The sequence below is a fragment of the Acomys russatus genome, chromosome 27 (genome assembly GCF_903995435.1).
Source record: "Acomys russatus chromosome 27, mAcoRus1.1, whole genome shotgun sequence".
Taxonomy (NCBI): domain Eukaryota; kingdom Metazoa; phylum Chordata; class Mammalia; order Rodentia; family Muridae; genus Acomys; species Acomys russatus.
In genome coordinates this window covers 33762354-33884249 of record NC_067163.1, presented here as the reverse complement: position 1 = coordinate 33884249, position 121896 = coordinate 33762354, and the positions used below count along the sequence as shown (strand labels likewise).

Genomic DNA, 121896 nt, shown 5'->3' with positions numbered 1-121896 from the left:
GCCTGCAGCTATCATCCTGGGGCCTGGGTCTGCAGGGTCTGGTCTGATACTGGGATTTCCTGGGAGGGTTTGGTGCTAGCACCTGTAGAGAGTAATGCATCACCGTTCTTTATCCATGGAGGGCACTTCTCCATGTTGTGCCGCCCAGGCTTGGTAGCAGGGTTTCACGGTCAATGTGAAACTTCTAACATTCCTCAATGAGCATTTGCTCATGTCTCACCATTCTCAACAGATGCTACAACCTACCACATGGATTCTTAACACTTGGGAAGGCATTTCTGTGCATAGAGAATTGTGCGCATGGATTCTTCTGCAAAGGGAAGCATGTTGGAAACTCCACCCTTGTCATTGTGCTTATATGACTTCCTGGAAATGGTTAATATATTAAGTAGCTGGACCTGGACTGGGATGTTCATGGACTATATTGACAGATTAAACAGTTGGAACTGATGCCAGCAGCCCAGTGTCAACACTAGAGCCAGGCAAACACTGCCTGCAGTGCCATACTCAGAGAGCTTGAAGACTTCATTTTCAGCTAGAGACTCCTTCTCCCCCAGAACCACAGAAGCAAGCGTCCTTCCAGGTAAGCCCACTTTATTATTGTCACTCATCATCTCCTGTGTCTTGTTGCTGTTTTAAAAAATATAACTATGTCTGTATGAAAAAAATCTGTTGGTGGAATGCACTAATTTCCCAAGAGTTTAGAAAATCTGGAAGGAATTATTTTTCTTTGTACAAATATTTTAGTGTAACATATTTAAAAATCAAGAATGAGAATTTTGATTGGCTTAAATTTTTTGAGTTGGTTTGTATATTTTCAAAGATGTTCTGGAGATTGCAGGTGATATTGTTGTCCTTATTTATAATAATTTTTCATAAATTAAGAAACTTAAGTGTTTAATAATTTTAATTACCACTTTTTATAATAATAACAGAAATAAACCTTAAAAATAACAGTGGAAAAAAAAATAACAGTGAATAAACTAATATATATTAATAGTAGTCCAGAGGTCTCAATTTGTACCTTGGGAAGCATGATAAATATTTTAATTTTCTATATACAAATCTTCATTCTCCTGGTGATCATGTGCTTTGATTTTCAAGTTAGACATTTCCCAAAAAAGCAATGTGTATATTAAAATAAATTGTCTATTAAACACATGTATATTTTTTCTTTTAAAGGATGATTTTATTCAGCCAAGTGGGTTATTTCATATCCTTATTTGCTACAGTTTCCTGTGGTAAGTATTAGCTATAAAAGTTAAAATTAATAGTATGTGAGAGCAGAACAGTTATGCAAACTACACCACTCCTGGAGAAAGCCTTTAACCATACAGCTTAGGGGAAGGAGGCGGCTGCTGGCACTTCAGGGCAGGAACTTTTCTTTAGATACACTGCCCCAAACACATGCGAACAAGGGAAGGAGCTTGGAGGCAACAGGCTTGGTGCTTTTTTTTTTTAAGCAGGAACTTCTGTGTAGAGACTAGGCTCCAGCAGAGTCCCCCCCACCCCAAATACTTGCTTGTTTTTATTATCAGCCTTCAAAAAACAAACTCTCCCTGAAAATCGGTAAGGTCATTAGACATTGTATAATGACTGGGCCCAACCCAAGTGTCCGATCAGTATATGATGTTTCTGATATAAGGCATACGGAGCTGTTTCTGAATTGAACATCCTTGCTTTGGGTTTAACGAGTGTATCATCCCTTAGGTGGTCAGGATGGATAGCTTTCGGCAATAGACGTCAGTGCTCCATCTTTCTCTGTGCATCCCTTTAGTTTTAGAGAATAAGCATAGCCCTGGACACCCCCTCTCAATAGTCATTATAGAGTGAATTCCCCACACACACACCCGACATCCCACGAGGGATGAGTCAAAGGCGACGTAAGATGTAGCCACACCCCAAGGATTGGTTACTTGATTCTCAAGTACTTGGCAAAGATAAACAGCTTGGAAAAGGCTTATCATTGTAAATATAGACATCGTTTGTTGTTGTTTTTGTTTCCTCTGTGCTAATTGTTCTTCCCTCCATCTGTCTCTTCAGCCGTAGCTGCTCTTCAATGTCACAACTATTGCCAAATTCAAACCAATCAAATGGAGGAGTGATAGGCAGAGATGCTATGGGCCATAGCTATGAGAAAAAACAAGACTTAAAATTCATGATCGTGATAGGGGAATTAGAGATGTGAATATGTATAATACTTGAAGCCGAGTATTTTATGTAGCCCCAAAGTGCAAAATAACCATTGTTGAACTTTTCTTTAATCTTTAGCATTTTTCTGCATGAATATATGTGTCTTATAAAAATATTAATGATTTAAAAATGAGTTTAACTTACCTTTGCTATTTATAGCTAATGTTAACCCGAACAATCATTTTTGTTATTAGTTCTTCTTTAGGACATTTTGTATGTACATTCTATGCACACATTCAATTATTTCTATAGATTAGATTTTTGGAAATAAAAATGTTAGATACAAAGGTATGAATACTTTTGACAGCTTTGTGGCAGGTATTATGGTATTATCTTCCAGAAAAGCATTCTCTAGTTTCCCCCACAAGTTATCAGAATGCTCGACTATCCCACTTAGAACAGCGTTAGTTGGCATCTGTTGCTTTCTAGTCTGGCACTCACCTATAGTGTTTAAATTAAGATGCTTTTCTTTCCTTATTGATGGTATTTTTTTTCCCTTTCTTGTTTGATTATGTACATTTTTAAATACAACCAAATAACATGCCCAATATTCATGGACATGAGATCAAGGTGGAAACTAAAAGATGTGATCACAAAAACAAAACAAAACAAAAAACAAAAACAAACAAACAAAGACATGATCACTATAGATCTTTTAAGTTACATAGACTCTGTACACACGATGCTGTCATTGTTATCATCATCGTCCCCACTGCCGTCATTATCATTGTTGCTAAGCAACTGGGGAGGACAAGCAGTTCTACAGTTGGATCACTTCTAGATGCTCTCTTTCATTGGCTGAGTCACATGTCACTTTACCAAGACTCAACTGCAGGATAGGAACTTCCAGGCTATCATTGGTTACAGTTTGTGTTTTTGTATGTGTCTGTGTGGTGGGACAGCAGAGAAGCGTCTGCTCAATACTTATGAAACACTAACCACACGAAAAACAAGTCTTTTTGTAACTACCATTACCGCTGGGCTTACTGTTCAGTGTATTGTGCAAATGGGACACCTTAGGATGTACACCTGGGAGCATGGATTCTCAGGAGCATCTACCCAGGAAAATCTGTTCTTTCCAAATGTAAACTTAACCCAAGAGGTAGGCATGGCAACGCCCCTCTGATATGAGGAGAAGCAATACTGCTAGTTTGGCTCATGGAAATGGGACTCAGCAGCAGGGTCCCCGCACAGGTAGAACATAGCAAAAATTAAATCTTCATTACGTAATGAAATACATATTGTATAAATACCGAGTCTTTGAGTAGCAATGGCAACATCAATACTTAAAGAGAAATGGACAAAGTTGCCACCAAATATTGCATGCTCAATGAAGACTTGATCAATGGAAATGGACAGGCTACCTAAGGTGGCAAGCTCCATGAAAAGATTTGAATTGAATTTTTTCGGATAAATCTAAACTCATCCATTAAATGCATTGAAGACAATTCTCTAATGCTATGTGGGGTGCAGAATACGCCCCACAAGAGAGCTCTGAGTCAGCACAAGCAGCATATATTTCAGTTTATTTTCATGTTCGCTTACAAATGTGCTTTTTTTTTAATATTTGAAATTATTTCTTTAGCCTTTTTCCTGGTATTGAAAATAGATTATTTTCTCATTTAATATAACCTGATTATAGTTTCTGCTCCCTCTACTCTTCCCAGTCCCTCCCTACTTCCTGTCTTCTCCAGATCCACTCCCATCCTGCCTTCATCAGATATGAACAGGGTTCATACCAAACAGGACAACGTAAATTATAGTAAGATAAAGCAAAAAAAAAAAAAAAAAATCATCACATCAGATTTGGACAGGACAAACCAGCAGAGGGAAAAGAGCCCTGAGAGAAGCATAAGGATCAGAGAGACCCACTTATTTACACACTCGGGACTACTGTAAAAAATATTAAGCTGAAAGCTGTAAGGTATATGCAGCAGACCTGGTGTAAAACCCTGTCGGCCCATTGCTCCCTTCAGTCTCTGGGAACTCGTAAGAGCCTTGCTCAGCTGATTCAGAGGGTCTGTTCTGGAGTCCTCCATCCACTCTGGCTCTTACACTCTTCTGCTTCCTTTTCCACAGGGTTTCCTGAGCTCTTAGATGAGGAATTTGTTAGAGACATCCCATTCAGATGTCTCTCTCTCTCTGTGTGTGTGTGTGTGTGTGTGTGTGTGTGTGTGTGTGTGTGCGTGTGTGTCTGTATCCCTCTGTCTCTGTCTGTCTCTGTCTCTCTGCCTCTGTCTGTCTCTCTTTGTCTCTGTGTGTGTGTGTGTCTGTGTGTGTGTGATGTGTGGGTGTGAGTCTCTGCACATGAATTTTCTTTTCCTTATTCAAGAAACGAGCTTGTAGGAAATCAGTTCACAATGATTATTAGTTTGCTTGAGTAAAGCCAAGGCAGGCAGCAACATGTAACACTGTATGCTTGAAGGGGACAGACAGGACGGAGAGTAAGAAAGAGTGAGCTTGTGTGCAGGATATGTATTCACTGTGTGATATTAACCAGGTCTGAACCCTGGGGCTCAGCCATTGACTTGTTTCATGAAAAAAAGGAGATGTAGATTATGTCCTGACCTCAAGTTCCACTTAAAGTGTTGGGGAATCTGGGAGATGTTTGTCCTGAAAGGATTTTGAAAATTTTTTTCTGTATTTAAATTTTTAAGGTGAGATGTTTTCACACCATGCTAGACAGTAGGCAGGAAAGAAAATCCATACTGCATTTTAGTGGGGGGATAATTTGTGTGGAAATTACTATATATGTCATAAAACAAGAATCAAACTTTATGCATGTGTCCATAAGAAAACTTTAGGTAGCATGCTGTATTGTTTAAATAGTTGTCATAATGTTTTGTTCTTCCTTTATAGTTGTAAATGTCTTTGGGATAAATGAGAAACAGTAGCAAAACAGATGCACTTCTATGAAAATGGTTACACTTTCCCCTAAATCAACTTTCAATGGTTATATCACAGGGTGTCTGACTCAACTGTATAAAAATACCTTCTTCAGAGGAGGGGATATAGCTGCCATCTATGCCCCAGATGCCCAGTACTGTCAGAAGATGTGCACATTTCACCCCAGGTGCTTGATGTTTAGCTTTCTCTCAGTGAGTCCAACCCGTGGTCCAGATAAGAGGTAAGAGGAACTATTTTATCATTGCTAGGGCTAGAAATTTTTCTCACTGCTTCCAGTTAAATACAAAAGTGGTGTTGTACTTCTCAGAGAGTTCAAAGACCATTTTCATCAGATGCTCCTAGACTGAATCTTTCCAAAGCAGACAACTAAACCGCTGAACCCAGAGACAGACACTCTACAGAACCACAGCAGTAGGTTCACAGCAGCCACCAAGGCCTAAAGGAAGAGCCCGTAACAAGATCAGGTCCTTCCTCACACCCTAAAGTTTGGTCTTTCTTGTTCACTTTCCAACATGTTGAACTGTCCACACTTGGACATTTGTTTATGTATATAAATGTGTTGTTGGCTAGGGTCTGCATATGATGGAGAACATGAGGGTTTTTTTTTCTGAGATTATATAACTCCACTCAATACTAGACATGCCAAGTTCATCATTTTTTTAAAACAATTCTTGTGATTTCAATTTTTTAGCACTAAGCAGCACTTCATTATACATTTTCTGTTGTATTTATTATTTATTATGCATTAATTAAAATTATTATAAATGCTGCAAATGAAAGTCACACACCCAAATTAACCAGACTAAGAGACTATACAACTCAGTGAATTCTATCCAATCTATGAACCTTCACAGTGGATTTTATAATTTCACTACCAAATGTATACTTTATTCATATATATTACTTGTCTTAAAAAAGGTGAAAATTTCACCTGCATAAATAAATATATTTGCATAAAGAAATATATTTAATTGTGTGACTTGTTGCCATATTTATGGATAGCAAAGTTGAAAAAATATAAACCAGGATTTTTGTTGATAGTTGATTTGGGATCCAGTAGGCAAGTCTCAGTAGTACCTTTAGTGAACCAGTTAGCAATTTTAGAATGTGCATTTTGAGTCTGTGTGTGTGTGTGTTGTTGTTGTTGTTGTTGTTGTTGTTGTTAACTGGTAATTTTGACAAATGCAAGTATTAGAAATAAAGTTGGAAAATTTACCTTAATTTTCTCATATTTGATCAATAGCCAAAATGAAACATTTTGCTTCTGTTTGCATGCATATAACTTTCATCTTCACTCTATCTGAATTTAAGAATTAGAAAGTCAGCACTCATTCTCTGCTCCCTACATGGTAATCTGTGCAAAACAAAAACAAAAACCCAGCCTGTGTGTAAGAGTCACAGTATTAAAATTTGAACTGGATTCTAGGATTCTTATAAATTAGCATAAGGTTGATATTGAAAACAGAAGTTCCTGTTAGATGGAAACTACCAGGGATCAATACACAAAATGAATATCACATAGAGGCCCAAGTCATGGCAGGTTCAATTTGTTTAAGTAAATTAAAATACTTATAAGATAATCAGCACTTTACAAATGTAGACGTTTCAGAGAAGAAAATAATAAGTTTAAAGTCAGCTTGAGTAAGATAACAAGATCTTGCTTCAAAATAAACTAAATAAAAGCTAGAGGTGGAATGAGAGGAAAGAGCCTGGCAAGTGGTAGAACACGTGCTTAGCATGCTAGAGGTCCAGGCTTTCTTCCTTGGTACCACATACAGCAAAAACAGAACCCGTTATCTTTGGGGAAGAGAATTTATGGAAGTTCAAACTCAGGCATCGTCACCAACTCTTGAATGTGGTTGGCTCTCAACACTTAAAGCAAGAACACAAAGGGAAGCAAAGCTGTAGATAGTGAGCAAGTGTCTTGAGAATGTCCTTCTCAGCAAGTTTTTAAAAAGTGCTATTAGTTTCCTGACCCCAGGCTTTATTTATTAACATATAGCAAATGCTACATGATTTCTTGATGTGTGATTTTTTTTTTTTTAAACAGATTTGGGTGCTTCATGAAAGACGGCATTACAGGAACCTTGCCAAGATTACATCGGATGGGTGTCATTTCTGGTCATTCTTTAAAGCAGTGTGGCCATGAAATAAGTGGTAAGATGTGGACTTTTCAGCTAAATTTGAGCTAATAATACTCTAAGTCAGAGTAGCTTTTGCTCAAAGTCTGTGCTATCACGGACTTTTGGAAGACCCCACCAAGAAAGACAATGGAGATGGAGCAACAGCATCGTTATAAGAAGGGGGCACATTCATCTTGATAATGTTCATGAATTTGCTTGTTTGCTTGCTTGCTTATTTTTTCAAGGCAGGGTTTCTCTGTGTAGCCTTGGCTGTCCTGGACTTGCTTTGTAGACCAGGCTGGCCTTGACCTCATAGAGATCCACCTGCCTCTGCCTCCCGAGTACTGGGATTAAAGGCGTGCACCACCACACCTGGCATTCATGTCTTTATCTGTTATAAAGTACAGCTTTAATGGCCTCTACTGTCTGTGGTGCTCACATACATTCTGTAGAAAATGAATGTGCACTCCAGACACTATGCCCTCCCTGTTTCCAGAAGACTTTTCAGAAAAGACTCAGGGAATAGCTCATCCCCAAGTTCACTTCGGGGTAATTTGTGGTCCCCACCAGAACTGATTTTGCACTTTTCAGCTCATAGAACTTTTGGCAATGTCTAGAGACATTTTAGATGGTTACAACTGGAGGAGATGGTACTCTATGGTAGTGGCTGGATTTGGTGCAACAAATTCTACCAGGCACAGAGCAGTCAGCCACAACAGAGAACTTCCTGGCCATCACTAGGGCCATTTATAAGGCTTTATGACAATGGTTCTCAATTTTCCTAATGCTGTGGTCTTTTTAATACAACTTTTCAGTCTGTGGTGGCCCCCAACCATAAAATTATTTTCATTGATACTTTATAACTGTAATTTTGAAACTGTTATGATTTGTAATACAACAGCTGTGATTTCCAATGGTCTTAGGAGACCCCTGTCAAAGGGTGGTTTGACCCCCACACACACAGCAGAGTTGCAACTCACATGCTGATAATCACTGGTTTAAGAACTCTCATTGTTTGCCATTCAGGTCAGACTGGAGGAGTGAGTTCTATCAGTCTTGCTAAGCATAATATTTCTTACAGGGAATGTAAATGCTAAGATGGTAGAGAGCTTTCTCTCTCTAGAAACTGATGTCCTAGAAAACAATTTCTGCATTACCATAAAGGTTCAATACAAAGAAGGCGTTTCTGTAACACGACAGGGACCGATCGTAAAGTGCAAGTGCTAAGACAGAATGAGGCTGTGGGCTGGTAGAATCTGAAGAACCACTCTGCATTCTGTTGTTTTGTTTTCACATAATTCATTCTATAGGTTTAAATTTCAAACAGTCTTGTTTTGCTTTGATTACAGCCCCCTCAACACACACACACACACATACGCGCGCGCACGCGCATACACACACACAATTCTGAGTCTGCAATTTGAATTATAGGCAATTACTCAAGGGTGACAATGGCTTGGCTATAAATTCCACTTCACCAATGTAATAGCTATAGTTACCCTGAACTCATAGACTCCTATCTTGTAAGAGCAAACCTATACACTGATGAATAATTTTTATTCACCTTATTTAGTTGTTGTCTTGGAGGCTTACTGCCTCCATCTGCTAACCTAGGCTTAGTTCTGGAAGCTTCTAGCCTCCATACAATCTAGGCCTAGGCCTAGAATGTTTTCAGCCTCTGAGACTTACTGCTGAATAAGCTTACCCTTTCTAGTTCTTTCTGAACTGTTGCTGGCTGGTTCAACTCAGCTGTTCTAGCTCAAACTCCTTTCCAAGCTGACTGATTCAACCTCTACATTATGCTAATATAACTTGCTGTATCTTTCTTGATTACATTTTACATCTGATGATTGTGACTTACAAAATTTAAAGAAATAGAAACACTGCCTTTTCCAAAGCTGCTTGGTTGGCAATTTTCTGTCCTAATTTAATCACCCTCACTGAGGTTGGTTCTAAAGCTCCTTTCCAACTTTCTCCCAAATATCTTCAAGTAAAAAATTGGTGTAGGAAGCCACTTTAGTAAAAATTATCAAAAGGCAGGCCTAAATTTTACATATAACCAATAAGAATTTGTTTATTAGTAACTACCCCATTCCAACCCTCATCCCATTTCCTTTTTTATCTGAAGGAAATTCAAAAGAACCCCATTACTATGATTTACAATGTTCTGCTCTGCATAAACTTCTGGGAGTTCTTAGTATCTCTACACCCTAACATAATGCTTTTCTATTAGTCTGTGTATATGTACTTTCTCCCATGTTTAAATTAATTTCATGATTCTTAGAAACTTACAGTTATTTACAATAGCATATTGTTTGTAATAGCATGCACACACACACACACACACACACACACACACACACTGCTTGCTTAACTAAGAATCTAATTAAGTTGTCTTAAAGACAAAACCTATGAGAGCTTACATTGGCTTACTATCTGTTAAAATAATTACCTATTTTCTATATATAAGACAAACTTTAGAGGAAGGGGTGCTTAAATGGAATTGAAGAAACTGATGTGCTAGCAGCTGGCTATAGCCCCAGCATCAGGGAAGCAGAGACAAAGATCATTTCAAGTTCAAAGCCAGCCTGGTCTGAAATGGCAGTTTGACACATCCCACATGGCTTGGGGCCTGGAAAACAGAGGTGTTGAGGGAATAAGGAAGGACGGACACACAGACCCACATGTAGAAAAACTGGACTGTTGTTGAGTTGTGAGCACTGAGTCTCCAAAGCCCAAACTGCTCACTAGGTGCCGCATATGGGAGGGGCTAACTAATCTCAGTGGAAGGTCTCTACAGGCTGTAAGCATCTTGGGCTGTAAGCATCCTGGAGCAGGAAGGTGAGGTTGCTAGTCATTGCACACCCAGGTCTATTGTTCCTATACACTAGTGCTTCCCATGGCTGTGCCCACCCAGGTCAACAGGCTCCATCTAATTCTTTTCACATGCACTTAGGGCTTCCTATGGTGGTCACTAAAGGAATTCCAAGCCAGCCAGGCCTAGAGAGGAAAAGACATGATGGTGATGGTGGTGGTAATAGAATTTAAGAAAACTTTTAAGCAAGAAGAAAAATGATTTCAACATAAATATAAGTAAAATATTTAACACAGATCTCAGTGGTGAAACCTGCAGTCACAGATCGCCATCAGACCTGAGTAGGTGAAAGAAGAGAAATAGATGCACATCATGGCTTTTGTTTTCCTTCACTTGGCCCAGAAGTCAAAGGTGTGCTGTTTGTCAAATACTGTGTATCTCTGGCGTAGACCACCAGGGCCCTTCTTATTACCGCCTTGTTTGTTTATCAGTGCCACTGATGGTTTCAGTGTGAAACTGTGTTGTTCTGTATTGTTGCCACCTATGTCTTGAAGTTTAGAAAGCAAAATAACCCACTTTTAAAGCTGTAAACACACTGGGGTGAGTTAATGTTCAGCAGGGTTTGATAACTTAGATATGCAGTAAAAAAAAAAAAAATTTAAATGCTGTGCTTATCAGCAAAGTCCTCAAAAGTGGGATACTGGCCTTCAAAATGGCTCCTACTGAAGAGTAGTCAATCTGTGTCTGAGGGAATTTGGCCAAATGTGTTTCATTTCAGCCTGCCACCAAGACGTATACGAAGGACTTGATATGAGAGGGTCTAACTTTAATATATCCAAGGCCAACAGTGTTGAAGAATGCCAGAAATTGTGCACAAATAATATTCACTGCCAATTCTTCACATATGCTACAAATGCATTTCATAGGCCAGAACACAGGTGAGTAAAGCTGACTGAGGACACTCCAGGATTCAACAGAATCCTCCATGGAAACAGAACAAAACAGACAAGCCTGCTTCCCCTTCAAGTAAATTGCCAGGGAGGGAGGTAGTTCACTTTCCTTATTTGCATACTTAATTTCAATGGAGTTTGACCCCAAAGATGGTGAGCTTCATTTGGCCTACCAGTAGGTTGCATACGGACTGAAGGTGTAGTGTCAGTCAGTGATGTATGGCTCCCCAGCTGCACCCTACACTGCCCTTTGCTGTGGTTATTATTTCAGTAACAAATATCTGCAGATCTGTGTGCGCCTCAAGAAAGGAAGCATGACAATATCTTTTGTTGACGCCCAGGAACAGCTGCCTGCTGAAGCACAGTTCGAGTGGAACGCCCACCAGTATAAAGACGCTGGACAACCTGGTATCTGGATTCTCACTGAAGTCCTGTGCGCTTTCAGAGATCGGTAATTCAATGGTGACTATGCTACTGCAATTGTGATGTGCTAAATAAGAGTGTCGAGAAACATCCACACGTCATTCCCAGGGACCAGGGATATGGTGCCTTTTGGCCAAAGGGTGTTTAGACATGTGATTTGATAATATGGAAATACTTCGAATACAGAATTTTTCTGGATTACCAGATTATGCCCCTATCTAGTCTCAGGGGTCCTTATATGATCACGAGAAAAACAGAGAGGTCAAAGTCAGAGATAGGAAGACTTGAAGGGGTTACATTGCAACCTTTAAAGGTGGAAGAAGAGTCTGAACGCAAAGAGATGCCAGTGACCTGTAGGAATTGAAAAGGGAGTAGAAAGGTCTCCCTACATGCCTTTCCAGAAGAACAGAACCAAGCCAACCTTTTGACTGGCACCCAGTAAGACTTACTTTGACCTGACTCCTAGGATTATAAGACCACATTTTTGTGTTGCTTAAACCTCTAGTTTTGTTGCACTATTCCTACAAACATCATTAGAAAAGCAAGTGACGATATAAAGAAAACCGTCCATATCTAGTGAAATAAGCATATGGCCATAAGCCAACAAAGCCCTATAATTTCAGACCGAGGGGTAGTTTTAATTGAATTATCCAGACAATCGCCATTATATTTATTGGTCAAGGTGCCAGTGATGAGATTTACTGAAACCAGACCACTTACAGTAAATAGCACTAATACTGACTGCTGGCTCTATGCCAGGCCCTTCATTAGGTTCTGAATTCTGGGATATGGCCTTTATGAAAGACTGGGAAGTAAAAAAACAAAAAACAAAAAAACACCAAAGCAACAACAACAAAAAAACTATCTCTTTTTCTATTTGTCATTTCTTTTCTCAGCGTAGATGCTCAGTGCTGTGACAGTCGGCTCAAACATGTTAACTGTTTGGTTTTAATACTCGTTTTTTCTAATTTTTGAAAACTTGTCTACAAGAGTAGGGCTCTTTATTCAAACGCGTTCTATTCTGTATACTCTGTTTATCTTAGACTGCTTTCGGAGGCTGTACCCGGGTGCTGGAGGGCTGGGAAATACCTAAAGAAAAAGGAGCTCATTTAGCTGCTGATTCTGGAGGCTAGGAAGCTAAAGATGGAGTGGCTGCATCTGGCAAGGACTGTTGTGGGTCCAAGGTCATTCAGAGAATTCACCACTAGTTTGACTCAAGTTCTGGTTTCAGTAAATGAGAGGTTGAGTGGAGAGTGAGATCTGACTCTCACACGAACTCTGGTGCCCCTTTTCTGACCACATCCCCTGGATGGGGAGTCCTGGCGGCACTCAGAGGAAGGACAGCAAATTACCAAGAAGAGACTCGATATTCTAAGAGCATATATAGGGGAAGGAGGTCTCCCTCAATCACAGACATACAGGAGGGGAGAAGGAAGGAAGTGGGAGGGAGGGAAGAATGGGAGGAAACAGGAGAAGGGCTAACAATTGAGATGTAATATGAATAAATTAATAAAAAAGTGTAATTTAAAAAAATAAAATAAAATGTCCAGATTAAAAAAAAAAAAGACTGGCCAGAACCAAACCAGAGACAGCTCTCTAGGTAAGGCTCCAACTATTTTTAACCAGAGGATTATTAAGTCAAAACCCACAAACTTGGAGTTCGGGGAGGCCATAAATTAACTCATATCCTGACTGGGTCAGGCAAGGCTTGATTTGGTAAAACGGCCAGCTGGTGCCTCAGTCATCCAGGCAAGCATGCATTCCATACAAAAACAGAGCTTAGCAGTTAGCCTGTTTGATCTTGTGACCTTGTAGGAATGGCTGAGGCAGTGGAATATTTTGTGAGAATCAGCCAATTTTTTTTTTAGAATAGCCCAACTGCACCAGAAAGTGGTCCATCTCAGGCCAGCTTACAGGGTGCATTCAGGGTAGGAGCAAAGCCCTCGTGGCTTATACAAGGTAAGAACAGTTTTGTTCTTACAAGTCTAGCACAGTAAATTTATCCTGTAAACAAAATGTTCACCATCACAGGACCCTATGCGTGCAAATTAAGTGAGCACGTGTAGAAGATCCAGAACACAAGAGGAAGCCTTGGTTTAAAGCAGCCATTGGTGTAACTGGTGTAGTTAACTGTAGTGTAACTGGTCCCTGGTGTAACTGATCTAGTCCAGGGAGAAAGGAACTCACTCCTGTGAAAATGGTATTACCCAATGCATGTGGGCTGTGCCTTCACTAATTCCCACTAGGCCATACTCCCAACATTCCCCCACGGGGGAACAAGTGTCACCAGGAGGCAAAGTACACTTCAGCCAGAACAGTACATTACTGCAAGTGCTTTTCTATACCCACAGACGACCTGACAAGAATTTTTTTCTGCCTCAAGCTCAACCCACAACCTCAAGGTGTATGTCGAATGCCCAGTCTCAGACTGGCCTGTACTTGCTTTTTTTGGATTACAGTGAGTTCCCATATTTCCTCAGTCTGACTAAGTGCCCTCCACTGAATGATAAAAGTCCTGGATATTTTGGAAAGTGGCTTTGCTCTTTAAGAGGCAGAGCTTTTCACATCCCTTACATGGCAACCAAAGCCACAGGAAGGCTGTCTCTGGGCCTCAGGGCCTAAATGAAACTTATAGGTCAGGGTGACTTTTAGTCGGCACCACACCCTTGTCCTTAATTTTGTCAATGATGTCTTTAGCTTTACAGATGAAAAGCTGCAGTTCTGGGGTAAAACCGTATGCTAAGGTCGCATAGCAAACCTACCAGTTAAACACAGAATTCTTATGGCCCTGTCCCCTTTCCCCCCAGATATTCCTAGCCTCTTACTGCTCAACTCAAAATGAAGTGTGTTTAAAGCCTTGTGTTCAGCAGTTTCCCTCACGGATTATGAAAGATTTGGAGATAATCAACCCCCTCCCTTCCCCAGTTAGTGATTCAGTGCTAGTTGCAGTTCTAATTGAGAGAACTCTTTCCGTGTTACTGGCTTGGGATCTGCCCTGACCTTTCTGCCTTAGGAGATAAATATCCTGTCACGTGATCACCAGGAGCCATTGCTTCTCCCTCCTCCTGCCCCTTCTCCTTGCTCCCTTCCTCTTGTTCTTCTTCTCCCATCTCTCCTTCTCTCTCCTCCTTCTGCCTTCCTCCTTCTTTCCTTCCTTCTTTCTCTTTCTTCAGACACGTGCTTTCAAGGAGAGAGTTGGTAACACTAGGCAAAACGGTGGTGAGCCCCAATAAACTCAAGTCCTGTGAATAGTGTTTTACAGGCGAGCCAGGTAATGACCTCTGTCTGAGAATGGGGTACTCTGGCTTGGAGGGGCTTCAATCATTCGGACATGTTGGTTTTCAGCACACCCGTGGGGCTGCTTTCCAGGTCTCTATGAAGCTGAGGAGGGAGCACAAATATAGGGCAAGTTAAACCCCACACAGCTCTTGCTGAAGGTTGGCCATTTTTCTATCCCAGGATTGTATGTCCCTTTGATTAATTTCCAGAGATATAACAACAAATACAAAAAAAAAAAAAAATGGTGGTTTGGTTCATTCTGCCAATATTCATCATAGTTATAGAAAAAATGGGTTCTGGGACCCTCATATTCTCCCAGTCTTGCTAACATTCTGTAACCCTTTTAATAAGCGTAGTGTTGCAGTTAGGTTGTTACTGTTGTGATGAAACATGATAACCAAAGCAACTTGGGGAGGAAAGGGTTTGTTTCAGTTTGCACTTCTTGGTAACCATCCATCACTGAGAGATATTGGGTCAAGAATTCAAACAGATCAGGAACCTGGAGGCAGGAGCTAATTAATGCAGAGGTTGTGGAGGGGTGCTGCTTACTGGCTTGCTCATCATGGCTTGCTTGGCTTGCTCTTTTATAGAACCCAGGACCAACAGCCCAGAGATGGCACCACCCACAATGGGCTGAGCCCTCCTCCATTAATCACCAATTAAGAAAATGTCCTACAGGCTTGGCTATAGCCTGATCTTATAAAGGCGTTTTCTCAATTGAGGTTTCCTTCTCTCTGATGACTTTACCTTGTGTCAAGTTGACATAAAGCTAGCCAGTACACGTAGCCAACAACCTAACTTTAGATTTAAAATAGTCTTTGGGATACCAGATGGCCATCTTGCCTGGCTCAGACTCTGCATTTCGTGTGGGGCAATAGAAACCTGGAGTGCAGCCAATGGGTTCAAGCAGGGTGACAGATAGAATACCCAGAAGTAATATAAAACTTAGACACGAGTAAAGGAAGATGTTAAATATGTCTAAGTTGAAAAGGAGTCAAGATGACTACGTTAGCTTTCGGCAAAGTCTGTTCTGTCACTAGTGAGTGGCTCAGGACACAAATCCACAGGGTTGGCCTTTGTAGACAATGATTTTTAGAAGTCCTTAACATCTCCAGTGGTCTAGAAAAGAAATTGACTTTGTCATGAGGCAGCTGATTGATTAAAATGGAATGCACAAGTGGTGAGATGAAGCTGTATTATGTAAATGCAAGTTTATTGGAGCAGCAACGGAGGGGAGGGGGAGAGATGGAACGGGACTGGAGGTAAAGGAGGTAGGGGGGGAGGCGGGGGGGGTTGGGAAGGGGAGAGGGTGGAAAGGGGGAGAAGGGAAAACCAAAATGTCTGTATTATATAGTGAAGGGCCTCTGGGGGAGGGGAAGCCCCTGCCCCTAGGTAGAGGGCAGGTCATGCCAGCCAGGCCCTGCAGCAGGACCTAACAGTGTGGAGCTCCTTTTCAACTACAAATGTCCCAGTAAATTTGTAAAATAACCTTTAAGGGATCTCTTGTGGTGAGTTGCAGTTGTCGGTTGGAATGGATACTTGAGCATCATGAATTTGTTTTTGAGTAGTCAGTATAGCTTCCTAGACTACTCAAATGGGGGTATTATGGAAAGAGCCTTCTCTTCATCCAACCATATTAAGTTTGACCGTTCGGCCTATCATTATTCTGAAACTTCCATACGATTTAGAGTGGAATCAAATTGACTCTTACATGCTATCAAATTGGATGAATCATGTAAACAGCATTAATAAACAAAAATAGATGAGAAATAAATTGTGTGAAAGGGATGAAAATGAAGCCTGTCCAGCCTACTATCAAATGGCCTTGTTGTTAACTCCTCAGAATTTGTGCTAATCCCTTTTCATTAAAATGATTCTCGTAATACTCAGAGACAATGCACAGAAGAGCGTGTTCCCAAGGCTTAGCCAAAATATAAGGCTAACACAAGCCACCCAAACATCTAGTATTGGAAATGCGGCTGCTTACTCTACAGCATTTAATATTTGTCACTAGAGGAGAACACATTTTACTCTTTTCCCAAAGAACAAGTTACAAATTCTGATACATTAACAGGCTTCTCCACCCTTCCTTTTATTGAAAATAGGTTTCCCCCTCTCTCATAGATATATCCTATATGTTTTCCCACTTCCCCTCCCATCCAGATCCACTCCCTTTCTGTCCTTGGGAAACAAGCAAGCTTCTAAGGCATAATAATAAAACAAAACAAAATTAGGAAGCAGAAATGAACACATTGGAATTGAACAAAACAAACAAAAGCGAGTCCAAGAGAAGGCGCAGGATTCAGAGAGCCACACGTTTGCACACTCAGGAATCCCATTAAAAACAATAAACTGGAAGCTTGAATATACACCCAGAGGACGTCCTGCAGATCTGCAGGCCCTGTGCACGCTGCCACGGCCTCTCGGTAGGCAGCTCTTAACTTGTGATATGTAGTACTGCGAATAGGCAGTCATTGTAGTCTCTTTAGTTGCTATGCTAAAACATAAACTTTGTGTCACTGAGCAAAGTCTCCTTGCTGAGTTCACAGGTTGCCCCATGGATATTTTCCAGCACTTTGCCTTTGCGGGCCTGGATGTGGGCCAGGCCGTCACCCCCGATGCCTTTGTGTGTCGCACCATCTGCACCTTCCATCCCAGTTGCCTTTTCTTCACATTCTATACGAACAACTGGAAGACAGAATCACAGAGGTGAGTGGGATCAGGGCACGTGGGGCTCCCTTCCAGCCTCGCCCCCTGTTCCAAGCAGAGGCTTGCCTTGCGGGTTTCCCTACTGATGCTTCAGCCTGTGGGTGCTTAAGTGGGTGCTTTTCTGCCAGGTGCAGGCTGCTTCAGAGATTAGCAGGTCCGTTGACATACCTTCCCTTAAGTAAAACAAACATGTCTTTGAGTCAAACAATAGCAGCAGGGGCAAAGAGAGCAGGCTTGAGTAACAGCTGCTCCCACAGTCTACCCTTTGATCTTGTGAGAAATCAGAGCCCTCCTTAGCCCGATCTGCTTATCCCCCATCTAGGGTCTAGTCTGACCTTTTCAGCTTTGCACAACTTCCGATTTCCGTTATGTACAACACAGGCCCTGCAGAGGGTGTGTATCGATCTAATACCCAGGGCAGCATAAAGCCAAACAATTTGTCCTTTCGTTGCTGTCTCTCTTTTCTTTTTCTTATTAGAAGGTGGAATTTTATCCTCTGTCCTCTTAACAGATTGTCTGTACCTACCTTTTTTTTTTTTCCCCAGAGAGAGAAGTGACTCCATTTACATTTAATCCCTGTGATATTTTTGGAGTCTTGGAATGTGACTAGCTGAACAGATTTTCTCAGAGGAATACAATTTATGGAGTTGCTTTAAGAAAGAAAAAGAATGAAATAAAGAGGGAAAAGAGGCGTGGCACCTTCTAATGCTATTTTCTCTCTCACTTATTTTTTAATAGAAATGTTTGTTTCCTTAAGACGTCTAAAAGTGGGACACCGAGTCCTTCTGTTCCTCAAGACAACGCTGTATCTGGATTCAGTCTCTCTACCTGCAGAAAAGCTCGCCTGGGTAACGTGACTCGATCGTGACGGCACATGACATGTGTCCTAGTTTGGTTCTTGGTTGCTGTGATAAATACCATGACCAAAGCAAGTTGGGGAAGAAAAGGGGTTTGTTTTGTTCATAATGCCCCAGTCATAGTCTAGTCCTTACAGAAGTCAGGCCAGGTACTCAAGCAGAAAGGGGCAAGAATTAAGCAGAGAGACCATGGAGAAATGATGCTGTTTGGCTTGCTCCTATGATTTGCTCATATGTACATATATATGTGTGTGTGTGTGTATAAGTGTACATGCATACAAATACATGTGTATATGTGTGTACATGTGTACATATAGCTATCGTGTCCCACATCACCTGGGATATGATAGGGCACTTCCCCAGTTGGCTGGGTCCTCCTCCATCAATCATTAACCCAGAAAATGTCCCACAGCTATGCCCACGAGTCAGTCTGATGGCGACAGTTCTTCAACTGATGTTCCCTCTCTTCAGGTGACTCTGTCTTGTGTCAAGTTGACAAATACCGACAGCCACGAGGTGCAAGAGAACTTGGGGTCTTCAAAGACTTAATGGAACTCTTCTCAAGAGGATATAGAAACATTATCAGTGCTGCTTATTTCCTGTCTTATTGTGTATCTTTTGATGTTTGTGCATGGTACAGAGCCCTGTCATTCCAAAATTTACTCTGGACTTGACTTTGGAGGGGAAGAACTGAATGTGACCTTCGTGCAAGGAGCAGGCGTGTGCCAAGAGACATGTACAGAGATGATCCGCTGTCAGTTCTTTACTTATTCCTTACTTCCCCAAGACTGCAAGGTAGAGGGGTAAGGGACTGCTTCTTTGCTAATTAGCTATGTAGCTATTTCATAGTTTTCTCTTCTCTGTGGGTTTAGCTTTATACTGTTCACTTTGTCCAGGTGTAAATGTTCCTTAAGGTTGTCCACGGATGGCTCACCAACTAGGATCACCTACGGGGCAAAGGGGAGCTCTGGTTATTCTTTGAGGTTGTGCAAAGTCGTGGAGAGCTCTGGTGAGTGCGGCTCATCTGTTACGGAACCGTGTGGATGTCTTGGTTCTTGTGATCTGATTGTTTATACTGTCTCCTTGGCTGGAGGGGATGCTGATTTGTGTCTAATTCTGACCACACATCTCGACGCTTTTCAGTCTGCACAACAAAAATAAATGCACGTATTGTGGGAGGAGCAAATTCTTCTTTAGGGGAGTGGCCATGGCAGGTCAGCCTGCAAGTGAAGATGATAACGCAGAATCACGTGTGTGGAGGGACCATCATTGGACACCAATGGATTTTGACAGCTGCCCACTGCTTTGATGAGTAAGTTTTAGGTCCATCATATTATGCCCATTTGTGTGTGTGTGTGTGTGTATGTGTGTGTGTGTGTGTGTGTGTGTGTGATGTGTACATGTTTACCTGTTGTATGCACATGCGCAGGTTAACACCAGGTACCTTCCTGTATTACTGTTTGCCTTATTTGTTGAGACAGAGTTTCTCACCAAACCTAGAGTGCTAACCCTTTTGACTAGACTGGAAAGACAGCAAGCCCCAGGAATCTGCCTGCCTCTGTCTCCTGGCACATTCTCAGTCCTAGTTGGAGATCGGAACTTAGGTCCTCATGTTTAAAAAGCAAACCATCTCCTTGGCTCTGAGACATTTATTTTTTTACCTAGAAAATATTATAATTTTAAGTCTGTATATCTTTTATAGAGTTAGCTTAAAATTCAAAAGATAGGTAGGTAGATTTTAAGCAACAGTATGCTAAACACAACTGAGACTGAAGATCATTTAATGTTGTGAACCACAGTGTGTATTGTACATGTGCACTAGGGATCTTCTCTTACGGGAACATAACAGTTTCATTCCAAAGAACAAAATCGCTGAAGTGTTTCTTATCGTAGTGTGTCTTTGGATTGTATAGTGTGAGACTTTGATTTTCAATACAGTTGTTTGAGCTGATTACTTGAGTTTCATGAAAAACTCATTGAGTGAACATGGGTCTGGGTGTTGGGTAGAATTTTCAAAACTGTCCAAATGCTCCTAAATCTACAGTTGCCGTTTGGTACGGCAAATTTATATGAAGTGACAGTCTCAGCGTTGTCAATCATAAGATTAAAATATTAAGGAACTCTTAAAAACATTGATGATGCTCTCCATCTTTTAGTATCAAACATTCAGACATGTATTAATTTTTATATGGAAATAAACAAGCACGTTTATGCCATTAATATGTGAATTTGTTTTTATCACCAAGAAATGATAAAATTATATATGCATTGCCAAATTGGTTTGAAGTAAATCTCTTTGTGATACACTATAGGCAAATGTTTAATATCTGTACCTGCTTCTTAAAGTCATACATACACACGTTTTTAAAAAATCTTTTCAGACATAAGGGAGTCTTAAATGGAAAAAGCTTAAGAAATTTTTATTTAGAAACTAAATCTTCAAAGATCCAGTACTACTGTTATAAGCAACGATAGTTGCCTTGCCAGGAAGAATTAGGTCATATGGAATATGTTCTTTCTTACCCTCCTCTCCCCATCCCTAGAAAAAGAAACAAGTAACAATGCCAGTGTTATGTTGGTTTTCATGTATCTCTCCCAGGATTCCCTATCCAGATGTGTGGCTTATATATGGCGGGATTCTTAGTCTCTCAGAGATTACAAAAGAAACGCCCTTCTCAACAATAGAGGAACTTATCATTCATCCGAAATACAAAATCTCTGAAGGCAATTACGATATCGCCTTAATGAAGCTTCAGGCACCCTTGAACTATACAGGTACGTAGCACGTTTAAGGGAAAACTGTACAACTGAATTGTATTGGTGTCAACTTCCACTTCAGTGTGCGTGAGAAAACAGATCTGCAGAAATTATCTTCACGCCCTGGTTGATGAGGTTGAGGGAGAGAGGAGGCTGCCTGAGAGGTAAAGATCCTGTCACCCACCACACAACCACTGCTACTTAAGGGGCAAAAAAAACAAACCCACTTCATTACTTTCTCAGAGTGGCGTGCAACTGCATGTATAGTACCAAAACAGTAGGTATAGGAAAGATCTTGACATCTGGGGACACTGAGCATCTTTTTACAAGATTGGCAGAATCACCAGTGCTTGGACTTAATAATATAAAACTATATGAAAGTGATTTGGACTAGATGCTCGTTGCTAAGAACACACTGGCGGAACACGGAGCATGTGACTGCCTTCGGAGGCACCCCCTCCACAGAGGCAGGATGCCTACCATTAGCTGCAAGTGTCTGTTAATAATTACGTAACCCTCAGACGGTTTGCCTTTCCTCCTCCTGCCTTCTATATCTGCTGTAGGTGTGTGAGCTCCTCATTGCTTTGTTGTAATAAGTCATTCAAATAAAGCCTGGAGACAGTGTGGCTGTCTTTGCTCTGCTTATGAATTCTGCCACAGTATATTCTAAACAAAACACTGGAAAGTAGAGACGTGCTTGCCAATAAATTTTGGCTGAGGAGCCCTCCTCTCCCATGAAGGTTTCGTGCCAAAATGCCACACATGCCATATGCCAAAATGCGAGGATTTCCTTGAGTTCTGGGCTTTGGACGTTGATCATAAAGCTGGAGGGTCGTTCTTTTTATTCTTTAATTTCGGTAATGGGTTTCATTATATTTCATAATGGACATGGCATGTCACCTCCCTTTACCATCTCCTGTCCTTTCCCATTCCAGCTAGTCCCAGGAGGCTCATTCGTGCTGTGTTGTTCTGTAGAAAAAAAAAAATAAGGGGGGAAAGATAGGGATTCATTCTTAATGTCCATATCTGTGGCTTTAACTGGTCCAAATCTGTCCATGAAATTTTCTTGCAGAATTCCAAAAACCAATATGCCTGCCTTCCAAAGCTGACACAAATACAATTTATACCAACTGCTGGGTGACTGGATGGGGCTACACGAAGGAAAGAGGTACAGCCTGACATCTGAAATGTTCCTGTCTTACACGTTCAAGTACGGGGAGCAGATCCGTGACTCAGCAATCCTTACTCATGACCTTTCCATTTATTCCAAAATATCAGTCCTCTGATTCCCAAGAATGTGACTTTTTGGGGGAGGGCATTACAAACTGATGAGATTTTAAGCCTTTAAGCATGTTATTTATAACAGAGATTATTTTTATGGCTCTGCATCAAGAACTGTGGCCCTGTGGTGCTGTCACCTCCACTGAAACCTCTCTGCCCACCCCACCCCCCACCCCCAGTACTCATAGTGCCCGTGTTCACTACGATCTCCCTTTGTATCAAAAGCCAAGGTGCCAGCACTTGGGAGGTAGAGGCAGGTGGATCTTTGTGAGTTCAAGGCCAGCCTGGTCTACAAAGTGGGTCCAGGACAGCCAAGGCTACACAGAGAAACCCTGTCTTCAAAAACAAAAACAAACAAATAAAAAAACAAAAACAAAAAAAGAGAGAGAGAAAAGTTCTTAATATTTATTTAAACGTGTACCTGCAATATGATAAACCTAACTTTTCCTCTAATTATGCTGTTAAATGCTTACGTAAAATACATCGGTTCATAAAGAAAGACAAGTAGATTGCAGCACAGTTAGCAGTATTTGTTAACAGAATTTGACATAGTGATAAGTATATGTCTTTGTCAGTGTACAATATAGCAGGTCGTTTTTATATCTTCCATAATGTTGAAATAGTGATGGGCATGATCAATATTTTCATTTGGTTGTAACTACAATTCAAAGTTACCTGTGACCCTTACCCAACAATCCTGCTAATGGTACCATATTCCTGCATTCGTTATCTGCATTTGAAACCAAAGGGGGTGCTCAGCTGTATTTGAAAGGTAGCGAATATAGAGGTTAGTTTTCCTCTCTCCCTTCCTCTGAGTTTATGGATAATCAATTGTTTGTGTAGATCTGAAGTCAAGAGTTACTGTGTGTTGAGACTTGATCTATTTTTCTGGAAACAAACATGTTTCCTTTCTAGATTAAGTACCAGATAAACACGATTAGAGATGTTTGTGTCGTTTTACAGAAAGTGGTGATTGGCTGTGTCTTCTCTGTGTTTTCTGAACCATGCAGTACTGTATTCAATTAGTTCACATTTTTCACTATGTTACCCTGTATATGTACACATATACACATATATTTATGCATGCATACATACATATATACACACATGAAATATAGACATGGATAGAAAATAAGTTATCTGTAAATGCATCATGTGTCATAGAACTTTGTTTATGTAAAGAACAAAATACATCTCTGCTGTCAGATGTTTGGGATTTATTTTTATAAATTATGTATTTTTATTATAATTGGAATTTGTAAAACAATGAAAGGAGAGACCATCCAGGCACGCGTATTAAAGGTATAGATGTATGAAAGAACCACCCCCCACTCACTCTGGGGATGGGGCATGTGTTGATAAAGGAAGGTGGTACATCATAGGAACCAAGACTGTGGTAGATTGGAGGATGGGGCGACTGAAATGCTTCTTTTGAAGAAAGCCAACACAGATCACCGCTACGCCATCTCCTTCCTCTCCCTCTCTTTGTCTCTCATATACCTCTTTCCTTCCTTTTCTCTCTTCTTTTCCCTCTTATTTCCCTATTTATTGTATTTCCTTTCTTTAAAGGTATTTCTTGATTGCTTCATAGGTGAAATCCAAAATACTCTTCAAAAAGCAACTGTTCCTTTGGTACCAAATGAAGAATGCCAGAAAAAATACAGAAATTATGTCATAACCAAGCAGGTGATCTGTGCTGGCTACAAAGAAGGCGGGACAGATGCTTGTAAGGTAATTGTTAGACTGTGAAAAATACATGATAGTTCATTGGAGATGGCTTATTTGAAACCAATTTTTCAAAATTACTTTTCCTTAGTTTCAGTTTGGAAGTTTAAGAGTTAAATGACCCAAAGACTTTATAAATAACTTTTAACAAATAGACATGGTGCATATCATATATTACTTATAATAGGTACATTAGAATATGTACTGACTATGACAGGTATGTCACAATCAGTACAGATATGTGCCATATTTAAGGGCAATTTTACATGCCATGGTCATGCTAAAATACAAGAAAAATAGATTTATTTGAACATAGGATAAAGATGCTAAAATGGATGGGTTTATCTGAGAATGGGAGAGGAAATAAATTGGCCTTGTAACCATCCGCTTGTTTTTCATGGCTAATAGGGTGCAGAGAAATTGAGAGTCTGTATGTGTGCTGTGCAAAGGTGAGACTGTAGAACTGTTAAGAACGTCTGTCTTTGAACAAGGGAATCTTTATTTAAAACCTCACATGTATGGGTCTCTACCATTGTGGTTTTTTTTTTCTACCCACTGTGACCCAGGGAGATTCCGGTGGCCCCTTAGTTTGTAAACACAATGGAAGGTGGCAGTTGGTAGGTATCACCAGTTGGGGCGAAGGCTGTGCCCGCAGGGATCAACCAGGAGTCTACACTAAAGTTGCTGAGTACATGGACTGGATATTGGAGAAGACACAGAGCACTGATGGAAGAGCTCTGGAGACGCTCCCAGCATGAGGAAGCTGGGCAGCTTGACCACCTGCTCTCAAGTCAAACATAAAGCCTCAGATTTCTCTTTTGCAAAATATAATGTTGTCTGCCTCGCATCCTTGTCATACGATTAAAAATAGAGGATAGGTACAGTTACAAAAGACAGCGTCTTGCTCAAGTGTTTCCTGCCTTGAGTAACAGGAGCCCCTGCAGGACTTATCCAAAGAGCACCAGGCTTATTTGGAAATAAAATGGGCAAAGGGCTTTATTAGGTAGGGAAATGCCCAGATGTGAAGCAGTTGACGACAAGACTCCAGATTCTAGCTCAGTCCCTGGGACTATTCTCATGTAAGTGCTGGACCTCAGCAGATCTCACCGTTACCTTCTGTCCACCTCAGTCATTTGCTCATTGGAACCTGATGCTGTTCATTCATTTGGAGCAAAGAACTGAGAAGCCTCATTCTATCTGGTGGAAGGAAGAGATCTTTGTAACATTTCCTTTACGATAAAAAAAAAAAAAAAAAAAAAAAAAAAAAAAAAAAAAAAAAAAAAAGATGTTCTACTTGAACTTGAGGGGGCTGGGCATATTTTCACGTAAACCACCTTTCCGGCCATTGCCACAAGGTCTTGGCTTACGTGTTTGTGTAAGACCTGTAAGGCTACAGTTTTCTTGCTGCATGCAGTCCCTGCAATGGGCTCATCACACAGTACTCACACAGGGCAGGGGATCTGATGGCAATCTCCCAGGGAACCCTGGGAGTTCAGCCGAACTCTGCAATAGTAATTCATGAGGTGTCACTGAATGTAAGGTATTGTATAAAATCCAGGCTTGCAACTGAGTTGAAAATAAAATGCCGTCTTCGCATGGATGGCGGTGATCCCCAGGCAACACAAAGTCCCAGCTTGCCAGTGATTCCTAAAATGGACCATATGTGCTTAACTCCATTTAGTTAAGCTGATTAATATTTAGACAGAATTAAGCCGTTTACAAACTATTGTGAAAGTTAAATAGACAAATAGAAAAGTCAAATTTTCAAAAGAAGATTAAACATTTCCTTGCACATTCGTAGATTTGCTCAGTAGTGCAGAGGATTAAATATGGAAGAGCTAATGGTTTCTCCACAAAGGGAAGTGGAAGAGGTGAACCGGCCCCAGGAGCAATTGGCTCTGTAAGAGCTGCCTGGATTCCCATGAAAGATCTTCTTTTTAAAGGACACCACTTCAACTTGTATTTTTGTATACAATAAACAGTTTTGTCTTATTATGTGTAGAAGTTGTTTTATATGTAACAGGTAAGGAGTGGTTCTCAATGAAAATCTGTATCTCGGGTTTGGTACTGACAACCCTAACAGGTGTTTACACAAAGCTATTAGAATCTTACTGGGTAAAACCGTGGGCTTTCATTTCTCAAGGAACAGCCTTGTTTGGGCAAAACAGTCTCAAAATGTGGAGTTTTCCTAGGGCATAAAGTATCATTATGAGGTTGTCAGTTGGAGCCCAGTTGGACTGAAATGTTCTATTTATTTTTCATCATGTGTTCCTGCACAACGTGAACAAAGGAACTCTTCTTAAACTCAGAGCCTCATGGGGCTAACATGTGCTTAAGTGGCTGAGAAAATGAGAGGGTTGAATAGCATCGCTTTCACGAGGCAGAGTGAGGGCAGGGGGACCTAGATCTTTGGCAGGTCCATCCAAGAGAGGGTATGCCAGCTCTGGGAATGAGCACTGTTCCTCCTGTGTTGTCACACATGGGGAACACACAGCGCAACACTCAACACCTCTAGAGCTCAGTTCAAAACTCCTACCTTCTTTTCCTGTAATTTTTATTTATGCCTATCTGTCCCACTAAACTGTCAGCAACTATGAAGGAGGCTGTTTCTATCTGTCCCCCTCTTCCATCAATACTACATTTGAATAAGAATGTAACAAATATCTTCTTTTAGATTTATCTTTATTTTTGTTGATGCATATTTGTGATTGTATGCCATGTGGGTGCTGGTGCCCGACAACAACAGATCAAAACATAACAGCTGAGTAACAATCTGTTTTTTGTTTGCTTGGCTTTTTTGTTTGTTTGTTTTGTTTTGTTTGAGACAGAGCTTCTCTGTGTAACAGTCTTGGATGTTCTGGAACTTGCTTTTGTAGACCAGGCTGGCCTCGAACTCACAAAGATATGCCAGTCTCTGCCTCCCAAGTGCTAGGCTTAAGGGCATGCACCACCACCTCCCAGCTGAGTAACAAAACAAAATAAGTAGAGTAGTGCTTTATGTTAAGATCTCTTTTGAGAGCTGGGCGTGGTGGCGCACGCCTTTAATCCCAGCACTCGAGAGGCAGAAGCAGGCAGATCGCTGTGAGTTCGAGGTTAACCTGGTCTACAAAGTGAGTCCAGGACAGCCAAGGCTAACACAGAGAGACCCTGTCTCAAAATACAAAAAAAAAAAAAAAAAAAAAAAAAAAACAAAACTCTTTTGAGTCATACACACACACACACACACACACACACACACACACACACACACACACACCACTCTTCACGCCGTTGCTCACCTTAACTTCTTGCCCTAGCCGAAATGCCCCCATGTCTCAGTGGAGGGTGTTTCAATTTTACTATCGGTAACTGATTGTCCTTTTCTTGTTTCCCCAGTGAGTTATCCCTTTCTCCAACCTGTGTTTTGTTCTTTCTGATGGAGAGTTTGAAGGGGCTGCCTAGCATTTCTTATCCTGGTTCACCTCTCCACAAAGGCGGATAACTAACAGCCTCAGAGGCCATTCAGAAAGGCCCTAGCAACATGGCTATGACACACAGAGAAAGGGACTGCATGCCCAGGTTTGAAATACTGAAAGTCAGCTGTTTCAGAAGCTGACGTTGGCACTCTGACCCTGAACTACATCCATTTTTCCCTTGGTACACATGGCCTCAGCAGATCCATTGCTGTTCTGGTCTTCAGAATAGTTTCTTAATTATAGTCATATTTGTAAACAGGCAATTGTACTTAACTTTTCTTTAGAAAATTGAGAGCCTCATTGGAACTTTCCATTAGTTTTCTCTGGAAGTTACTTAAATCACACCTTAAAAACCATGCGTTTATTTATGAGCGTCCATCACAAAGCATCCACAGAGCCTGCAGGAGTCAGTTCTGTCCCTGGGATAAAACTTGGGCCATTAGTCTTGCTTGCAAGGACCTTACCTGTGGTCATCTTTTCAGGCCTAAATCTGACTCTAAGTCAGTTTATTTTTGTCTGGACTTTGTCTGCGTGTGTGTGTGTGTGTGTGTGTGTGTGTGTGTGTGTGTGTGTGTGTGTGTGCATGTTGATAAGGTAACAGGAGACCATGAAGCAATCTTTACAGTTAGTGGTTTTGTTTTGTTCTGGCCACAAAGGCTCTCTATCTGTATAGGCCAGGCTGTCCTGGAACTCACTATATAGACCCAGCTGGCCTTGAACTCATGGTGCTCCATGTGCCTCTGCCTCCTGAGTGCTGGAATTGACAGGTGTGTGCCACCACACATGACTAGTTAGTGTTTAATATTAAAAGTGAGAGGCTTGAAGCCAATGAAACAAAGCAACTGTCCGAATACCCATCATCCACTCCTCTAACTACCACTGTAATAACTTATTTTTTCCCCTTGGGAGGCTCCTGTATGTACACACAAGGCCCCTCTTCCTTCAGGGAGCCTCTCTGCTTTACCATTGTCTGTGGTGTGACAGCACATGCCATTTTGTACTTCTGCGTTTGAGTCTTAGGAGCCCCAAAAGAAGCCCTGTGGGAACTGACTATTACTATAGACATGTTTCCCATAGTTAATAGTCACAAAAAGGTAATAGACCAGTGTTGTTCCTCAGAGCTGAGCATAGCTGCATAGACTTATGAAAAGGAGACATTACAAAAAGGAAAACTAGGCATGCAAGAGCAAGACAATAGCAACTAGTCTGTGTACTTAGTCTCCAGCCCCCAGTCTCCAGCCCCAGCCTCCAGCCTCCAGCCCCCAGCCTCCAGCCCCCCAGCCTCCATCTCCCAGCCTCCAGCCCCCCAGCCTCCATCTCCCAGCCTCCAGCCCCTACCCTCCAGCCCCCACCCTCCAGCCCCCCAGCCTCCAGCCCCCCAGCCTCCATCTCCCCCTCCATTCCCCCCAGCCTCCATATCCCAGCCTCCATCCCCCCAGCCTCCATCCCCCCCAGCCTCCATTCCCCCCCCAGCCTCATCCCCCAGCTTTCAGTCCCAGGTATCGAGCCCTGAGCATCCAGCCTCTATCTCTTGCTCTCTCCTTTCTTACCTCTATGGTAAATCACTAACTCTATCCAATTTCTTTGTTTTCTTTGTCTATTCAGATTGCAGGTGAGCTGGAACTAATGACAGCCAGCTGGCAGTTGGAAGCATTAGTATGTATACCTTTGGCAGGCAAGCACCCAGACTCTGCGTTTGCCCAGCTGCTAAGAAACACAAATGGGCTCAGATTCTCTGGCTGTCTCAGTGTGTTTTGTTTACTTGAACACACGGTGGAGAGAGTGCACACAAAATTGGTATGTTGAAAGAGTTAGCAGCTGCCCTGAGGCAGGTGTCAGTAGCAGGGACCAAAAGGACATTCTCGGACACCAGACACACTGTGCACACTGCAAAGACGGGATGTCACATGACAAAGGAAAGTAGAATAAGTAAACATTTAAGTAACAGTGTCCTAAACAAGTTCATGTGGAGAAGAACAAGGCTATAGAGTGGAAAGAAAACCTCACCGAGGGCTGCAGCAAAGGCAAAGAAGGTATCTGCAGGTATGGCTTCAAAACGCATCAGTTCTCTCAACCACTTTTGCCTCCTAATGCCCGTGTTCTGCAAGAAGGGCCTAGGTTGGTTTTTTTTTTTTTATTAATTTATTCAGATTACATCTCAATTGTTTTCCCCTCACTTGTATCTACCTGTTCCGCCCTCCCTCCCGCTTTCACCCTATTCCCCTCCCCTAGTCTGTGACCGAGGGGGGTCATAGGCTATCTATCAAGTCTCATCTTTATATATATAAAGATTGAGGTTTTTTTTTAATGTATCTGATTTTACATTGTAGATATTAGTCACTCTCTATAGTCAATTTGAGGGTGAGAGCAGAATGGAAAACTAGTCATTTGTTTTCAATAAGAAATATTTTCCAAGAAAAAAAAAGAGTCAAGAGCAATGTAGGATCTGGACGTGAGGTTTAGTGTGTGTGTGTGTGTGTGTGTGTGTGTGTGTGTGTGTGTGTGTGTGTGTGTGTGTGTGTGTGTGTGTGTGTGTGAACAGCCTGTTCAGCATTTACTAGGGCACACACACACTTACAAGTGACCAAGACAATATGTTAATGAATCTTCAGTAATCTACTTCTTTTAGAAGTAGAAACTGTTGTAAGGAAGATAATCACTCAGAGCTCTTTGATATCAGAGAGAGAGAGAGAGAGAGAGACAGAGAGACAGAGAGACAGAGAGAGCTCTAAAATGGAAAGAAAGGAAGTGAGCTGGAAGAGAAACTGGAGTAGGGAGGGGGCCAGATGACAGTGACAAGGGGGGAGGGTCACAGGCGAGGAGGTGGGGTGCATTTGTTATAATTTTACACTTTAGATTCTAAAAATGCTGCCATTCTTCTCTTTGTAGGATGCTCTCAGTACATCATGTGGTATATTTTATCTTTTTTGCCTCAGTTTCTAGTGGTAAGTGTTGTATTATTTATTTTTTCTCCCCAACATAATTTTTTCATTATTTGAGAATTTCATAGAATGCACCCGGATCACACTCACTTCCCGTTCCTCCCAGGTCCACCCTCCCACCGTTGAGTAATCTCCGCCCAACACCCCCATTCCACACACACACAACGAAAAACCATCGAGTTTAATTTGTGTTGTTCGTATAGTCTTTGGAGTGTGGTCAAATTCCCAGTGGCCTGCCTCTTAAAGAAAACTGAGTCTTTCCCCACCCCCCACCCCTCTTACCCCCACCTATAATTCCACCAGAAGCCATCAACTGTGAAGAGCTACACTTCAGCATGTTTATAGCAATTTTAAAAGGCTTTCTTCAATATTTAACTATAGCCTAGAAATAGCTCATTTCCTGACCTGTAGAGTGGGAAACAGCATAAGTCCAGGGAGAGAAATCACACTCTGGTTCCCCCCCCCCGCCCCCCGTATTGTGAGATAATTCCATGTTACCTCCAGGGAAGGAAAAAAACTCATTTATTGTCAAGTTAAGGTTCCACTTAAGGAGCCAAAGAAAGAAAGGGATTTACATAGAAATTACAGAAAGTCTACATCTATATCATTTGAATGATAGTTATATCTGTCTATAGACTTGTATCTGTATCTACCTACATAACACATTGCAATAATACCGAAGGGCAATATTAGAAAGAGAAGACCTGACTCACCTCACTGGTTAGTTTTGCAATCCGATAACTCAACAACTCATCTCTCTCTCTCTCTCTCTCTCTCTCTCTCTCTCTCTCTCTCTCTCTCTCTCTCTCTCTCTCTCTCTCTCACACACACACACACACACACACACACACACACAAACACACACACACACACACACACACACACACACACACATCAATTCTGGACTGAAAATGATATGAAAATTAATGTCCGGCTTACACATTTGGTTACTGTAACTACCGCTATTACTTCTCCATCTCAGAAGAGAACTTTCCCAATGATCAAATGGTGTCTTAAAACAAAGAAAAAAAAAAATATATATATATATAGAGAGAGAGAGAGAGAGAGAAAAGAAAAATTCAAACCAAAGATTTTCAAGAAATCTCATACATAATGGTGACTGAAGTATGTTTCCCTAAGCTTCTCAGGGTGAGGCCAGAATATCTACAACGTGGCTGCTGGGAACAGGGAACAATGAGCAGAGATGCAAAGTCTCCCTTGTATGTAGTCTTTGAGTCCATCCCGTATGTCCCAGGACTGGGACAGTTCTCCTTTTAGCATTCTGTGGAATTTCATAACAGACTTCAATGTTCCCACTGCCTCACCAGCATGGGAAATTATTCACAACAACCAACATAGGGAGTCAGCCTAGGGAGCCGCCTACAGATAAATGTGTAAGGAAAATGTTGGCCATGTTCTGGTTTGGGCTAAGAAAGTTTGTTTATTTAGATTTAAAAAATTCCTTGATAATTTCATACATTGCATTTTGCTCATATTCATCCCTTCCCCAAACTCCTCCCAAATACATCCCTCATTTTATACCCACCCACCTTTGGGTCCTTGTTTTTTTGTTTTTGTTTTGTTTTGTTTGTTTGTTTGTGTGGTTGTTGGTTGGTTGGTTTTTGGCCACAATGAAGAATGAAATTATAACATTTGTATGACAATAGATGCAACTGGCAATCATCATATTAGGTGAGATAAGTCAGATTGAGAAAGATAAATATCATTTCTCTCAAATTTGTGAATTCTAGACTTTAACTAGATAAATTATATATACATATACATAGTCATGAAAGTTGAAGTGAGACTCTCTGTCTAGGGGAAGGAAGGAGAATAGAAGGAAGGAGACAAATAGGAGCGTACGGAGAACACATACAGTCAAAATGCATGGTGCACATCTATGCATCTATACCCACCACTGAGTGCAATGATTATATGCCAATACATGCTTTGCGAGGCTATCTACTGTCACTCCCTTACGCATATTAGAGATCCCACTCGCCAGGGTAGGGACGGTAAAAGGAACTAAAAGTCAGGGGAAAGCAGGAAATTAACTGATTGTTCCCATGAAATAAGATTATGTAGGAAATTCAAAGTAGTGAGCACATTGATTACTTTAAGCACATCAGCAAGGAGTCTACAGATTCAGTGTACTGCCAGGAGTGGTGGCATACGCTTGTAAGCTCAGGACTCGGGAGGCAGAGGGTGCGTTGGAGGCTGTGGCACAAGCTCTTCCATCGAAAAATCTTCAGCAGGCAACAGTGGCCAACTTTCACCAGTGCTAGAAACTATACTGAGATTATGAAAATCAATATTCAGGATTAAGTGACTCAAGTAGTGGCTATGTCCTACGTAAAATTGTGCATTTGTTGATCCTGTACAAATCAATTCAACTCACCAAAGGTCGGTGTTTTATTCAACAATTACATTTTCATGTGTCAGGGTGACTTTGTACTAAAACGCTGAATTTCTAGAAGTAGCAGATACACTGCGAGGTGGGAATGGACCACTGGTGAGCTGGAAGCTACCACCGTGTGGTTTGGTGGGAGACAACACAGAACTTCGAAAAGGCAGTCAAGTCTCCAGGCGGCTCCCAGGATCCTTGCCAGTACTGAAGAAAGCTGTCCTCGCCACCAGCCCTGTTGAGTTTAGGAGGTGGATGAGGTTGCTTTCCTTCCCATGTATTTCTTTAGCAGCTTCATGAGCCCTGTGGAGTCTATTCTTGGAATGACATTTCTAGATACACAGACTTAAAAATACATAGGATTACGGGGGAAATTAATTATATCGAAATCTGATTACTTAAAAACAAAAAGTATATTTTTGGTTGTGAGCCTAGCCTTTAACGGCTGAGCCATTGGTGCCTCACATTTGACCATGTCCCCTGGAGGGGGAGACCTGGTGGCACTCAGAGGAAGGACAGCAGGTTGCCAAGAAGAGACTTGATACCCTATGAGAATATATAGGGGGAGGTAATCCCCCTCAGGAACAGTCATAGGGGAGGGGAATAATGGGAAAATGGGGGGGGGGGGGGGGGGGAATGGGAGGATACAAGGGATGGGATAAACATTGAGATGTAACAAGAATAAATTAATAAGAAAAAAAAACCAAAAAGTATTCAATACAGAAGTTGGTGTAGTTCTGAGTGGCACACTATGTGGAAAGACTTAGAGGTGAGCCTGAAAGTGAGTAGAAATAACCAACGAGCTAGTAAAGAGTCATATGACATGATTTATTGTCATCATCACAGACATTACAAATATTAAACTAGTTCATTGCTTACATTAATAATACAGGTATGTATATACCACATTTCAGTTAAGGATCAGTGAGAAACCAGGTGAGGTGTTTTTGAGTTCTTTGACTACCAATGTCCTAGAAGCCTCATATGGCAGCTTTGATCACTGTGCACCTACAATCTTCTCGATCCATTAACTGACAGTTGTTATAACAGTAACAAATATTCTTCTTGAATATTTCCATATGAGTCCAATATTTGTTTTCAGTGTTATGAAGAGAAATGTGTTAGCAGGACCTCTCCACAAGCAAGGACGGCTGCATGAAGAACTGTGACCTTTTATACAGTCACTAGGGAACAGTCCCGTCAAGGGCCACATGCTGTGTAGATTATTAGGTATGTCTTTCTAGCAACAGAGGACTTTTAAATCTTTTATGCACTACAGATTTAAAAATAAAATAAAATAAAACTTACCTGAGGCTTTAGCTAGATAGGACTCAATGAGATTTCCTGGACTCATATTTCTCATTAGTAAATGAGTCCTTTGTTTTTAGTTATAGGTTTTTTATTTATTAATTTTTAACATCCCAATCATAGCTTCCCCTGTCTCCTCTCCTCCCAATCCCTCCTCACGTCACCTCCCCACCATCCTCCCATCCTCCCTTTTTCCTCAAAAAAAAGGGAGGCTTTCCATGGAAATCAAGCCATCTTGGCATGGCAAGCTGCAGTAGGACTAGGCTCATCTTTTCCTATTGTGCCTAGGCAAGGCAGCCCAGTTAGGGGAAAGGGATCCTAAGACGGGCCACAGATTCAGATACAGCCCCTGATCTTCCTGTTAGAGTGCCACCTGAAGACTGAGCTAACCTACGCAACTGTTAGGTAAGTGCCTAGAACCTAGGTCTGTCCCATGTATGCTCTCTGTTTGGTGGCTCAGTCTCTGTGGTCCCTTACGAACCCAGGTTAGTTGGTTCTGTTGTTTTCTTGGGATGTCCTTGGCCTCTCTGGCTCCTTCAATCATTTGTCCCCCTCTTCCATGGAATTTCCCAAGCTCCAGCTAATGTTTGGCTTTAGAGTCTATACATCTGTTTCGGTGCCTGTCTAGTGTCTCTGGGTCTCATGGGTCAGCTCTTAAAGTTAACATGACTTCATTTGAGGGGCCATCAGTCTTGGTTTTTAGTATGTGGCAGTGTCAAAACAATGAAGGAAGAAAACACAGCAAGCCCCTGTTGACATGGAGGGGTTTCCTGAAGAGCAAGTATTGCTGGTCAACAACTGAGAAATGACTGAATTGCTCCTGCAACCTTCCCAAGACAAGACTCACAAATGTGATGCTACTGAGGCCACTGTGTTGTGATTTTTATTTCCATCTGAGGCTGTTCGCTGAGAAGCTAACCTAAAAGCATTGGTAGAGCTGATGCCCGAGTTCAGGCATATTTTCTGTGAAGTAGACATGCTTGCATTGACTCTATCAGCCTGTCTAATAAGGTAAGTGCTCACCAAAATCCACAGTAACGTGTGTCCACCTGTTTCACCACAGAGTGTGTCACTAAGATCTTCAAAGACACCTGCTTTCAAGGAGGTGACATAAGTACCGTTTTCACACCGAGTGCCAAGTACTGCCAACTGGTCTGCACCCACCACCCGCGGTGTTTACTCTTCACATTCATGGCTGAGGCATCTTCTGACGATCCTACCAAATGGTAACTGCTTACGTGTCTCTGAAGAGGAACGAGTTCCCAAGGCCAGCTACTCACCAATGCTGACCACCTGTGTACAAATCCGCTCCTGTCGTTTTACAAAATGTGATGCTAGCAGCTGGGAGATGAGTTTTCCTCCCACTGTCACGCTATTACAGAAAGGATGGTGTGCAGGCACATTTGTGGAAAGCTGGAGATGCCTCTTGAGATCTCAATTTTAAGGTCTTAAGATTTTCTCTCTTCTTCCAGTGTTTTGCTTCACATTAGTTCTTTTCTCAGCTATTGGTTAATGGTAGTGGCTATTACCTAGAACTTACTTCTAACCATTCAATTAGAAAAATGCATTCATAAAGATACTTTTTTAAAAACATTACATTAATTTCCTGCTCCCTCCAATATCCTGACATGTTTGCTTTGCCTACCTGTATGTAGTCACAGTTAAATGCTGAGAGTGATTTTAAAATATCACAGCCCCACACCTCTAAATACTTCAACATGCATTCCACACCAAAGTGCAAGAAGCTTCACGAACTTACCCTACACTCTCACATGCTTCAAATGTTATTGATAACCGTTAACTAAAGTCACATCGAACATCACAGCTTCCCTATGGCTGCCTTGTCTCTTTACTCATATTTTTAAAATCTTAGATATTCCATCCATTTCTGTCTCTATGCTAAACTTGAAATTTTAATATGTAAGCTTTTATGCAAAAACAAAGTTGCCAATATCTTTGCTTGATATTCCTGGCATCACATATATTTATTTACATAGTGCCACAAACTCTAATTATGCTTCTAAAATCTAGAACAGAAACTAGCAAGCAAGGGTTAAAACCTTAGGTTGTATTGGACCAGATACAAATAGAAGAACATTCTGTATTTTTAACACCATAAAAAAAAAGATTATAACCATGTGTGGGCTAGAGGGGTTTCTCAGTGGTTAAGATCTCTCTTTTAAGGACCCAAGGTTTCTTCCCAGCACACGGGGGAGGGGGAGTCTTTAAAATGTAGCTCTGTAAAAACAGAAAATGATTTCTAGCTTGTGGACAACACAAAAACTGATAAGATTTTTAACAGCATTTTAGCAATAGGCCAGAGTCCACCCATTCCTGTTTGTGTCCTGTGGAGAGGGGGTTTGTATGTGTTTTTTTAGATGGGGGGGGTGGAGAATGTTGAAATCAGCAAAGTCAGAATCTTGCTAAGTAAACATTTGTTTTGGCATGAGACCCAGTCGTTTGTTTGCTCCTCTTTGACCTACTCTTTGAAAACATGAATTCCTGCTGAATAATGTTATTTATTTATTTTTTAAAGAACAGGTTTGCTTGCATCCTGAAGGACAGTGTCACAAAAACACTGCCAATGGTCAATATGACAGGAGCGGTTTCCGGATATTCTTTCAAGCAATGCCCTCAGCAATTAAGTGGTAAGATTTCTTACCAAATGCAATAAATATTAGCCATCATGTATATTCTTTGTGTGTGTGTATATATATGTGTGTGTGTGCGCACATATATATGTACATATATACATGTATTTGTTTCAAATACAGTTTTGTACCTACAAAATAAAATACTACCATCTAGAAGTAAACTTCCCCACTAAAGACCCACTTCTTATGTACAATAGATGTCCACTTTCCTGGACTCTCATTAACATTTCTTAACCTTATAAAGGCATGTCACCACCTCAGTTCTGATTACTTACTTACTTTTTTCTTTCCCAGCCTAAAATTGTACATGAGAGCCCTTATTATATATACTAATTCAAATCAAAAGGAAAAAAAATGCCGACTGAAGTGTCACCTGGCTTAATAGCAAAACAGATATTTTCAATAAATTAGTGAGTGAATCAATTAGACAATGCAATGTAAGCACTAGGCCAGAAAATCAAATTATGCAAACTTACAGGCTTTTAAGTTTTTTAAATGAGTTGTCTATTTTGTGTGCATTGGTGTTTTGCCTGCATGTGTCTGTGTAAAGGTGTAAGATGCCCTGGAACTCGAGTTACAGAGGGCTGTGAGCTGCCGTGTGGGTGCCGATAATTGAACTCAGGTCCTCTGGAAGAACAGCCAGTGCTGTTAATACCGAGCCACCTTCCCAGCCTCAAATTTACAAGCTTAAAGTTTTTCTGGTGAGAGAAGAGTACTGGCTTCCTCAAAACACCTCCTAGCGGGAGTAGGATTTATGTCGAGTAAAATAAAGAACTTCCATGGAAAAAGTGCATGAGAACGGGAAAGTCTAAGAGGGCCAGTTGCTGAGTCAGCAATACCGGAGCAGCGTCTTCACCGTAATTTCCACCTTTATTTCTAGCTTGTAGCAAAGATGTGTACGTGGGACTAGACATGAAGGGCATGAACTATAACAGCTCTGTTGTGAAGAACGCTCAGGAGTGCCAAGAGAGATGCACAAACGATGTCCACTGCCACTTTTTCACATACGCAACAGGACACTTTCCCAGTGTGGAGCATCGGTGAGTGAGCTGGAGTCCGGGGCCCCAGGATACAGGAGTTCCTGGGGGAAAGAAAACCACTGGTTCCTTAGTCATTTTCATCAACTTGAAGCCTAAGTATTTTAGCCGTCCCCTCCCCCCCCCCAAGACCTTTGCATAATAGCAATCACTGTTTTGTTACGAAAAGTTCATCGAATGCCTCATTAGCATGCATCTCGCTCATACTCAAGATTGTTTTCCAGGGCTGAAAGATGGCTCAGTGTGTAAATGCACTGGTTGTACAGTCATACGGACACTGAGTTTGGATCCCAGCCCCTCATAAAAGCCAGATGTGGCTGTGTATGCCTCTAACCTCAGTGCTTGGGCATGGAGAAAGGGGGAGGGGGATTGACACGGGAGGATCATTGGGGCTCAGCTCCATGTTTAATGACAGATCCTGTCTCAAGGGAACAAGGCAGAGGGTGATAGACCAGGATACACAAAAGTCATTTTTTTGGACTTACTATTTGCACTTACATAAGACACAGAAGTGCGCGCACGCACGCACGCGCGCACACACACACACACACACACACACACACACACACACACACCCCTTATACAGTAGCTAGAGTGGAGCCTCATAGATTCTGTGGTTTGATGACACTGTTGTAATGCACACATATGCTTACCCTGTATCCCAACTAACTTCAAAAGCTCTACATTTTTACCTTTGTAGTTTTGAGAGCTCTGCAATTGGTTTGATTGGCCATGCCCTTCCCAGTCTAACGAGTGCTAAAGCCCTGGCATAAAGGATCAAAACCTAACATTTGTTTCTCTCTCCAGCTAACTGGACAGCCTTGTTTCTTACCTAAGATGTAGCAGCTGAAGCCCATGTGTTAAGTTTTATCCTGGTTCATGTGGGATGCTGAAATCTTCCAGGAAGAAATCTATTATATAATAATACAAAAGTGATCTGTTCATGAATGACTAAATCTGCATTGTCAGGTTTAAGTTTTTATTACAAAAGTATATTATTTGTTCTTTTAAAATTAGTGTGTGTGTGTGTGTGTGTGTGTACACATATGTGCAAATAACTGTAGAGGCCTGAAGAGTCACCTCTTCATCTCCCAAGATTCATTTTAGATTTAGAAATCTTAGACATGATCAAAATTTGCACAAGAAACTACAGTTACCTGATGGTTGGATTTTAACATTGACTATTCATATTCTGCTTTCCCATAATCTTAAAAAAAAAAAAAAGAAATGGATGGGAAGCAAAGCATTAAATATGTATTTCAAAATCACTAATTTAAAAAAAAAAATGGGACGTAGCCTCCTGTGGCTTTCTTTACCTCATCCCAGAGGATAATTTTTCTTTCTTTCTTTCTTTTTTTTGCCTGCAAGCTAGGGAAATGTTCCCAGGGCTTACAAAGATGCACATTTAGAGTCCTAATGTCAACCCATTCACACACTGCACTCCTCACACCGCATCAGGTCTCTTCTGTCATCTGTTCACTGATGAGGTGATTTCGTTTCTGAGTCTACAGGGCCACCCTGTGGTTAGAGGAGCTGCCAGGACACCAGCTGCCATCTAGCCCTGCAGGGGAACACTCTGCTGGGCAACTCCTTCGTTATGACAGCCGTTTCCTACCCGCCGACAGCAACTTCTTATCCTCTCATGCTTTTAGATACTCAGAAAGAATAATATTTCTCCACTTCTGTTTTTACTCAGTAAAACATGTCTTTTGAAGTACACTCAAACGGGGACACCAGCCACAATCACAAAGCTCGATAACGTGGTATCTGGATTTTCACTGAAGCCCTGCGGACTCTCTAACTTGGGTAACTATTGTTTTCTCAATGGGACAGTTGCACCATTGAGTCTGTATAAAGCCGAGGATGTGCACAATAGACCTAACTTTAAAACAGTTGATGCTCATTGATTGCATGACCTGTCCCTGTCTTCCTGTGATACAGTTCATCGTGTCCTGGAAAGAATGTCTTCTTGAATTTTATAAGTAAAAAGGGTCATTTGGATGAACTTCCCTCTTTTAATACAATTTACAAACACTGGAATGTCTATGATGTTGCTGGCGACCCCTGACTTCTGACACAGTTTTTTTTTTTCCTGTTTGTTGTTTAGCTTGCATTAGGGACATTTTCCCTGACACAGTGCTTGGAGACCTTAACGTTGACAGTGTGTTGGCCCCAGATGCCTTTGTCTGTCGCCGCATTTGTACTCACCACCCCACTTGTTTGTTTTTTACGTTCTTTTCCCAAGAGTGGCCAAAAGAGTCTCAGAGGTAAGAAGTTACCGTTAAAGGTGATTTGTTCTCTTTTTAAAACCAGCCCTCCAAAAAAAAAAAAAAAAAAAAAAAAATGTGCTGCACCGTTAAGATAGGAGACATCCAAGTAGCAGGGGAATTCTGGACTCTTTGACACAGGTTAGAACTGTTGCAAGGGACAGCTTCAAGAGGGAAGGCACTGGGAACACTCACACTAGGGCCTGTTTCAAAAGTGTCTTAAAAAGTTCTCAGTAGCATGAAGTTGCTGCAGTGTGACTCTGTGATTCAAAAGGGGGGGTAGGGACGTGGTTGCTGTCAAATGCCAACATTAATTAAACTCTTTTCCATACACACTGTAACGAGTGTTCTTTCTCTTTGACATATTCCACATGATCTGTCCCTTAGACACCTTTGTCTCCTTAAAACATCTGAAAGTGGATTACCAAGCACTCGCATTACGAGGAGCAATGCCCTTTCTGGCTTCAGTCTCCAGCACTGCAGGCACAGTACCCCAGGTAAACAGTGGAGGCCTTCCTTCTCCTTGAGCTCAACAGTTCTGAGGAGATGGATGACTGTGAGGGCTACATGGTTCAAACCTGGCATGTGCTTTGTTGTCTAGTATTCTGTCATCCGTCCTTTTACAACGACACTGATTTCTTGGGAGAAGAATTGGACATCATTGATGTGAGAGGCCAAGAAAACTGCCAGAAAATGTGCACCAATGCTGTTCGCTGCCAGTTTTTTACCTATTACCCGTCTCGAGGATCTCGCAATGAAAAGAAGTAAGACAGGGTTTAGGTGGATGCGCTTCGAGCATCTCTTTGTAGGATGCGTTATACTTACACTGTTTTGTTTTCAACCATAGGGGAAGATGTTACTTAAAACTTTCTTCAAATGGATCTCCAACTAGAATACTTCATGGGATGGGAGGCATCTCTGGGTACACACTGAGGTTGTGCAAAATGGATAATGGTGAGGACTTGAGGAAATACAACTGAAGGAAAATACCCAACTGAGTATATTGACATGAAGTTACTCAACACCAACCAGAGAGGGGCGGGAACAGTAGCACAAGCCTGTAAATCCCAGCACTCAGGAGGCTGAGGCAGGAGGATCAGAAGTCTGAGGCCAGATCCTCTATCAAAAATGACAACAAAAACAGACACAGAAGAGAGATCATTTGGAAATTAACAAATTTAGAAACCTTCCATTATTTTAGCTTCTTTTGCCCAACCTTCTTATGTTTTAAGAATATGAATTGATTTTTCACTAAGTTCTATATAAATTGATAAATTGAATATGTGATAGGTAGATAGATAGATAGATAGATAGATAGATAGATAGTTAGATAGAGTCATTTCCAGAGGCATTTTCTGAAGAGACAGACCTAGAGGGCTGATCTTTGTTTTCAATATCAAAGGATTTTTGTTTTTGTTTTGTTTTAATTCTCAGTGATTAAACCATAACCAGTGAATTAATTAAATTGTTTATTTTCTTCCCACTTGACCTTTCAGTGAAACCGAAATAAGGATTATATATTGCATAATATTCAGTGTTATGATTCCCTCTAAATTGTGATGTAACTAAGATTTAATGAACAAATGTGATACTGATCACTCCTTGTGACAAAGCCTAGAAACACAAAGCCTTTTGTGTCAGAGCATTTGCTATTCTAGAAGGTGACTCGGCCCTGAACTTCTGAGGACCTAATTTGTAGCACACCTAGATGTTTTGTCCCAACGGCTGTAATACGCTAACCAGAAAGCCTGCCTTCCTGGAATGCAGAGGTTTGAGGCCATCTCTGGGTGACCACGCCTCCTGAGAAGGTTAAATTATAGCTCATATGCTCTGTTTTCCTCATGGTAAATTATCCTAATTAGAAAGAACATTCAAAATAAGTATTGTCTTAACTCTACTTCTTAGCAGACAATTAGAAAATATTGTTAAGTGATAGGGGCACACTTTAAAAACTGGGATCCAGGAATTGACACCTTGTTCACCTGAAGACTACATTCCTCACCCATTCTGCCTTCATTCTGATCTTGTCTGCTGAATTTATGGGCCCTGGCCTGCGGAGGTGACAGTTGCAGATTAAAAGCTAGAAGAGAAAGTAAAAACTGTGTGTCTTTTCAGTCTGCCTTCTGATGTGTAAGTTAATAGAAATAGGTTACACTATACAGTATTAGATTACAAAATACCCTCATGTGAGGGCATATCTGACCTAAGTGTTTGACATAGTAACAGAGGTTTTTGTCAAGTAACAGACGCCCCCATGATTATGAAGCCATAGCCAATCACTTGCCACACGCTTTCTGTTGTAGTGTGCACAGTCAAAATCAAGCCCAGGGTTGTGGGAGGAACTGTGTCTGCTCACGGTGAGTGGCCATGGCAGGTGACAGTGTACACCACCTCGCCCACCCAGGAACACCTGTGTGGAGGCTCCATTATTGGAAACCAGTGGATACTGACCGCGGCTCATTGTTTCCCTGGGTTAGTACTGTCGCTGTTCCCCTTGGGTCACCATCATCATACATGGATGAAATCTGGGAGTATCATGATTGTAATTAAACACTTTGGAAATGTAAATGATCCTGATTACTAAATTAGTTCTTTCTCTGAGGGGAGAGATGACTGTTAACATACAGGCAGCCTGCTAGCCTGCCCCTAGGGGGCCTTCAACCTCTGATGTCATCACATCGCCAGGTGCTCTCCAGGTGGTGGGCTATTAGAGCCTGCCTATCACTCTGCCCTTTCTCCCTCTCTCCCCCTTTCCCTCTCTTCCTCTCTCCAGGTCTCTCCTGGTTTCTCTGTCTCTCACTGCGCCATCCCCACCTCTGTCATGGGCATCCTCCCCCTTTCTCCTCTCTTCTTGTTTCCCACACTAAATCTCCTTTCATACCAGATGTGTTGCTGCATTGCCTCTTTATCATATATCATAGCGATGACTACATGGAAGCAGCAAGGACTCATCATTAGAAGAAGTGCGGAGGCAGAGCTGTTTGCATACCATTCTGCCTCTTCACTCAAATGCAAGTGATTAGCCAATGGCTGTCTGCTGGTTTCTGGCCCGGGCGCATAGGACCAGAACGAAGCTCATAATCTCCTACTCTTTGAATCATGTTTTCCTTATTCTCTCCTTCTCTGCCTCCAAAGACATGGAGTTCAATACACACCTTACTCACATTACTTTTGGTATTGGCCAAATGTAAACATTTTAGCTGGGGAAGTGTGTATCTCAAGGAAATTTGGCTGAGCAAAATTCTTTGCGGCTTTCAGTGTCTTCTCAATTGTTTCTGGACAAAGGTTTACATGTTTATTGGCTTGTTTGTTTGTTTGTTTGTTTGTTTTTTGCATGCCACAAATTACACATGCCTTTTTTTTTTTTTTCTCTGTCATTGACAAGATTGAGACTAAAACCCAGCTCTTCCTGGGTTTGTGGGTGTGCTGGAGACTGGAAAGGCCACTTATTTAATGTGTGCAACATAAACACTAACCCAGTGTTTACTTTGTAGAAGAAACATATGACTAAGTTTTTTTGAGAAGAAAATTCCACCTAAAAGTGGAAACAATTTCAGAGTACAGATAATTATGAAACACACATATTTGAGAATTGCCTAGTAATAGATATTTTATTTCACTCTATTGTTTGTTCCTTAGGGTAGCGACGTCTAAACATCTGCGTGTCTATGGTGGCATTGTAAATCAATCAGAAATAAATGAAGATACTCCTTTCTTCAGGGTTCAAGAAATGATAGTTCATGATCAATATAAGATGGCAGAAAGTGGGCATGACATTGCCCTGCTGAAACTGGAATCCACCATGAATTACACAGGTATATAGAATTTGTGGTGAAAGGCGATCTCTGAGAGCAACCTAGATAAAATGTTCATGGTAAAAGAGTCACAGTCCCATTTGCTAGGCCCATGAGATAGAAAGACAAGGAAAGGTCTGGAAAGATGGCCTCACTCTGTTGAGACTGCTGGTCTTGCCTTAGAGTATCAGATCATATCCTGAGAGTGCAGATGGCTTCAGACATCTTCGGGTATATAGAATGACATCATTCTATAAAATACAGAAGCAGAATGAATAATGTAGGTTGACTGTAGAATGTAAGTTTTAGGGACAAAGGGCTTGACAGCGTGATTAAGCGAATGATACACAATAGTAAACCTTGCTAAAGATGAAAGTTTATGTGAAAATTCATGTCTTGTCTTTCTCTTGTCCCTTCTACTTGGGATGTCTTCTATACAACACTGAACATGAGGCATGAAAATATATGAGAAAAAGATAACATGAATATCATAATGTCAGGTGAAATAACAGTCCTTCCTGGGGCAGGGGAGGTGGGGGTGAGGAGTGATTGGTTTTACTTCTGCTATAGTCAGTTTTCCATCACTGTAACAAAGTACCTGGTGTAAGCCCCTTGTCAGGAAGAAAGGTAATTTGGGCTCCAATGATGTCAGAGGCTTCAGCCCGTGGTTGGGGGGGCTTTACTGCTTTGGAGCCCTTGGTGAGGAATATGCATAGAAGCAAATTGTTGACCTCGTGGATGCTGGGAGGCAGAAAGAGAGAAAGGAAGGCACCAGGGTCCTAATATCCCCTTCAAGGTCACACCCCCTTTGACCTAATTTCCTTCCATTGACACCACCTCCCACCCTCTCCAACTAGTGTCAAAGACTGGAATGACGTCTTTGAAACATGAGCTTTGGAGAGGGACACTTTAGATCCGAACTGTAGTGGCCTCTGATGACTAAACTATGTTTTTCAAAATTAGATTCCCAGCGACCGATATGCCTACCTTCCAAAGGAGATAGAAACGTACTGTACACAGAATGCTGGGTCACCGGATGGGGGTACACAGGATCGAGAAGTAAGGAGCCATGCTTCTTTTGCTACTTTATCCTGAAGTCTTTGTTTTCCCCCCTCTGTCTAATCATGTGGCCAAAATGTGAGTAAGGTAATAAAACTCAATTACAGGAAGATTAATAACATAGACCAATACATCTGATTAGAATGTAATTATACCTCTCTAAAGGCTATTTTAACTGAAGACTGTCAGTATGGGACCCAACACTCTATGCCAAAGTTCTAGCTTGGTTTCTAATTATTTTTTTCTGAAAAGGAATTCTCCTTAGTGTCATAATTAATTCTGAACTTAATAACATTAATACAATTGTGTTAAAGTTATTTTTATAAAGTTACGTTTGATTTGCAGTTTCTCTCTTACCCAAGTTAGCAGTAAAATAAGTAAGACTCTATTATTTTATTTTGTTAGACAAGCTTTATGGCACAACAACTGATCAGTTTTAACTCTATTCTTAATGCTTTAGGCTAGTCTGGCTTCCTCCCATTGTAAATCCAAGAGACACTTGCAGTTTACAGCTTTCCCTGCTGAGCTCTTTCTCCTCATCTCTCCTGGACCTCTTCAGTAGCTCAATCCTCTACTTCCTCCCTCTAGCTCCTCCTCCGTGGACAGTCAGGAAGTCCAGCCCTCCCTTGCTCAGCCATTGGCTGTAAGCTGCTTTATTGGCATATCAGGAGACAATTAGGAGCAGTTTTTATACAACATTGAGATATGGGATTCTCAGAACTGGATTACAACCAGATACGGGGATGGGGAGGGAACAGAAACCAGCATTTGAATTATACAATAACCTTATGCCTACAAAATTATATACACAATAGTGGAAATAATGTCTTCTTTATGCTTCATAATTATTTAAAAAAAAAGACCTATGAAGAATTAAGCTTAGCCATTTTTCCTCCTAGATTTTTAAGTAAAAATTTGGCTTTTAAATATAATTGTGCACACTTATATAATTATTATCCCACTAAAACACTAATATGACCTCTCTCAGATGAAATACAAAGTACTCTCCAGAAAGTCAAGGTACCCTTGGTGTCTAATGAAGAATGTCAGTCAAGATACAGAAGGCATAAGATAACTGACAAGATGATCTGTGCTGGATATAAAGAAGGGGGGAAGGATGCATGCAAGGTAAGACTGTCTCAACCAATCAGTTGCGTGAGACTGGAGCGATGCATTTTCACAAACAGTTCTACTGTCAAGCACTGTCCTAGTTTGCTTTCTGTTGCTGTGATAAAAACATCAACCAAACACAACTTAGGGAAGAGGAAAGGGTTTATTTAGCTTATAAGTTACAGTCTACTGGGGTCGGGGGGTAGGGGGGCAGTGGGGGGAATCAAGGTAGAAATCTTGAGGCAGGAACTGCAGCAGAGACCATGGAGGAATGCCAGTTACTGGCTTTGCCTTTAAGATCAGGTTCAGTTACTCTTCTTTGATAAAAAGATTATTTATCAGTTAACAATCAAGAAAATTCCCCTACAGATGTGCCCACATGCTAATCTGATGGTGGCAGTTCCTAGGCTGACATTCCCTCTTCCCAGTTGTGTGAGCTTGACAGCTCAAGAGTTGTCGCAAGCCATCATAACCAGTGTGGTTGGATTTGCTTTAGGAAAACTACACCCTAAAATATAAAAACTGGGCGTGGGTAAGCAATCAGATGTTTAGAGGTTTGAGAAAGGGCCAGAGTTTTAGGTAAAATTGCCGTGAGCAATACTTATTTCACACAGGAAGTGATCCATGCATGTTTCCTCTTCTCCCTTCCCACAGGGAGACTCTGGAGGGCCGCTGTCTTGCAGACACAATGGGGTCTGGCACCTGGTGGGCATCACAAGCTGGGGTGAAAACTGTGGTCAAAGAGAGAGGCCAGGCGTCTACACCAATGTGGCCAAGTATGTGGACTGGATTTTGAAGACAACTCAAACAGTATGAATGAGCTCAATACGTGTCATTTGGTGGCCCTGGAAGATAAGTCCGTAGAAGAGGGCTTGATGTCACCGACGAAGACACTGGGATGTTGTATCTTCCACTATAAGCAAAGTGAAGGGGCTTGGTGTATGTAATAAAATACAGAAAAGGGAAAACCCTATCATTTTCAGAATTCCTGATCTGTGGGGAATCAGAGGTTGTTTTCTACATCTGGCTACAACTCAATGAAACAAATACAGCGAGGTGATTTTTAAAAAAAATAAAAGTATATATAGCAGACATACCAAGAAAGTATCAAGTAGTGGTGCTGTTTGCCCTTTTTAGTCTCTGTGACAAATACCTGAAGTATTTCATGGGAGGAGAAACTTCTTTGATCCACCTTCTTGGAGGGTTCAGTCTGGCTCCATCGCTTTAGCCCAAGGTGAAGCCGAACAATATGGCAGCAATAGGAGGAGGAGTTGGAGGAGGAGGAGGAGGAAGTGTTTGCTCACCTCATGGTAGCCAGGAAGCCAATCATGTACTTCTTCCAGTGGCATACAACTCCCTAAATTCCCACTGCTTCCCAGACAGCACCACCGGCTGGAGACCCTGCACATTTGAACCCTAACTGACACCAAGAGATCAGGTAGAAATGCCAAGGAAACCATGTATAAACAGTTGGTAAATGTAAAGTCAAGCCCCGAAGAAATGCACACAAGAACACGAAATGTCCACTTACAGGGATCTTTCCTTCCCTGCCTCTATGAATCCCCCTCCTGTGTAAAGGAAGGCTGACAGGAGTCAGTGATGAGTTCTGAGAAAAGGCAGAAGCCTTGTCCATTAGATTTTTATGTGTGTGTATGTCTCTCTGTGTGTTCATGTGTGTGCCAGTACGTAGTGAGAGGCTCAACCTTGCATTGTTTCTCATGCTCTATCTACCCTAATATTTCTAGGCAGAGAGTTTTACTGGGATTTGCGGCTTGCTAAGTAGGCTAAGATAGAGATCCAACAAGTCCAGGAACCTTTCTGTCTCTACCCCTGATAATTGGGATTAAGAACACATGCCATCATACCCAACTTAAATCCCTAAATCAATCTCCTCTCTCTCTCTCTCTCTCTCTCTCTCTCTCTCTCTCTCTCTCTCTCTCTCTCTCTCTCTCTCTCTCTCTCTCTCTCCTCTTCTCTCCGCCCCCCCCCCATCAATGCTCTCCTTCCACCATGTGAGATCCAAGTTAGGGGTTCAGACTTGGTGGCAAATGTCTGTGCTTGCTTAGCCATGTCACAAGCCGGCTGTCCAGGTTTCCCATGGATGCTGGAGCAAACTTGAGTCCTTAAGTTTGCCTAGCAGGCATTTTTACTGACTGACCTTCCCAGTGGCCTTTTCATCTTTCTCTATGGATTTTCTCAAATTGCTTTGGACAAGCACAATTGGATGTGTGAATGCAGAGGCCATAATTTTCATATGGGCTATGGTTAAGAGGAGCAAATTTGCCAGGAAGTGAGTAGCACCTTGAAGACACACCTTAAAGATGTCCCTGCCTCAGAAAGTATCTCAGCATAGCCTATACTCATTTGCAGTGTTGATGGAAAGTACAGATTGATGGAGATAAGAAAGACAAGCTCAAACCTACTAAGATCTGCCAGTGAGCTGTGTAATGAATCTATTGGACAGTAATAAATGTTAAAAACCATTCGTACTACAGGGAAAGATAATTTAGGAGCACACATGGTTTCTGTGGTGTCTTCAGCCTCCTTGAATGGCTCCCTGTATTCTAAGCACCTGATTTTTGTTCCAGTGTGGGGCAATAATGTAGTACTTGAACTGTGTCTACATAATTTTCAATCAGTGTTAATAACTGCACAAGCTGTCTAAAATGAAAAACATTTATTGAGCACAATTATGTGATAGTGTCTTTTTGAGCTTTGGGAATTTAAGCATCAGCCAACAAATTACCACCTGGTTCCTGAAGTTTATCACCTATTTAGTATGAACCAAAGGAAAACAGCTGAGGAGCAGCCTTTCAGTAACTGAGCCTTTGGGGCGGTGGAGGCGAGGGACACTTCCTCTTCAAGCTGATGCCAACTGTTCAGTTTGTACGGATTTTAACAGTTTGTTATCCGCCCACTAGATGGTGCCTTTATACTTCTCGGTGGCTGTCAAAATCCAAGCATGAGGAAAGACCTCAATCTGCAGGTTTAAACAAATTCCCTGTGAATGTAATATCAGGGCCTATTAAATCAAACTGCTTCAATTCTGAGCTACTTGACTTTTCAAATATGATTGTTGTAAATATGTACTCCTTAGTGAGCAGTCTCTCCTTTACATAGTACTTTCCCGAATCTCCAGCTCTGGCTACCACTTCCCTTTACTAAGTAGCCAAGGGCAATGCCCACATGGGTCAGCATGCACCAAGCTCCCCGTCCCAAGACGCCCCTGGAATAGCAGAGGGAGCACATCCGTATTGTCACTTGCCATCTTGCTCCTGCCTCGGGTCTGTACCAGTCTTGCCTGCAAAGGGCCACCTTTACCAATTTGTCCTTCAGTGTGGCTGGATGATGTGGCTCCGGGGTCTTTTGAGAAATCAGATCTATGGAGGCTTGCCTCTCGAGGCAATCCTGGAATCCCAGTCTCTTTTGTTTCTCCACTCCCCAGATAGAGGGTTTGCTCCTAACCCACATATGCCAACCACATGATAGTGGATGCCGCCGTCCACTATCCCAGGCACTTAGCTTTTGAACACCCAAACTGAGAGCCAAAGAAAGCTCTCTCTTCTTATTAAGTAGTCTGTTTTGTGATTTGTATAACACAAGTCTGACTAGCATACCCTTTGTACTTTGTATAATAACACAAGTCTGGCTAGCATACCCCAACACACACACACACACACACACACACACACACACACACACACACACACACGTGCTGTGGGTGAGATCCCTCCATAGAGACTTCCTACCAGCTTTGTTTCCTTGCTTCCTCCTTGCTGGGCCTGCCTTTAGTCACATGGCAACCATGGAGTCCACAGGTGCCAGCTTTTGTGAGGTTGAAGATTTGAGTATTTTGTAGCAGTGACACAGAAAGACACCTAGAGCTGCTGGCCTGCCATCAGAATGAAGCTGCTCACCTCACATGAGAGAGAGAATGTCTGAGGTGGTTAAAGAAAGCTCTGACTCTTGCCCAGTGTTTCTACATGATTCGTCTGGTCAGGGTGTTGGAAAAAGAAAACTGGGAATCTGGCAACAATGATGCTTAGAGATGGGATAGTAGCTCAGGAGACTCTTAGAGGCTTGAAATTCTCAGAGCTTCCGTTTATTCCCACCAGAAGGCGCAGTGCCTCTGTGACTAGATGATCTCAGCCCTAGTTCCAGAGGCCATAGCAGTTGAGAAACAGCTGGAAACTCACTCTCTGCTCAGTCTCATTTACACTAATGTCTGCAGGGAGCCCTCAGGTTGCCAACCTCAGCTGGATCGCCCCATAACAAAGCTATAATTCAGACTTTCCTCGGATCCTGTTCTGAGCGTAGGAGATCAAGCTGTGTGGAGTCCCCTAACAGGATACAGAGAGCAGCTGGGTATCTGGCTCCCAGGCTCATTTAGAGAGAGTTCCACCTGTGCCCTCCCTGCCTGTGCGGGGCAAGCAAGCTCAGAGCTGCTTGCCCGGCTAACAAGGGGAGAGGCAAGGTGGCGGTCCACACAGACAGAAGGTCTTCCTAACGCACCCCTTCAGACAGATGCAGATCTTTCCTTGCTGGAGGCTGCTGCTCATCTATCCAGATGTGGAGACCAGCAGGTGTCAGTGGAATCCAGCTGGCTTTACTCCCTAGTCTGAAGCTCTTTGCTCTTTTCTGCCTTGTCACACTCACAAACACTGGTTGTTGTTGTTGTTTGAGGGAGATTTCCTAAAATGGCGGCTTTTCTCCTCTCTCTCTTTTTAATTTGTAAAATAATTTATTCAGATCACATCTCATTTGTATCTTCCCTTTACCCCCCTCCCTCTTTCACCCTATTCCCCTTCCCTAGACTCTGACAGAAGAGGACCTCCTCCCCCACCATCTGACCACAGCCTATCAGGCCTCCCTCGATAGCCTGCTTCCCCACTGGTGGGGTGCTCACGGCAGGTGTAATAGACTTGCTTTGTTTTTCTCTTGCTAACCTGTACCTTGTCAGCAGAACTCCACCCTAACAAAGAATGACAAACACTGAAGACAGTCATGTTTTCTCCTGCTCACTGTGTAGCCCCCAGATCTCAGGAGGCCTGTTGATTGCCCAGAATAAGATGTGCTGAGAGAAGACACCTAGAAAGATCGACAGACACTGTAGAGGTCTGGGATCTTTACCCATGGGTGATACGGTCAACACCGAGTGCCCGACGGTGCCACTAACGTAATAGACTATATGTATACATATGTACATATGCATATCTGTATTGTATGTCTATAGATACATGTCTATATATTAGGTGTGTATTGTATACACATTGTATTATATATACACATATGTATATATTGTGTATATACATATGTGCGTGTATACAATATATACATATGTATATACCTGTTTATGTACTTACTGTATGGCCTCTCATGGAAGCCCCTCACTACCCATCTTAACAGCTTTTGCTGCTGTTAGTTCTGCTAACTGATCTCCTGGTATAATCTGGTTTATTTGTTATGTTTTGTGTGTTAGTTGATTTCCTCTGTTGCTGTGAGAGAACACTTTAGCCAAAAGCAACTTACAGAAGGAAGTGTTTGTTTAGGCTTATGGTTCCAGAGAGCTAAAAGACTGCCATTTCCTATGGTGTCACACAACAGTCACCCAGCTTGAAGCTGATCTTCTGCCTAACTTACCCACTCCCCCACCACGGCACCTTTTTTGCATGATAATGAGCACAGATGAGTGGACAGTTGGTGTTATTTGTGGAAAAATACGGGTAGCAATATGACACAACACTGCATATATTTGGCCTTCATCTTCCCAACTGACCATATTCATATATGTATAGCTTTGGGTGACATGACTTTCTTTCGAATAAAGCATCACACCTCCAACGAGAACAAACATGGTGAGCATTTAGCAAAACTAGCCAACTAGCCTTGTCAGCAGATTTATCCCTCAGAGGGCAAGGAAAGCTGGGTAGCGATAGACATGGTGCCGATAGATACACAACACCAACTGCACATGTCAATGACCACCAGTTCCTTGTGACATTTTCTTGATTTTTACTTGTAAAGTTCATTCATTCATTACATACCGTGAGACATCCTGAACTTCTTCTCACACTGAATCGGTCATCAAAGCCTTTGCTTCCAACATGAGTGTGTCTGGACAAGTCCACATGAGGCACTGGCTTTTACTAGGGACCTGTGAACAAGCTTGTGTTCAGTTCAGATGCAAAGACAGCACCACATAAAGTAAGGACGTCACCAAAGTCCCAACCAGGCAAACTGATGAGCTGCTTTTGCTTACCCACAGAACATAGGTGAGGCACTCTTCACTGGGTTGGGGTGACTCCAAAACAGGTGTCATCGAGAACTCCCACTCCATCGTGGCTGATGACCTCATGGAAGCCACCATCTTCGAGTCCCGTTCTCATTTAACCTTCCACTTAATGTAAACTCTGCTGTCCCAAAGTCATTTTGCAGCTGCGGAGGAAGACAAAAGGAAGACCTGGGATCCCAGATGAGGGTCCTGTGAGCCCCACTTTTCTGTTCAGAGTTATTAGCAGCTCTATTGTCATTACTCTACCCTATCTATTGCTGTATTGTTTGGTCTACTTGGTTGCAATGGCTACTGGGCCAAAGTTATATCTACAGCGATGCCAAGGGGAATCATGCTATGCCTTAAGGAAAAGACTTTCTTCGTGGCATGTTTTCACCATCAACGATACAGCTCAACACCAAGCCACCATCACCTCTTTCTTGCCAAACTGAGAGTCTCCTTACACGTGTCACAAACCATCACATTTTCCCCCCTTTATACTATAGCTGTTTTAAGAAGTAATGCAAGGTTTCAACACAAAGTCAGACTATGCACTTCAGGACAAAAATCATTCTAGGTCTTTGATTTTTATTTAAACTCATACTCATTTCCCTCATATTCTTAAGACCCTGAGGCTGAGGTAGCTGGCTCCTGGGCCCCTCTCATCGTTAATCTCATTTGAACCTAATAATTCACTAGTCCTCTCTCCAAAGTTTTAAGTTGCCTACTGCTCCTCAAGGTGGGAGGGGGTAGAGATCTTAGAAGGTGGTGACAAAAGACAACTCACAGCTGGATACTTCTCAACAAGCCCTTCCTGGCATGAGGGCACAGAGAGAACAGCCTGTCTGTGAGGAAGCTGGCCCACCCCAGAGTCTTCTAGAGAACTGACCTTAGGAATCTCAGCCACTGCAACTGCCTTATTTTGTGTATGAACTCCAAGGCTTTGATATTTTTGTGACAAAGCCTGAATAAACCCAAACATTCCCTTTCCTTAGTCGCTGTCGACATTTTCCTCCCAAACAGCCCTCACACTGAAAGGGGTCTCACTCAGTTCAAAGGCCACACCCATGATGAAGTTTTCCTACCCATAATAATAATCCCTTCCCTAGGTCATCACTAGCACAATACCCTATTTAATGTCCTTATCGCAATGTAAAATACTTATCATTGTTTGCGTTTCTGCCAACCCACCTGAATGCTCTACTACCTTCTAAAACACGGTTGATTTTCTTGAACTGTCTGGTGAGTGGATGGATACAGTCATGAGGAAATGAGCCAGCTTGCAGAACACCCATTGCATCATGCTGGTAATCATAAACATTTCTTTATAAAAAAAAAAAAAAAAAAAAAAACAGAGAAACAGTTTAATTCACAGTGCGTTTCTATTTCCCATGCTTGTCACTGTAAATTCGGATTTATGTGTGTGCTTTTTCCTGAGAGAAGATATTTTTCCCTCAATGGCCTGCCCACAGGACACAGACATTAGTCATAAATGAAAGCATGAATGTTAATATGGCAAACCAGTGGCTTCATGAATTTGTCTGGTCTCCAGAGAGACTCTCCTGAAGGTTCATCAGATGTTGAGATTTTACAACGTGCTGAGTCAAGCTTGAGATGAGTGTGAAAGGTGTCTGGAGATAAAGCAGATGCACGATGCTGTTTCTATAGCATAGCCTGCGTCCAACACCCCAGTCAGCAGAAGAGGGGTAAGACACAGATGGGCTCAGGCACCATCTAAAAGTATGAGACTCTCTACTCGGATATTAATAAAATAGCTCTGGCAAAAGAAGAGCATTGTATGTATTTAGGGGCATTAGTGCTGGTGTCAGTGTTATTAGGGTCAGAGCTTGTGGCCTGTCAACCCTAACATGCAATACCCATCCTCGCTAAGCCAGTTAGAGACATAAGTTAATAATAAAAAAAATTAAAAATTAAAAAGGGAATTCATTCAGTGAGGTCACATTGAGAAGAACAAAGAAGGCCAGTGTGCCACAGCCAGCCTGCTACCATGAGGCTGAGGCTCAAGTAGAGTCAGAGGCATGAATAAGCAAGCCAACTTGGTTAAGGTGAGATTCTGCCTGTCATCATGGTCACAATTCCAGTCTCCAGCGAGGTCTCCTGCAAGTTGTGATTCCTACCTGGACATAAGTTCCTGCTCTGGCTAGCCCCAGGGCCTCAGACTCCTGGAGTCCATTGTTGCAGCCCTTGGGTAACCAAACAGAGGGTCCCGGGTGTCTCTTTAGGTCATCTTCATCCTTGCCAGGAGGATTACAGTGCCTTGCATCTGATGATTGTCTTAGTCTTAAGATACGGCATTGAGCTGAGACCCCCTAAATGCATTTCACATCCACTGGCCGATCTCCCGACACATGCTGTAAAACAAGCTTACTAATCTTATCAGTGACTTGGCAACTCTTGCACAGTGTGTATTTGTAAAACCAGCACCACATGAGTGTGGTCAAGTAAGCTCTCCTGTTAGACTGAGAAATGTCTGCCTCCTCTCCTTGATCCACAGCTGCCCTGGCTTCTGAGCTTTAGGCAGCTGATACTAGAGGAAACCTCCCCTAAGTAGTTTGTTTTCCCCTTTATCAAAGTACTCTGGAAGCTAGAAAGCCTTATAAATTAATTTGTGCTTTATCTACTGGCACTTATGATGGACGGAGTCTCACCAACAAGAATGCCCCCAAGACACCCTTCCTGTTGTATCAGTGGGGGAGCACAAAGCTTCTTTTTGATAATATAATAATATTCTCTTTACCAATTATGACTTATTTGCTCACAGTTTTACATGCTCACACAACTTTTTTTCTTCTTGAGAAATTTCCCATTTTTTACACATTTCTTTCTGCTCTGCTCTTTGTCCCAATTGTGATCGTCAACCTAATAGAAGCAGACAGCAGTAACCACGCCACAGTGCAAATGTTTTGCCACTTTGAAGTCTCCTTCACCAAGTTGCCTAATCCACCTGGGGATTTGCCACCCTTCTCCCCTGGGAATTTCAGGATATGGAGAAAATGTACACAAATTCTCCCTAGACTGCAATACCAAAGGCTCATAGATTAATTCCCTGTAGGCTACTTTTTTCTTAACAAATATATTTTATTATGAACTTATTAACTAACCGTCACTTATAACCCGACTAACCTAAATGATAGGAAAAGGAGATTAAAGCATACAATAACAAAACCATAAGGATATCAGTTCTGAGAAACAATTCTCCTGGCGTAGTCAGCAGGATTTCTTCTTCTGGAACCTAGAGTAACCAGAACCCGGAACCTCAGCAGGAGCCCAGAGCCCAGAAGACTTCTCTTGAGCGGTTCTCTCTTAGGAGCGTCTCGAAGTGGAGTGACGAACAGCCAAGACTATCCCAAGTCTCCAAAAGCCTCACCTCTAGTTTTGGGCTCATTTAGATATCTCCTCTCAGAGTCTGTTCACGGGATCTTTTCAGCTGGCAACAGTCAAGCTCCTGCACGAGGTGGTTTGCCGTCTAGTGGATTAACCTCACCTGTTCTCACAAGGCTGTTCCGATCCCACACTTGGGATCATAACAAAACCAGATTTATCTCTCCTTCAATTCCCAGTAAAATCTTCGTTTCTGTCTGAAAATTCATGTATTCATTGCCTACAATATTATTAGTACTCTGTTTATCCCCATCAGAATCAGCCATTAAGCTCTGCTTATAGTCTACGGTGTATTATTTTAAACCTCCTCTTCATTCATTCAATACCTACCCTCCTCCTTCTCTTCTTCCTCCTCCTTCTCCTCCCCCTCCTCCTCCCCTTCCTCCTCCTTCTCTTCCCCTTCTTCCCCCTCCTCCTCCTTTGGGACGAGATCTCATGTAATCCAAGCTGGCTTCAAACTTGCTATATAGCCAAGGCGGACCCTGAACTCCTGGACTTCTTGGCTTCCACATCTTGAGTGCTGGAAACCCTAGGGCTCTTGTGGCCCATAGACTCAAAACTCTTCCAAATTTTCTGAAAACCACTTTAAATGACTTGAGAACCATATATGGTCAAATTTAATCACCAGAACAACCCTACTTTTCTGGTACCCGTTTCTGTGTAAGGTACTCTTGTGCTTCTGTGACCATAATACTTGGTGGGAACAATTATGGGAGTAAACATTTATTTGACATAGTTTCAGAGAGATTCACACTATCATGGCAGTCCGTGTGGCAAGGAAAGCTTAGTTGTTGCTGGCAGGGGTATGTGGGGAAAGTCTGTTCACATCATGGCTGACTGGAAAACTCCAAATGCAGCAGGAACGAGGGACCACATATAACACTGAAAGGCCTGTTTTCTGTAATGACTTCCCCAGCAAAGCCCCACCTCTGGAGGTTTCCACAGCCTCTTAAAAGACTGTCATCAACTAGGGAAGAAACATTCAAAGCATGCACAAGCTTGTTGAGGACATTTCATATTTAAATTATAGCATATATCTGTGTAATCTGTATATAGAGATAGTTTTTCATCTTCCTATACGAGCTGAGTGCTTTGTGAAAATCTTTTCATAATTGCCCTGGCAGTGACATCTAATATAAAGGGAGTAAAGTGGCTACAGTTAGCATCTATCTTTTGCTCTTGATCTTGAGGGGAGAGCATTTAGACCCGCTCCATTAAGTGTGACATTAGCTGTGCTTTTCATAGATGCTTTTTATCAAGTGGAGAATGTTTCCCCTTATTTGTATGTTGTACACATTTTTATTGTGAAAAGGTGTTAGATTTTGCTGAGAGCTTTGTTTGCAGCTATTAAGATAATCACAATGTTTTATATTTTATTCTATTACCATGTGCTACACTGATTGATTATGGGGTGGGAAACAAACCCTGCGTTACTACAATAAAATCCTCTTGGTCACAGCATCTAACCTTCTTTATATATCATTAGATTCATTTTACCAACATTTTGTTGATAATATTTTAGTCTATAAGGGTTGTCAGGGAGTGGTTTCATCTTATGGGGATGGCTCTGGTTGAACTGTCAGAAGGAGAGTGGTTGTACAGAGGGAGGGATGGATGGAGGGAGGGAGGGGAAAAGACCTTGTTTTCTGTTTCAAAGATGCTATGAAGAACTAATGTGGATTTTTAATTTTTTTTTAAATGTGTTACCCAAGCCTTTGGGCTTCAGGACTTGTTTTGTGAAACATTTCAAATTAACAACATAATTTCTTAAGGAAGCGTAGGTCTATTTAGGCTTAAGTACCTTTTGCTGAGTAAGTTTCAGCAGCTGAAAGTTTTAGAAGTTCATCTACTTTATGTGAGTTGGCTACTTTGTGGCAGACTCACTAGCAAGGTCGAGGCAAGGTCACTAGCCATCTCTCTTTAACTCTGAGCTTTAGTAACTTGTGTCTTTTCACTATTTTTCCTACTGGAACTCACCATAGGTTTATTGGCTGTAGTGTCTCCAAAAAAAAAAAAAAAAACCCAGATATGCGTATTGATTTTTCCTTTTGGTTTTTGTTTTTCTATTCTTTCATTTATTTTCCCCTATAATCTTCATTACTTCCTTCTTTCTGCTTGATCAAGTTTACTTTAATCCCTAAAATATCAATATATAGAATAATTTACCTCATTTCCTTCGAGGACTTTTTGACTATACATCTATGAATTCCATTTCCACACTATGGAACTACTGTCAGGGTATCATCCTATGATTTAAAACTATTGTTTATTTTTCTTCTTGTGATATTGAATACATTTCTGCCAACTCTATTGTACTATATGATTGGGATTCTGTAATCTCAATATAAAAGATTTTTGTTAGATTTATATTAATTTTTTTACTCTCAATCTATCTATTTTAATAGGAAATAGAATGCAACATACTTACATGTTGCTAACTATATATCCAATGAGAGGAAACTATGTTTATATTTATTTGATAAATAAGAATATTGAATTAAATAAATATAAAGAGTTTGAGGGTGCATAAAAGTTAGACTAGAAAATAAAATCCCATACTGCCTGGCTCCCATGCTTACTGGGTCATAAAATGATCTGTGGCTCCTGTTCTTGATAAACATTGTTATCTAGTGGGAAAGTGGGTATAAAAAATTCATATATAGTTTTAAAATGGAAATTTGTAATATTGCCCTTAGTCTGTGCACAAACATGTTACCTGGGCTTACAGGGACATCTACCTCAGCTGTAGGAGGTGGGTAGGGTGTAAGCACATCATTGCAATGCTTGTTCACCCACTCATGCAACAAAGGTTTTTTTAACCCTTGAATGGCACCATTGTATATATGACAGCCAAGTTAAGAGAAAAACTGAGAAACAGTTTTATAAAAATAACCTTAACCTATGTGTCACAGGGATGAAAAACCAACAGAGGTTGTTTATCTTAATGTTATTTAGTTTTAAGTGTAGTTTAATTAAAATTTTTTTGTCTATTATATGAATCTTCCCAGCTCCTCAATCTTTGGATGGCTTTCTATAGAGCAGAAATTTTCATTTATATGTAATCTGCTTTACCTATTTTCCTCTTGTCAGATTGTGTTTTTGAAATTATACATGAAAATTCTTGCCAAATCTTCTTATTAAAATATTTTTTTATCTTTTGGAGGTTTATAGTTTTGCACTCCAGAGTTATGATTCCAAGCCACTTAAAATATATATATATATATAAAATGTTCTTCTCTCCAGTTATTTCTAAGGGGCTTTGACTAGTGTGATGGTGAATATGCATTCTTAACTAGGCTATACTCAGACTCCCCTAAGAGACACACCTCTAAGTGAGTCTGAAAACATTTGCAAGGAGACCTAACTGACAGAAGACCCATCCTGGATGTGGGTAGCACCAACCCATGAAGTTATGCTCCATAATGAACAAACATGAGAAAGCACATGGGACAACACCACCACCACCCTCGCTTTGTGACTGCTGATGCCATGTGATCCATCATCTCACATTCCTGCCACCATGGCTTTTCACCTGTGATGGACTTCATGCTCGCAAACCATGGGCCACAACAAACTCTCTCTTCCTTATACTGCATTCAACAAGCATTTGTCATAGCAATGACAAAAAAACAATGTAGCCAAAAAGGCCCTGAAGAACCGGCCGGAAGACAGGGTGAGGACTTGGAACCTGTGGGGAGAAGTTGGAACAAAGAAGGAACACTGAAAAGTACAGCTGAAAGGAGCCACTTCCACAGCACAGAAAGGACTCTAAATAATAAGAAGCAAGGACCTGGCCCAGAGGTGTCCCATGAATGCCATTATGATGGGATGTGCTTATATTTGGGGATCCCAGTGCTTCTCCTGGGCTGTCTTGTCCTTTTTTACCCTTAGAAATAGAAGGACAAATAAGGCCGACTTACCTTTCAAACTGCCGACACAGATGTTTTCTCTGCTCTTTCTTTATGAACAAAAGCCTCCTCCCCTCCATCTTTCATTTCTCTCTTCCCTCCTGTTTTCTCTCTCTTCCTTTCTCATTTTCTCCCTTCAGTTTGGCTTTATATGACGCTGAGCCAGTATGCCAGGATGACCCTACCTGTATGGTTGCCATACTTGCCATCGGTTGTATTAGAATTGTATTATGTTCGGGTCACTGACACACGCCTGTGATTTCCAAAGTGGGAATAGGAGAATGAGGAATTTGAGGCCAGCCCTGGCTACATAGTGAATTTAAGATGCAACTGTCTTAAAAAAATTTTTTTAAGCCCAAATACCTGTATTAGGATGATTGAAAATAGCAATGTTTTACTAAACCTTTATTGTGATATTAGTGCTACAGCTTTAATAAAGATTATTTTACTCAGTGTTTTGATAACATACAAGCACTGATAATATTTTCAATATTTTATAAATTAATAAACCTAGTCAAGGACTGGCTGGGTAACTTTTGTGTGAGCTGCCACTCAGTAGAGAGCAGCGGTGGGTGGCGGCTTGCTCTGAGTTCATCCACAACACTCGACTCCCTTGTCACGGTGCTTGCTCCCGCTGACGTGAAGAGATTCCCACTCAACCTACTAAATGTTAACATTATTTTCTACATGTGGAGGAAGCTTTATAATATGCTGAAGAGCTCGTGGTCACATACTATGAATTGTAAATTTGTGGAGAATGAATTGATAGAAATCAGAGCAACTTCACTTGGTAAAATTCAGAAATGAGGAAAGTAAGACTCTGTAGAGCTAAGCAAAAAAGGCGGAAGCTTTGAGTGCTCAGGCCACAGTTCAACCTCGTTCCCTTCTGCCTAATCACATCCTCTCCCCTGGCACAACAAGGCAGAGCATAATACATTCTCACAAACGGTGACTAGCAACCTTTCATGCATATGTATAATGTATATATGTACATTATGCATATGCATGTCCATACATAACACATACACACACTTATATGGGCAGGAGGATATACTTGCTAGAAATAAAGTAGATAAACTGCCTAGACAATCTGTCCCCAGCTATAAGAAGAGTAGAGGTTTGACTGATACAGAGACTCATATCATAAGGTGATGCTCATGTGCAGAGAGGATTTCACACAAATGATCCTTCTGTCACAACGGCACAAGTGAGAGGGTTGGTAGTTAAAGTGGTTCAACCTAACCATGGTCAATGGATTCTCTCTTCCCCTTCAGTCTAGCTGTAATGACAAACCTTTATTTACCATGCCTGTTTTCCCCATAATCCACACTGACGACTGACCTGAGATTAGGTTTTACTAACTCAGACTTCTTTGAGACAAAGCATCTCATTTATCTCCGACTAGAAGCTGAAGAGCCTCAGTGAAACAGATACACATTTTCCAAGGTCTCCCTTCAATCTTTAATTCTATTTAGCACGAGGGAGTCAGGCTTTTACAGTGTTGACTGCAGCAAAGAGCTTATTAATGGATTCCGTCACCACTGGTTACTAAGTACCTCTGCTGAAGCTGAAGTGGGTGGAGTACTTTAGAAGCAGTTTTCACATCAGTGTCCCCAGGACTGAAAATGGAAGAGAGAAAAGGGCTATTTCTGTTTATCTACTGTAACTAAATCAGTAGCGTTCAGCTTTCCTGCTTGATTCATGTTGAAGCAGATGAGTTAAAGTATATTATATTATATATAATTTTATAAATTATATAAATTGGAAAAATATTTGACATAAACATGTAAGTAAGGAAAGACTTATTTTGACTCACAGTTTCAAAGGTCTCAGATCATGACTGCTTGTCATACTTTGACCAAATACTATGGAGCATGTTACAGAGGTGTTCCACCTCATGCCACACAGGAATATGAAGAGAGGAAGAAATCAAGGACAGGTATAACTTTCATTGGCTTCCTCCAGTGACCCACTTCCACCAGCTAGGACCCTTCTCCATGAATAGTGCCATAAGCTGAGGATAAAGTGTTCAACAAGGGAGCCTGTGGGGAGGAAGGGACAATGGAAAGAGGGAGGGAGAAAAGAAGGAAAGAAGAAAGGAAGGGACAAAAGAAGGAGAAAATAGGACAAAGTTTACAAATACACTGCATTAAAACACAGTAAAATATTCATAGAGTTTACTGAAGACTTGTGAAATTATATGTAATATTTGTTTCTGCCAGAATATTTTTTGTTATATTTTTATTGACTATACTGTTTTAATAACCAATAAAGAAGAATGACAATAAATGCAAGTTAAGAAGTAATAAATTATCTAAACACCTGACATAGTAAATATTACTCTATATACATTTAATTGCTTCCACTGAGAATTTTTATTCATTATTAAAATTGTAACTGGAATTCCACTTTCTGGTCTAGCCTCTGAGGACCTTAAGGTCATCACCCCTCTTCTAAGAACAAGATAAAAGCCAATCAAGTGGTAAACACATGATGTGGTACAGCTAGGAGAGAACTGAAGACCTGGGGGAACCATCACCCAAATGGAAGTGACTAACAGATAAGACAACCCCAGCATACTGGAACAGATATTAAGGGAGAGAGAAAAAATTCTAGGTAAGAACTATCCACTACCTTAGTGAAGGCAAGCTTGAGAGGTAAGAATGCAGAAGGGGTACCCTGTCTTGGAGAGCTCCCTGTTTTGTGTTGACTTACAGGAGCGCTACAGGACTCTCACAGCAAAAACATGATAGACAAATCTGATATTTCCCTCAGTCTTGTGAAGGGACACTGTTTGGAAATGTTCTGCTGTCCTTACAGAGTCTGCTTCTAAACTTACGTCAAAGGCAGAAGGTCCAAGTGAGACACAGAGTGTTGAAAGAAAAGAACACAAGCCAAATACTCGGGCTCTACTTTACTACTTTATATAACACTGAGGACAATACCGCGTGATTTTGGAGAAAGAGCAGGCAGATGAATGGAACAGAATTGAGAACCCAGAAAGAGAAATACAATGAGCTGCTCTTTGGCAAAAGAACAAAGATAATTAGTGGGTGTGCGCAATTTCTTAAGAACTTTATCATGATGATCTGGAATTTACATGCACATAAAGGAGTATAGGTATTACAGAGTTGACAAAAACAAAACAAAACAAACAAACAAACAAAAAACACCTCAAGCTGGATCAAAGACCTTCACTGGATGATGAAAATGATTAAATTCCTCAAATATGAGGGAAAATACAGGCCATCTTGGATGTGGTCATTGTTTTGTTTGTTTGTATATTCTTTAGATTAAAACACCAAAAGGAATTTCTATGGAAAAAGAAAATGATAAGTCATTAAAATTAAAAATATCTTCTTTGCAAAAGCTGCTGTCAGGAAATGAACAGAACATACCATAGACAAAGAGATGATTTTTGCAGAATATATGGCTAATAAAGGACCAAGTCCAATACATAAGAAGACTCTCTTAACAGTAAAGAACAGACACAATTCAAGGCAAACAAATAATCCCATAGTGCTGCTGGCTCAAGAGTCTACTCCTAGCCAATTGGAATGGTGAATGAACCAGGGAGATGATTATAAGTTCAAGATCTGACTGGTACCTAACCAATTCAAGGCCAGCCCTGCAACTTATTGAGACTCCATTGGAAAACAGAAAGAACTAAGGATTGTTGGTTACAGGACACCAAGAAATTCTTAAAGTAATATGGCTATTGCTGTTAGACACTATACACTTCCATCACAGGACTTGAAAAAAATTGCCCTGGAAATGACTTGGAAGTCTCCTTCCTGGGGACTAGCTCTTGAGTATCTGAAAGTGCTATGCAAGCTGCCAAGGGAGACAAGCAATTAAAAGCCCTACCTAGCTGAAAAGTTTTCAAACACAACAATGACCAGAACACCCAAGGGTCTTATACCTAAGAAGTAGCCAAGAGTCACCTAGTAGATATCTAATGCCTGCTTAATAAGAATGAATTCATGCCTGACACTTTAAACCTAGCCAACTAACTTGTGACTGGTAAAACTTACTAAAGCTACTTTCCTAAACCAGTATAAGTCCCAAGAGCATTCTAAATATGCATCCTTATATCCACAAATAAGTGCAGTTCTTAATGTTCATCAAAGAAGTTTGTTTTTGCAGAAAGTGAAAGTCACCCACAACTGGTTGAATATATAGAACAATAGGCTAATGAGGTGCCCAACCTCAACAGACACAGCTACAATTACAACTCCTATACCTCAGGCTCTGGGAACATTGGAGAAAGTAAGGGTGAAGAGATTATAAGAGCCCAAGATCAGGATGCCTCTATGAAATAGTTTTCTGTATGTGATAGGACATTGCACCCATAAAATCTTAACGATGAGATTGTCCAAAGAAGACCTGAAAAATGAAACCACCAGCTGACATTCCAACATGAATTGGGGGGTAGGGGAATCTCACAAGGTACCATTCCTAGATGAAAAACTTCTGGCAATTAAAGGCTGTTGGGAGACTCAGTCCCCTCCAGAAATGAACCCCAATAGGTTATACAACCCAAGTGGTTAGCCCTAAACACATATGCATATGAACAACACTAAATGGACTCAGCAAGTCATATGTATATATTATATATACATATATGCAAATAGATTTTAGATGAAGCCAAGGGACAAGGGAAAGAGTTGAAGTACAAAGAGAGGGAGTGGAAATTATGCAAATACAAAACTCATGTATAAAATTCTAAAAAATAACCTGTCTACAAATGTCCAATATTTTGGTCATTAGATGAAAGAAAACTAAAACAATAATATGATACTACATACTCATTACAATGGTGGAAATCCTAACAATGTCCACCAATGCTAGGGTGGTGTGGAGAAGTGGGAACTGTCATTCAATGTCATTACCATTACCAGACTCTGTGTGTGTGAGTGTGTGTGTGTGTGTGTGTGTGTAAGTGAGTGGCTGCATGAGTGTATGTATGTATGTGTAGACACAGGATGAGATCAAAAGTCAAAGTTACATGTCCTTGTTCAGTATGCCAGTCACTATATTTTAGACAGGATCTCTCATTTTTACCTGATATTTAAAGGTTCAGCAAGTCTGGTTGGTCAGTGAGTCCTCGGAATTCACCTGTCTCTGTCTTCCCAGAGCTGGGATTTCAAGTGCCCCTCACACCTCCCAGGTTTCATTTGTGGGTTCCAGGAATTGAACTCAGGTCCTTGTGTTGCCAAGGCACACCTTTTATCAACTGAGCAATCTTTCCCTTTCCTGCCAACTCCATTTTATAGCACAATTTTGTCATTTCTTTACAAAATAAAGTATGCCCTTCTATATGACCCAGATATCATATTTTGGTACTCCTCCAAGTTAGCTTAAAATTTAAAACCTGCACAGGGGTTTTATAGTAGTTTTAGTTATGATTGTCAAAATTTGGAAGCAATCAGTATTACTCTGTGGCTAATGGATAAACAAACTGCAGTGTAAGTGTACAATAAAACTTTATTGAGTGCTAAAAGCAAACAACATGTAGCCATTAAAATAAATGGGAGGGAACTTAAAGACCTAGAACCGAGTAAAAGGTCAGTCTGAAAAGTCTATGTATTGTATGACCTAAGATCAGTGATTACCAGAGGTTTGGAGGGAGGGAAAAAAAACTATAGGTGACAAATAGAGGAATGTTAAGGAAGTGAAACTATCCTGTATCATAGTATTATGGTATTTACATGACAATATCCATTTTTCAAAAGCTCCTGAGTTTACTCTAGCACAAACTGTAGATGTTAGTTAATGAGAGTTTATCAATATGACTCAAGTACAGCAAGCATACTGAAATAAAGGAGGATGTTAACAACAAGGGAAGAAGAGGGTAGAGAGGCATTCTAGTCTATCTGCCCAGTGTTTGCATAAATATAAAATTAACTAACAAAGGAAGTCTTCTAATTCTTGGGAGCTGCACACTGGTTGAGATGCAATGCCCTAAGGCACAGCCTGGTGGCCTTGGGTCAAGTAAGTATGGGAACCAAGTCAGGAGCTATTTTGAAGGTCAGATGAGTGTGGTGAGTGCATGAAGGATACTTCTGGGTGGCTGCTCCATCATCATAGAGTTCTCCTGAGGGAATTCTAATCATATAACTCTTGGGGATGGGATCTGGCATGCTGGTGAAATACTTTCACACTGCTGGAGCATTCAAGCACAGTCTGATTGATTACACATTTATTATTGATTTGTAAAAGAAATGTGCTCACACGACTGACCAGATAGAATGTCAGCGGTTATCCTTTTCAGTGCCAAAATGCTGAGGTCCCGAGAAAAGAAATGATGCCTGTAATATCTATCACTATGGAAACTGTAAAAGTCAAGTATTCAAGATACAGTCTATGACAGCCCCCGGGGTTTCTTGAGTGTGTCAGCTCAGCTCCAAAGCCATTTATCTGCAGCCTTGAAACTGCCCTGTCCTACCTGGATAGAATACCAGCATTCATAAATGCAGCTACTTTTTCCAGAGGAGCAAGTGTCCAGTGACCGTTCCACAGTCACAGAGTGAACTGGTGATGTAGTTGATTTTAAACTATGAGTCACAAGCTCAGTAAAGTTCGTTTTATTACCCTGGCACCGTCAGAACTGTGGTCATACTAACACTCAAAACTATGAAGATTCTACACTGATGCTGAAACAACAATAATTTTTTGTTTTGCTAGTTTTTTTTCTCTCTGCATTATATCTATTTTCTTTGGGCATAAACATGTCTCGGTTCTACTCTTTGCAGATTTTGCTTTCTTTGACATTCTTCTTATGTCTACAATGCTGGAAACCAAAACTTCAGCATTGACTCACTAGCACCATAATGGCTCCCTCCCACACAATAATTTTCAAATCACTTTTAATCATACTTCTTTGTAATAGGCTTTTGGAATGGCCAGGTCAGGTGTTCATTTTATTTCATTAAAGTTGTCTGAAATTTTAATATAGGGCTGTGCTCACATCATTTCTAACTGCTCCTTCAGCTCCTCCCGTGTCCCCTCTCTATTTCCTCTCAAAGTCATGACTGACTGTTAGTATATAAATACATACATGCACACACAATGTGCTGAGTCCATCTAGTGGGGCGTGTGCTTGCATGCGTGTGTGCATGCGTGTGCGTGCTGTGTGTGTGTGTGTGTGTGTGTGTGCACGTTAGGTCTGATCATCACAGAGTGGTTCAGTTATCAGAGAGCTCATCTCTAGAGAAGACTGACTCTTCCTCACTCGGTTGTCATTAATCGCCTGTAATTTCTCATCTAGGGGTGGAGCCTTGTGAGATTCCCCCATCCACTTTTTCATGTCAACTACTGTCATCGCGCTAATCTTGTTTAAGTGACTGTATTTTTGAGATTTCATGAATGCAGCTTCTTTGTCATATATAGATGACACATCCTTGCAGCAGGTGTTCACTAGCTCTTACAGTCTTTCTTTTTCTTTTTTTTTCTTTTTTTTTTTTTTTTTTTTTTTTTTTTTTTTTTTTTGTCTTCTTCCACTTTTAAGAAGGGTTTTATAAATAGAAATACAATTTTATTATGTTGCCCCTTTCTTTTCTCCTTCCAGGCCCCTCCAGATACCCTCACTTGAACCCCTCTCATACCCCTACTCTCAAGTTTATAGCCTCTTCTTCTTCTTTGATTATCACCACTCCATAGAGAAACATTTGCATGCATGAAATACAACTTGAGGCTGCACCCATAGCAGCCTTCCCCTCCCTACCTCCATCTCATGTACATCCCACAGAGCACTCCCTTCTAACCTTCCTCCCTCAACTCGTTGCCTTGTCGGATTCCAACTCTGGCAGGCACTCCCTGCTACCTTGGAAGCTGTTCCTTCAGCACAACAAGTACGCTGAAGACCGCTCCTGAGAGTCAAGCCCCTCAGTGTCTTCCCCAACTCTGTAGCAGGAAACCTGCTGTGGTCTCCCTTTCTTCTCTGACCCCTTCCCCCAAATGATTACAAAGACCTTCCCCTCCAAACTTCCTTCCCCTAATTTATTTCAGTATCTCAGTCTCCAACACCAACAGGCATTCCCTATGAGTACACCAGCTGAGCAGGATAAGACAACAGGCAACATACTGTCAACACACTTTCTGAAAACCCAGAGAGGAAACAGCAATCAAGGAACAAAACACCCACTCAACAAAGACAAACCCAGAAATCAGCACGAAGATCCATAATCACACCAAACCCAGATGCCAGAGTAAAAACTCAATCAACAATAAGCCAGGGTAATATGTCTCCACTAGAGCCCAGCTATTTTACCACAGCAGGCTCTGAATATTCCAACATACCTGAAGCACAAGCAAAAGACTTCAAAACAGCCTTTATGACTATGATAGAGATCCTTAAAGAGGAAATGAATGAATAACTTATAGAAATTCAGAAAAACACATATAAGCAGTGGAAGGAAATAAACAAAACTGTTCAAGACCTTAAATAAGAAATAGAAACGATAAAGAAAACCTAATCTGAAGCAATTCTGGACATAAAAATTCTAACGAGAACTACAGAGGCATACTTCACTAACAGAATACAAGAGGTGGTGTAGGCTCTGTTTTTTAACAATTAAACTTTATTATACAATCCAACTAGCTTACACAAGAGGGAAAAAAGGTTAAAGGGAAAAAAGAATGAACCTTTCGGTACCCGTTCCACGGGACGGGTCCTTAGGTGACTCTGGCCTGCGTGCTGGTCCAGCCTGTTCACTGATTCACATGTGCTCAAGCCTGGTCTTCCCTGCTGCTCCTCTCTCCTCTCTGCCTGCCTGTGTCATGTGCGAAGGGCAGTCTCCTTCTCCCAGTGAGGGTCGATTAGAAAAACAATAGTCCAGGTGGAGTCCCCAGGTCTGTTTCCTGAATTCCAGGCCCAGGATGGCTCCACTCAGTCTATCACAAGGTATCCATGGGGTGTCCAAGGGTAAAGCCCTCCAAGACTGCTTTTACCTGTGACAAAGCTTACAGTCTTTCCCACAAGGTGGAAGAGAGAATCTCAGGCTTTGAAGATACAGTAAAAATAAACAGATATATTGGTCAAAGAATATGGTAAATCTAAAATGAAACAAAACTACTGGCACAAAGCATCCAGGAAACTTGGGACACTGAAAAGACCAAACCTAAGAATAATAGGTATAGAGGAAGGAGAAAAACAACAATTCAAAGGCCCAAAAAATGTTTTCAACAAACTCATAGAATGTATCTTTTCTAGACTTAAAGAAGGAGATGCCTATAAAGATCCAAGAAGCATACAGAACACCAACTATATTAGACCAGAAAAGAAATTACCAGTGTCACATAAAAAATCAAAACACTAAATATACAGAACAAAGAAAAAAATATTAAAATCTGCAAAGGAAAAAGACCAAATACCAAATAAAGGCAGATCTATTAGAATTAGACCTGACTTCACAACAGAGACTCTAAAAGCCAGAAGGGCCTGGAAAGATGTGCTGTAGACTCTTAGACAACACATATGCAGCCCAGACTACTATACCCAGCAAAACTATCAACTACCATAGATGAAGAAAACAAGATATCCCATGATAAAGTCAAATTTATACAATATCTATCTGCAAATCCTTATCCTAAGGATCACACAGAAAGTACTGGCTGTAACTTGCAAAGTCTATTAGGTTATGATCAGGAGTAGAAGGTTGATGAATGGCTGTAATATTTTTCAGGGAAATTCAAAGTATGTAGAGACTACCTACTGCTCATGTTTCATTTATACTTATTCAGATTCCACAAAGATCTCTGAACAAATTAAAGAAATTGAAGATGATATCTGAGGAAAATGTTTAATACAGATGTACCTTTAGTTTAACTTTTGTTTTATAGTAATGATGGGTTAATATCTAGGCTTTAATTGAATCAGTACTTAAAATGTCATATGCTTTCTAGGTTTAAATATAAACTTCCTTGTTGCACCAGTTTAAAGGGTACAGCTTCTTTTTTATAGCAGTGGAGACAGGAAGTTGCCAGATGGTGTCAAATAGGAAGAAAAATTTAAGTTTCTGATGTCCACACACATATGCACACATGTACATATATACACACAGCACAGCCCTGCATGGTTTTATAAGCTAAGTAAAATTCAGTGTGATAGGACAGAATTTTCCATGGGTTCTGGTGAAAATTTTGCTTTTTTTTTTTTTTTTTTTTTTTAACTAGGCTTTAAAAATATTATGTGCGTGGCCACTATAATTACCTCACCACCACCATGCCCCATTGGTGGTTAAATTAGGTCAAGTCTCTGCCAGTAATATACACTCTGGTTCCAACTAAGGCTTACTTCCTAGGAACATGGTGCCTGAGAGGGCTGTTCGTATTTTTATAAGTGAAAGTATTCCAACTGGTGGCAATCTTCCCTGGCTTTATCCCTATACTAAGGTATGTGGAACTATTTATCCTGTCACAAAATATTTCCCTAGTGTCTCTATTAGGGTTTCCATTGCTGTGAGGAAACACCATAACCAATTCTTATAAAGAAAAATATTTTATTGGAGCTGGCTTACAGTTTCAGAGGTTTAGGCCATTATTATTATTGTTAATATTATTATTATTATTATCATCATCATCATCATCATCATCATCATGACAGGAAGCATGGCAGCATGCAGGCAGACATAGGGCTGGAGAAGGAGCTGAGAGTTCTACATCTTGACCCAAAGGCAGCCAGGAGAAGAATGGAATCCCACACTGGGTGGAGCTTGAGTATAGGAGACCTCAAAGCCTGACCAACCAGTGACTTCCTCCAACAAAGCCACACCCACTCCAACAAGGCCACACTCCTAATATTGCCACTCTCTATGGGACAAGCATCCGAACACATGAGTCTATGGGGGCCCTTCCTATTCAAACCACCACACCTCCTGTCCTGACTCTGGCCTGTTGTCTGAGTTGGGGTTTGGATTTGATTGGATAAGATTTCGGCAAAACCTCGTCTTTAAAGAATTGGTCGGTAGATTCTGTCAATTTTTTCACTGTGGTGCTGGGGATTGAACCTAGGTTCTTGCACATATTGGTTACATCTTCATCTAATTTTACCTAGTTATAACTTTTTGTTCTTATCATGTAAGTGTGTTCTGGTCTTTGTCCTTTGTGAGTCTTATTAAATCCTTATGGGACAGAAAGCATTTTAATTACTGAGATGAATTACGTATAATCAGTTTCCTCAATCTGGATTATTTGCTAGTTTGACTCATTAGCTCTCTGGGAAAAGGAATTAAAATTCTTCCTAGGCGAATTACATTTTACCTTATAATGTGCATCTGACATACTAATGAATTGGCATTGGATATTGGCCTACAAAATGCATAATGAAAATTATCCATCATTTACAGAATTTCAAAACAAGTTAACTCTCAGTGACCTGTGTCAAAAATCCTACTTGTGAACACTTGGTGAGTTAAATACAAATTAATTAGAAACTTGTGCACAAAATTCCCCTTAACACAGGCATGTATTTTGAAAATAGAATACATGTACTTGATGAAATACGAAGATTAAACAATGTATAATGTGATAGCTCAACATATTTGAGAAAAGACATAATGCTACTGGAAACAACCACATGAATTCATATGGTTTATATTAAAAGAATCCAAGATGTTCTGGTTAGAATTTGGAATGTCCCTTTAGATTAATGTTGGGATCACTTGTTCCCCACCTTGAGGCATGTTTTGAAGGCTGGGGAGTTTATAGGAAGTAGATCTTAGTGGAATTAGGTCACCAGAGGCAGGCCTTCCTAATGTAAAGATGCTTCCCTTTAACCACAGGCTAGGACATAATGGGAACAAGGACTACAGAGTGAAATCTGTGAAACAGGACCAGCACAGATCCTTCCTCCCCCTATCTCATCCTCAGGTTTTGGTTACAGCAATGGAAAAGGAACCATATGCTATTTCACTGGAAAGTCGTAATTGTGGACAAATATGCCCGACTGTCCTGGCCCAAATGTCCTAGAGCTGGTTCTCCACTCTGCTGTTACTGAACTCTCTTTTGATTTGATTAAGCATGTTAAGACGTTCTACTCGAACAAATACTTGCTAATGAAACGTTCACTAGGAAAAATATCTGCTCAGGCTGGGGCCCTTCTGACAATGGTAATGACCTGATTAGTTATTTTAATGGCTTTAATAGTGCCTTGGAGAGTAAGATCTGCCATTAAGGGAGGAGAAAGCACAGCTGAGCTGTCTCATTAATGTATTGAACCACTCATTAGCTAATCTTTTCTAAAGTCCCCCATGATGTCCTGCCTAATGGCCACTAGACATACAGAAGTACTTTAATAGAGGATCCTCAATCTAGAGCCTTTGCATCGGGAGCATTGATTACTTGGACCACAATAATAACACCACAAATTAAAGCAGAAGCTTACTGTGTGTCAGGCACACACAGAGTCAGCATATCTAGAGAGAGACAAACTAGATTAATACATTTAACTAGCAATTATATATCTAATTCAATGCATGCATAAATGTATTATGGAACAGGGAACATTACTGGCCAACTTTGCAAAAAAGTACATGTGGAGGGGTGCAAATAGATACTGAAGGTTCATCCATGAACTTTATGGGAAGATATCCATCGTGTCAGGCCTTCATTTTCACTGACCACAAATCTGTCTTGGGTTTCCCAAGAAGGTCTGTGGTTGGGTTTTTATTTTTTATTGTTTCTTGCATCTTCTTGCCTTTTCTTTGAAAGCCAATCCAACAATCTCGAGTTGTATCTGAGTGGTAGAGTCTTTGCCTCCGGGCTTCATTCCATCACTGCAAATAAAAGTCAATTAAAATAATAATTATTCATCTAGAGAATGAAAAACCACTATATTTAAGGGTACAGATGAAATAGACAGTGACTCAAGAGTCCTTCAATGTTGTCTTTGATGTTTACAGCAACTGATTCCGGCCATCCAGTTCCTCCTCAGATCCTGACCAGGCAGCATGGCAGGAAATGTAGTACCAGAAATGCTGGGTGTCACCCAAGAGCACAGGCTGGGAAGTCAAATCTGCACTGAAATGATCTCTCTGTCCGTGTTGTGTGACTTTGCTTGAGTTTTCAGATCTGTCAACGCTTGTCTGTCTCATGAAATGCAGACACTGGTAAACCTCATTGGACTACAGTAAGGATTGAATTTAAATGAAAGGAGATGCATTTCTATACACATTAAGTAGGCAATAGGTGGCAGCTGTTAATATTCTTAGGCATATTAGGAGTTATGGGAGTATGACAGAGTCAGTCCACACCAGTATGCTTCAATTTCCTCTGCCTGAAATGAAGATGCTCCTTCTGAAAGCAAACCTTGAGCCTTGTCTAAATTTCTGTTTACCCATCTCAAGCTTTGCCAACATTTTCTCCCAGGAACATCCTCCTTTAAACCTACTGTTAACCACTGTTACCTGCCCCTCCTCTCCAGTCCCTGGTTCTCTGTATTTCTGCCTTGGATTACATTCTCAAAAACTATGTAGACGCCACCTGCTTCTGAGTTTCAAATGACACAGTGATTTTTCTCTGTATGCCTGTTCCACTTAACAGTTAAATAGCACTTGATCTCTGAAATAGGCCGACTGGATAGAGCTGGCGTACCTTTTGTACAGTGACTCACTCAGCTGCCATGGCTGGTGGCAGCCATTGTACTGAGCTGTGTATCCCGGGCTCTTTTTCTAGCTCAACTCTTTTCTCTTGCATTAGGTCTTGACATGCCTGACAGGTAGCGTTTTACATGTCAAACTATCTGTCCATAGGAATGACCCATTACAGCAACTTCATCAAAGAAGGTTATAATTCAGTTTTCAACATTATCTTACCTTCCAGCCCTCAAACACATAGATATTGACACAAACCATTACTACTTTACTAGTTTATCTTTTAGTAGACATTTACTAATAAATACTACCATAATTCACCCCATAAAACAGACCTGACTTTCACATTCTATTTTATATTGTTTTCTTGATATAAATGCAAAAACTGCCACTAAACGAGGAATAAGTGATTCAAAATCTTTATTTTTATAAATCTATATGAAATAACATGCAGCATTTTAGTAGTGCATTTTAGTACTACTGTGACATTAAATATCATTAATACAATTGAAAGCTATTTTAAAGAGGAAATTCTAGATATTTATCTAAAATAGAGAGAGTTTCAAAGTAGAAGATCTCCCTTCTATGGCCACTTTGCTTTCTTCATGCTTCTGTGATCTTAGTCATCTAAACTAATAGTCTTGGGACTGTTCAGATATCACTTAGCAAAAATAGAGATACTTCATTCCCAACATGGGGGGTTTTGTTTTCTCATTTTTAAAAAACAGCTACCTTGGGTAGCTAGGCAACCACTGTGTCACTGAGCTACACCCTTACCTTAGCTAGACCTTTTTAATTGTATTGAAGCTAGCCAAACATACCTGTGCTAGTAATTTCTCTGTCAACTTGACAGAAGCTAGAATCATCTGGGAAGAGGGAACCCAAACTGAGAAACTGCCTCCATCAGGTTGGTTTAAGGTGAATGTTAGATGATTGATTTGGGAAAGTCAAACACCAATATAGGTGGTACCACCCCTGGGTAGATGGTCCTGAGTTACAGAAAGCTATGAGTAAGCCATAGAGAAGAAGCTGGTAAGCAGCATCCCTCCATGGTCTTGGCATTGATTCCTGCCTCCAGGTTCTTGCCTTGAGTTGCTGCCCTGACCTCCTGTCATGATGGACTGTGAACTATAAGGTGAGATTAACCCTTTCCTCCCCAAGTTACTTTTAGATATGGTATTTATCATAGAAATATCTACCAAAGCAAATGAAGATAACACTTATCCATACAAAGGTAAAAACATCTTGATGTCTTACTCCAGCTTTATACTAGGAATTTAGCATGGAACCAATGATATTTTTCTAATCAAAGAAGTGCTCTCACGCTAACCTTTAGGGTACAGTTTTCTTGCTAATGAAGTTTGACTCTAGTTTAGTAGTCTCAGTGGCTTACATTATTCGGGGGGGGGGTGTGGAATGAACCACTGGACCAATTCTCGAGTCCCAGTACATCAAAGTTTCCTTTTCTCATTCGTGCAGCATCCGCTGTGGCTGGACGTGAATGGTAGCACCTGTGTGCACGTTCCTTCTGAGTGATGACTCAGCAGTCCAGGCCCTTCACCGTATGGATTCTCCTTTCTGTGTGTGGTCTCTCGGTGGACTGTGTGCAGTGGAAAGGAGAATGTGAACAGTTCCGTAAGGATGCTTAAGAGCAAGTTTGGAATGACCACACATAATACGTGTCATTGTTGATTAGGGACCGTATGTGCCACCTCCAGATAACTGCAAACAACGCCAGGAAATGTAATCTTTCAGAATGCCCAGGAGGGAAACAAGTGGATTTGTAAAATATAGCATTTTCCTTGTCATACAGTTAATAAACTCTATCTTTAATGTAAATAAATTGTGTCTTTGATGTTTAGTGTCCAAGAGCCAAAGTTTTTAACTGTATCATTAAGGAAACAGCCAAGGCCTGTAGAATTCTCAGTGCACAATGCCTTGTGCCTGCCAGGTAGCTAGAGTTAACCTTCTTTATATATTGAATGAAGATAATAAATATATCTAGGTATATGGTCACTGAATGTAGACTGCTCTTGAAGGAGGGAAAGGCAGAGGACAGCAGCTAACTATTCCATTATTAATTATTAACTTGAGAAGCCCAGAATTAACTGATGTTTTCTTCCAGAATTCACTTTGGTCCTTACATATCCCCCAATGAATGAATTCTATAAAAACTAATAATGCACATGAAATTTTTTTTAAATGCCTTCAGTAATGCGTAGAATGTACCTCTAAGTCAGCAAGATAATTTAGTGGCTATGGAGTGAGGAAACTTCTTATCATGAAGATAAACTGTAAAGTTTTACACAGAGGTGGCGACAGATTATATAGGTGTGATGGGTGTTAAGATGCAACGGCTTTTCACCTGCAGGCCCGAGGAGCATATACTCCGTCGGCTGCCCTGATGTTGTGTGGTGTGTAGGAAGACCATCTGTTTATAGCATGAGTGATCAGCTTTGCTCGCAGTGGGTGTCCAGTCCTTCTTTGTCAGCAAACAGAACCAGGCAAGGGCATGTTTAGTATAGGATGCCAGCCAAGTGGCCATTCCTGTGGTGCAGGTGAAAAAAGCATTACCTATAGCATCTCGTTCCCACGTGAAACAGTTCCCTGGATTTTCAACCTACTGTCATAATTAAAACATCTGGGAAGTCAAGATGTGCATGACCTTAGAAGGCGACATTCTTAGAGGCTTCTGTCTTTACACACGCACTCCGTGACTACCAGCTTTAGGTTGGTCAATCTGCTCAATCCAACATGGTCTTCTCATAAAGAAATTCTCCATATATGATGTAATAATAATAATATATCATCTATAATCATATACTTGTGTGTGTGTGTGTACATATATATGTATATACACATATATATGTATTATGGATGGATCGATATATTTACTCATCACATTGCAATGTTTCATATGTGTACTCAGTTTTGTATTTGAAATGTGTTGCATCTTACATACCCTGAGCCTCTTTAGGCCATGTGGATTTCCATCTTTAATACATGTCATGGGCAAGAAGAATTTGGGGGAACCATAGAGACCATAGAGAGTCATTTCACCTAAGGCAGAGAAAGATACAAATTTAATAAGGCTTTGGTTTTTAGAGAAGCCTGGTCATTCCCACTCAGGGTCAGCCAGTTATCTCCTGTTGCCCCGTGTCCCAGCTTCCTGCAGCTCTGTCCCCCTGGTGGCCACTCTCACTCAACAACCTTATTTCTCCAGCTGGCTTTTGCTTGAACTTGTCCCATTTCTTTTCATTACTCTGCCTGGTAACCTGCAAGCCATTGATCCCTCTCTCAAACATCTCATCAGAGGCTCAGCAGAGGCCTGGCCCCTGCGCAGGTCACCTTCTGTAAGCACAGGGCTCGACACATTCATATTTAAAATTGTTGCCAGGAAACTCTGATGGAGCCATTCACAAAAGGCAGCTGATGGCAGGGGAAATGCCAGTTTTCTATAAATGCTTCCCAACCCTGGTTATACTCACTCCAGGGGGTCTTTTGCTTTCAGGATTATGCCACAGATGAACATTTAAGGCTTTCAAGGCATCACTCCTGGATCTACTACTCCGTCATTGTGTCTTTGTATGGATGCATGAATAAAAAAGACTCAACATTTTATTAAGCAAAATTGAATCCTTAAACTATAAAAGTAAGTAGAAAAAAATCTATAAGACAGTTCAGAAATTGACATGGCTTCTTCAAAGCCGTGAGGCAAAAACATTAGATTCCTTAGGACAGCTAAGAGCATGGATGTTGCAGACAAGGGGTCTAAGATGTTAACTGTCATGTGGTTGCCATGGTACCCTCCAAGGATGCTGCAAACTGGACCTGTTTGTTGAAATGCAGTAGTGTAGCTAGTCCTGGTTTATTATAAAGTGAGCCACACTGTATTCTGAATTTGACCCACATTTCATTTTAATCCTCAGCTCTTCTGCCTATTAGTCACCATGAGCTTTGGAAGTCAGAACAATGGGCATTTACAAAGCCATTCACCTGCTACTACATTTACTAAGAGCAAATTATGTTATCTTCATATACATCTTAACACATTTTATACACTAACAAATGAGATTCCTTACATTCAGTATTTGAACTCTTAAAGCTTTTGGGTATACATATTCTTCTGAATTTTCTCTTATGTGAGCCCGGTTTTCTGTGTTCCTACTTACTTTGCCCCCTGTGTCTTACTTTGTTTCTCCTTGATACAAATCAATCCTCTCACTTATATGTGTCTTTAAATTATCTCCTAAATCTTCAGGCTTGATTATTAATCTTTTTAACTTGGACCTGGGAAGTGCCTTTAAGTTGCCCGAGGAATAGAGTCAGACCTTAGAGGCTCAAGTTCAGATGTGTATTTCAAAGTCCATGAAATACTATATCTGGAAATACATGAAATCCATCGTCTGTTGGTAAATCTTTTTGTAATGCTCAGGCACCCAGGCCAATTCTCAGTTTCTTTTGCCATACAATTTCTTCCTCAATGGTGAATTTGTTCACATAAAATTAGCAATCATGCGGTTCCATATGGATATTCTAAGTGTGCTTCGTACAGAGCATCATAAACACAACAGCATCACAAAATACACTGTAGTTTCACCCCATGCAGATGGGCGGAGGATAATTGCTATTAACTGTAGCTTATTCAGCTCAATGCTTCTCAAGTTTCTCCTAAAATACTAACCTGTGAATCATGATGCAACATATAATAACTGTAAGGGTAGATTTTGAGAAGGAAGGGCTTCTCTATTCAGTAATATGAAGACAAAGGCTAGAAAACATAAAGGGGTGTGATCACTCTGCTGCAATGAATGTATGGTCGCCCCAGCCACGGCTACTCTGCAGTATGTTGTAGATCATTTGAATAGTTGTTATAGGAACCCGTGCAAGTGCAGGCACACATGAAGTCACTGCTTATTTATAGACCAACAGGGTTTCCTGACCAAAAACTATTTCCAATCGTTTATGGTTTTAATTATAAACTGTCGTGGGTAGGTTTCATGGATCTCATTGCAAGGCACCAGTGTGGGAGAGCTGATGTTTGAAGTTAAGGGCATATACATTAGATGAAGGTTTGGGGGCTTGGTTTTCAGAAACATGAAATAAGATAAATAGTGACATAAGGGTTTATAATTTGTATTGATTCATGAGCTCTCTTTATTGAATTCCCAGATAGGCCTGACTCCCACTTATCCGTCCCTGATTCCGTCTTCTTACCTTCAGTTCCTAGAAACATATATCATTGTTTTAAATTAACTGGAAATGGATAATAGCTATGCAGGATCACTTCCTGTGTAAATGTTGACATAAACTAAAGCTTCAGGTAGCTGACTACTACTTCTAATTCAGCAGGTCCTGATTTTGTGACCTGTCATCCTGGATGGAAAGACACCTCTGTGGGACCATACCTCTGACCCTTCTTTCCCTGTAGATTCCTTGGCATGATCTAAGTCATGACCAGGAATAGAGGAGAATTCCTCACATGTGCTCTTAGGGGCACATATAAGTGACCTGCAGGAAGTAATGTTACTAAACGCACCAGAAATTTTTTTTGTCCAATTTTATTTATCTGCAGAAGAAAAGAAGTAAAATATTTAGAATCATGACAAAACAGTTTGAGGTGTTGTACTCTACCTCTTACCATAAGATAAGCACAAGCATTTACTGGGCCCTAGATGTCTAGCACAGAATTGATGACTAATCAAAGAGATACAGAGAGTAGGAGTATTCAAGAATATTATACAAAGCATACAATCTGTAAGAGAATATGAAGCCTCATGTGGTGGTACATAGCCTGTACTCTCAGCACTCAGAAGGCTGAGGCAGGAGGGTTATATGTTGAAAGGAGATAACAAGAAAGACCCATCTTTAAATATAGTAGAATGTGATAGTTATAATTTTCTGGTAAATCATTTCTCTCTGATATGAAATTGTTTCAAAATTATAAATATAGTTAAAGATAAAAAATAAATGCAGTTATAATTCTTTACTTCTGGGAATAGTATCTGAAAACTAATTATGTAAAAAACCTGACGATGTGTTCACAAAATTATGTTTCATTATAATTGTACTCTTCTATGCATTGTCTAATAGTTCTGTTTTCTTTGGTGTTTTTCTATATTCAAGTAAGTTCTTAGGAAGAAGATCTAAGAACACCTAAGTTTCTAGGAAGAAGAGATTCTTCTTCAGAACTAGGAGTAACAGAGACCCACCCACCATACACACAAATGATTATTAGTCTTGAAAACTTTTATTCTGGCTGGAAAAGTGGTCGCCTCTGTGTCAATAGGGATCTGCTAATAAGATTATAGATTAAGTATATTCTTTTAATGCCAATCAACAGTAGAAAGAGGGCTATTAGGGGAGGAGAAGGGCTGGTGGAAAAAGACAGGAAACATGAGAGACTAATTTCAGGGCAAATATGAGCAAAGTATATACACATGTGTATGAAAATGTCATAGACCATAATGAAACATCATTTTATAGTCATTAGAATTTTTTTAGTGTAGAATTAAGGGGACTGTTGAGTAAATATCAGCAAATACATTTATATCCATGATGTGTTGAGTTATCAATCCAGCTTTTATTTTTCAAACTATTGTAATATTTGAAGATGGCACTGGTCTTGATGAAAATTGAATACCATAGGGAGTTCAAGTGCAACACAATGTATTTATTCCATTAAAGGTCTGGAAATTGAATGTCCAAGGCTAAGGTGTCTTTAATGTTGGTTTTCCGTGAAGCTTGCCTTCCTGGCTTGTTCTCACATGACCTTTCCTCATGTGTATGGAGTAGGCAAGCTCTTTGCTATTTCTTCCTTGCCCGATATTTCATCTCAGTTATCTCCCGAGAGTCTCTGCCTTCAGACAAAGTTACCCTTTGGATTAAGGTTTCAACAATCAGATTTTGAATGGGCAAAATTTAGGACATAATGGTGACCTTTATGGGAAATAGAATCTCGGACCTTCCTTCCAAAGTAGGTGGCGAGTTGTTTTTAACACATTTGAGCCTGCAGCCCTGTTTAGCCAGGGATCCAGGCCCTCTCCAGCCAGGAGCTGTAAAAGTTTGCCTTGCAACTCATGCAAGTAGGGAAGAAAACCCTGAAACCAGTTTATCATCGTAGATTCTGAGCTGGAGGTGCTGAAAGATGCAGAAGCTGGGAGCAGCTTCCTAACTGGGAAAACCTCTTCCCAACCCAACAGGTGCCGCGCAGCAGCAGCAGTAGCGGCAGCGGCAGCAGTGCTGGCAGCTATACTAAGGTAATTCCCTAAGGTAAGTTAATTCCCTTTGTTGAGAGAAAGCATGATTAATCATGCTATAATCGCCAACACTCAGGAGGCAGCGGCGGGATTGTTGTGACTGCAAGGCCAGCTTGGGTTATTCTTCAAGGTTCCTATCTTCCCTCAATCCCACACCTCCCTCAATCCCACACCCCCTCAAAGTAAGAAGGAAGGAAGGAAGGAAGGAAGAAAGGAAGGAAGGAAGGAAGGAAGGAAGAAAGGAAGGAATGACCTATTTCAGAACCTAGGAACTCCTTGATTGGCTGATTCACTGCAGAATAGTAAACTCTTTTTTCCTCCTAGTCAGAGCAGTGGCAGACAGGGTGGTACAGAGCTGGGAGCCACTCCAAGAACTCAGAGGGCATCTTGCCCCCGCAGTACTTCCCACTTGTTGCAGGATCTGAGTGCTGACACTAACTAGAGTGTAGTTTCACTCACCAGCCCCTGATTATTTCTCTCCTTTCAAAGGAAGAACAGAAAAAGGCCCGGGCCAGTTTTCTTAGGAAGACAAGCCTCTCAGAACTGGCAGGTCATTGCTGTAGACTTGCTTTGTATCACCCACTTACGAAAGAGAGTAACAATCTGAATTTGATTGTTAATAGCCTGATTTATACTTCAAAGGCTTCTTACTAGGGGAGTCGGGCCCCATCAGATGGACTGAGTGTTTCTGTCCTCTGTCCCAACTGTATATCAAAGCCCTTAATATCCAGTGCACCTGTATTGGAAGACAGCCTAAAGAAAGTGAACATAAAGGTCACGTGACAGGGCCCTGTTTTAACAGCATTTGTGCTGTCATAAGAGAGGTCACAAACACTTTCCCCATGAACCAAGGAAAGGCACAGGAGTCCATATTGACCACCGGCACCTTCACCTGGATTGCTTATCTTCAGAACAGAACTGGGTTTCTGCTCTTTGATCCTTCCAGTCTCTGGCCTTCTGTTGTGACAGCCCAAGTATGCTAATAGACCCCATCACTGTGTGACCTTGGAATGCATGGCTTCATCTTCTTAACCACTTCTCTTGCTACTTGGGGGACATGGTTTTTTTCCTTGAACTGCAGCAATTGGATTGGCACATGTTGTTTCCTGCATGACCTTGGCCAAGAGAAAAAAAGATTTACTTAACTAAAGCTCTTGAACCCAAGGCATCCTCCCAGAGAAACCTGTTGCCTTTATGTCTCCATATTTACTGTTCTTTTGATCAGTCATAATCCAGTTCCTATCTCTTCTACCCAGTCATAGTGCTAGTCAGCCTTTTAGTACCCAATCAGAGATTTGGGGGAGCATTCTTTACACAACATTGGCCATTACAAGGTCCATGTCCAAACTGTAACTAGATCTCAGGGCACAGAAATCAGCATCTGAATACACAGCACACCAGACCAAACCCCAACAGCTTGATGTCTTTAATCTCTGCCAAATCACATTCCCAGCAGACTAACATGCCATTGCCTCCTGCACTTGTAATATCTTGTCTTGTGTTCAGTTCTACCACTAGGCAGAGGGTGCCTGAGAAACAGTGTGTGGGGTTGTCCTCTGGCCTCTGCATACATGTGCATGCACCTACCCATACAAATGTTAGTACCACACACCCATAAAGTCACCTCTACACTCTTTCAGATTTCAACAAGCCTTTATTATTTACTCAAAACATTGCCACTTAAATTGTCTTGTGTGAATGAGTATAGAATAATAAAAATATATGTGACACTGTTTTAACACACTTAAAAACTTTTCCTTTGAGCATTTACAACACAAACCCTAAAAATTGTCTTCAATTGTTTCCATCCAATTTGCTTCAAAGCCTTTTCAGTTCTCCAGTGACTCCTAGAAAACCTCACTTGTCAAGGTCAATAACAAAGTTGTATTGAAAACAAACATTTGCTGCATGAATCAATAAAAAAAATGCTGAGTATGTGGTGGTAAATGGTTCCAAACAAGACTAGCCTACTTCACAATTTATCTGGAGACTCGGCACAGTTAATACTAACAATTACTCTCACGTATACATCTCTAATTACAAAAGCAAAGAAACTGATATTTTTCTCAGCAGAATGAATAATACTAAAAATAAAATCAAATTTCTAGGAAGCTAATCACTCCACCAGTTTTCACCCACCACATTAATGAGTCAGTTGATGTGCTAGCAACCTCATTATTAGTTCCTGACAACTTCCAAAACAAAAATGATTCCTACACCTAAATTATTATCTGCAGACCATGATGAGATGAACACAAGGTTCAGAACAGAATGAATTATAACCCTGAGTGTTGCCTTTCATCAAAAACATTTTCAGACATAGTCCTCCTTGCACCAGGATTCAACTAAATCTTCACTCCAGCTTTCTCACTAAAAGGGAATAGTCTGATGAACTGCATTGGTTTTATAGGTCACCCTATGGTACTGCTTTCTAAGGTCAAAAAATAATCCACAACAATTTAAAGTTGAATTCAGAATCTGTGGTGGTCACCAACTTGATAGAATATACTCACCTATAAGGCAGGCCTCTATTCACACCTGCGAGGGATTTTCTAGATTAGGCATGCCTGTGGGGGTTTTGTTGATTGGTTAATTGAGAAGCAGGTAGGAGGATGGGAGAAGAATTAGGAGACCAATCCTAATGTGGGCAGCACCATTCCCTAGGCTGGAATCCTGGGCTGTGAAAGTGGAGAGACGGAGCTGAGCACTACTGACATATATCATTCTCTGCATCCCAGCAGTGATGGATTGTCACCAGGTTCTTCAAGCTCCCGCTGCCTTGATTTCTTGGGCATGGTGGACTGCACCCTAAAACTGGCATTCAGAATAAACACTTAAACCTCTAGGTTGCTTTTCCCAGTCTATTTTATCATGGAAGCTAGAAAATAGCTAACACCGATTTTATACACTTGACACATACTACGACAAAAATATTCTGCCTTTGTTTGGAGCCTGAGCCTGCTGCCACTTCCTGTACAGTGGTACAGATCTGTATGAGAACTTTCACTATATCTCAGTGGATTCTGGGGAGAAGAATATAATTCCTAGGACCCTTATATTATTATATTACCCTCTCTGATGGTTATTCTTTATTGTCTGGACTTGTAATCTATAAACGTATTCAGATCTATAATCACTTAGGTGCCGTGCATTTGGGCTTGGCTGTAGGAGTGTTTATAGAGAGGGTTAACTCAGGGGGACTGGTACAGTTATTTTTACAAGACTATGTTTGCTTCTCAGCTTTTCCCATTGACTCTGCAATCACACAAATAACTGAGAGTCTTTTATATTTGTTTAATAATAAGCTTCACAGCACAAGAGCTGAGTAGTTATTACTCCATTCTTAACATCTAAGCTAATTTGGTTCCCTCCCAGTGTACATCTGCTCTGGCTCCTTCTCTCGATGTTTCCTGGACCTCTCTCCTGGCTGAATCTCCTACTTCTTCCTCTAACTCCTCCTCCCCTGGCTGGAAGGAAGTCCTGCCCTATTCTTTCCCCTGCTCAGCAACTTGTAGTAAGCTGCTTTATTGGCATATTAGGAGACTCTTGGGGAACAGAATTTATACAACATTGAGACAGGAGAGTCTCAGAACAAGGCTTGCAAGCAGATATGAAGGATATAAAAATCAGCCTTTGAATTACACAGTAAACTTATGCCTACAAGAGAAGACCCATGCTGAGTGTGGGTGGCACCCATGGACTGGGGTCCTGTACTCAGTCATGGTAAAAAGGAGCAAACAAACTGAATATCAGCATTTTTTCCCCGCTGTTATAAATACAATGTGACAAGCCTCCTCCCAAATCTACCACTGTGCCTTCCTTACTGTAACGTGCTGTATACCCTCAAACCACGAACAAAAATAAAACCTTCCCTCCTTAAGATGACCTAGTCAGTTATTTTGTTAGCGCCATGAGGGCAGTAACTATGTGACACTCAACCCTAAAAAATCAACGCCCCACGACTCTCTAACAACCTAAGCAAGCTCAGTTCGGTTCACAGCTGCCCTCACGATATTTCTTGTCTTCTGAACGAATAAGCAGACTTCAGGCATTTCTAGACTTCATAAGACACAAGAGGATGTTTTTGAAAATCAAAGAGAAAACAGATATAACATATTGTTTCAGAATGAAAAGGCATGACAACTTTCAAGTCTGTCCTTATCGATCGCTAGCAATGCAATGACCTCAGCTCAGCATCCTCAACTAACAGCTTATGTTACCATTCAGATAAGCAGAGCAGAAGAGCAGGGCACCGGCTACCACTATTTCTTGGGGGAAAAAAAAAAACCTAAACCCTAAACTATTTTTTTTTAATAAATAGAAGACTCTTCAACCCAATTGCTGGTACAAAATCATCAGACCATAATAGCTGTTACAGTCATCAGACCATCCACAGAGAAAACGTGAAAGTTCAATGAATCATAAATAGGGGGAGAGGGGAGCAAAGTGAAAAAAAAGTCCCACGTCTCTTCAGAGCACAACTTTGTGTGAAGGTTATGGGCATCTTTCTTAGCTTCCTATGACTTTTCTATGTTAATGACCATGCGATGTGCAAATAAAGATTGCGTGGCTTTCTTGAATGTTCGTCCTGCCTTTGAGTCTTCCCATCAGTGCTTTGAATTATTTTCTCATTTGCTTGCGGAAATTCTTCACTTATTCTTTGATTATAAAAAATGGGTTTGCTGGAGATTAATCCTTGCTTCAGGTTTCTCTCTCTCTCTCTCTCTCTCTCTCTCTCTCTCTCTCTCTCTCTCTCTCTCTCTCTCTCTCTCTCTCTTTCTTTCAGGGCTGGAAATACATCAAGCCTGTCTGATGGGCTTTCCAGTGTAAGAAACTTTGGCATTTCCCTCTTGAAGCTTAGCATTCTTTGTTGTTCTTGTTCTGTGTTCTTTCACTTTAACCATAATATAAGGTGGAGTTGTTTTTATCTGGGTGTCCATTTTTCTGTTATTTTATTGAGTAAGCCTTCTATACTCTCGTCCGTATCTCAGAGAACCACATCTTGTAGACCAGCGGTTCTCAACCTGTGAGTTCTGATCGTCAGGAAACACATATTTCCCATGGCTTTAGGATCTGAGACACTGCTCAGTAGCAAAATAATAAAGTTATACAGTTATGAAGCAGCAACAAAAATAAATGTATGGTTGGTGTCCCTAAGACCATTGGAAAATGTGTATTTCCAGTGGTCAGGACCCACAGTGGCTGTTCTAGACCACATGTTTATGTGTTGCTCTCCTAAGTTTTGTGCCAAGAGGTCCTGGATGTCATGGCAGTAATTGCCTCCTCTCCTCTATTGTTCCCTGAGTGCAGGAAATCCACATCTCATTTTCAGTTCCTGATCTTTCTTCTGTCTGCTCTCATCCATTGGTGATAGGTGCCATTGAGATTTTGCCAAATTTATTGAGTTTTTCTCTTTCAAAATTTCTGTTTAGCTTTGCTTCACTCTCACCTTCTTGTTACATTTCTCATCTGGGTTTTGAATTGACTTTTTTGCTTGACTTATCTGTTCATTTGAATTATCTCTGAGGTCACTGGCGATTTAAAAAAGTAGAGTCTTAGGTATTTCAACCACGTCATTGCATTTTGATTTAAATGCCACAGAGTTGGATATTTTGTGAGGAGTCTTGTTGTCTTGTTTTTTTTTTTTTTTTTATTTGTTTCTTTACAATAAATCTTGAGTTTATACATTGCAATTTATTTATCTGTTAGGATAGATAATTCTCTTGGTTTCATCTGGGAGTTGTCTTGATAAGCAGCTTTCTCTTTTTAAAAAACTTTTTATTGATTATTTGAATTTCACATCATGTACCCCAATCCCACTCATCTCTTCATCACTTTGAATCTGCCCTCTTCCCTTGCAACATGCCAAAATAAAATAAAATATGTAAAATAAAAACATCTTGTCATGGATGTGTGAGCTTACTTATCTCTTCTTCCCAGAGTTCCTTTCTTGTTCCCAGTAATTCCCACCTTCCATTTCCTGCCCAGCTATTTGGCCATCAGATTTTTGTTAAAGCCCATCAGAGAATGCCTTAGGTAGGTGAGGAAAGACAGAGACACAGCGTCACACAGTGTGCCCCCAACAGTTCTGGATTGTATAATGAGTTCCAGGACATGCAATAGCTCAGGGGGAAGCCCCCCAAATATACCTTGTTCCTTGGTTCAAATTAAGCTTAGCTGTTTCACTCATGGAGACATAATAAGGTGTGACCACCAGGTGTCTTGAGCTCTCTCATGGTCCCATAAACACCATAGGATAGCCCAAGACACACTTCAGGAACTGACCTCAGGATGAGGTCAGAAACTTCATTTTTGGGTTTTTCATTAAAATAGTTATTCTATCTGGAAGGATTCTAAATTTTCTAAATTTTGTTTTAAAAAAAGAATCAGCTAGAAAGGGAACACTAAGTATAAAAAGTTATACAGAAAAGCTGTTAAGAAATAAGTTTTTGATGAAAAGGTTAAGAGAAAAATGCTTTTATGTGAGAAAATATTTTATATGACTGAATGATATTTTTATATTAAAACAAATGATTGCTTTAAAGTAGGAAAACAGATAAAACCAAAACAGAAGTAAAAGTATGTAATAAGTTTACCTAAAGGTAAAAGTTAAATAAAGAGGCATGGGCATCACCAAGCTGACGGTAATTAAAGGCTAATAAAACTTCTTTAGATTGGAATTCAGTATGTTTCTGTAGAACTGGAGCTTGATTCTCCATTTGCAACAATAAATTGGCTTAAATGTTGAATTTTAGTAATGTATACCAAAAAAGTGACATAGAGGACAAGGATTTTGTGGTTTATCTCTTAACTGAATAAGGTTCTTAAAACTTAGTGATTAGGTTTTCCCCAAATGCTGTTTGTAATTTTTCTTCTGGCCGGTGAAACATCACTGGCTGGAAACTGCCCTCTCAGCAATGGGAGGATTCTATCAAAGTTCTGTCCCTCCGTATGACATGTCTGCAGAATGGCATGGTAATTGTAAAGCTTATCTTAGTGGTAGCATTGTGCCTCTATTATTCTAGTTCTAGTTGAATTAAAAAAAAAAAAACTAGAACCAAGTGAAGTCTTAAAGGCACATACACACACATCCCACACACAAATACAGGCCTCCCCCTAACACACTCCACAGACTTCCTTCATCTTAGAATAGAAAAACTCTATGGGATACTCCCAACCACCTCATATGCCACATTAAAAATATGAACTATGGGCTGGAGAGATGGCTCAGAGGTTAAGAGCACTGACTGCTCTTCCAGAGGTCACGAGTTTAATTCGCAGCAACCACATGATGACTCACAGCCATCTATAACATGATCTGATGCCCTCTTCTGGCCTGCAGGTGTACTTGCAGGCAGAGCACTGTATAAAAATAATAAATAAATAAATCTTTAAAAAATATGAGCTATTAGATTCACATTTCTCACCTCAAAATTATTCCTGAGTACACACCACTTATTCCTGAGTACACAGAAAAGACTTACTTCCAGTCCCAAACCAACAGGTGTGCTGTATAAGTCTAGGGGTCCACTATTCTTAACTGTCTGTAAAGCGTGGCATTCAAGCTCACCTTCTATTGTTCTCAAAGCAGATTCTAAAGAAACTTTTCTACATCTAACAGTATGTATCCAGATACTGTTGTGTGAAGGTCCTAACTTCCTTTTCAAGCAGTTTCTGCTTGGGTGCTCACAGTCAAAGCAAAAACTCTCTCATAGTCCCAAGCCTTTGGCCAGCTGCCTTCTTTCAACCTTCTCTGAGGGAAAAAGTTTTCCCAGTGTGAATTTCATTAGGGCTGAAAAGTAGAGAGAAAGATAGTGTTAGGAGACAAATCAGATTTCAAAGTAGTCTTTAGGAAAAATTACATCTGGACCATACATAATATTTAAGGGCAGTGATGATCAGGCAGAGATCTTTGGAACTTTGTCAAGCAAAGCCTCTATGACTTGTCCCCATGTCTGTGACAAAAATTTAGTGTTAAAAACGTGATTTTGCTAATACATGTTTGAAAATATACAATCACAAAAGGAACACGTATACTTATAAGCCTAACCTCTCATAGCATAACTTACTCAAGATAAAACCCTCCGGCCTGTTCTCATTCTGTGATTATTGGGTGGATAATTAGACAAAAATGTACTGATATTAAACTTGGGCCTGGTGTGGTGGTACATGCCTTTAATCCCAGCACTCAGGAGGCAGAGGCAGGCAGATTGCTGTGAGTTCGACCCCAGCCTGGTCTACAAAGCGAGTCCAGGACAGCCAAGGCTACACAGAGAAACCCTGTCTTGAAAAAACAACAACAACAACAACAACAAAAAAAAAAAAACTTGGAAGTACTGAACTTTAAAAGATATATATAATATAAAGAAATTATTAGAGGCAGTATCTAAAAACTCTAATCTCTTCTGCTAATGAAAAGTTTTTATGAGTGTTTTGAGCTTTATAGAGTGACAAGTCAGCTAGAATGTAGTAACACGAATGAAGGCATTAATTTTGGCAGGTACACATAAGTATTTTACATTTAAGAAGAAACAATGACAAAACAATATTTAAAATAGCAGAAACCTTTATGACTTATGTAATGACTATAAAGGTATATAATTCAAAACATGTGTCCAGATATCCATAGTCCAATTCCATGATGAACTGATGACTATGTGCTACTTTGGCCAATGTTATAGCCTATTCTATAAGGCCATAAAAGGACATGGGTATATATGTAAATGTATAGGCCCGTGTTATAACTTATTCTGAAAGACCATAGCAAGGGTGTGATTATGTATGTGTAGGAAAATATTATAACATATTCTAAAAGATCATAACAAGATATGGGCATATGAACATGTAGGAATCAACTCATTTTTTCTAAGATATTAGGAAATGTGTAATGTTCATATATGATTAGGCTGCTAACATTATTTTAAAAGGATTATGGATATGATTCTCAGCCTCTGTTTGGAGGAGCTGCTGGGTGGAGCCTCTCAGAGGACAAGTATGCTAGGCTCCTGGCTGCAAGCATAGCAGAGTGTCATTAATGGCGTCAGGAGTTGGTTCTCTCCCATGGCATGGGTCTTGGGTTGGGCCAGGCATTTGGTTGGATATTTCTTCAATCTCTGCTGTACTCTCTGCTCTATCTGCTCCATCTTTATCCCTGCACATCGTGTAGGCAGGGTGAATGTTGGCTCAAAGTTTTTGTGTGTAGAGTGCTGCTTACAGTGTGGAGAGGAAAGAAAGGGGACCTGGAGATGACAAGAGCTTCACAAGAAGTCCAACAAAGTCATCTAACCAGGGCCCAGAGGGACAGGCTGAGACCGGAGCACCAACCATGGACCTTGCATGGACTGGACCTACACCCCCTACAAAGATGTAGCCAATGGGCAGCTCAGGATTCATGTGGATCCTCTAGTAAAGGGAGAGATGTGGGTGCTGTTTCGGACATGGATTGTCTTGCCATCTTTTTTATTACTTCCCTCTGCCTGGACTGCCTTGCCAGGCCACAGGGGAAGAGGAGAAGCTCAGTCCTGATACGACTTGATGAGTTGGGGTAGATAGGAAAGGGAGGCTCCCCTTTTCTGAGGAATAAGGGAAGGGGAGAGAGGAGAGGAAGGAAGGGTGGGAGTGGGAGGTGAGGAGGTATGGGGCTACTACCAGGATGTAAAGTGAATAAACAAATTAATTAATTTTTTAAAAGAATTAAAACAAGAATTTAATAATAAAAAAAGAAGAAGAAGATTATGGATAACTTGTCAGTTGGATTTAGCATCCAACATCCATTTTGCTGATTTCCACACCTGAGCCTGCTAGGAAGATGGTAAACAGGTAAGAACTGGTGGCAGAGTTGATTCGGAAACCTGCATGGTAGGAAGAATGCCAGGGCAGGAAGTATTTCCTCACAAGAGTCATGGATCAAAAACAATCCTTCCAGAAATCTCAGACTTGGCTTTAAGGTATTGGCTCTCAACCTACACGCTAAGGCCTCACAGGGGCCGTAGATCAGATATCCCACAAGAAGATATCTACAGTATGATTCATAACAGTTACAGTTATAGTTACAAAGTAGCAATACAATAATTTTATGGCTGGTGTCACCACAACACGAACAGTTATATTAAAGGGTCGCAGTGTTAGGAAGGTTGAGAACCGCTATCTTGAGGCCTTCTGTTGTTGGAGGCCCACCAGCATAACTGAGACTTTTCTATGCTCAGGCCACTGGGGGTGTTGGGTTTGTTTCTGGGCCATTTATTGAATTATATCTGTCCATTTTTGTTCCAGTACTGCCCAGTCTTTGTCATGGCCTATTTTCTCATGCACACGTGTGCACATGTGTGTGTGTATGTGTGTGTGTGTGTGTGTGTGTGTGTGTGGTGTGCGCATGTGTGTGTTTCTCTGTTGTGTTTTGTCTATGTACTTGGATGGTGAGTCATGATGATGAGATGACTTCCCCTGGATTTATGTGTCTCGCAATTACTATGGTGTTACCTGACTTCAGCAATACAAACAGTGACTCTACAGCAACCCTGGTTTGACATTCAGTAAAAAAAGTTTGTATACTTCACGTATGTCTCTAGTACAACTCAGCTTGGTGGTGAGGTACTGCTGGAAACAACATGGCTTATAGATTCTTACAGCTTTAGCAGTTAGGAATTAAAAAGAACAGGCTTGGAGTATGGGAAAAAGAGGAGTAGAGTATGAATGAGACAGAAAATATATGGATTAGAACTATGAGGGAAATAAGGCCCTGTAAATAAAGCCGGGCTGCATGTAAGAACTCACAGAAACCAAGGCAGCATGCGCATGGCCTGCACGGGTCTGCACCAGATGTAAGCCCAGCACTGAGAGTAGAAATGGGGAAAAGCCCTCATCCCTAACCAGAAAGCTTTCTCCAACTGATAACAACTCACAAATAAAAATTCATTTTTCTCCAAAAGAGTCTCACTAGGTATACAAAGCACAGTTAAGGGCAGGCCGCAAGCCCAGCAGTAGATGCCAACACAAAACTAGTTCAGCGACATCTTTGGAGGTTCCTTATCTCATAATGTTTTGTTGAGGATTTTTTTTTTAACCTTACATGTCCTTTGCATATGTATTATGGCTTCCAGTTCTGTTTTATGGATGTCCTGTGTGTACCTCTATCTATCTCTGCATCCATACATTTTTTTTTTTTTTGCTCCTTTTTTTCCTGATTGCTTTGTCCTATTCTGGTTTCTTTGTTTCTGTTTTATCTTACATTATTGTTGTTGTTGTTGTTGTTATTATTATTATTATTATTATGATGATGATGATGATGATGCCTGTTTGTCATCTAAGGAGAGGCAGAAAGGGTATGAATTTGAATGGGGAGGCTGATGGAAGAATCTGGGAGCAGGTAAAGGAGGAGAAGCTGTAACCATAATGTATTGTATGAAAAAATCTGTTTACAACAAAAGAAAACATTCAAAAATTAAGTATGAAGTCAGAACACAATCCAAGAATGGAGCTGTGCGAGGGGAAGTCTGGTCTGAGTGCTTGTGAGAAAACTCCTAGAAAACAGGAGACTTGTGACCTCAGTTTCTTCAAAAATACAGAATTGTTTTGGATTATGCTTTCATGTCCCTGCCAGGTGTAGTGGATAGGAGTGAGGTTACTTTAGATTATTCGTTACAACGGGCTACTGTTATTTGTTTACATGCCTCTATGGAAAGATGTGTTTTTACCATGTCCTTGTGTTTATATTCATGAGAACTTTAGTGAACTTTTTTAACTCTCAGGGTATAAATTGTCTGATGCTCTGAATAAAGTTGGCAATTGCCTAAGATTTAGTCTGCCTCATTTTTAGGCTCCATTCTCCCAGGTTTCACCACTACAGAGTAGTTTTTAAAAATGGGGAAAAAAGATAGAATTGTAGAATAAATGTAGAAAAAGAAAAGATGCTTATAAAACCTTACTTAGGTAAGACACAAGCTAAAAACCAACCAACTAAAATGCTGAAACACTAAAGTGGAAATTTGAAAAAAGAAATAAATTAAACAAAATGGAAAATATCATAATGTTAGTGTTTCTTCCTAATCAAGATGAATGTGGTTTCCTCGGCCTCTTAGCTGGTTCTCTGTAGCTGACTCTGCAGGTGAAGAAGAAGCTGCATAGGGCTCAGTCACGGAAACACCTTAGGTCAGGCTTTCCCTTCCATGAGAGGAGTTTCTGCATTGCACTCAGGTATATACATTCAGTAAAGCTTTCCCAGGAGAAGATGAGATGAATGACAGGATTATAAATGGATGGAAGAGCACAGGCAAAAACCAAGGACTAAGAAATGTGATTAAGGGGACAAAGGAAGCTAAATGCAGGATACACGTGCACACGCGCGCGCGCCCATACACACACACATTGTTTATTTACCTCTATGGAAAGACATGTTTTATCACGTGCATTTTGTCCTTGTGATTATACTCGTGAGAACTTTACTCAGGTGAACTTTCTTCACTCTCGGGGTATAAATTGTCACACACACACACACACACACACACACACACACACACACACACAAGACGGAGGAAGGAAATCAAGCTAATAAATTGAGATCTCTTTCAAAGCTAATTTACTCTTCCATTTGATTTTCAGGGCAATAACAAATATATGTATTATCCAATCCCATTGCTTTCCATCGTTCCTGGAAATAAATCATTATAATTTAACGGCAAAGTGATGAACACAGTGCATAACCTCACCTGGCACTGTTCTTATTACCAGGGAACAGAGAAGTCGCTAAACAAATCAATAATGTATCACTTTGTCTTTAAAAAGGTCCAGTTCTATTAAAATTCAGCTTCAGGCTGTGGAAACAAATCAATGGCTGGCATATCTCTGGCTAAGACAGCACTGTTTGTGGTTCTTGGTATCTTCAAGAACACTGTGGTTTGTACACTTTGTTTCGTGATCAGAGCTGTACCATTGAGTCTTTTATTACTGACTTATTTACCATATTAGGGATTAATCCTAGGGCATCTGCAGGCCAGGTAAGGACACTGCCGCTATGCTACATACACAAACCATTGTCTTTTCTTTTTGCATTGAGACAGCATCTTACAGGGTTGACAGGAATGGCATTGAATTCTCTGGTTATCTCAGGCAAGCTTTAACTTGTAATCCTCATACCCTCCGAGTGAGGAATTATAAATTGCATTTTTAAATTAGCCATTCTAGTGGCTTGTCAAGGAAACAGGAATGCTTCTACATACAAAAGATGACCAAGTTAATTACCTGAGAAAATGAGGCTGGAGAGATGGCTCAGCAGTTAAGAGCTCGGGCTGCTCTTCCACTGGACCCGTGTTTTATGCCAGAACACATATAGTCCCTAACCGTGTGTAAGTCCAGTTCCAATGGATCAGAAGTCCTCTTCTGGTTTCCATGGATACTGGGAATGCATGTGGTACACAGACATACATGCAGGTAAACCATCTGGACATGTAAAATAAAATAATCATAATAAAGTTAAATAACCTGAGAAGCATTGGCTCTTTCACTTAAGATTAAAAACCTGCTGCAGTAATAGGAGCCACTCCTAAGTAGAGACTGGAGTTCAAATATATCTTATTACTCCAGTTGCCTGCCTGCCCCTTATGTATTGAATGTCATGTATTAAAGATGCTTTCCAAGAAAAACATGCATGATAGTTAACAGGTTAATGATTAGAACCATAGGCCCACCCTCACAGTGACACACTTCCTCCAATAAGACCACGCCTACTCCAAGAAGGCCACACCTCCTAACTGTGCCATTCCCTACAAGTCAAGCATTCAAACACTTGGGTCTCTGGGAGCCATTCCTTTTCAAACTACCACAAGCACTGTAAGCATTAGCCATTAGGGATAAAAATTCTAGTTCAACACCAGCTTGATGTCTCTGTGTTCTGTAACGTAAGGAAGTGGTATCTTCAGCAAGAGGGACTTACCATCAGGTTATAAAGAACAAGCAATGGTCTGTGATATTGAGAGGGTTCTATGGATGCCTTTGGCCAAGGACTCAATCTAACTTATTCCGAACACTGGAGTTTTTACTTGGTGGGAGGCATTGTCTCCCCCAGAATACGTGGAAGTAAATATTCTCTACTTAAATTCCTTTAATATTGTATATACCTTAGAGAGCTTCTATAGTAATAGGTTTTTGTTATAACACAGTCCTAGAATGGAGTTTTGTGAGAATACTCCAAGAAAACAAGACAAGAGTTTTGTGATCTCAGTTTCTTCAAAACAGAAAATTGTTCTTGGAGTGTGTTTTCCTGCTCCTCCCAGGCTTAGTGGATAAGAATGAATTTGCTTGAGATTATTCATTATAACTGGATATTGTCATTTGTTCATTACCTCTATGGAAAAACATGTTTTTGCAATATGCAGCTCGTCCTTGTGACTGTACACTTTACTCATGTGATTCTTTTTACCTGTTAAGCTTATAAATTGTTGGATGCTCTGAATAAAGTTGACTATTGCATGAGGGGAAAAAAGAAACACAGGCAAGTCTTATAAAAGAGGATGGGAAAACAAAGTTAACTCATGAAGAATCTCTGCATAGTCCTGGAAATATCATGCACACACACACACACAAATGTGAGTGACATATAGGAATCTCTGACTTTGGGTGGGAGTGGTGATGACTCTGTGGACCCACCACCACCCACAATATACATCAAAGCTTGACAACAAACCTCCCAGAACTGAAAGCTTTGTGACAATGATAAAAGCACCAAGCCTCAGCCATGCTCAGCAACAGCAGCAGCAACAGCAACAGCAACAGCAACAGCAACAGCAACAGCAACAGCACAAGCCACAGCTGCCATCAAGAATAGATGGCAGGCCTTCCAGAAGATCATCCAGAGAAGTACATGTGGTGATGGATTGCTGGAGAGAGACCCAAGCACACACAGTAGGATGGGAGATTCTGTCTGCCCATGTATGACCAGCCTTGAAGCGTCTAGCGCATCTGTTGCGTCGCTGCAGCCCTGCATCCAGCACGTCATCTGTAGCATCACTCCAGTAATGAATCTAGGACGTCATCTCTGGCAATACTCCATCCCTACATCTAGCGTGTCATGCCTGGCACGGCATCTCTGTCCCAGATAATGTTAAATTCTGTTGCAATGGTGCTATGCTCCAAGGCAGCATCACAGTGGCTGCAGTCCGCACCTCCCCTAATCATCTTTGCAAGGGGAGGATGCATTGTTCCTCAGTATCGTACCCACCTGCAGTGATCCACATTAAGGCGGTGTCATGCTGCCATCTTGAAAAAACCCAACTCTCCTTGAAACCACCAGATTCCATATCATAATTAGGATCCCAAAAGATTATTTTAAGGAGGGGTTTCTGGAAAGTCTTCATTTCCAAGCAACTACTGTGCTCTGGTTTTCCTGTAATCCAGAAACTCTGAGCTGTGCCAAGATAAAAAAAAAAAAAAAAAAACCATACCCAGTTATACCTCCTAAAAGAATGGGCAAGCCAGTGTTTTCCATCTACAGACCGTAAATGCGTTGGTAGTGATCTGCCAAGGAAACAAATTCTTCTACAAAAGGTGAATGAATCGCTGACTTGAAAATGGAACTGTCAACCATTCCCAGAGATCTTATTCTTGCTTAATTGATAACTGGGGTCCAGGTTCCATACTAGATCTCCATGGTAGCCAATGTTATGTGAAGACCCACACATGTACAGTTTCTCTGCTTCATGTTTTTTTTTCCCCCGCCTTCTTTCTTCTTCTCCTTGAGGCAGTCTTGCTATGTAGCTCTGGATGGCTTGCTATCCTCCTTGTAGCCCAGGCTTTCTTCAACCTACAACAACCCTCCTGCCTTAGCCTTCCTACTAAGAACTCAGTCATGGGCCTGCACACGTAGGGTGGTCAGAGGAAGATGGACCACAGAGTTAGGCTGCAAGTGCATGGTAGAGCCCAAACTTGCTGGAACAAAAGGGCCAGTCAATTGAGGAAAATTATATTAGAGAGCCAAACAAATAGTAAGCTGAAAGAAAGAGGCCAGAGAAAACACAGACCCTGTATCTTAGTCAGGGTTCCTACTGATGTGAGGAAGCACAATGGCACAGTAGTTTCTTGGAGGAGGGTTTGTTTTGCTTACACTTTCAGCTAAGAGTCAATCACAGAAGAAAGTCAGGACAGAAACTCAGACAGCCTGGAACCTGGAGGCCAGAAATAAAGCAAAGGCTATGAAGAACGCTGCTGGCTGCCTTGCTTTCATACATGCTCGAGGACCACCTGCCCACAGTAAGCTGGAACCGCCCTCATCAAGACAGTTCACAACTGACTTGCCTACATGTCAAGCTTTGCTACTGAGGTTTCCTCTTCTCAAAGGACTTCGAGCCTGTGTCTAGTCAGCACACCTGGTCATAATCATATTTGCTTATGAAACCTCAAATGCACTGTTATTTATTTCAATGGATAAACTGTTTGAAGGAAAGCTATTACTCATCTGTGGCCTGATATTTGTGAAAAATAAATAGCACTAAGGGCTTTCTCTGCACTATAAGACTCTGACTAATTTTCTTACTGAGGCTAAGTGTGATGCTTCCCAGGATGGCTTCTCAGTCCCTGTATAGTGATGGCTGACTTTGAGCCCCTTGCCTTCCTGCTTCCCCTCCCATGTGCCAAGTGCTCGGATCACAGATGTGTGATACTATTGCTACCATAATCCACAGGCTGTGTTAACGTCATTTGTATCCACTTTCTTTTATGATATTTCAATTACATAAATGGAAAAATGTAATTAATCCAAAAGAATTCAGAAATCTAAAGGAAAGCATCACTCCCTTTGCACTGAATTAAAACAGAAAGCAGTTTCCCATTTTCTCTAAATTGATTTTCTTGCCTCCTCATGTGTTTCAATTTCTTTATAATTAAAAAAAAAAATCACTCTTAAGAAACACACTGTATCATCAGGAATAAAATGCTTTGAAAATGTAGTCGCTTGCAATTTGCTTTTTGCTTTTTTTATCTTACATGACAATTTGATAGTGGGAAACTGCTTCTGATTTAATCTTCACTTACTATTGCCAACATTGTTTATGGTTTGGTCTGATTTTAAGCATTTTGCCTATATTAATGTCATAAAATATATTGTGTATTTTCCTAGATATTTTGGCATTTTCTTTTTCACATTTAAGTTTATGATCCATCTTAAGTTATGTTTTGTAAATGGTAAAGGGTAGAAAATTCAGATTAGATTCATTTTCTTTTACAGAAATAAAATCATAATTGTTATCAAAACTGTTCCAGGACTTATCACAGTGGCTTCAACCTAAGATGGTCCACGACTTCTTATTTTCCAGTTTCAGCATAGGCCAAGACAGTGACAATAGAGGATCAGGTAATTTTTTTTAAATGTTTTTCTAAAAGTGTTGGCTGAAAGGAGCCAAAATAGTATCAACCTTCTGTGCCACTTCTTAGCTGTCTTCCTCATAAGCGGTGAATGGATATGGGCTCAGATGTATGGGTGTAACCCTACTTCTCCTGTATGATTGATCATTAGTTTTGAGGGGCAAACGGAAAGAGAGGGTAGATAGTTACTGCTGACTGGGCTATAACCCAACCTAGCGATAGTAGCAGCATTAGAATGTTCACAGTATTCCATCCTTGATTATAGGCAAGAAGAAACTGTGCCCTTGATAAATGTAGAAAATACTGAAACTAGGTATGATGTCATGCATCTGTAATCCCAGCACTTAGGAGGTGGAGGGTTATCCTCAGCTAAATAGGGAGTTTCAGGCCAGCCTGGACTACAGGAGAGTGAATTTTAAAATAAATAAATAAATAAAAAGGAAAGGACATTAGTTCTCCTAGGTACAGTGGGGAAGAAAGTTTATTGGGAAAGCAGAGCCAGAGTCAGAGCCTTCTGGGAGAGCCCAGAATGGACATGACCAGACTGAGCTGGACCATGTGAGGAGAGGAGGAAAGGAAGAAGAGAGGGCTGATCCAGGTACAGCAGCCAGGAGGGCAAAGGTACAAAAAGGGCAGGAAATCAAAATGAGTAGATTACATAGGAAAGAGCCGCTGTGGGAAAGGCAGCCTAGGGCTCCTGGGTTTGAGAAGTTTTGGGTAGGATGTGGGGCATCGTGTAACAGATAGGGACTGAGGGATGCAGGGAGAACATGTTGGCCAGGTCTATTTTGATATGTTAGATAGACACCTAAGTCATTTGTCTCAGGGTTTGAGACTTAGCTGAACTTGACACAGAACAAAAAACACCACCACCACCACCACCAACAACAGCAACAACAACAACAACAACAAATCCTAGAAAATAGGGGCAAATTGAAACTAATGAAATCATGTTGCGTTTCCAGTGCCCCTGAGGTTGTTTCATATGGACTTTCCCTTCTCCGCACCCTTGCCCTCCATGTCCATAGGAATCTGAAGAATTTTAAATTTGGTGGTTTCTCAGTATCCATAGATGGGGGTAAGAGCTCAAAGAAGAAGCTCTGGGTTAGTCAAACAGCAGCTTGCTGTAGGGTCCTAGAACCGTAAAGCCCAACACTTTGGGGAAAGTATTTTTCTTCCTATTTTATATTTTCCAGAGTCAAACGTCTCTCAGCTCTACCCAGCTATTAATTACATAAAATTTGTCCTTGAAACAATTATGCAATGATTCAACAACGCGCATGTGTAAACATTCCACAATGCTAAGAAATACGATCTCCTTAGGAGCTACTTCCTGTAGTTTATTTGATCTATATCCTTCAAGACTATGCGTTCACTTAGTTAAATTGAGTGATTATCCCTGACAGATGGCCCCTACCAAGAACAGGAACCAAGTTATTATAAACAAAATCTAATAGCTAAGACAAGTTTTTCTCTTTTATTGCCTTTTCACTTGTATCTTTTATTATCCACTTTTTTATGACTACAGTGGAAAGTCGTATGGTTCGGCAATTGTCAACTATTAGTTTATGTGCTCGAAAAATTTAAAGTAAGGGAAAAAACATGATTCTTGTTTGGAGAAAATCGTTCTGTTTGCGGTATATAGTAGTTATTGAAAAACATAGATTTAGAATATTCGGCTATAAAATGTCAATTTAATGAGTTCATTTCCATTGTTCTGCACATGTATAGCATAGTCATATATATCTCTGGCTCATATTTAACTGTCTTATCCCCCCCTGTTCATATCTTTGCTGGGGTTGCATTAAGAGCAACAGTCAAACTCCTTAGCAGAGGCTCACTGGCTTAATACCCAGCCTTTGTCTATTCCTGGGCATCTGTCCCCGCTACGCTTGGCTCACACCGTTAGTCTACTCACCTCAAGCCACTTTCACTCTCTAATGTCTTTTCAGGACCTACACACATTCTTCATATCTTCTCAAATTAATGTGTGATGTCCATACATAAACTTTCCATAGCTTTTCAAATTAATGTGTGATGTCCATTTAGTCTCTGTCTCTCTGTCTCTGTCTGTATATCTGTCTGTCTGTCTCTCCTCTTCCCCCTCTTCCCTCCCCCTCCCCCCTCTCTCCAACTACCCTTCTGCCCATTTGAAACCTAACCACTCTTGTAAACTTACCTTAAGGGTAATCTCTTTCTGTAAGCCTGTCTCACACAGTCCATGTCAATTACAACTAGGTACACATGGTAAAAACTGAATTGGGCAATTGCTGTTTGTTAGAATGGATAAACTAGCCACTGCAAGTGTGTATTTAGAAATATACTTTCTTGAATGAATCTTTAGTTATTCACCAAACGTCTGCTATCAGCTGCCTTCTTGTCTTCAGTTAGATAAGACTAGTAAATGCCACCTCGTAAATGCCAAGTAGAACCTATGCTGTACCAGCCTCTTATATGTGGAAAAAAAATAAAAATAGTTTTCACCTGAAGCTAAGTTGGTCTTCTCTTTCCCTTCAGGACCAGTCTACCTACACACAGGATTGTTTCTCTGAGAGCATTGATGACCTAATGTCTAATACAATGAAGTGGGGCAGGAAGAGAAGTTAGAAACACTTCAGCGGGATGTGTTGAAAGTCAGGCTAATTGGGGAGATACCGCTAAAGGACAGGCTATCTGTAAAAGGCTTAGTAAACTTAATTTATAACAAGACTTTACAGAAAGTGAACATACATAGGTTCAGGTATTAGGTGTGGCTTAGTACAATTGCAGTGGGAATGAACCGGCAAGGTGAACTCCCATGAAGAAACTCAGATCAGGTTCTGCATTCTCTTTGATCAGTTCTGTTCATTACACTGTTTTATTTTTCTGTCTGTCATCTGTTCTCATAAAGTAAGCACCACAATGTGTATGTCTTAATTTATTTATCTTCTGTCTTTCGGGCTAGAATTGAAGGTTTACAAGAATGAAACCTCATTTATTTCTATCTTCTTCATTTGGTAATTAGTTTATTGACTTTTTCAGCATTGTATAAACACAGAACTGACTCCTCTTCCATTTAAATTTCATTGGCCATAAGAAAGATGTATAAAATCAAAGCGCGGGCTTGAGGCAGATATCCATCAGCCAAACTTATAAAAAAGAAATCATAAATCCTTGAGCCAGTCAGTCAGATTCAGGATATAAAAGGTATACACTCTGGAGAAAACACAAATATGTGGGTTTATACTTCTTTGTCAATAACTACTTTTAAGTTACTTATTTATTTATATATTATGCATATAACTGTTCTGCCTATGTGAATGTTTGTATAGCTTGGTGTCTTCAGAGGGTGCTAAGTTCCCTATAACTGGAGTTACCGTTGTTTGTGAGCTGCCATGTAAGCTCTGGGAACAGAACCCAGGTCCTCCACAGGAGCAGCGAGTGCTCTTACCAGTTGAGCCATCTTTCCAGTCATGAGAACTACTTTTTAAAACCTCGGGTTAATAAAGAGAGTCTTCCATGGGAACAGCCGGAGAGTATTGAAATGTGTTCTCTGAAGCTGATGAGTACAAAGGATTGGTGTCTGAGTCACACACATTGTACCCAGTGTGCGGGGGGCGGGGAGGACGGAATCCCACTGCATTCATTTTCATGGGCCTCTTTTCCCAAAATATTTTAGCCCAAGGGACTCCTCTGGGGACAAGTTCTTGATCCAAAATAGGAACATTGGGATGTTTTCCCAAGAGAATGTCTGCAAAAGTATGAGAAGACTCCAACATGGAAACTGTTAAAAATGGGATGGTAGAGAAGTAGACGGGCATTGGGAGTGACAGGCAGAAGGAAGGCTGCCAACATCAGTCTTTTCCACTGGAGGAACACTTGTTGTGAATTTTTCTAAACATGTTCAAATATGTCCATGGGAGACTTAACACTTGGCCAGATATAACAAATATGGAGTTATATGACCAGACAAGAAATGCACTTTCTTTCCCTGCGCCGTAACTATTCTTTCCTCTCTTTGGCCATCCTGGCTACTGAGCCTGGAGTAATCAAGAGAGCAGGAGAGAGAGAGAGAGAGAGAGAGAGAGAGAGAGAGAGAGAGAGAGAGAGAGAGAGAGATGCCATATTCCAACCACTGTCCCTCCCTTATGTAGAAGCTAGCAGTCACCTAACTCTAGCGCAAGCGTAGAAACGATGGACGTTCTACTTTTGAACAAGGATGTAAAGACGTAAAATCTACTTCCTTCTTTTCTTTTATCCCCTCCATCTATTTAACCATTCAGCAGTAGAGATGAAAGATTTGTTATACACAGCAGCAGATTGAAATAGATGCTGAGACTCACAGCCAAACATTGGGTGAAATGCAATGGAAAAGCGGAGGTAAGGAGAGAAGGATCAGGAGGTGACAGGAGCTCCACATCAAGACCAACAGAGCCAACAAACCAGGGCTCAGTGGGGCTTGTGAAGACTGAAGCACCAACCAAGGACCAAGCATGGACTGGACCTAGGCCCACTACACAGATGTAAATGACGAATAAATCGGGCTTCATGTGGGTCCCCTAGTAAGGGGAGCAGGGGCTGTCTCTGACGTAGACTCTGTTACCTGGTTTTCAATCACTTTCCCCTGGCGGAGCAGCCTCTCCAGGCCACAGGGGAAGAGAATGAATTCAGTCCTGATGCGACTTGATATACTGGGGTGGGTTAATGGGGAGGAGTAGGGAAGGAGGGGAGGAGGGAGAGGGGAAAGAGGGAGGGAGAGTGGGACTGTGGCACCTGGAAGAGAGGCGGGAGGGGACTACAATTGAAATGTAAAGTAAATAAGGAAATATCTGTTATGTACAAGGGAAATAATCAAATAGATCATTAGAGCTTGAGAAAAAACTCTTAATTTATTTACTCTGTGTGGGTGTGTGTGTGTGGGTGTGTGTGCACATGCATGCATGTATGTACATGTAGATGTTTCCTAGATTGTACTCCAGAAAAGCCCAGGAAAAATGACACCATGGTACTATAAGCATGCCTAGCACCTATATTTTCCTTCCAACTTGTATTCTCTATTAACAGAAATCAAATTTTCTTTGGAAAACAGCTGATTACCAGGACAGCACAGAAAAGTCTGAGATGACCTGGAAATCCTAGAACAAGATGATGGTACAGCGATTAGTGTTGATAGTCAACTTGACAGAATCTAGAATCTAGAATTTCCTGGGAGATGAGACTCTGGGCATGCCATTGGGGATTAACCTGAATAAGCTAATTGGCTTGCGAAACCCTATCTCGATTGCAGGTGGGATCCTGGGCTGTATAAAATGGAGAAACTGAACAGAACACTAGAAGCATTCACTGCTTTGTTTCTTGGTTGTGGGTGTGATGTGACAGCTGCTTCAAGCCCCTGCTATTTTGACTTTCTGTTATGATTGCCTGGGCTTTAAACTGTGAGCTGGAAGAAACTCTTTCTTCCTTGAGTTGATCTTGTCAGGATTATTTATTTTATGGCAGGAGCTGGAAATGGAACTTAAAAAGAGAGCATTCAAAAGCTGATGAGGACACATAAAACAAAAGCCAGAGAATAGGCTTTAATGAGCTTCCACTACAAACAATAATAACAGTGCTATGCTTTGAATACAATCCCAAACCATGGATTTATTCAACTAAAAATATATAAGTGCATGCAATGAAACTTTAATGTATGTATATGGTCTCAAATATTTTCTAGTAGAATACATATCAGTTTTTGAAAGACATTAATCAAGTGAGTTGATGCACAGTGTAGGAACCAGACAGAAAGGGGACATCTCCATAGAGACCATATCCCAGGAACATTAATGAAGACACCTCAAAACTCTTAGGAACCAAATCAAAATAGTCTTCAAAAGTGTGGGTGTCATGAAAGCCAAGGAAAGACAGAAGAGTCATTTCAAGCCCAAAACACTAAAGAGAGACAAAGTATGGACTGGCTTGTCTTTAATTAGAACAAAGGGTATTAAAATAACAGTTGAAACCTGAGTTGAGGCCGAGAAGCAGATGTCATTGATGCTTCAGTGCTGGCACCCCAATGTAGATGCCACTGATGTCCCAGTGCTGATCCCTTAACGTAGATGCCAGTGATGTCCCAGTGCTGATCCCTTAACGTAGATGCCAGTGATGTTGCATTTACTCATAAGAGTGTTTTTGTCTCTAGGAGATTCAGACTGAAGTGTTGGGGTTGATATCAGGTGGTAGAGGTAAAAGTTTCTCTGTACTGCACTTCGTAATAATTCTGTAAATATCTGATTGTTCTTAAAAATGAAAGATTCCTTACATCACATAGGTTCTACTATCTCCTCTTAATATGGTTTTAACTTGAGTTGCAAGATCGTAGGTTTTCATACTTCTTAGCACTAAAGCATGTGTGATATGAAAGAATTGGGGGTGGAGCAAGTGATGGAAGATAAGAGGGAGGAAGAAAAAGGTTATACCCAAGAACTGAGGACTTTTGAGAAAGCCTAATTAAAATATAAGTGTGGTAAAAAGGAGTTTGAGCAGAGATATTTCTTGTGGATAGCCAATGCTTCTCCCCAAAGGCATGGTCTATGAAATGTAAATCTCATTTGATAAAGAAACAACACATGTTAGTTGGAAGAAATGGAGAAATTAGTCTTTAAAAGATGAGGAAACTCTGCCTTGTGGGCTAACTTTCATTGTTCTAGAAGGTTCTGTGCAGTCTGATGGAGGTGAAAAGACAGCATTGGTGTTGCCTACAGCTGCATTCTGCATGCTACAACACTGACCTTCAAAGTTAGATGGGTCTACCGGTGACAATTCTGTTTGTTGGAGGTAAAAAAAAAAAAAATTCCAACATTAGTATTGTACTAATACCAGGCTATGTATATTTAATAACCTTTAAACACTTTCAAATATGAAATTTTAATTGAAGCATGTGTTGAAAAAAAGCATAGAAAATACATTTGCACTTCCAAATGTATTTAGTTTTCTGTTACTACTTACTTACATGTAGAGCTTTTCTTTTAAAGTGTCAGATTGCCTTGGCTCAGAGACAAGATACAGCTCTGCAAATAAACCTGATTGACACGTTTATCAAAATGGGATACAATATTCACATCTGCCAGGGGCTGAGACAGGGCGGCTGAGGGTGCAGCAGTGAGTCCTTTCTTGTTTACCAGGCATCTACCCTCTGAGTTCCTGATTAACAGTTGTTAGGCTGGTAATGGCTGCAGCCTGAGAGTGAGACACTGTTTGCAGAGGCCTGAGCTTGCAGATCTGAACAGAAGAGCAGGTGCTAAATTAAATCACACACCACTTCTTTTCTGCTATGCACTTTGTTTTATGTCCTGGACAATTCCTGCTGGTCATCGATGCGCCCATCTGAATAGGCAGAAATAAGAGCACCCTGAACGTCTTGTTCTATGGACGACTTGAGTGACTCTGACAAAGATCAATGTTCATCCACCTTCCCCAAGGGAGTGCCCCGTCTAAGGAAGAATATTCTTTAAAAACTGCCCCCATCTACTCTCCTGGTCAATTTATGACAGGCTGTTTTGTACAGGGGCTGAGGAAGCCCATTCTGCCTTCTTGCTACCCTATGAGAAGTTGGGCAAGAAGGTGGAATGGGCTATGGGCCGTTGGGGGAGCACTTTCCCCGCATGCGTGAGGTTCTGAGCTCTCTAGCATCGCTAAATGAAGGGAGAAAAAGGAAAGGGAAATCTCTTTTGTAATGTAAATAATTTTTTTCCTTAGGAGGTGAAAATTGGTGAATAGTGCTTTCTTGAGCATAAATCAGAATCAGGTTGCCAGTGAGTGAAGCTATGAAGTACAAACTCGGATTCAGAACAAGCTAAAATTTGAACAAAGTAACTTTGGTGTCTAAGGACCAGGTTAAAAAGAGATATGAAAAGATTGAGCTATGAAGGCATACTACCTATCCTCCAGAAAAATGGGAGAGCAGGACTGTAAAAACATCACCACCGTCCCTTTTGGGGGACTGCCAGGTTGCGTCATGTATGCTATGACATAATTCTACCTTGGGATCTGGCTCTCCTATATAACTGTCTCCCCGCTTTGAAAGTGAGGACTGTACTCAAACAGAAGGTTCACCAAGGAGACTACAACCTCCATGAAGCAATGTTGGTGGAAGGAAAGCAGCACAAATGGGACCTTTTAGTTGTTGCATAGAGCCTCGTTTACCCTCACCTGGCCTCAAATTCCAGATACGGTTGGCGATGATCTTAAAGTTTTGATCCTTCTTCTTCCACCTCCACAAGGCTGAGATTACAAGTATGTACTGCTCCACTCTGTTGCTGCAGTGCTGCGCATGGGACCCAGGGCTTTGTGCACACCAGCGGAGCACCTTGACATCTGTGATACGTTCCCCAGCCCCACATGTGGCTTTCTTTAAGGATGTTCTCTTCAAAGCCTGCAATGCCGGACATGTACAGGGTGAATCAGGGTACAGGAGCAGTTTCAAATAGAAACACAGGAGCATCTTTCTGTGGTCCAAGTGCATCTTCTAAAGTGTATAAAGAAGCAGAAGACCACTGTCTGTGGGCAGTGCCCATGGAGGATCTCTGCATGGTATGACTCTGACTTGACTGTCTGGATGGAGACTAGAGTTTGGGAAGAGGCAGGTTGAAAGTTTCCCAAGCACTCCAGGGTGGCCCATGCTGCTTGAAGTCTGAATAATCCTCACCTGTTCAAAGCAAGGGCACCTGTCTCATATCTAGTTAGAAAAGTAGCTGCTGTGTCAGACCCAAAGCCCCAAAAAGAATTTCAAACAGAGGACTCACTTGGCAAATGTGTAGAGCCTTCCTCTGCTGTCAGGAATAAAAACCAAAGTAAAAGTGATTCAATTTAAAATGTTTTCCAAATGGCCTTAAGTAAATTTTCTGTTTGCCAATGCTCATAGCAACTGTCAATTACCTGTGAATGCTAAGACACCTCCCTCTATAAACAGCATTCAAGTTAATGAGCTCTGGGTTTTACATTTCTACTGCAAAGCACAAAAGAAACAGATCATTATGGGTTTCTGCATAGATTAAAACTCTTAAGTTATAGCTGGGTATTTTTTTTCACTTATGAAACACTTTGTTCTCATCATTCTTCTTGATCTTTTCATCATTCTTTTTTATTAAATATTTTTTAAATTTTTACATATACATTTATATTATTACACATATATACAATAAACTACTTATAGCAAGAAGCTTTCTCTGACTCTGTTGCCTGACTTTAGATTCCTTTCCTTTCCTTGAGCTGCCTTGTCTGGCCTCAGTGGGAGAGGATGCTCTTAGTCCTGCTCTGAGTTGAGGTGCCAGAGTGTGCTGGTACCCCTTAGGGGGCCTCCCCTTTTCTGCGGAGAAGGTGGGAGGGGGCATGAGAGTGAGTGGGACTGGGAGGAGAAGGTGGAGGGGCCTGGGATGAGGCTGTAAAGTGATTAAAGAAAAAGAAAAAAAGAGTTTTAGGTTGAGATTTGAAGCTGTCAATGGAAGAGAAATCATACTAGAGAAGATCATGTGTGGTCCAACTATGGTGACGGTGTGGTCCAACTATGGTGACGGTGTGGTCCAACTATGATGACGGTGTGGTCCAACTATGATGACGGTGTGGTCCAACTATGGTGACGGTGTGGTCCAACTATGGTGACGGTGTGGTCCAACTATGATGACGGTGTGGTCCAACTATGGTGACAGTGTGGTCCAACTCTGATGATGGTGTGGTCCAACTATGATGACGGTGTGGTCCAACTATGATGACGGTGTGGTCCAACTATGATGACGGTGTGGTCCAACTATGATGACGGTGTGGTCCAACTATGATGACGGTGTGGTCCAACTATGATGACGGTGTGGTCCAACTATGATGACGGTGTGGTCCAACTATGGTGACGGTGTGGTCCAACTATGATGACGGTGTGGTCCAACTATGGTGACGGTGTGGTCCAACTATGGTGACGGTGTGGTCCAACTATGATGACGGTGTGGTCCAACTATGATGACGGTGTGGTCCAACTATGATGACGGTGTGGTCCAACTATGATGACGGTGTGGTCCAACTCTGATGACGGTGTGGTCCAACTATGATGACGGTGTGGTCCAACTATGATGACGGTGTGGTCCAACTCTGATGACGGTGTGGTCCAACTCTGATGACGGTGTGGTCCAACTATGATGACGGTGTGGTCCAACTATGATGGCGGTGTGGTCCAACTATGATGGCGGTGTGGTCCAACTATGGTGACGGTGTGATCCAACTATGATGACGGTGTGGTCCAACTATCGGTGTGATCCAACTATGATGACGGTGTGGTCCAACTATGATGACGGTGTGGTCCAACTATGATGACGGTGTGGTCCAACTATGATGACGGTGTGGTCCAACTATGATGACGGTGTGGTCCAACTATGATGGCGGTGTGGTCCAACTATGATGGCGGTGTGGTCCAACTATGGTGACGGTGTGATCCAACTATGATGACGGTGTGGTCCAACTATCGGTGTGATCCAACTATGATGATGGTGTGGTCCAACTATGATGACGGTGTGGTCCAACTATGATGACGGTGTGGTCCAACTCTGATGACGGTGTGGTCCAACTATGATGACGGTGTGGTCCAACTATGATGACGGTGTGGTCCAACTATGATGACGGTGTGGTCCAACTATGATGGCGGTGTGGTCCAACTATGATGGCGGTGTGGTCCAACTATGGTGACGGTGTGATCCAACTATGATGACGGTGTGGTCCAACTATGATGACGGTGTGGTCCAACTATGATGGCGGTGTGGTCCAACTATCGGTGTGATCCAACTATGATGACGGTGTGGTCCAACTATGGTGACGGTGTGGTCCAACTATGATGGCGGTGTGGTCCAACTATGATGGCGGTGTGGTCCAACTATGGTGACGGTGTGATCCAACTATGATGACGGTGTGGTCCAACTATGATGACGGTGTGGTCCAACTATGATGACGGTGTGGTCCAACTATCGGTGTGATCCAACTATGATGACGGTGTGGTCCAACTATGGTGACGGTGTGGTCCAACTATGATGACGGTGTGGTCCAACTATGGTGACGGTGTGGTCCAACTATGGTGACGGTGTGGTCCAACTATGATGACGGTGTGGTCCAACTATGATGACGGTGTGGTCCAACTATGATGACGGTGTGGTCCAACTATGGTGACGGTGTGGTCCAACTATGGTGACGGTGTGGTCCAACTATGATGACGGTGTGGTCCAACTATGGTGACGGTGTGGTCCAACTATGATGACGGTGTGGTCCAACTATGATGACGGTGTGGTCCAACTATGATGACGGTGTGGTCCAACTCTGATGACGGTGTGGTCCAACTCTGATGATGGTGTGGTCCAACTATGATGATGTGCTCTATGGAATGGCATAGTAATAGGTTGAGCACTTTGACCTTGAGGCAAAGAAAGAGAAAGCAGGAACAAGGGAGAGAGACTTGTTCCATTCACACTGAATTCTGAGTGTGATAAGGGCCAGCTTTTGTCACTGACTTGGTTGCTGGGACTTTGGCCTGGCTAAGAAGCCAAGTAACTTCCTGGGCCCCACAGTGAGGCAGGCTTGTCCACTGTACACAGGCAAAGTAGATGAACCCAAGGCCGATGTTGCTACCTGGAAGGGCAGGGAAAGTAAAATAGAAAAGCCGGGTTCTCTCTGCAGTAAATAAAGGAGGTTCTCCCCAAGGACCCTCACCCAAGGAGAGTAAGATAGCCAGCCACCAACAATCAAAGGGGACCTTCTCACGGACCCTTTCTCAAGTAAACTAAAAGGAACAAGCAAACCGCCTCCACCATTTCCCAGTAGTTCTATGCCTCTGACAGTTTCCAATTTAGTGTTTAGTGCTTTGAGGGTTTGGGACGCCTGATTGATAATAATGTATTGCAATGACCTGAATGGCAGAAGCAACACTTGACCCTGTTCTCTTAGGGCCTTCGTTCATTTAGCTTCAGGAAGCAACACAAGAGATTACCAGGAGAAAGGTATGTAGGTATAATGTACAGTTTAATTAGCATAAAGGCAATGTAGGCAGGTGGGCAAAACCTAAATGCTTTAAATTTTCTTCTATTACGTGTTTTTTGGGAATTCACACATGGATACCATGTATTTTGATCTTACCCACCAGGGTCCCCCCCCCAACATACACACACACACACACACACACACACACACACACACACACACACTCCATTTCTCCCACCTGCCCCTGCTCCAAGTCCCAACTTTGCATCTTCTTCTTTCTCTTTCTTTATAATCCACTGAGCACAATTAGAATTGTGAACTGTCTTTGTAATGCCCCTTCATAAGGCCACAGTTTAGTGCAGTTCTCACCCCTCATGAGAGAAGCTTCTTCTCACAGTACAAGGTGGTTGGCATGGAAGCTGGCAGCCAGCCAAAGGGCGGAGACTAAGTGACCACGAAGAATTCAGTCCCAAACACGTCATCTATATCACGCTGTCCCAGAAAGACTTGGGGACCATCACTGAAGAGGGCCAGAAACACTATAACAGCCATAGGTCAGGGAGGGCTATTGCAAAATAGTGTCTTCTGGCCCAGACATTGCACCCGAGAAATCAGAGCAACTGTGGCTGCCTGCACACACCTGCACAAGAGCAATAGTCCAGCATGGATGGGGGAAGGGACCACAAGGCTCCACCCACACCTAAGAGTTCCTGGCAGTTGATGGCTGCTCTGGGAAAGGAAAGTCAGTTTTCTACAGGGATGTGGGGGCATCCCTCATAAGCTGTCCATGCTCCAGTGGACAGCCCATGTACATGGGCAATTATAAATGCCTATATGTTACATCAAAATGGAGAAGCAATCACAGGCAAAACCCAGAATTGTGTAAGGAGTGTAAATAAGAATTAGTCTAAGAAGTGTCTTGGTCATGACTCTACATTAAAGACTGTTTTTTGTCTCCTGGTCTAAGAACAGTATGTTTCATAACTTAGTTGTTTATTTGCTTGTTTTGTTTCTTACTTTTGATTTGTGTCGGCTTCCATAATTCATGCCTTCAAATGAAAAGGAGAGGTCAGGACCCCTCCTGCATCTGCCATTTGCCAAGTATCTTTCCCTCAAAACAAACTTTAGATTAACACAGAGGTGTATTTTGGGGTGTTCAGTCTGCCACGCTCACGGTGGTGAGGGGGTTCCTGGTGCTTCCTAACCTTGGCATCATCTGTAAAGTGACTTGATCACACTGCAGCATCTGATTTTCACTCTAGAATCACTAATGAAAATCTGCCCGTGGGAGCGGAGGCATGGGAAGCCAAAAACACAGCAATTCCCCGAGCTTTCTGCATCCATTTGTCTCATCCTTGGGATGCAAATTAACTGAAAGTCTTGAAGGAAAAAAAAACCCTACCTAAATTGACGAATGCATGGTAACACAGTGGGATGCTGTAAGGAGAGCAGCGTATAAAATGTAAAATGTACAGAGAATGCAGATAGCTAATGTTTCATAGGTGCTCTGTCTCAGCCATCCATTATAAGAGACAGGGGATTCTGGGAGAGCTGCGATGATAAATAGACTCCATCAGGTTTTGGCTCTCAGTTTTACTCCCCAGCGGAGCACCTAGCAGGAGATTAAAGGAGGAGGACAGAGAATTCTTTCAGACCATCCCACAGCTAGAGAAACTGTGCCCTTCAACCAGAAGCATTTGACAGATCAACAATGTCTACCTGGAAGTCCTGGCCCCAGGCAGTGGCTCCCTGAGCCCCTGAGCTATGCACTCTGCCCATCTCTACCTACGCTGTTCCTTGTTAAACACTCTTGAACTTACCTGTTTGTTTATACCACCTGCCTTGTGATTTATACAGAACCCAGTGGCTTAGAAGAAAATCCTAGAAGTGGTAATAGAGAGCTCCTAGGAAATGCTTTATGACCAGTGTTCTTGAGGACACTCACACACAGACAAAACGCACTCATGGACTCATGCACATGAGACTACTGAGGATTCAAATGAGCTGTCTCTGAATGTCTTGGATTTCTGGAAATGAAGCAACATCATCCCTGACATATCCATCCACATAGATGCACAGTGCCATGTTTTTAAATAGATTCCCTTTAGTTACCCTACATATGCCCATAACTATAAAATAAATTGAGGGTGATAAAAAAATCACCAGATAACAATTTACCTAAATATCTACTTTGTAATAAAGCATAGTAATAAATCATGTGCTACATTGGCTTTTGGGCATAAATTACACATGGCCTGAGAGTAAAATCATATGTGTTGATTTTTTTTCTCTGTGCTGTCTTTCATAGCTTTCCTTTCTGGGTGTCTTTATTTCAGCTGTATCACCTACAGCTTGAGGCTTTGCTTTAGGAGCTGCACCTGTTTGTCTTATTTCTACCAGGAAATGTGTTTAATGGTCACCACAAATCTCTATGTCACAATTTCCTTTGTCATTTTTTGATTAACTAAAATCTATTCTCTAGTAATTGTCTCTAATTTCTTTTAAAGCCACGAGAACAATATTTATCATATTGCCACATTTAAAAAAATTTTACTAGCTTTTTCAGCTAGTTTACTTTATATTTTCCTGTTCAGATATTTTGTGGTACCCCAGTAGCTCCCTACTAGTCAAACCGTGCCAGAAGGGAGCTAAAAGCCTTCCACCAATCTTACAAGGAACATCTCTTTTAAACATGCTGCCCCTTTAAACCCCCCTCTCATATGTGTGTTTGAGAGAGATATGTGCATTGTGTGTTTTGCCTGAATGTAGGTAAATGCACCATGCGCATGCCTGATTGCCATGAGAGGCCAGGAGAGGGAGTCAAGGAACAATCAGTGTTCCCGGTATGATGCAAATCTCCAGGGAACACTCAGCTTCATGTTCACAGGACCAAACATGAGGCCATCCTTGTCCCAAAAGCCAACGCAGAATCAGCATAAACCATAGAAAGGTACAAGTCATTTGCTCCTCAGTGCCTAGCTGTGTTATTTATTAGGCAATGTTTTCAGGGTCTCCTTGATCTTCATAGCTATTAGGAGCCATTCCCTCTTTCCACTTTGCCTACTGGTCTTAATTTAAACACTCGCATTAGCAGAAAAGGGCCTTCACTTGAGGCATGAGCCAGTCTTCTGATACACATGTGTCCATACATGCATTTGTACACACACACACACACACACACACACACACACACACACACACACACACACCTCTACCTACTTTATTGGCAAGCTTGCTTTTGTGTAGGCAAAGAAAAGCATTTGTTTTGACATTATCTTGGGATAGGACATAAAAATGACAACTTGCAAGGGCTTCAAAAGGCTCAGTTTTACTCCTCCTGAAGAGCTCCAGAACACATTGACATGTACCCAAACACTCTATAGTTCAGGGTAGGAGCTGGCATCCAAGCCATCCAGGACTTGTTTGGCTGCCCTGTGTATGGGCTGGGTGCTCACCAGATACAGTGTACTAAGTCCACAATGTCTGATGTGCTTTCTCAGCAAATGGAAATTTTTCAACATTGTGAAAAAATTATTTAACACCAGGATTTAGCTAGAAATAAATGTTTGGTTGTGCAATGAGAAAAAAAATGAACAGTATAAACATATAGCTAAATTTCCTCATTTTTTTTCAAAGAACATTTTTTTTTAATTCTGAAGTGAATCTCTGCTAAAGAAATTACTTTAAGAACTATTTAAAATGGCAGAAACAACCAGTTGTTTTTTTTTTTTTTTTTCTACATAGAACTCTGTTTAAAAAGAGCAGAAACTCCCAATAATGCTGGTTCATTTACCAGTGAATTTCTTTAAGAGGAAGGAAGATAGGACGGGAGAGAGAGAGAGAGAGAGAGAGAGAGAGAGAGAGAGAGAGAGAGAGAGAGAGAGAGAGAGAGAGAGACACGCTGGATGTTTAAGAGCTTGGGCAGCTCTTTCTGAGGAGCAAATGGGTTTGGCTTCCAGCACTAGCCTCAGAATGTTCACAAAAAAACCTGTAACTCCAGTTAGAGGAGTTCTGTTGCCCTCTTCTGGCCTCTCTAAGAACTGCACACACGCAGTCCACTTCCAGATAAGTAGGCACACACACACACACATACACATAGAAATCAATCAATAAAAGAATACATTCCTACCATGTTTATAACCATCTTACAATTGAAGGTTACAACAGGCAGATTCATCAAATTCTTGCTGGACACTCTGTGAATGAGGGCTTCAACCGTCTTATGTTATTCTGCCAGCCATTTGTAAGTTACTCTTAAACATCCAATAACATCCTAAAGCACCTATATATTGATGTTGTATAGGAAAGGCTTTGAAAATGAGCTCATAGTTTCAAATTTCACCCATATCCTCTGGTGTAAGATAAATCAACTGTTGGGGGAACATTAACAAGTATTTGGGATTATGGATGGGGAGGTAGCTTGATAGAAGTTATGAGAAGCAGATGGCATGGGTTTGGGGCAGGGATCCCATACATGCCCCACCATGGGAAGTAGTTTAGAGGATTAATGTTTGCCCTGCCCCAGGTTAACTAAGGCTATTTTAAAATATAACAAGTGTCAGTGTCTTAATTGATTGCTAGCCAGTTATACTAAAGTAATAATAATTATAGACCTGATAATAAACAATTATTAGGCCCTGTTACTAATTTAAAAACAACAGTCAACTTGTGGTTTTTCAGCATACTTGTTTGCATCCAGAGTTAATTAAGGTCATTCCACCTGCCAACAACTTGAGAGGTAAATATTGCAAATGGATGCTGTTCTGTCCTGAAGGGTCAAACTTTTTGGAAAATCCATGCTGCAGACAGTGACAGGTTGATTCCATCCATCTCTGGTTCTGTCCAATCACGGTGCACCTAAGCAACTTCAGGAAGGGTGCAGCTTGTTGCAAAGATAAGCACCGGAAGGAGAGGCCATCAGAAACAAGACACGCACCATCTGTCATCCTCCCTACCAGGACACAGGCCATCCTTTGTAAGATGTCTCTGTCTTCTGCAAGAACTGCTCTCTCCTCTCCCCACGTCAGGCTGGCTTCCTCACTCCTGTGGCTTGCACTGTCCTCAGGGATGCCCCCCCAAATGTCCCACTATATGATGACCCATCTTCTCATTGCCTCCATTCAAGACTGTGGAGCACAGACTGCGCTTTGTCTGCTTTACTTTTACAGTGCATCTTTGAGCCCCTAATCGACCTCTGGACTTTCTGCCTATGGCAAAATACAGTCTCTCGTAAATTCATCACTACTCCTAAATGATGAAATGGAACATCCCCCCGTTAAAGGTGTATTTGCCTCATAGACTTGCATGAGTCATGGGCTATGACAAGAGTAACTAGAAGAAGGGCTTCCAAAGTTGGGCAAGTAGACAGCTGTCAGCTTCCTCCTGAGTCTCTCTCTCTCTCTCTCTCTCTCTCTCTCTCTCTCTCTCTCTCTCTCTCTCTCTCCTTTTTTTTTTTTTAACAAATCTTACCAAACAAGCTGCCATGTTACCCATCATTTATAAATACCACACGAAGAGTCTGTTTGACTACATCGCCTTTCCAGTGTTCCTAACATGGCCCCAGACATGCTGAAGATATCTGGGACCATCCAGACAAGACCAACCATCAGCTCAAACTGTCTATAATGAAAACCAAGTACAAGAGAATCACCCACATGGGCACTGCCAAAATTCTCTAACCATGGTGCTTGGAGATTTAATGAAATGATTGTTCAAGCCACATTTAAGTTATAATGCCATTTGTTACATAGCAGTGGATTACTGGAAGGCCTGTGCTCCAATAAGCTGTGACTCAAAGGGACACAAGTGGAGCAACTTAAGTCTGTGACAAGGATAGTGGAAGTGTCCTTACAGAAAACAGAAATGCATGCAGTGAGGCATGATAGCTCAGTCAAGAGGCTGAGGCAGGAGGCTGAGAAGCTGGACGTCAGCCTGGGTTGCACAGTGGTTCCGGGCTTTAGGGTTACACAACAAGACCATATCTCAAGAGGCCGAAGGCACATCGGACAATGCATCAGGAAATCAAGAGCCGTAATCAAATGCCTAGATTAGTCGCTGGCCTTAATTTCCCTGGAGAATATAACAAGCAATAACTCGATAGACTTACAGTCAGACTGATGGGATTTAGATTTAAAATATGTGGGCACAGCAAGACAGTGCATGAGCCTACCGACGTCACCACCTGGGTTACAGCTTACAACTTGATCATGTTAAGTAAAGGAGGATCAGATCCCAAACAAAACTTGCACTTGATGCCTTAAGGACTATATTCTGAAGGCCAAAGACAGCCTTTGTCAGTCTCGTATTTTTATGGTGAACCACAGCTGCGAAAGTATTCAATTTAAAGATGCCTCAGTGCTTTTGAACTTTGGCTTAGATGTATTCTGCTGGCAGTTACTTGAGGGTGAAATTTATGCATATGAAATCTGTTGTGTGTACATATTTTTTTTGGGGGGGAAACAGTTAAAGTGTTAGAATCTAAAGAGCTAATTAGTCAGAAACCGTGACAGAAAACAAATGCATTTCTCGATTGACTACAACTACTTTCTCATAAATATTGAGTGTAATCCTCCAGTCTCAATATATTTGTATATATTTGTGAGAGGGAGGAAAACAGGACAGGCTCGCCTCATTTTTCTATCAGTATGATCACACATTTCAATTATGTGGAAGGCCAGGCATTGACACCCTGTTGTTTGTATGCCTCCAGGGCATCCATCCATTGCTTTTCTTTTTTCTTTTCTTTTTCATTCATTGCTTTTCTAAAACTGGTGTTTTCCTTCAGAACGCCCTCTTGTGTTTCCTTCTTGTGACTTACACTGAAACACGACTCAACTCTGACTCTAAGCATGAACTTCAATGAATGAAAAAAATGTTGACTTGTCGGCAGGAAGGTTTGCTAAAAGATGTGTAAGTAATCCAGTCGTGAACACCGTGGTGCATTCTGGGAACCCAGGAAAAGAAGCAAATATCTCTACCCTCTGGCATTCAGAGGCTCCTGAATGGTCCTTCTTCTGGCTGTCAGGTTGGAGGTCTGAAATCCCAGCCATCTTCCAGATGTGGGTGCTACAGGCCAGCAGGTCCTGTAAGGAGGAAGGAGACAGGCACAAACTGGGTCCCCAGTGACCATGCTTTTGCCTCAGGAATACATGTGGCCTCTGCAGTTTTGTAAGCCATAAGTTCTTTTAGTACAGAGATGCCATTCATTTTGGTTTATGATGTGCAACTCTGTGCTACTATAGCAGTCTTGTTCTGTAAGAGTCTTTGAGTGATGTGGAAACAAGTTCGAAGCTCCGGGCGGGCAAGAATCTTCTCTGTCACATTCATGGCCAAATCCCATCACCTTAGTACCCAGCAATATTCAGTGCTCTGTAAATACGTGTTGGTGAAATGTGTGAGCCGAGTTCAGCCTCTCAAAAGATTAAAGTGGTCCATGACACATGCCTGAGAAGAACACAGTGCATGTCCCAAGAAAGCACATAGAACCGAAAATATGGAAACATCGTTAGATATGTTTGAAAAACAACAAGCAAAAGTAGAAAGCCTGCTGTGGTTCCGACAGCTGTGTGCTGGCGCCAGCTTCCAGAGGCTTTGAAGAAGGCACTGTGTGCTGCCTCAGCTCTTCATCCCGTGACTTTACGTTGCTAACCTGAAACTGGCCACTGTGGGACTTTTTAAGGAACAAACATTACAGATTAAAGTGTTTTATTCTCCTCCATACCTATCCAGAGAGGCTTAGTTCTTCAAAAAAAAAAAAAAAAAAAAAAAAAAAAGGAAAGGAAAAAAACACAAATGTTTAGGGTAGTCAGTATTTTCAGATCAAATTTCAGGTTTCAGACCTGTTTTTTTTGTTGTTGTTGTCATTTTTTGTTTGTTTGTTTTGGGTTTTTTTGTTTGTTTGTTTTGGTTGGTTGGTTAGTTGGTTTTTTTGTTTTGTTTTGGTTTGATTTGGTGTGGTTTGGTTTTTCAAGACAGAGTTTCTGTGTAGCATTGGCTGTCCTGGATTAGCTTTGTGGACCAGGGTGGCCTTGAACTCACAGCGATCTGCCTGCCTCTGCCTCCCGAGTGCTGGGATTAAAGGTGTGCGCCACCATGCCCGGCCTTTGTTGTTGTTGCTGTTGTTTTAAGTGAACATTTTTTTCTTCTTCTCTGACAACCAAATCCTACAGAAGAGAAGGCTGCATCTCAGGTTAGCTAAATCAGCGGGCTGGGTGCCTACCCCGGGCACCTTAGTCTCAAGATCCAAACAATACAGCTGTATGTCATTAGAAGGGTGGAAAATAATCCAAGAGTGGGTGGGGGTCACTAATGAGCTGATAAGGCTATGATAGGAAAAAGGGTGTCACTTGGATTATTTAAAATTAGGGTTCATTCTAGAGGAAGATCTCTCTGGTGAAACGCCACAATAGAACCCTATACACTCGGCCAGACTCCCCCCACCCCACCCAAGTTGGCTTTATCTGTAGGACTTGAAGGTGATGTTACCACCTAGGTCTCTGTCATTGATGGGGGAAGGATGTAACCCTAACTCATTCTACTCAAATATTTGGTCAAAATAGGCAAAGGAATAAAGGTGTATGTCTATTCATATATACTTGACTTTAGACCCAACGACATAAAATCATTCCTAAGGCCCTAGAGGGAGATGGGGTGGTGGTTCACTGAGGACTAAGAAGAAGAAAAACAGAAAATAGCCGTGTGGGCTGGTCATTGTCTAGGTGTGCATATGCGTGGCTTTGCCAATGCTCTGGCATGGACAGGCAGATTGACCACAACTTCCTGAAACCCCCAATACTTCCTTCTCCCTTCTCATTCCTGCCATTCCTTGAAAACCTCCAACAGAAGCATGTAGTCATATACAGGAAATGAAGAAGCCAAAAGTGAATGAGAGAAAGCTCAACCCTGTGACATTCTAGGCTCTAGCCTTTACATAACAATAAACTGCTTCTTGGTTAAAGAAGCCTTGGGGGTCCTATTTCTTGGACTAGAAAACCTGTAACACACCACTGCTTCTCTTTTTTTTAATTAATGTATTCAGATTACATGTCCATTGTTATCCTCTTGATCGTCTCCTCCCATTCCTCCTTCCCTCCTTCCCTCCCTCCCTCCCTCCTTCCCTCCCTCCCTCCCTCTTTCACTCTATTCCCCTCCCCTAGGTCTATGACAGAAGAGGACCTCCTCCCCCCCCATCCACTGCTTCTTATAGTGGGCACTACTGGCCTTTTAGAAGGGACAGTTGTGTTGTGTTAGGTTTTGTCCCGCACATTGTGTTATTTTAACATGTCTATTCCTAGAAAAAACAAGCACTCTTAGCAAGTCAAGTCATTTGCTCACCAAAAATACCCAGAGACATGCTCAATTGCCCACACAGGCTTAGTTTTCACTTGATTGTGAACACCTGACAATGACGCTAAGCTCCTTCATGTTACCGGTAAAAAGGGTGAAGCTTGGGACACTTAACTCAATTTCTTTTTTTTTTTTTTTTTTTTAATTATTTTTTAAATTTATTCACTTTACATCCTGATCAGAGCCCCCTCCCTCATCTCCTCCCAGTCTCACCCCCCTTCCATCTTACCCCCATGCCCCTCCTCTCCTCAGAAATGAGGAGCCCTTCTCTCCTACCAACTGACCCCAGCCTATCAGGACTGCCTGCATCTTTTTCCTCTATAGCCTGGCAAGGCTGCCTCACTGGGTGTGGGGAGATGGGGGCAGGGGGTGACCAAAGAGCAAGCAACAAAGTCCATGGACAGAGACAGCCCCTGCTTCCCTTACTAGGGGACCCCCTATAGAGATTGAGCTGCCTATCAGCTACATCTGAGCTGGGGACCTATATCCTCTCCATACATGGTCCTTGGTTGGTGCATCAGTTTCTGTAGGCCAGCCTGGGCCCAGATTTATTGGCTCTGTTGATCTTCTTGTGGAGCTCCTGCCCTCTCCAGGTCCTTCTATCCTCCAAGTCTTCCATAAGACTCCAATGCGCTCTGCCCAAAGTTTAGCTGGGACATGACTCAATTTCTAACAAAGACAGCAGCAGTGAATCCAGGCCTGTAGACTTTAAACTTTTTGTTTGTTTGTTTTTGTTTTTGTTTTTCAAGACAGGGTTTCTCTGTGTAGCCTTGGCTATCCTGAACTCACTTTGTAGACCAGGCTGGCCTCAAACTCACAGCGATCTGCTTGCCTCTGCCTCCCGAGTGCTGGGATTAAAGGCGTGCCACCACAGCCGGCTTTTTAAAAAAAAATATTTATTTATTATTATGTATACAGTGCTCTGTCTACATATACATCCGCAGACCAGAAGAGGGCATGAGAGCACATTATAGACGGTTCTGAGCCACCATGTGGTTGCTGGGAATTGAACTCAGGACCTCTGGAAGAGCAGTCAGTGCTCTTAACCACTGAGCCATCTCACCAGCTCGTGGCTTTGAACTTTTAAAAACCTACTTTTTGTTTGTTTGTTTGTTTTGCTTTGCTTTGTCGTTGTTTTTTAAATGCTTACATCTTCCTTCCAACCCACCTACCCTAGATAGGAGAGAAAAGAGGTTAATAGGAACAGAAGAGATAGATCTTTTTTATACTCAGTTCCTTGGAATGATTCCACTGGTGTAGTTGGCAGGATTCCAATAGACCAGTTAAACAGTAAACCAGCAATTCAGCAAAGGTGACCATAACCGCAGCCGCTGGATCCTGGAGCAGCAGCCAAAGCCCTGAACCTCAAAGCCTTCACTAGAGCAGTTCTCTATAGGAGCATCTTGAAGTGGAGCGATAAACAGGCAAGACCAAAAAAGCCCCACCTCTTGTTTGGAGCATATGTAGAGAGAGGTAGACAGATAGAGATAGACATAGATACATAGCTATAAATATAGTTATCCTCTCAGAGTCCTACTAGGATGTTTATCAATTGGCAAAGACCATGCCCCCACAAAAGGCAGTTCCTCTTCCAGTGAACAAACATTGCCTGTTCCCTCCCAAGTCTGTTTTCAGTGGAAAAACACCACACACCCTTGCACAAGTCTGTTTTACACCCCGCACTTGGGATAAAACAAAAACATGTTTACATCCACTACACAGGTCTGCTGACTTTATGTCCGAGGTCCCTTCTAGTCTGTTGTTAGCATCCAACTAACAGCACCGAAGGCTCAGGGAACATCACAGAAGAGGGCCTGAAAAGACTCTAAAAGCCAGAGAGGGCCAAGAAGTCTGCTGTGAGATTGTCTCTGAAAAATGACAGGAAAACTACACCCAGAATACCTCAACAGTATGGATGCCCAAACAAGACTTGAGTAATGACCGTATTAAGAAACATGTTAACATGGGAGGAGGATACCACTGGGCCTACCCCAGATAGAAATTCCCACAACTAATGAGATTTCTGAGAGACGGAGAAGTAGCCTCTTTTAGAGATAAGTTCCATAATTGGCTATCCAATCAAACGTGGTCATCCCTGAAATCATATACACCCAAGTCACACTAAATGAGATCACAGGGTTTTATTTATATACTTATGACATATATGTGTATGTATGTATCATATATGTGTGGGTATATGTGCAACAATAATCAAAGAAAAAGTCGTCCTTAATTTGAGAGGAAGCAATGAGACATGCGATGAGTTGGAAGGGAGAATAGGAGATGTTGAAGGAAGGAAAGGGATAGAGAAATGCAATTACAAATTTTAACTTAAAATGTGTAATAAAAATGATAAGGTAATATTTAAACTCCATTTTGTGCCTTTGGGCATCATTGACAAAGTAGTGCCAGTCTTTTCTAATGAAGATACTGTGTTTGATAGGATGAGTGTGACTCTTGTCTATATAAAAAATTGCACAGGAATCACACACTCACACACACACACGTACACTTACAAAAAGACACAATTCTTTGGAACTCTGTTTAGCTTCTTATAATTTCAATTTTCCTAGTGGTCTTCTGGTTATTTTTCTTTATATTGAGTGCCTTAAAATTTTTTTTTAAAGCAGTCACTGGGAGCTAAAGGATCCACTTGTAAAACAAATGAAAAGTTATTAACATTTTATATATGTATACTATGCTTATAAGATCTAGTTTAAAAAGCCCAGCACGCCATTTTAAATGGCTAGATATATT

At 41.3% G+C, this 121896-nt stretch overlaps 2 protein-coding genes across 2 annotated transcripts; both read left to right on the top strand.

Moving 5' to 3' along the window:
* The first annotated feature begins 430 nt into the window (after positions 1 to 430).
* Klkb1 (kallikrein B1) lies at positions 431 to 24789 on the top strand. Its single transcript, XM_051169766.1, has 15 exons — positions 431 to 583; positions 1183 to 1241; positions 5158 to 5320; positions 7151 to 7257; positions 10817 to 10976; positions 11330 to 11439; positions 17240 to 17399; positions 18138 to 18247; positions 18897 to 19059; positions 19153 to 19265; positions 19400 to 19568; positions 20856 to 21031; positions 22086 to 22181; positions 23886 to 24025; positions 24586 to 24789. Exons 2-15 carry the CDS (start codon positions 1184 to 1186, stop codon positions 24775 to 24777), a joined length of 1917 nt encoding a protein of 638 aa, XP_051025723.1. The 5' UTR covers positions 431 to 583; position 1183; the 3' UTR covers positions 24778 to 24789.
* Positions 24790 to 29354: 4565 nt separating this feature from the next.
* On the top strand, positions 29355 to 47233 carry F11 (coagulation factor XI). The gene is made up of 15 exons (XM_051169860.1): positions 29355 to 29517; positions 30364 to 30419; positions 35192 to 35354; positions 36670 to 36776; positions 37663 to 37822; positions 39516 to 39625; positions 39927 to 40086; positions 40474 to 40583; positions 40688 to 40850; positions 40934 to 41040; positions 42390 to 42558; positions 43726 to 43901; positions 44844 to 44939; positions 45928 to 46067; positions 46704 to 47233. Exons 2-15 carry the CDS (start codon positions 30365 to 30367, stop codon positions 46863 to 46865), a joined length of 1878 nt encoding a protein of 625 aa, XP_051025817.1. The 5' UTR covers positions 29355 to 29517; position 30364; the 3' UTR covers positions 46866 to 47233.
* The last annotated feature ends 74663 nt before the right edge of the window (positions 47234 to 121896 follow it).

What these genes read in the sequence shown, in the direction of transcription:
- F11 (XM_051169860.1), top strand. Translation starts at nt 30,365, where the DNA reads ATGCTCTCAGTACATCATGTGGTATATTTTATCTTTTTTGCCTCAGTT. An exon ending in ATGCCCTCAGCAATTAAGTG is followed by an intron (nt 36,777 to 37,662) that starts GTAAGATTTCTT and finishes CTTTATTTCTAG; the next exon opens with CTTGTAGCAAAGATGTGTAC. An exon ending in CTGCGGACTCTCTAACTTGG is followed by an intron (nt 39,626 to 39,926) that starts GTAACTATTGTT and finishes TTTGTTGTTTAG; the next exon opens with CTTGCATTAGGGACATTTTC.
- Klkb1 (XM_051169766.1), top strand. Translation starts at nt 1,184, where the DNA reads ATGATTTTATTCAGCCAAGTGGGTTATTTCATATCCTTATTTGCTACA. An exon ending in TTTCATAGGCCAGAACACAG is followed by an intron (nt 10,977 to 11,329) that starts GTGAGTAAAGCT and finishes GTTGACGCCCAG; the next exon opens with GAACAGCTGCCTGCTGAAGC. An exon ending in CAAGACTGCAAGGTAGAGGG is followed by an intron (nt 19,060 to 19,152) that starts GTAAGGGACTGC and finishes CACTTTGTCCAG; the next exon opens with GTGTAAATGTTCCTTAAGGT.